General features: G+C 43.1%; 1 protein-coding gene across 1 annotated transcript; it reads right to left on the bottom strand.

The window, feature by feature from the left end:
* Positions 1-683: 683 nt before the first annotated feature.
* On the bottom strand, positions 684-118,516 carry LOC106574313 (alpha-1,6-mannosylglycoprotein 6-beta-N-acetylglucosaminyltransferase A). Its single transcript, XM_014150150.2, has 17 exons — positions 118,323-118,516; positions 94,903-95,369; positions 85,983-86,147; positions 67,571-67,647; positions 64,315-64,404; positions 62,246-62,317; positions 60,598-60,753; positions 59,002-59,171; positions 54,958-55,092; positions 49,047-49,180; positions 30,168-30,301; positions 15,268-15,417; positions 11,169-11,315; positions 10,574-10,690; positions 9,320-9,394; positions 4,782-4,939; positions 684-4,079 (listed from the first exon to the last, which is right to left on the bottom strand). Exons 2-17 carry the CDS (start codon positions 95,141-95,143, stop codon positions 3,881-3,883), a joined length of 2,220 nt encoding a protein of 739 aa, XP_014005625.1. The 5' UTR covers positions 95,144-95,369; positions 118,323-118,516; the 3' UTR covers positions 684-3,880.
* Positions 118,517-140,044: the final 21,528 nt, after the last annotated feature.

The following is a 140,044-nucleotide window of genomic DNA, read 5'->3' on the forward strand; positions in this document are numbered from 1 at the left end:
CACATAATTCTGGAAACTTAAGTTTACTTGCAGGGAATTGCTCTTGTAAACAGTTGGAAATGCTGTTTGATTGTCTAGTTAATGTCTAGCATAGTTGATAATACATTCACAGAAACGATTCAGTGTTTGAGGTCTATGCTGTATGTACTCTTATTTATTGGCCAATAAGAAACAACTTTTTGTTTCCACTTGGAAAACACATGTTTTCCTTTGCATGACTTAATGAACACGACCCAGGAATATATATTTTTTTAAGTTACTGCAAAATAGTTCATTTGAGCTCCTACACAACTTAGGGCTGGATTAAATGCATATCGCCGAAGTTCAGCTATATAGTATGCTTGAAATGTGAAGGTAATTTCCCATTGGGCCGACATACTGTATGCAGCAGCGTTTACCGTGAATGCAGTCTCCGCTAACACGGAACATTGCCTTTAAAATGTCAGTCAGTCTATGGATTGTATCTAACCCTCAAACGATTGGGTTTGTAAACTTTGCACAATGTGGTTCAGTGGTCTGTTTTTGATAGATTTGCATAGGCTTTACACAATCAACTGTCAGAAAGACAGATTACTCCTGTTTGCTAACACAGACGAGGTGTGTAGTTTTGTGCGAATGTAAATATTGCAACTAATGCATGTAGTGTAAACAATGTACATTTCTATAGAACACACAAGACAGACCCGTTTGTCACAGAAAAAGGTTTATTGAAAAATAAAGTTATATCCCACATTCGTCAAACTGAAAACAAAATATTTATTTTTTTGTACAGTCATAATTTAGTCCCAGAACAATCGTTGCTTTAGCTTTTCCATGATAGCTTAAAACAAGGTATAATGGATATGTATGAATGCAAATGCAGATTTGACAACGGAGACATTTCGATGTTGGGTTAAAGAGACTTAAGGAAATCTTCTCATGCCCATAACACATCGTTTTAGGACAAACAGAGGCTATTTATATTGGTTCTCAAGATCCCTCATTTATAAATAACCAATGAAAGTAAAGAAATAGTTGACAACATACTCTAAATAAGTCTGACTAATACAAGTAGAACAAGGCCACTGCCACAAAGAAGCAGATGCTTTCATATGCTATATTTTACCCCACTAAAAGCCTTCAGTAAACATGTCCACAATAGCATTAAGAGACATTTGTTTTAACCATCACCACTAAGTCCAACACATACAATTACTGTTTACCTTTACAGTTAATGTTATAAGAAACATTATCCATCTAGCAAACTATGAACTCAACTAACAATTTTCTCTGGCACTAGGTCTGGTAGATCTATTGGGCAGATACGATAAGCGGAGTCTAGTAATAACCATCAAAAGGCACGTCATGTACTTTTTATAACGGTAGCTTGGCTGCAGATCGTATTCACAAACGTAATAAAAACTGATCTGGACAGTACGGGAAAAAAAGCAAGGCATAAAACGTAAGTGACCATCTAAAAGACAACGTATCTATATTTACAAAATGTGCAAATGGTTTGCATTAAGATCTGAAAATAAAAACGTCACGAGGTTCTTGCTGGCATTTACAATAACAAATTAAAAGTGTGCGCTGCTTTTGTCAATGTAATCATCACCCCGAAAGCATAGTGATGAGAAGAGACGCCTGTCACTACTGTCCAGTCCAACACATTTCATCAGTGTCTAAGTGGACGGTCTCAAGGTGTGTCTGAATGACACCCTATTCCCTATATAGTGTACTACTTTTGACCAGTTTCTAAGTTTTTACATGGCCTTTTGCAGCCATGTTTCCAAAGCATTTGGATATCATCTTTGTAATTACTCATTCTCTCTCATCACTGTTGCTGGAGGGTGGAAACAGATTGGACAAACAACTCCCGTCTCATCCATCCACTTGAATATACACGTTATATTATTTTTCGATAAATAAAATGACCCTCTGTATAAAGAACTTTTCTATAAATAAAAAGAAACAATTCAGCAAACAGAGAAAGATCTGTATACAAAATAAATAAAAACTTAAAACCCATATGAAGACTATACAGTATTAGTAATATATTTTGTTTAACTTCAGTAAATAGGTTAAAGTAGTGCATTATTTCCATTCACAACAAGGATTACTAATTGAAACTTTTATTGACGCTTAAAAAAAAAAAATTGGCAGGCAAATTAGGATCCTAAACGATCTCCAAATGAAGGAAACAAGTCAACTAAAGTTGCAGGTGTTGCTCTGAAGAGCTAGAACTTACAGTACCGCCATAGAAATGACGTTTGTATGTGATCTTTCAGTCTAGTGTATACATAAATACTTATATCTAGAATACAAATATTCATGATCAATATATCTTAAATCATTTAGAATATTTTTCAGATAAATCTATTGTGGTCAAGGCAAGATTGATGTTTGATCTGCCTGGGTGACCTTCCCCACTACATCTCTGATGGTGTTCTACTGTTTACAGAACACTACCACACTATATAACCTGTGTCACACAGACTCCCTGTCAAGTAGCTATTGCATGTGACTGATCTGACCTCCTGATAATCATTTCTTGAAACATTTGATTGAAATTGATTCATTAAAAATTATGATTTTCATTGGCTACTGGCAATTATTTTGCACACACCTCTTTTCCCCAGCACATCCCAACTGGTCAGTCAGGTGTGTGTGTGGCAGTGAATGTGTGCGAGCTGAAAACTCAGCCTCTAGTCTGTACATCGGGAACATGAGGAGGGTCAATCTACCATGCAGGGCTACAGAGGAGCTATGGTGTACTGTGTGTATGTGAGCTGTAGTTGGGAATGACCACGAGAGACAATGCCTCAGGATTAAAAGTGATTTGCGATTTGGAACATTTAAAAATCAACATTATATCTACATCTGACCACTCCCCTGTCTAGACGCAACTATGGGGAGCGGTACAGTTACAGTGTAAAACTGGCTCTGATTCTTCTTCACACTAGCATTTCTTTTGGTGAACTTTGCCCTAGGTACAGATCTAGGATCAGCTTCCATTCCCCCAATCGTGACCTTAACCGTAAATAAGGGAAAGAAAAACTGACCATAGATCAGGATCTATGGGCAACTTTCCATTGGCACATACCATTCAGAATACATGCCCTGTGCATTGCTTCATCCTAAGTAGTATGCTAGTGTGGACATTGAGCCTTATTGCCTGGGACGACCGCTTATGGGTCTCCAGTGCAAACCTACATAGCCAAAAGAGTTCAAAGATAAAAGGGGACAGGGGGCAGAAAGGAAAGCATGCCGAGTGTGGCGACACACCAGCTCGTTGGTCCCACGATGTGACTACAAGCTTGGAGAGAGTGGGTGGATTCACTGGGCCACCGACTGCAGTACCACCCACTGCCACACAGCCTAGGGGCAGTAGGGAGCTCTGTTGCCATGCACTCCGCCTCAAATATACAGCGACTCCCATTTATTCAAGTAATTCAGGCCGATGCTGTACCCTCCTTTCCTCCTGCCCCGTGCCTTACTGAAAACTGTTTCATTGACATTCCTAGTTCCCAGATTATGTATATAGCTCACTGGCCTCTCTGTCCACCGTTTGAATTTCCAGTTTTCTGCCGATTCTGTGTCTGTCTGAAAGAGCTGATCAAAATGCCTTAAAAAGGTCAAAGTTCAGGCGATTAAAAACAGACATAAATAATACAAATGTCTCATGGTTGTGTAGTTCCCAGGCTGCTCTTCCTACAGAGGACTGGCTGTGGAAGGAGTTAGGCTGCAGGACTGCAGATGTGGAGCTAGGGGGAGGAGTCAAGCCGTCTGAGTGGTCATAGCTAGAGGTCCCCATCCCCCCATTTCCCTACAGCGCTCTGGAAGGGTACGGGGTCCAATCCACTCCAGTTCGATCCTCTCCACACACCCAGACAGACAGGGGCTATAGGCAGCCTTTGCACAGCGCCACCTGGCCCTTCATGTAGTCCCGGCAGGGGCAGACGCGTTTGAGGGAGGGGTGGGCGCCGGCACAGCTGAACAGCAGCAGGTCCGACTGGAAGACGCAGTGGTGACGTGTGTCGCTGTACGCAGGCACCACCGTGTCGCCCGACGACTCCACCGTCTGGCAGTCCATGCCAAACCTGAGACAAAATGGTAAATATGAAATTCTACTTTATTGTCCACACAGGGAAATGAATTATGCTGCCGGGAGTACATAAGACACAATACACAGAACAAAGACACACAAGTAAAAATGTATCTGTACATAAACATCTGGGATATCAGTCTGGACAGACAGATTGAGCATCACTGTGTCTGCTACGATGCACTGCAGCTCAAAGAGAAAATTCCTTTACTTGATCCCCATTTTTTAAAAATATTGAACCTTTATTTAACTAGGCAAGTCAGTTAAGAACAAATTCTTATTTACATTGACAGCCTACCCCGGCCAAACCCGGACAACGCTGGGCCAATTGTGCACCACCCTATGGGACTCCCAATCACGGCCAGATGTGATACAGCCTGGATTCAGCCATTACATTGAGTCCTGACGTCTCAATAACCACTCACTGCTGACACTGACGACTGAGTTTAATTTGAAATTGCTTAAGTTGACATTTGACAACTGCAATAAATGACGTTTCCCTCTGAGATCTATCATTTTGTCTCTGAAACTTTATAAAGGGAATAACTTGTGTGACCTCCAATGATCCAAATTCAGCACAGCAAAAGACCAGTATTGAATGTATATTTATGCTATACTGCCATCTGTTGGGTAGAAAGCAAAATGCATGTGCGAGTGCACATACAGGTTAAGGTGTACTGTATGTGCACACACTAACCGGGCCAGGTCTTTGTCCTTGTTGAGGTGCTGGAAGAAGGATGGCTCGCAGATGAGCTGCTCCTCCTGACACACCTGCTTACAGGAGCTCCCCGGCTCAGCCAGCTTCACCTGCAGAGCACTGAGGGGAGGCCACATCACCTGGCCATGGCAGAAATCCTAGAGAGAAAAGGAGAGACAGAGGAAAGGGTGAATGGGGGTGGGGGAGAGAAAGGGGGAGATGGGAAAGAGGGAAGGGTAACAGGAGGGAAAGAGAGCGAGAGAAACAGGGAGAGAGAACACTGGAGAGTTATATTAAAGTAATTTCACATTCAGTATTGAATAGTCAAAATACAAGAATGAGTGAATGAAACGCGGAACAGTTGCATAAAAAAATGACAACAGCTCATATTGTGATTGCACTGTAGACATTGCTGTAGCAATATCCATCTATAGGACAAATGGCACACTATTGACAGCTTGTTTGTTCACAGTGTGTAAAGTGACATTTCTCCCGAGACATATTTCCCCAGGGCTGGCACAGGACCCTTTTGGCAAATGACAAGTGTGCATAGGGACGTCTCTTCATGCAGACAGGCTCAATCAAATTTATTTTATAAAGCCCTTTTTACATCAGCAGTTCTCGCAAAGTGCAGCAAAACAGATGCAGAGGGAGGGAGACACCGAGAGAGCAACGGACACAGAGCCAAGTCTGTCACGACTCGAACTTTTAAAACTCTGCAAAAAGATACATTCAGAACCCAATCTGTCCACAGCCGATGAAGAGAGAAGCAGCTGCATGCTGTTGTCAGTAGCTACAAAGTCAACGCCAAGATAAGAACCTCATAGAAAGATGATATACCCTACAAGACAGAAATGTTATATGCATGGGCATGACAAATAGAGAGGAGGCCAGTTGGGCTCTAACCTGAAACAGGACGGCGTTCCTTTTTTCCAGTGAAAATGCACTGTAGAATACTTCAGAGGCTCTGATACCCTTTTCACACTAAGATACTTTCTTTCAATATTGTCCATTTTAGTAAGCCTCAGGGCATTAAAAGGGAGCCAAGCTGGCCCGTTAACATATCTTCAAATCAAATTTTATTTGTCACATACACATGGTTAGCAGATGTTAATGTGAGTGTAGCGAAATGCTTGTGCTTCTAGTTCCGACCATGCAGTAATATCTAACAAGTAATCTAACCTAACAATTTCACAACAACTACCTTATACACACAAGTGTAAAGGAATGAATAAGAACATGTACATAAAAATATATGAATGAGTGAAAGCCGAACGGCTTAGGCAAGATGCAGTAGATGGTATAGAGTACAGTATATACATATGAGATGAGTAATGTAGGGTATGTAAACATTATATAAAAGTCATTGTTTAAAGTGGCTAGTGATACATTTATTACATACATTTTTCCATTATTAAAGTGGCTAGAGCTGAGTCAGTATGTTGGCAGCAGCCACTCAATGTTAGTGACGGCTGTTTAACAGTCTGATGGCCTTAAGATAGAAGCTGTTTTTCAGTCTCTCGGTCCCCGCTTTGATGCACCTGTACTGACCTCGCCTTCTGGATGATAGCGGGGTGAACAGGCAGTGGCTCGGGTGGTTGTTGTTCTTGATGATCTTTTTGGCCTTCCTGTGACGTCGGGTGGTGTAGGTGTCCTGGAGGGCAGGTAGTTTGCCCCCGACGAGCCTTACGGTTGTGGGCGGAGCAGTTGCCGTACCAGGCGGTGATACAGCCTGACAGGATGCTCTCAATTGTGCATCTGTAAAGTTTGAGTGTTTTTGGTGACAAGCCGAATTTCTTCAGCCTTCTTCACTACGCTGTCTGTGTGGGTGGACCATTTCAGCTTGTCCGTGATGTGTACGCCGAGGAACTTAAAACTTTCCACCCTCTCCACTACTGACACCACACTTCGAGGGCCCTCACCTCCTCCCTGTAGGCTATCTCGTCGTTGTTGGTAATCAAGCCTACCACTGTAGTGTCGCCTGCAAACTTGATGATTGAGTTGGAGGTGTGCATGGCCACGCAGTCATGGGTGAACAGGGAGTACAGGAGAGGGCTGAAAACACACCCTTGTGGAGCCCCAGTGTTGAGGAACAGCGGGGTGGAGATGTTGTTCCCTACCCTCACCACCTGGGGCCGGCCCGTCAGGAAGTCCAGGACCCAGTTGCACAGGGTGGGGTCGAGACCCAGGGTCTCGAGTTTAATGACGAGTTTGGAGGGTACTATGATGTTAAATGCTGAGCTGTAGTCGATGAACAGCATTCTTACATAGGTATTCCTCTTGTCCAGATGGGTTAGGGCAGCGTGCAGTGTGATTGCGTCGTCTGTGGACCTATTGGGGCGGTAAGCAAATTGGAGTGGGTCTTGGGTGTCAGGTAGGGTGGAGGTGATATGGTCCTTGACTAGTCTCTCAAAGCACTTCATGATGACCGAAGTGAGTGCTACGGGGCAATAGTCATTTAGCTCAGTTACCTTAGCTTTCTTGGGAACAGGAACAATGGTGGCCCTCTTGAAGCATGTGGGAACAGCAGACTGGGATAAGGATTGATTGAATATGTCCGTAAACACACCTGCCAGCTGGTCTGCGCATGCTCCGAGGATGCGGCTGGGGATGCCGTCTAGGCCTGCAGCCTTGCGAGGGTTAACTTGTTTAAATGTTTTACTCACGTTGGCTGCAGTGAAGGAGAGCCCGCATGTTTTAGTAGCGGGCCGTGTCAGTGGCACTGTATTGTCCTCAAAGCGAGCAAAGAAGTTGTTTAGTTTGTCTGGGAGCAAGACATCGTGGTCCGCGACGGGGCTGGTTTTTCTTTTTGTAGTCTGTGATTGACTGTAGACCCTGCCACATACCTCTCGTGTCTGAGCCGTTGAATTGTGACTCTACTTTGTCTCTATACTGACTCTTAGCTTGTTTGATTGCCTTGCGGAGGGAATAGCTACACTGTTTGTATTCGGTCATGTTTCCGGTCACCTTGCCCTGATTAAAAGCAGTGGTTCGAGGTTTCAGTTTTGCGCGAATGTTGCCATCAATCCATGGTTTCTGGTTGGGGAATGTTTTAATAGACGCTGTGGGTACAACATCACCGATGCACTTGCTAATAAACTCGCTCACCGAATCAGCGTGTTCATCAACGTTGTTGTTCGACGCTATGCGGAACATATCCCAGTCCACGTGATCGAAGCAATCTTCAAGCGTGGAATCCGATTGGTCGGACCAGCGTTGAACAGACCTGAGCACGGTGCTTCTTGTTTTAGTTTCTGTCTATAGGCTGGGAGCAACAAAATGGAGTCGTGGTCAGCTTTTCCGAAAGGAGGGCGGGGGAGGTCCTTATATAAGTCGCGGAAGTTAGAATAACAATGATCCATGGTTTTGCCAGCCCGGGTCTTGCAATCGATATGCTGATAAAATTTAGGGAGCCTTGTTTTCAGATTAGCCTTGTTAAAATCCCCAGCTACAATAAATGCAGCCTCAGGATATGTGGTTTCCAGTTTACATAGAGTCAAATTAAGTTCGTTCAGGGGTGTCGATGTGTCTGCTTGGGGGGGAATATACACGACTGTGATTATGATCGAAGACAATTCTCTTGATAGATAATGCGGTCGGCATTTGATTGTGAGTAATTATAAGTCAGGTGAACAAAAGGACTTGAGTTCCTGTATGTTGTTATGATCACATCACATTTCGTTAATCATAAGGCATACACCCCCGCCCTTCTTCTTACCAGAGAGATGCTTGTTTCTGTCGCGCGATGCGTGAGGAAACCAGGTGGCTGTACCAACTCCGATAGGTTGTCTCGAGTGAGCCATGTTTCCGTGAAACAAAGAACGTTAGTGTCTCTGATCTCTCTCTGGAAGGCAACCCTTGCTTGGATTTCGTCTACCTTGTTGTCAAGAGACATCAGTAGTATGCTCGGGAGCGGTGCGCGATGTGCCCGTCTATGGAGCCTGACCAGAAGACCGCTCAGTCTGCCGCTTCGGCGGCGCCGAATGGGATCCGATCCATTTCCCTGGGTGGTGGGCTAAACAGAGGATCCGCTTCGGGAAAGTCGTATTCCTGGTCGTAATGTTGGTGAGTTGACGTTGCTCTTATATCCAATAGTTCCTCCCGACTGTATGTAAGAAAACCTAAGATTTCCTGTGGTAACAATGTAAGAAATAGGGACGCGAAGCGAGGCGGCCATCTCTGTCGGCGCCTGTAATCAAGAAGCATCTCGGAGTAGGAATACTGATCTTGGATCAGGTCACCCCTCTTATTTATGACGACGTAAAACATCAAACTGATCCTAGCACTCCTACTCTGAGATACTTTGTTAATATGGGCCCTGGCGCCAGTCTGCCTTAGCAAATCAGAAAGGCATAGTTAGCTAGCCTTTCCCTGCCTAAACCATGATAGAAATAAGCAGTGTAACAAAACTATGCTGATCTTGTTCCTGAACTGTACTTACTGGAAAGCAAGCCAAAAAAATGACAGTTGGGGTCGGCACAATTGTGTGAAAAGGCTCTGACTGCTGTACCGGAGAATGGAGAGGACAGTTATAGTACCTGATTCTCAATGAAGGCGTTGACTCTTTGCAGCATCCCCTCACAGGTGAACTCATAGGGCAGGTAGGGCTCGATCTGAGGTTTGAAAACACAGAGTCAGGCTAGAGCTGGACATAAAGCACTTATAGGCTGTAGAATGTCAGTCAGCTTGCTTAGAGTACATGCATGTGTCTGCTTCAGATGTGTCTATAGTGGGACAGGTACTGTAGTGGGTCAGTGAGAAAAGGAAAGGGGCTGAAGAGAGAGTGTGTACAGTATGTGTGTACGCGTGTCAGAACTCTCCAACCCTGACCGAGGCCGTCTAGACGGACACATTCCTGAAATTTATATACACACACACAACTACCTACAGTAGCGCCAAGGATATCAGCGAGAACTCAACACACACTATAGTCATTACGTTCTGTAGTCAACAGAGCAAAACTCAATGAGACAAACTACTGAGCTGCATCCTTGTTCTATCGAAACAACTTCAGATAAGGTGCTGTGAAACTCTGTAATTGGTCAACTAACCTTTGAGATCAATTTGTGATTGGTGGAATAACATTCTACATTCTCAGCCATAGAGAGCAGAGACAGAGGGTGCATGGTAAATGCCACCCTATTCCCTACATGATGCACTACTTTTGACCAGAACCTGAGCCCATAGGGCCCTGGTCAAAAGTAGTGCACTATAAAAGGGAACAGGGTGCCATCCAGAGAGAGAAAATGAAGCTGAGGGCTTTTGGTCTGGACACCATATGAGACACAGAAACCATATGAGACACGGTAGCCTTCTCTAATGAACAAACCCATTGTTCGGGCACCCCTGCAGAAGAACACGAGGTCAGTGTCCCCAATGGCACTGCATTCCCTAATCCTTATATAGCGCACTACTTTTGATCAGAGCCCATAGAGGAGCGCACTATATAGGGAATAGGGTGCCATTGGGGACACAACCACGAGGTCTGCTTTCCCCTGGACTTAAATATGCACGGGACCAGTGAGGGGAGAGAGAAAGAAAAGCTCTCACTTTGCTATTCTCAATTCATCTCTCTGTGAATTCATGTTATTCTTCTATTCTAACCAGGCCCCCTTGCAATTTGTGATCACGCTCTCTGCTTCCCTGACTGGTACAAGCGTATGTGTATCCGAGGCTTTAGGAAATGAGACTGGGAGAGTTTTCATTTCAGACTGTGCTAAAAGAATAGAAAGGAGAGAATGCGAGCAGGGAAACATGTATTATGCTTGTGTGGGTGTGTGTTTTAAGGGTACCTTCTGACTGAGGATTGAGCGGATGGCTCTCTCCACCTCTGCAGGGTTGTCGATGTTCACCGTCCACACGTGGGGCTGGCCAATATACACCTCAGCATATGGGTGCTGGGAGGTCAACTGCATGGGAACACATTTTTATTGAATTTCCTCAATGTGACTTCAGTATTGTCTGAGGTTGATGATTGATAGTGCACAATAATCTCTGGATAAGAGCATCTGCCAAACCTGCTAAATGATAAATATTCACGTTTTATATTTGAGTCATTTAGCAGGTTTGGCAGATGCTCTTATCCAGAGATTATTGTGCACTATCAATCATTGGCTAAAAACAGGATCAAACAAACACGACACAGTAGTTCACTTCAATAGGAGAGCATTGAAGTCAAGTCACATCACAAGAAGAACTATCGTGCACACGCTCAACAAACTAGACCCTATCCTTCAACAAACACCAGACTGACTTATTACGGAGGACCTGTCATGAATAAAAGAAAGGAGAGGTAGCAGCACAGAAGGGAATAGAGGACTAGGTTGTCTCTCTCCCTCACACACACATGCTTTGACTGGGGTCCATGGGCAGAGTGGCGCCTCTCACCTCTCTCAGGGTGGGCTTGCCCTTGAAGAAGTCTGTGTTCTTGCTGCTCTTGGGAGGGGTGAACTTGGGGTTGAGGAAGGCACAGCCATTGGCTATGGCCTCTAGAGGGGCGGGGCCTTCGTAGGGGAAGGACAGGCCAACAAACAGCTGTGGAGAAAAAGGGCATTACATTTACATTGACATTTAGCAGATGCTATTGTCCAGAGCAACTTACAATCAATGCGTTCAACTAAGTTAAGTAGGAAACAACAACTACATATCACAGTTATTGCAAGACCCCATCAGCAGAATCAGTGCCAGGAAGAAAAAACTATTGCAGGTGTGAGTGCGAGAAATATTTTCCTCTTCTGAGAAATAAGAGGAGACACCTCTTACTTCCTGGAATTCCCACAGCCTTGTCTTTGTTTGTTTCCTCTGCACCAGCAGCAGACGGCTTTTATTGTTTTTTAACCATCCCTAAGTGTTCTGCTATAAAACTGGGTCGTAAAAGAGGGCTTCTCCTGTCTTGCTTTTGTGTGGTCTCTGTGTGTGTGTGTGTCGGCCCAAGGAGGGGCTAACGAGGAGTTCACACACATGGTAGAATGAAAACGTGCACACACAGACAAACAATGACCAGAGGAGGAAGTAAGGGGTGTGGGTGTTGTTAGGGATGGTCTCTGGATATGAGACTGCTGACCTGTTTTTACTTGGGAAAAAAACATATGCATGCCAGGGATAAAATGTTAGTGACTGAATTAGTCAGTGGTCATTATTAATTATTATTAAAAAAATTACAAATAAATATATAGTAGCAATAAAGATCTGTATTAAAAAAGCGGAATATTGGCATAGCCAGACTGTAAATAAGTGTGTAATGTTTTATGTACTTAACATTGAAGCCATCTCGTTCAAGCACTACTTGGCATTGATACAAGTACAGCAGCTACAGCACTTGTATTACTCGTACTACTCGCACTTCTCGTGAAAAACAACGCTCATCGCACAAATACGGTCCTGTCATTGGAGAGAAGAGGCCATGCCAATCACCCCAACAAAGACACCACACACATACACAGAGGATAATAGAAAACCCATTGAGCTGGATGACCAAAGCAAATATCTGAGAGGCTCTTCTAACATGCTGGAACCAGAGGTGACTAGCCCGTGGAGCGTGCCACAATAATGTGTTTGTCTGAGGCCCCATTAGTAAAAAGAGAGCCATTGGCGCTGGGGTTGTTATAGCGGAGGGCCGGCGACGGCCACAATGGCTGGTCTGTGAGTCGGCGAGGGCCAGATCCCACCGGGTCAGTGCTGGCCCTGCCTGGGGAGACAGAGGGTCTCTTCAGTTCGGCCCACCGTTGGCAACACTGCTGTACATGGACTCTCCCATACCATCCCTTCTCTTCAGCCTATACCCATATCATCCTTTTCCTCAGCCACTGTACCTCACTACTCTCCTTAAGAGCGGGGTTTTGTTCCAGCCCTGCAGTAATACATCTACTTCATCTAATCATGGTCCAGTGTGAAATCCTTATCATGATTATTTAAAAATCAGGTGTGTTAGTGACGAGCTGGAGCAAAAGCCCGCAGTCCCAGGAGAGTAGCTCCCCGGAACCGGAGTTGGAGAACCCCAATGTAAACACTGAACAGCAGTGGGACAGACAGTAGATAGTATTGACTGCAGCTTTCAGCATTTTGTCAACAGGTGGCAGCAGAGGCTGACTGGTGGTGCTTACTCCCAGGCAAGACTGCAGCCCAGTGAGCCCATAGGCCTGACAAACAGCTGCTATTTATAGAGCAAACTCCTCTCAGACAGTGTAGTGTAGCATAGCACAGCATAGAATTGCACAGCATACAAAAGCATAGCGTAGCATATGCTAAATGGATATTGTGAGAAGGAATCTATAAAGGTGAGAAGTTGAGAGGCAACCAGGCTGTAAGTGCTTCAGATATCACTTAGAAAAGGTAGCTAGCGATGTGAAAGGGAAAAGTAGTGAATACAGTGACCTTCAATGAAATACTGTACTTGAACAACTTCAGAAGAAGAATGTGGTCATATGCCAGTATAAAGAAGGCAGAGACCTAGGAGAGAAAAGCCAGTGATCCAGCACTAAATACTGCAGAATAATGTATCACATTGGACTGTTATTTCCACAGAAGGGCACTTTTGCAATAGCATGGTTCTGGAGTGAAGTTTCCCCTAATAACAGAATAGATGCTTGCAAGCGTGTTACTGTACTATGCTGTGCACTGGACAAATAAACTCAGATTTGATTTTGTTCTAGGGTCAGCTTACCCTCCCTGAATCTTAACCATAACCATTAGTGGGGAAAATGCAAAACTGATCCAAGATCAGAATGTAGGGCCAACATCACCCTACTCCAGACCAATGCTTCATCTTGGACTGTTATTTCAATAGAAGGGCACTTTGCCATAGCATGACAGAGGAGATGAGCTGAACACATTTAACTGGTCTGAGGGATAGGCTGGCTATGCAAACAACCCATGGTTAAACCGTCTTCCCTGTGTGGAATGAGCAAATTGCATGTAGAGCGGGAGGACAATAATTGTAGCCTACTGTACTTCATTCTAGGTACAAAATTCTGTCTCTCAAGTCATAAAGAGATAATTAGGACCTTAGATCCAATGAAAGCGGGACAACATGGGCCCCGTCTTCGATACAGTTGTAAACGCAAGTTAGTGTACGTTTTAGGAGATTTAGTATTTAATTAGGATCCCCATTAGCTACAGCCAAAGCATTCAAATCAAATGTTATTGGTCACATACACGTGTTTAGCGGATGTCATTGCGAGTGTAGCGAAATGCTTGTCTTAATACCAATGCCATATAATATTATACTAGGGTAGTATAATGCTGGTTCATTGCCAACTCAATACAGTGCCTTCCACCCCTGCCCGGTTTTATACTGTATCTATGTATTACACGTCGTTCTGCCAAAAATCTCGTGGGAGCAATTAACACAAGCAATCTGTTAGCAGGTAAATGCTTTATTCATAAAGTGGAGCAGGGAGGAAAGCGTGGCTGGGAAACACCTTGCCTCGTTCTTCTTGTTATCTCAATAACACAATGCTGCTGCTAAACAGGTCTGAATTTATAGTGATTCATTAGCGCTCCCTCCGGGCTTCCAAACACCAGGTTAATGAGAAGATCTTGAAGATCTCCTCCCCTCTCTCCCTCTCCAACCAAAGATCTCCTCCACACTCTCTCCCTCTCCTTCCAAAGATCTCTGATCACTCTCTCTCTTCAAGCCTGACTCTTGCTAGTTTGATTTCCAGATTTTCCACAGTTTCTCCCGACAGGCTTGCACATAATCACAGCCTCTTTTCAGACTATTTAGGACAGTTACAGCCTGGCCCCAGATCTATTTGTGTGCACCACCATATGAGTGGGCTATACAGCAAAAACAGAGCAGTTGTGTGGCTTGAAAACAGGCAGTGTGGTTGGAGCTTCAGAGGGTCGTTGGGCTATACAGCGCAAACAGACCTGGGACGAGTTGTGTGGCTAGAAAACAGGCAGTGTGGTTGGAGGTACTTCAGAAGAAGTGAACCTTGAGCAGTTGCATTGTGTCACGAGCAGTGGCAGGTCTGGGCATGACATGAATGGAGGCCCTGGCTAGCATACGGCCCTGCTGAGGCACTTTGGCTGAGATCACTATGACTAATGAAGTGCTGAGAGATCCTGACACTCGCCTTGACACTTTGAGCGACGTCTTTATGGCAGTGACATCATACACCATCCACTCACTGCGATGCATAGTGAAGTCACGGGGGGTGTCGCACTCCCAACAAACAGAGTGTCTGTATGAACGTCTTAGAACACTTATTGTTGTCTTTTTTCGTGAGTTTGTGTACATGCTGTGCATTGACAAACCAACTTTCCATCGGGGATAAATAAAGTATTTCTTATCTTATCAGGAACCAAGGCTTTTTTTTATGAGCAATCACGTCACTCTTAGCAATGATTTGGTACCTATGCCCCCGAGTCCTACAGTGTGGCAAGTGTGGTTCCTCTCGCTAGGGCAGGATTCTTCAACTCTGGTGTGTGTGTGTGTTTGCAAGCTCTCACCCGGTGTGTTTGTGTGCGTGTGTGTTGCTCTCACCTTGGTCTCCCTGAGGAGGAACTGCAGGTCACGGCCGCTCAGGATGCCGTAGTTTCTCACGTAGCTGGGCAAGTGCACAGTGCTGGTACCGTGCACAGTGGCGTGCACCTCCGTGTAGGTGTGGATGATGTCAAGGTAGGTCTTCTTGTCCTGAAACACACAGTAAGAAAACCACCAGTCAGTGAGACCCTACTACTGTACATATTGTAGTTCACACTGTGTATTGTACACAGTACATAACCTGGCCTCATCCATAGAGCTCTACGTTGATGTTGAGATTCTCAGAACAGGATTAAAGGAAACAAAGTATTATATTGTTATTGTATCTGGGACTCTGCCTCTAATCTGCAATGTACTCTTAAAAGTGGATGACACACAGACAACATAAAAACAATATCTGGTAACACTTAACTTAAATGCTGACAGGTAATGCATTATGATGTGGTTATAACGCATTGTAAGACTTGCATGGTCCCTTATGTCTTATTACCGTCTCCTTAAAATTATTTGGATTAAATAACAGCCATAACCTATTATGAGGCCTACTATAAGACATCATAAAGGTTCATACATGCTTATAACAATTCCCTCAAACTGGAAATGACTAGACTATTACAGCTGAGAGTAACACAGGAAATTATGTCAGGCAAGGAGCTCATTGCTGATAAGAGATGGCTCCTCGCTGGAGTAAACTGACTCAAAACACTTTCGAGCAAAACAAACGGAGAGAGTACTGTTGGATCAACGTGATCTCTCGCAAACAAAAGGGAGATAAGCAGAGAGCTCTGCGTCCCAAATGGCACCCTATTCCCTATAACGTGCACTCCTCTTGACTAGGGCGCATAGGGCTCTGGTCAAAAGTAGCGCACTATGCAGTAGGGAAAAGGGGACGCAAAAATACGTTTCAGGGAGAATGATGATGGAAACTAGTATCCACTGAGAGATGAAAGATGACTCATGCCTTAATTTCCTTCTCATTATCAAAACTGTAATCATGGATATTCATTGGGTTGGCGGCAATATACAGTAAACATTTTTTTTTAAAAGACAATATTATTAATTCGATTTGAGAAATCTTGATAATAACACTTTAGGTAGGTCTAATGTTTGCAACAATTTCCTGAGCCGTCATACCTAAATGCTTTGAATGGAGAACATTCCTAAAGTAGACCATCAGGTCGGCTAGTACTCCTCAGGCATATTTGTTCACTGCACTGCTCATAGAAAGACAAATGCAACAGTGAAGGATAGGATTCAGGAGACAGCAGACAGTGGGAGGTCGATAACCAGTTTGATCAAGCATCGATTGTGACATCCTCCCCGGAGAAACCCCTAATGGTAGGCTGCGGCAGGGCTGCCGTTTAAACTGAAGCTAGGAACAAGAGACTGGAACAGCTGCTTTCCTCTCACCCACGCACGTACATCCTTCCAAGCAGCCCCCAGGTGTGCTCAGATAGTGGCAAACTGCGCTGGCACCACTCATTAGCAAGTCACTGCTGTCTGGGAAAAGGATTGAATGTAGGAGCATTCGGCAGTGTGTGGTGGTATCCAGCTTTTAAGAGAATGGGTTCACACACATCCAGGCCACGGAAGTTAAAGAATGCACATTCTCTATGACCTGGTTACAGCAACAACCATCTCTTCACGTTAAAAACTAACAATAGTGATACAAACATTCAAACAGTCACACCTTTTCCCCAAGTCTCCGACTCCTATACAAATGAACCTGCCAAGGCAGCCATTTCTGCCTGAAAGCTAATTATTTCTAAGCAAAGCAGGCTGGTACAGAGTAGAGGCCTTTTCAGATCCCGAAATTGAGATCAGAACCGAATTGGATACGCAAATTTCCAACCCGACAGGATCTGATCATTTAAAAAAAATCTGTTTCGAATACGTGTGGACCAGATCTTGCCCTGCAAGTCAGCACATTTTTTGGGGTCTTGTCTGGCAGTGAACATGTATTTTCAGTTGTAGGCCTATCTAAAATAATTTATTTGTGGTGTACAGCTTAGTATTTTCCTAATGACGTCCCTATAGTTGATTTAAACTAAAGGCAGGTTTATAGCCTGTTTGACCAGGAAGCCTACAATTCAAATAGGCTACGGAAGGATGGAGTCTCCTGCATTCCCACTAATTGCGATTTAAGGGAACATGTCGGCCTACCGTCCGGAGAGTTAATTAAAGATTCATAATTGAAGAGAGACGTTGTTCTGATATTTCTTATTCCATGCCTTACACAATCAATAAATTGGCAGCCTTTCAACATAAGGCTACAATATTTTCTGTCGATAGGCATAGGTTATCAGTGTACCACACAAGCACACACATGCACACAACATGAGCAGATTAACTTGGTCAAAATGTTTCTTTATTAAAGACTGTGTCGGTAACTCTGCATTATAGTCTAACCTATTTTGAGCAAAAGCCCTGAAACTAGGGTACGCTGACAAATAGCTTATCACTCGAGTCAATTAATATTAGTTAGCAAACTGAAAGAAAATAGCAAAATAGCCAACTAAATAGGAGAGCCCACATTTTTTAAATGTTTATCGCTCAGGTCTTACAAATATGGGTAACCCTTTTCTTCTCCATATACACAATGTGCATAAATGAGGCCCATACAACAATTTGCCTGTTGGTCTTTACTCCCTTTCATTCAGTTTCTTCTTCACATCAGCAAAAAACAACTCCATGTTTCAGAAACTCACTCTATGTAGCCTTTGGGGCAGCAGGTAGCCTAGTGGTTAGAGCATTGGGCCAGTAACAGAAAGGTTGCTTGCTCGAATCCCTGAACTGACGAGGTAAAAATCTGTCGTTCTGACCCTGAGCAAGGCAGTTAACCCACTGTTCCCCGGGTGCCGAAGAAGTGGATGTCGATTAAGGTAGCACCCCGAACCTCTGATTCAGAGGGGTTGGATTAAATGCGGAAGACACATTTCAGTTGAAGGCATTCAACCCTTTCCCTATAGGCTAATCACTATTTTCCGCTGCGTCCTTCTCCTCTCCCACAATAGTAGCCTATTTAACCCGCAGTGGCTCGTTTTCATGAAGCGAAAATGCAGTTTTGACCCCAAATTATATTTTGACATATTTGGTTAGATGAAAGGGGACCCACTGATAATCATTTAAGATAATAAAACGTAAATGTATGAAATGTGCATTTGTTGTTCAGGAACTAAACTCTTCAAATATAATTTAGGATCTGGTCAGTATTTCACATATTTTCACACAGGGATCTGAGGTTTAACTACAACATTCTGGATCCCGGGTCGGATCAAAGGTAAATCGGGTCGGGTAGATCCGTGAAGACCTTTAGCACAGAGTAGTAGCTATGTCTCCAGCATCCTTTGACCTTCTAAGTCCAACACAAATCAATATTATAAACAACAGTCTAACTACCATACAAATCAATATCTTAGACAACATTCCCCCCAAAAATTCTATGACAATCCATATTCTAAACATTCCAAAAACAAATCAACCTGCCTACAAGCTAATTCTTTCTGAGCAAAGCAGGCTGATACAGAATGTCTCCAGCGCACACAGCATCCTTTGTTAGCTTTAGGAACAGGAAGGAGAACAGTGGAGTGACTACAGTACATCAGGCTCTCCTTTGAGTGTGTCTTACACAGGCCAGTCGCCCGGCCCCTAGGGATGCCCTATCAGATGCCTCCTGGCAGCCTGTTGTAATGGGAGCCTTAGAGTCTGAGTCCCAAATGGTGCACCCTATTCCCTATCTAGTGCACTACTTTTGACCAAAGCCCAATAGGCCTTGGTCAACAGTAGTGCACTATAAAGGGAATAGGTTGCCATTTGGGACTAGAGCAGAGATCCAGGCAGGGTGGACATGGCTACCTGTAATTAAATGGTGAAATGTCTACTCTCTAATATGTGTACCCCAGAGAGCTGGGGCTTGGATGGAGGGTTAGAGGAAGGTTACGGTAGAAGAGTGGAGAGTAGGAAGGAGTGGATTGTGTACACACACACACACACGAATGGCAAAAGTATGGAAATGGTGATGATGATATATGATTACAACAGTGAATCCCACAAAGTTACCGCAGTGCAGACTGATTGTTCATTCTCAGTGCCATGCCTATAAGGGGGTGAGGGCGGTTTAGGCCAGTAGTATGGCTACAGGCTAGGGCTTGGCTGTTTGTAGTCTAGCCCAAGCTGTCACAGAGAGAGGGGTACAGTAATATTCCCCACCGCTCCAGACTGCAGCCCTGACTGTCACATTAGACAGTCACAGAGCTGTTCCCCTGAGGCCTGCAGCTCAGTCTGGCTCCAACGGGGAGGGACAGTGACAAAGACCCACAGTAACATTGATGGCACCTGACGGGGGCTGCAGTGTGTGTGACCTGGATTCAAATACTATTTGGGGTATTTCAATTATTTTCAAAAGACATTTCGAAGTAAGTATTTGGATATTTTAGTATTTGAAGTAAGTCATATTGGAATGTATTTGGGAATACACTTTGAAAGTATTGGCATGTATTTGTCTGTGCATTTTTAAATACAAATATTTAAATACTCCATGCATTTGAACCCAGGTCTGTTTGGTCATAGGGGTATTTGAAGTAACGTATTTGGAAACAAGTATTTCAAAATAGTTTTAAATAGTAGGCTATATTTAAAAATAATAATTTGGCCACATTTGAAAAATACTCAAATACCCAGAAAATAAGTATTTCAAATACAAATGTACTTGAACCGGGGCGGAACTTTCACTAGGGACGAGGGGGTCATGTCCACAGGTCTGCTGTCGGTGTGTGAGGCCTGGTGTTTGCTGTATAGCAACAATATAGCTTACACTCTCTTAACTGGTTTGGTTTATTAAATGACTGGAGGGTCACTCATACCTTCTGTGCTGTTATTCTGAGAACTCCAGTCAGTTGAAACATGTAAAGCGTTGGTTGAGGATGGACATCACAAAAAAGGCATAAGCTATGTATACGTGAAGATATCATACAGCTAGGCCTATTTTCTCAAGATGGATACGGTTTTTGATACATCTTCATTTTTGATTAGCGTAACTATTTTCTTACGACAAATGTTTGTGATAAATGTGTGTGCATGCTTTCTAGTTGGTCTTGATCTGTAGTCTTGGATGGATTCAGTTATTTTTTGTCAAATATCTACACAAAATACTCTATACAGTCAAAGTGGAAGAAAAATAAAACACTGCTATATCTTGATAAAATAAGTATTTACCCCCTTGAGCCAATACATGTTAGAAACACCTTTAGTCTTTTGGGGTAAGTCTCTAAGACTGTGGATTGTGCAACATTTGCCCATTATTATTTAATCAAAATTCTTCAAAGCTCTGTCAAGTTGGTTGTCTTGCCATAGATTTTCAAGCAGATTTAAGTCAAAACTGTAAAATCGGGCCACTCAGGATCATTCACTAGAAAAAGCTAGAAAAGCAAAGGAGGGGAGGAAAGGAGGAAAGGAAAGGGAGATATCATAGGAGGAAAGGGATCTAGAAAAGAAAATTATGAAAGGGATCTAAGAAAGGAGGAAAGGAAATGATGTAGGAAATTAAAGCTAGAAATGGAGGAAAGGAGAGTCATCTCCTGCTTAGACCGAGGGTGTCCTAATATGGACACTATAGCCACATTTGTGGATTGTACAACATAAAACCAGTAGAAAAGAGAGTCTGAAAATTCTGTTAACAACAAATACAGATCCACAAGCAAATTTGTATGTGTAATTGCACATGCCACAGTTGTAAATTGTCCTGCTGAAAGGTAAATTCATCTCCCAGTGTCTGCTGGAAAGCAGACTGAACTAGGTTTTCCTCGAGGAGTTTGCCTGTGCTTAGCTCCATTCAGTTTATTTTTTATCTTGACACCCCCCCAGTCCTTAATCATTACAAGCATACCCATAACATGATGCAGCCCCCACTGTGCTGGAAAATATGGAGTGTGGTACTCAGTAATGTGTTGTATTTGCCTAAAACATAACACTTTATATTCAGGACAAAAAGTGATTTGCTTTGCCACATTTTTTGTAGTACTACTTTAGTGCCTTGTTGCAAACAGGATGTATGTTTTGGAATATTTGTATTCCGTACAGGCTTCCTTCTTTTACTATGTCAATTAGGGTAGTATTGTGGAGTAACTACAATGCTGTTGATCCATCCTCAGTTTTCTCCCATCACAGCCATTAAACTCTAAATGTTTTAAAGTCACCATTGGCCTAATGGTGAAATCCCTGAGTAGTTTCCTTCCTCTCCGGCAACTGAGTTAGGAAGGACACCTGTATCTTTTTAGTGACTGGGTGCATTGACACACCCTCCAATTGCCAAGAGTGTGCAAAACTGTCATCCAGGCAAAGGGTGGCTACTTTGAAGAATCTGTTTTTGGTTACTACATTATTCTATATGTGTTAGTTCATAGTTGATGTCTTTACTATTATTCTACAAATGTAGAAAATAGTAAAAATAAAGAAAAACCCTTGAATGAGTAGGTGTGTCCAAACTTTTGACTGGTACTGTATATTTACCAAATTAAGAGTTGAATCTCACTCCATAAAAGGTTCTTAAAAGAACATTATTCCAATTCAGTGTGTTTCTGGAATGAGGACACGCTGGTTTATTGTAAGTAACTAATACCTTCTGTGTTGTTTTGTTCAGAGAAATCCTGTCAATGTGTGTGTTTGTGTGAGAGTGTTTGTGTGAGTGTGTGCGCTAGTGTGCAAACACGAGTATGTGTGTGCGTGCAAGCACTGTGTGCCTCCCACCTTTAAATGAAAACTGAGGGACATTGACCCGAGGACCAAGATAATGAAGACAACATGATGTCAGGCTGACTTTGGTGAGGAAGCTGATTCACTGCCCTCCTTAGCCTTTATGGGGAGTAGTATTAGGGAAATAATCAAACCAGTACATCAGCTTGGGGCAGATGATCAAAACGAGAGAGGAGAGGTTTTTATTACATTGTAAATCACCTGGAAAAGTATGTGTGTGTGAATGTGTTCTGGGGTTGGGTTAAATGCGGAAGACACATTTCAGTTGAATACATTCAGTTGTATAACTGACTAGGTATCCCCTCTTTCCCTTTCTGAGGTTTTGTACTGTTTGACAAGACTGCGTTAGCCCATTGAGCTAAGCCTAAGAGGCCCTCGTGTTATGCAGGGCTCACCAGCATGTGCTGGGATACTGGGGTAGATTATTCTGGCAGTGGAGAGAACCTACCAAGTGTGAATACAACCCATGTACTCTCACAGGGGCAATATGACCTTACGCTAAATCATTTGTAATGGGTTATGAGCTTCATTGAATCCAATTAAAATAGAACCGCAGAGGCACAGGAGAGGAGCACTTCTTTGGTTTATAGTCAATCCATGAGTTGCTCTTTGATCACGGGATGAAATACTATAGAACAAAAATAAGTTGATGCTGGATAGTAAACAATGTAAAATATTTGATTACTTCTGGAAGTTTGTTTGCACAAAGGCTTTTCCAGCATTATTCACTATCCAGCATCAACTTATTTTTGTTCTAGAAAATAGAACTGCCTTCAAATGTAGAGAATCACGGCCCTTGGAATCTCCAGATACCGTATCTTGGTAAGTTTGTAAGTCTGTTCCTGAATCATCAGTCATTTGTTCTTTTTATTTAACTAGGCAAGTCAGTTAAGAAGAAATTCTTGTTTTACAATGACGGCCTACGTCGGCCAAACCCGGACGACACTGGGCCAATTGTGGGCTGCCCTATGGGACTCCCAATCACGGCCGGTTGTGATACAGCATATATATATATATATAAATAAAGTGAGTTTTTCTGTACAGCTAGAAGAATATGTGTGGGTTTGTTTGTAAGCCTGTGTATTTGTACGTGCTCACGCTAGTGTATGCGTCCTAGTGTGTCTGTGTGTGTGAGTGGCTCAGTGAGGAAAAATATGTCAAGGTTACATTGATGGATCTTTGTGCACTGGGAGGACTGTGGGCGCTGTCTGTCAGCCAACATTAGCATTTCAAACACCAGTGTCATCCTCCCCTGATCTAAGGCCAGGGGCCCTGTGTTTCTTTTTTATATCCCTCCCTCCCTCCCTCCAACTTTCTCTCTCCATCTCCATGTTCACACCCTCCCGCCGTCTCTCCTTCCCTACCTCTCCATCTTTCTCTCATCCACCCTCTCTCTGTCTATATTCTCACCGCACTTTCTATACTGAATAAAAATATAAACGCAACATGTAAAGTATTCATGAGCTGAAATAAAAGATCACAGAAATGTTCCATATTAACACAGCTTATTTCTCGCAAATTTTGTGCACAAAATTGTTTTAACCCTGTTAATGAGCATTTCTCATTTGCCAATATAATCCATCCATCTGACAGGAGTGGCACGTAGTTTTTAGAGAATTTGGCAGTAAATCCACCCGGACTAAAAAAAAACACACCAGCCCAGGACCTCCAAATCTGTCTTATTCACCTGCTGGATCGTCTGAGACCAGGCACCAGGACAGCTGCTGAAACTGAGGAGTATTTCTGGCTGTAATAAAGCACTTTAGTGGGGAAAAACTGGGCCTGGCTCCCTACTGTGTTGTCCTATGCACTCCCAGGACCACCCATGGCTGCACCCCTTCCCAGTCATGTGAAATCCATAGATTAGGGCCAAATGAATTACGTATATAAACTGTAACTCAGCAAAATCGTGAAATTGTTGCATGTTGCACTTATATTTTTGTTCAGTATATATGGTTTGCATACAATCACTCTCTCGTGTATTCAATTACTCACACAGCCTCAACCACCTAATCTCACAAGAGTCAAACAACTGCTGTTTCAGAGTGCGCAGAGCCGCAGCCAACAGTCACCCTTCATTCTTCCTCGGTGAGTGTGCTCGGCTCAAGCCGGGTTGCCATGGCAACGGCTCCTTGAGAGGCCTGCTTTTTGGCTGCTTGGTTATCACCTTCCCTCTCCTACTTCAAACATGTCTGTGACTGTTCGAGACGACCTGGTAGATTCAACCAGTTTGCATTGCAGCTCTTGGGCAATGTTGGTGGTTTTGTTTAGGGCTATTAACCTGAGGGTTGCTGCTTCGCATCCCACGGCTGACCTGGACAATGTAAAGGGAGTGAGCCAGCAGCCAAAGGCATCAGTATCCCATGTGCTACCTACTGCCGTTGTGCACTTGAGGAGTAAGACATTTAAGTGATAATGCCAGAGAAGCCAGTGTTTGGAGGATATATTGGCACAAGTGTTGTTAGACCCAAGTTAGTCGAGGGCCGGCCAACCGTGCCAATATATTCTAAACAAATTAATTCAAAATGAAAAGCTGACATGTTTTGAGTCAATAAGTATTCAACCCCTTTGTTATGGCAAGCCTAAATAGGTTCAGGGGTAAACATTTGCTTAACAAGTTACATAATAAGTTGCATGGACTCACTGTGTGTAATAGTGTTGAACATGATTTTTGAATGACTACCTCATCTCTGTACCCCACACATACAGATAATTGTAAGGTCCCTCAGTCGAGCAGTAAATTTCAAACACAGATTCAACCACAACGACCAGGGTTGTTTTCCAATGCCTCGCAAAGGGCACCTGTTGGTAGATACGTAAAAATAAAAAAAGCAGACATTGAATCCCTTTCAGCATGATGAAGTTATTAATTACACTTTGGATGGTGTATCAATATACCCAGTCACTACAAAGATACAGGCCTCCTTTAAAACAGTAACAGAGTTTAATGGCTGTGATAGGAGAAAACTGAGGATAGATCAACATCACTGTAGCTACTACACAATACTAACTTAACAGAGTGAAAAAAAGTAAGTCTATAACATTTCAAAACATGCATCCTGTTGGCAACAAGGCACTAAAGTAATACTGTAAAGAAAGAATGTGGCAAAGCAATTCACTTTTTGTCCTGAATACAAAGTGTTAAGTTCAGTGCAAATCCAATACAACACATTAAAATCCTAAAGGAGATCCTGGTTCAGTCTGCTTTCTAGCGGACACTGGGAGATTAATTCACTTTTCAGCAAGACAATTTCATTTCGGTTGACCTATTGACATTTCTTTGTATATATCCATACAAATTATGCCGATTCATGATTTCATAAAGCGGTTTGTCTTGTCCTTTCATGTTAATTCTCAAAATGGGACAGTGGAGATTGAATTTCAATATTGAAACCATGTTGCAAAGGTTGGAGAGACATACAGCAAGGTTTTTACAAATCTCCGCTGTTGAAAACCAAGGCTAGTCGAAAAGAAAGGGGAGATGATGTCAAGATGTTTTTTTTACAGTAGAGATCAAGTTTATAAATTGCCTGGTTGGGATGATGAGAGAGTGGATTGTGCAGTGAGATGGAACAGTAAAAAGGCATTTCAACATCATAGCCTTGGCAGGAGTTAACTCGTGAAATAGACACCGGCTAGAACGCGGTTTTAACCAATAGGCATCCACGATTAGAACCACCCGTTGTATAATGTAGTACACCACCGTCTCAAATGACACCTACAGTTGAAGTCGGAAGTTTACATACACTTAGATTGGAATCATTAAAACTCGTTTTTCAACCACTCCACAAATGTCTTGTTAACAAACTATAGTTTTGGCAAGTCGGTTAGGACATCTACTTTGTGCATGACACAAGTAATTTTTCCAACAATTGTTTACAGACAGATTTCACTTATAATTCACTGTATCACAATTCCAGTGGGTCAGAAGTTTACATACACTAAGTTGACTGTGCCTTTAAACAGCTTGGAAAATTCCAGAAAATGATGTCATGGCTTTAGAAGCTTCTGATTGATATCAATTAGCCTATTGGAGGTGTACCTGTGGATGTATTTCAAGGCCTACCTTCAAACTCAGTGCCTCTTTGCTTGACATAATGGGAAAATCTAAAGAAATCTGCCAAGCCCCCAGAAAAAACATTGTAGACCTCCACAAGTCTGGTTCATCCTTGGAAGCAATTTACAAACGCCTGAAGGTACCACGTTCATCTGTACAAACAATAGTACGCAAGTATAAACATCATGGGACCACGCAGCCCTCATACCACTCAGGAAGGAGACGTGTTCTGTCTCCTAGAGATGAACGTACTTTGGTCCGAAATGTGCAAATCAATCCCAGAACAATAGCAAAGGACCTTGTGAAGATGCTGGAGGAAACAGGTACAAAAGTATCTATATCCACAGTAAAACGAGTCCTAGATCGGCATAACCTGAAAGGTCGCTCAGCAAGGAAGAAGCCACTGCTCCAAAACCGCCATAAAAAGCCAGACTACGGTTTGCAACTGCACATGGGGACAAAGATTGTACTTTTTGGAGAAATGTCCCCTGGGCTGATGAAACAAAAATAGAACTGTTTGCCCATATTGACCATCGTTATGTTTGGAGGAAAAAGGGGGAGGCTTGCAAGCTGAAGAACACCATCCCAACCGTGAAGCACGGGGGTGGCAGCATCATGTTGTGGGAGTGCTTTGCTGCAGGAGGGACTGGTGCACTTCACAAAATAGATGGCATCATGAGGTAGGAGAATTATGTGGATATATTGAAGCAACATCAGTCAGGAAGTTAAAGCTTGGCCGCAAATGGGTCTTCCAAATGTACAATGACCCCAAGCATACTTCCAAAGTTGTGGCAAAATGGCTTGAGGAAAACAAAGTCAAGGTATTGGAGTGGCCATCACAAAGCCCTGACCTCAATCCTATAGAACATTTGTGGGTAGAACTGAAGAAGTGTGTGCGAGCAAGGAGGCCTACAAACCTGACTCAGTTACACCAGCTCTGTCAGGAGGAATGGGCCAAAATTCACCCAACGTATTGTGGGAAGCTTGTGGAAGGCTACCCGAAATGTTTGACCCAAGTTAAACAATTTAAAGGCAATGCTACCAAATACTAATTGAGTGTATGTAAACTTCTGACCCACTGGGAATATAATGAAAGAAATAAAAGTTGAAATAAATAATTCTCTCTACTATTATTCTGACATTTCACATTCTTAAAATAAAGGAATGTGAAATGTGAAAAACTGAGTTTAAATGTATTTGGCTAAGGTAAACTTCAGACTTCAACTGTATGTTCATAGGGAAAAGAAGGTCTGAAGGTTGATGTTATGGAAATGGCACCTTGATAAGTTCCTGCATTGGAGTTAACAGCCTACCTTTACTTCATCTTTCATTGCAGTTAACTAGTACCAAATCATACCAGACCTTTTATTTATTCATTAACTCAAAACAAAACCATTGTGTAGCCCTAAGTAATAAATTATAAATTTTGCTCTAATTGAGATCGAATACTTAGGCAACACATTTACTAGCACGAGAGCAGCGATATGCATGGAGGCACTCCAGACAGCAAGAATAGTGGATTATTCTCATTAGAGTTTGCCGGTGAAATGATCTGAAAGTTGTGTTTGAGTATGTAGACCACACAGTGACGGCAGACAGATGCCTCCTCTGCTGTGCCTAATTACATTTAAAGCCACTCATAAAGCCGATAAATCTCTCCTATATGGATACAGCAATTACCGTCCATTCTGTACCCGTTATAAATCAGACCTCCGCACAAAATTGCTGCACCACAAACGGCACCCTATTCCCTACATAGCGCACTACTTTGGACCAGGGTGCCATTTGGGACTTAAACGGCTCCATTCACACACCTGCAGAGAGGGGAAGAGAGGCTAGCGGTGCACTTCTGCATACTGATAAGAGACAGGGAATATTCCCCTCAGTGAAGAGCTTCTGGGTTCTGTGTGACATTACATGGGAAAAACAAATGACCATCAGAGACAAAGCGATTGGAGGCAATGACGTTTGTTTGGTCACTGAATGTTGTTAAAGTCGCAAAGGCACTTGGTACTAGATGTCTCACTACACAGGACCTCTGACCTCTTATTTTTGTAAGCCCACCCCTCATGTTCTAGCCTTGTAGGGAACAGTAAATACCACAATCCCAGGATATGAGGGAGTTGAAAGGCTGTTTCCTGGTTTCCTTGATGACAAGCAAATAGCCGACCAGGTTTCGTGACATCATCCCAGTAGTCCCTCACAAGGCAATGCAGCCAGCCCCCGCAGATTCGGGGAGGGAATGTGCGAGGGAGGCCTTTTCTCCTCATGTTCATTCATTACCAGACTCCTCTGAAATGGCTGTTTAATTCAAAACTGAGGTAATGAACACGATGGGGTGTCTGATTAGCTGCTAATGTTTTTCAAGGAGAAGTGATGGGAGTTTGGCACTCTGCCCTTTAAGAGAGACTAAATGGCCCACTGTGCTGTGCCACATGCGGGTTTGAGAGAGCGTGTGGCAAGCCGCACTACATGGTTAATATAGGGCTGTTGTGTTAGACAAATAAATGTTGTGTGTGATTGCTGGTTCTGCAAGACATGGTAATTTCTTTGTGTGGTAACAGACCTGAGTTCAAATAGCATGTTGTTGTTGAATGATCTGGCACAATGGCACCAATCGAGTAGTCCCGAAAGTGCAAATGCGCATCTGATACACCAGGCTCAATCTAATACACCTTTGAGAGAAAATAAATACTATTTCAACCAAGGTCTATATCCCCAGGAATATGTACTTCATCCCTTAACCTGTATGACCAGGTTGGGTTGTGGGTGGCATGACTGGCATCTCACAACTCTCATCTGCCGACTTTGTGTCAGCTGATTATGATAAAAGCTAGGCGTTGTTCGCCACAGATCTGAAATTACCTCGGCTTTTTTATTTGTAGAATCTGCTTCCGCCTGAGTTCCTCTGGTTGCATCCAAAATGGCACCCTATTCCCTTTATAGTGCACTACTTTTGGCCAGGGCCCATTTGGGATGCACAACCTGTGTGTTAGACCTCCGAAAGATGGCTGGCTTAAAAATGTTCCAACCAGCTTCTTTACAATGTTTGTCATCATCGCAGCCCTTGTCAAGTCTCACCAAGACATACAGAGTAGGCAGTAATCCAACAATGTGTAATGTGCCAACGAGCGAATCGTACGCAAAACGCTTGTGTAGTTACAATCGCTAAACCCTTTATGTCTTAGATGAAATAATCCCTGCGACAATGCCTCTGTACAACAGAGTCTGAGTTGGAATATATTATAACTAATCAGAGAGTAGAGCTGAATTCAACTATTTATCAACATAATAATCAGAAACCCGGGAATATGGTTTCTAAAGGAACACTACTAGTCTCCATTAAATCTCCCAAAAACTTTGCCCAAGGTTTTAAAAGTGTTCCAGTGACTTTCTTTCAAGAGTTGAGGAACTGGGTTACAATAGATTCCATACGCCGGTTCCCAAGAACTTATGGTGTAGCGTGTCTGGTGCTTTCATCTTGAAAGGCATTCTGTGCAAAGCAAGGCTCAGTCACTACAGTCTCCTTAAAAGCATCCACAGTGTTGTCTATTTCCCTGTGATCAAGGGATGGGACCAGTTTCCTATTGAACTCAACTGAGCAGCACTTCCTTCTCTTTGAGCTCTATTCTAGTAGTGTTGATGTCTGGGAACTAGATCACTCATCATTTGTTGTTCTAAACAAGGTGAGTCTCCAGTTGGTGACATGATATTCAAAATTCCAACTGAAGAACACTACTCTACCATATTCAGCTTCACCCTCAATGCTGATGTAGACAAAAGCATATATTTTTGTCCACGACAAAACGTTACCACTGCTCCCAAATAACTAAGAGCTGAGCAGAGTTTGTACACAATGTAAATAACATTATAATAAATGCTATGTAGCAGACACTTTTTCCCAAAGCGACTTACAGTAGAGTGAGTGCATACATACATTTTAAGTATGAGGGTGATCAGATTTCAACGTCAGACAACACCAAGACACATTAGGCACCCCCAAGAGTCAATGTTTAATTTGAACACTGCCGGAGTTTAACTCAAAACCTTGGCTATGCCAGCCACAAGGGATACACGAGCTGAAGCGCCGTACCTTCCAGAAGTTGTCCACCTTGCCGTAGACCAGCGACTGGTTCTGCCGCTTGACTTCGTCAATGTGGCGGATGTCGCTGGCGTTCAGGTGTTGCTCCACCACAAAGCCCAGGAAGCTGTTGTCTGGCGTGTGGGCTGCAGGGGAAATAAACCACACAATATAACTGTCATTACACAGCTCAACTGGGATCACAATGATTATAGTACTGAAGCTAGTTAGTTCACATTCATTCATTTATATACAGAAAAAGGAAAACAAGCCACAAACACAGGCTGTCATTGTACAGTTAATGGGGAACACGATGATTATAGGTGGGTGATGTTAGTTCATTAAAAAAAGCAATTCAATTGCCAGCACCTTATCGCTATGAGATTTGCATAGGACAACAACTATTTTTCTCTACATTAGTTGATTGATTCATGCATATGCTGTACAGAAACGAGTGAATAGCATGACAATAGGCCTAATGATTAGGCCTATGAGTAGGCTATCTGTTTTGTTAGTGAAGTGGTTGTCTGACTCATGCCTAGAAGTGGAAAGTAAATATGAGGCTTATGTTAACCAATGAACACAGTTCCACATAGAAATGTGAAGTGGTGCGCCGGAGTCTGGCACAGCGGTAACGCTCCCAAATCCGGACCACACGTGCCCCCATGGAGACGGGTGTTTTGAGTCCCGGCTCAGCGAACTGTCTATTCCTTAAATCATTTCTGTGCCCCTCTCGCTCTCCCTCCTTATCTGTATCTACATCTGTCCCATCATAAAACAATACAATTATGTAAGGGAATCTCCAGAATAAAAAAAGAAAAGGTCATATGTTAATTAAATGTGAATTGATGATTTAACGTTCTACGATTAGAGCCTTAGTACTCCATTTCTTCGTGGCGAAATGGATGGTGGTACTGTAACTATGGAAATGAGCTTGGCAACAGGTCAGAAATGGGCAACGGCACAAACAGAGATTTGAAAATTAAGACAATGTAAGACTCGGATAGTGCAAATTATAAAAAGAATAGGGGCTTCCGTGACCCCCCCCCAAAAAGCCAACAAAAATCGAATTGAAATAAAACTAGGTTGGGTCCCAAAGCCCACATGGCAGTACACTTTTGACCAATGCCCTGTATGCTGGTCCTATGGGGCCTGGTCAAAAGCAGTGCACTATATAGGGGAAGGGGTGCTATTTGGGATGCTTCTCATCCTGACTCTCTGGGCTTTGCTTGATGGACTTGGACCATCTGAAGTGTATCCCTCTTACAGACCTACACTACATTCTCTGCCTCTAAAAAGGGGAGGGGAGGGTTTTAGGCTACATGTAGCATCCTGTTCCTTCTCCACTGGGCCTGTTAAGTTGTTGCATGAAGCCATGTGTGGAAGTGATTTAATATACGCTCCTCGAGAGAGTTTACTGATATTTTAGAGCCATTGCAGAGCGCCAGTAAATCGTGTGCAGAGACGACGTGCTGGGGGAGAAACTCACGGCCGCCACGCGATGTGGTGATAATAGAGGCCGGCCTCCCTCCGAGCCGACTGAGAAGGAGGAAAAGTGGGTGGAGAGAGGGAGCTGCCGTCAGTCTCTACGGCCCAGGTGGGAAAGGGATGTGTTAGGACAACATGAGTTAAATCTTTCAACACAGCAGAGAGCATTCCTCAAGACGAGCGGGGATGGGATGTGCTCTGCATGCTCCCCCTCCTCTCCCCCCGATTGCCATGTAGGAAAGACGGCGATGTCATCTATAAAATAGCTTCCAATACTCTACTCAGCAAACTGGATGCAATCTATCACAGTGCCATCCGTTTTGTTACCAAAGCCCCTTATACCACCCACTACTGCGACCTGTATGCTCTAGTCTGCTGGCCCTCGCTACATAAGTCTATAATAGGTAAAGCTCCGCCTTATCTCAGCTCACTGGTCACGATAACACCCACCCGTAGCACGCGCTTCAGCAGGTATATCTCACTGGTCATCCCCAAAGCCAACACCTCCTTTGGCCGCCTTTCCTTCCAGTTCTCTGCTGCCAGTGACTGGAACGAATTGCAAAAAAAAAAAAATACAATTGCTGAAGCTGGAGACTTATATTTCCCTCACTAACTTTAAACATCAGCTATCTGAGCAGCTAACCGATCACTGCAGCTGTACATAGTCCATCTGTAAATAACCCACCCAATCTACCTACCTCATCCCCATACTGTTTTTATTTATTTTCTGCTCTTTTGCACACCAGTATCTCTACTTGCACATCATCATCTGCTCATCTATCACTCCAGTGTTAATCTGCTAAATTGTAATTACTTTGCGACCATGGCCTATTTATTGCCTACCTCCTCGGGCCATTTGCACACACTGTATATAGACTTTATTTTTTTTCTATTGTGTTATTGAATGTACGCTTGTTTATTCCATGTGTAACTCTGTTGTTGTTTGTGTCACACTGCTTTGCTTTATCTTGGCCAGGTTGCAGTTGTAAATGAGAACTTGTCTCAACTAGCCTACCTGGTTAAACAAAGGCAAAAAAAAGATATATATCAATTTTTAAAACGTAGGTTGTGTCTGAAATGGCCCCCTATTAAAGATGTTGTGCACTACTTTTGACCAGGGTCTGTGGCACCCTATTCCCTATATAGTGCACAACTTTTGATTAAAGGTCTGGGGGGGGACTAGTGCACTAAAGGGAATAGCTAAAGGGAATAGGTCACCAACCCCCCCTGTAGTTAGATACCTATTCCAAAACCTTCCTTTACTGTTACATGTGAAAGAGCCTGTTTAAAAAAATTATAATCGTACAAATAATTTTTCCAAATAATAATAGCGCTGGGGAGAAGGAGAAGGGAGGCCTCTGTCATCACTCAGTGTATAAGTGGATGTGACAGTCTGCAGAAAAGGTTTGTGGGCCCAGCTGGACTATGCCAAGATGCCAGGCCAGTCGACTTCAATCAGCTGGCCAAAACAAGACATACACCCGGGCTCGGCACTTCGTAGCAGGCAATCCATGCATAATGTAATTTTGGTAATTTTGTGGAAGCCATAAAAAGTAATTGGAAAACGTCTCGCACTCAAGCTGACTGGATACGGTCAGAAACGCAGCAGGAGACTTTGTTCCGGTTCCGTTGGCATGCATTGAAATGCGTGGCTTCTTTTGCAAAATAACTATGAATTAACAGACTTATTTTCAAATAATTTGATGACCCCCGGATTAAGGGATGCCACCAAAGGTTTTATAAAAAAACAACTGGGGGGGGACTACTAAGCTATATGGAATTGCTTTAAGAAGGTCATACCAAGGCTCATTTTGCTATTTTATTGGGAATCTTAAGTCCCCTTGAAGTATATATAAAAAAAACACATTGGAATTTGGCCTTACTGCTATTAGCCCATACAAACGCATTGAATAGCGTTCACTAAATGGAACCACAGTCACCCCAAAAAATCTAAAGGAAGTTTGTTCAGAAGTGTCCGTCCTATATCTCAGAGATATAATAAAGATCAGGAACCACATTTTTTTGGGACATGCATTTGACTGCTTACTTTTGCCACTAAACTATCCCCATATATAAACTGAACAAAAATATAAATGCAACATGCACCGATTTTACTGATTTACAGTTCATGTACAGTTGTGGCCAAAAGTTGAGAATGACACAAATATTAATTTTCACAAAGTCTGCTGCCTCAGTTTGTATCATGGGAATTTGCATATACTCCAGAATGTTATTAAGAGTGATCAGATGAACTGTAATTAATTGCAAAGTCCCTCTTTGCCAAGCAAATGAACTGAATCCCCAAAAAACATTAACACTGCATTTCAGCCCTGCCACAAAAGGATCAGCTGACATCATGTCAGTGATTCTCTCGTTAACACAGGTGTGAGTGGTGACGAGGACAAGGCTGGAGATCACTCTGTCATGCTGATTGAGTTCGAATAACAGACTGGAAGCTTCAAAAGGAGAGTGGTGCTTGGAATCATTGTTCTTCCTCTGTCAACCATGCTTACCTGCAAAAAAACACATGCCGTCATCATTGCTTTGCACAAAAAGGGCTTCACAGGCAAGGATATTGCTGCCAGTAAGATTGCACCTAAATCAACCATTTATCGGATCATCAAGAACTTCAAGGAGAGTGGTTCAATTGTTGTGAAGAAGGCTTCAGGGCGCCCAAGAAAGTCCAGCAAGCGCCAGGACCGTCTCCTAAAGTTGATTCAGCTGCGGGATCGGGGCACCACTAGTACAGAGCTTGCTCAGGAATGGCAGCAGGCAGGTGTGAGTGCATCTGCACCCACAGTGAGGCGAAGACTTTTGGAGGATGGCCTGGTGTCAAGAAGGGCAGCAAAGAAGCCACTTCTCTCCAGGAAAAACATCAGGGACAGACTGATATTCTGGGATTGGACTGCTGAGGACTGGGGTAAAGTCATTTTCTCTGATGAATCCCCTTTCCGATTGTTTGGGGCATCCGGAAAAAAGCTTGTCCGGAGCAGACGAGGTGAGCGCTACCATCAGTCTTGTGTCATGCCAACAGTAAAGCATCCTGAGACCATTCATGTGTGGGGTTGCTTCTCAGCCAAGGGAATGGGCTCACTCACAATTTTGCCTAAGAACACAGCCATGAATAAAGAAGGGTACCAACACATCCTCCGAGAGCAAGTTCTCCCAACCATCCAGGAACAGTTTGTTGACGAACAATGCCTTTTCCAGCATGATGGAGCACCTTGCCATAAGGCAAAAGTGATAACTAAGTAGCTCGGGGAACAAAACATCGATATTTTGGGTCCATGGCCAGGAAACTCCCCAGACCTTAATCCCATTGTGAACTTGTGGTCAATCCTCAAGAGGCGGGTGGACAAACAAAACCCCACAAATTCTGACAAACTCCAAGCATTGATTATGCAAGAATGGGCTGCCATCAGTCAGGATGTGGCCCAGAAGTTAATTGACAGCATGCCAGGGCAGATTGCAGAGGTCTTGAAAAAGCAGGGTCAACACTGCAAATATTGACTCTTGCATCAACTTCATGTAATTGTCAATAAAAGCCATTGACACTTATGAAATGCTTGTAATTATACTTCAGTATTCCATAGTAACATCTGACAAAAATATTTAAAGACACTGAAGCAGCAAACTTAGTGAAAATTAATATTTGTGTCATTCTCAAAACTTTTGGCCACGACTGTATTTCAATTGACTGATTTCCTTATATTCATTAGGCCCTAATCTATGGATTTTACATGACTGGGAATACAGACTGCTGGTCACAGATTACTACATATATATATATATATATATATTTTTTTTTAAAGTTAAGACGTGGATCAGAAAACCAGTGAGTATCTGGTGTGACCACCCTTTGCCTCAGAGTTGATCAGGCTGTTGATTGTGACCTGTGGAATGTTGTCCCACACCTCCTGAAATGGTTGTGTAACTGGATAATTGCAGGAAACGAAACACTGTCGTACAGATCAATCCAGAGCATCCCAAACATGCTCAATCGGTGACATGTCTTGAGTATGCAAACCATGGAAGAACTGGGACATTTTTAGCTTACAGGAATTGAATACAGATCCTTGGAACATGGGGCCGTGTATTATCATGCCGAAACACGAGGCGGATGAATGGCACTACAATGGGCCTCAGGATCTCGTCACGGTATCTCTGTGCATTGAAATTGCCATAGATGAAATGCAATTGTGTTTGTTGTCTGTAGCTTTTACCTGCCTAACCATAACCCCACCATGGGGCACTCTGTTCACAATGTTGACATCAGCAAACCGCTCGCCCACACAACGCCATACACGCTGTCGCACATCTGCCCGGTACAGTTGAAACCAGGATTCATCCAGCGTGCCAGCGGCCATCGAAGGTAAGCATCTGCCCACTGAAGTCAGTTACAACGCCGAACTGCAGTCAGGTCAAGACCCTGGTGAGGACGGCGAGCACGCAGGTGAGCTTCCCTGCGACGGTTTCTGACAGTTTGTCCAGAAATTCTTTGGTTGTGCAAACCCAGTTTCATCAGCTGTCCGGGTACCTGATCTCAGACGATCCCACAGGTGAAGAAGCTGGATGTACAGTAGATGTACACAGATATTTTGGAAAACAGTTTAATGTTGTCATCCCATCTCGAGACTTACTTACCCAAATTGGCCCACATGGAACAAAGTGGTAGGGATGCACGATTAATCGAATTCGGATCGAAATTGCGATATTGACTTTCAATACCCATATCGCAAGAGGCTGTGATTTCTCCTTTCTTTAAAACTCCATTAATACAACAAAAACTCCACTACAGTACCTCCTCCAATTAGATGCGCTAGACTCTGTTCATTCAATCTATAAATGCAGAGGATGCTGACCAATCACAAGTGCCCCCACTTCTAGTGCGCAGTTAGATGCTGGTGAGGAGAGAAAGGGCTTTAACAAAGACAGTACAGTATGAGGTTTAGAAACTCTGTGGCTTTATCTCAGTGTGTAGTGGAAACATGAGTGCTGCTTGTGCTAACGAGAATGCCGTTTTGGTGCCAAAGGGTGCATTTTCAGTGGTATGGGAGTATTTTGGCTACAGGCAAACCGATGTCAACCACATGCAAGTGTTGTGCAAAAAGTGCCTCAGTTGTGGCGACAACAATAAGCAACACGACAAATGTATTAAATAATTTGAAGAATAACCATTCCCTACTTTACGACGATTACATGGGAAAAAATGCGCCCGACAGCAGCAAAGTCCATCAGGAGATATGCATTTTATGGAAAATGATGAACGACTTGGAAGGTGTGTTCCACGACGCACAAGCAGAGTGGAACTAACCTTCCACGAAGTTACACTTTTTTCCAGAGAACGCATAAAACCCCAATTTAATAATCCCTTTTATGCCATGGCTATAATTTAACACATTTGCCTATAGAAATGTGTTTATTTGCAGGTAGAAATGTGTTCAACATCCACTGAAGTAGCTAGCAAGTTTACTATATACGGTGCCTTCGGAAAGTATTCCGACCCCTTGACTTTTTCCACATTTTGTTATGTTACAGCCTTATTCTAAAATTTATTAAAATTGATTTTTTTCCTCAACCTACAATACCCCATAATGACAAAGCAAAAACAGGTTTTTAGAAATGTTTGCAAATGTATACAAAATATATTTTTAAGGCTCTTTGACTTATAATTTCAATTATACAAATGATTGTGTAATTATTTATTAGTCGGCTCAATCATAAGCTTCGTATTCAATTTGCAGCCTCCTGTGCTAGGAACATATGGAAATTGGCTCCAATTTCATTAATATGATTAAAATACTATATACCAATCCCGCAGCCATAGTTAAAAGAGAAGATCATAGATAAATTCATCTTATTCTCAAGTTATACCTAACCAAATCATCCCTACTGCCTCCCAAGACCCCAATGGAGGACTCCACCTCTACTTATGGAAACCTCATTTGTTTTCCATTTTAAATATTTGGGAGTAAATATACTGTATTTCCTTCCTTAGATAAAACCACTGCCAGAAACTTTAACAGAATGCTCAGATCAATCCAACCTCTACTAGATGGAATATTATACCGGTTGATTTAACTAGCAGAATATCTATTGTCTCAATGCTTCCCATGGATCCCCTTCTGGCAGGTGGGAAACATGGCTTCCGGGTGGGGCTGGAGGATGCGGGCTGGTGGATGGGGACAGGGGGGGAAATGGGTTGGGTTTATCATTGTAGGCATTTCTTAGATTTCTTATTGTACCTGTAACCGCCCCTCTGGAAAAAATTTAAAATACAAATAAAGTTGGTCACTAAAAAGAAAGAAAGGCAGCAGCAGCGAGTGAGGACGGCCAAGTGTTGTTACTGGAGAACATAGGACAATTAAAACTTTGTTTGAAAAGTGATTGACAATTATATGAACAGAAATAATGTATAGAAGCAAAGGGGGGACCAACTCCATATTAATGCCCATGATTTTGGAATGAGATGTTCGACGAGCAGACCACCTACTTTTGGTCATGTAGTGTACAGTTGAAGTCAGAAGTTTACAAACACTTAGGTTGGAGTCATTAAAACTAGCTTTTCAACCACTCCACAAATGTCTTGTAAACAAACTATAGTTTTGTCAAGTCGGTTAATACATCTACTGTGTGTATGACAAGTAATTTTTCCAACAATTGTTTACAGACAGATTATTTCACTGTATCACAATTCCAGTGGTTCAGAAGTTTACATGGACTAAGTTGACTGTGCCTGTAAACAGCTTGGAAAATTCCAGAAAATGACATCATGGCTTTAGAAGCTTCTGATAATTTGAGTCAATTGGAGGTGTACCTGTGTATGCATTTCAAGGCCTACCTTCAAACTCAGTGCCTCTTTGCTTGACATCATGGGAAAATAAAAGAAATCAGCCAAGACCTTGTAGAACTCCACAAGTCTGGTTCGCCTGAAGGTACCACGTTCGTCTGTACAAACAATAGTACAGAAGTATAAACACCATGGGACCACGCACCCGTCATACCGCTTACGAAGGAGATGCGTTCTGTCTCCTGGAGATTAACGTACTTTGGTGAGAAAAGTGCAAATCAATCCCAGAACAGCAAAGGACCTTGTGAAGATGCTAGAGGAAACAGGTACAAAAGTATCTATATCCACACTAAAACGAGTCCTATATCGACATAACTTGAAAGGCTGCTCAGCAAGGAAGAAGCCACTGCTCCAAAACTGCCATAAAAAAGCTAGACTACGGTTTGCAACTGCACATGGGGAACAAGATTGTACTTTTTGGAGAAATGTCCTCTGGTCTGATGAAACAAAAATATAACTGTTTGGCCATAATGACCATCAATATGTTTGGAGGAAAAAGGGGGAGGCTTGCAAGCCAAAGAACACCATCTCAACCGTGAAGCACGGGGGTGGCAGCATCATGTTGTGGGAGTGCTTTGCTGCAAGAGGGTCTGGTGCACTTCACAAAATAGATGGCATCATGAGGAAGGAGAATTATGTGGATATATTGAAGCAACATCTCAAGACATCAGTCAGAAAGTTAAAGCTTGGTTGCAAATGGGTCTTCCAAATGGACAATGACCCCAAGCATACAAAGTTGTGGCAAAATGGCTTTAAGGAAAACAAAGTCAAGGTATTGGAGTGGCCATCACAAAGCTCTGACCTCAATCCTATAGAAAATTTGTGGGCAGAACTGAAAAAGCGTATGCGAGCAAGGAGGCCTACAAACCTGACTCAGTTACACCAGCTCTGTCAGGAGGAATTGGACAAAATTCACCCAACTTATCGTGGGAAGCTTGTGGAAGACTACCCAAAACATTTGACCCAAGTTAAACAATTTAAAGGCAATGCTACCAAATACTAATTGAGTGTAAACTTCTGACCCACTGGGAATGTGATGAAAGAAATAAAAGCTGAAATAAAAATCACTCATTCTTAAAACATTTCACATTCTTAAAATAAAGTGGTGATCCTAATTGACCTAAGACAGGGAATTTTTACTAGGATTAAATGTCAGGAATTGTGAAAAACAGTTTAAATGCATTTGGCTAAGGTGTATGTAAACTTCTGACTTCAACTGTCTCTACATCTATCGATCCATATGGTACTGGAACTGACCCCGTATATAGTATTCTTACTTCCTTTACCGTGCTCTTCTTATTTCTTATTTTTAAATCTTGTGTATTTCTCTTCTACCTTCTTATTTGTTGCATTACATTGTTATTATTATTGCATTGTTGGGGTAAGAGCTTGCAAGAAAGGAATTTCACTGTAACTTGAAAAACTTAAAGTTGTGGGATGGAAATTAATCTTAAGCACCTTCTGATTATGAGCTGTCACTCCACACTGGTTGCCTCCATACCTTGCATAAGGGACAGAAAGAATAAGAAGAAAAAAAAGAAAACATCCTGCTTAATGAACAACCCTCACTAACTACCATAGGGTTATCGTACACACACACGGCCCCACCACACTCACGCTTTCAGGAAGCCAGCATGTTGTCCATTCATTAACGTTGTCAGGGAGGGGTGTAAAGGGGATGGAATGCGCAAGGCTCAGTTAAGTCATCACCAGGGCTTATGTGTATCGAGAGAGAGACACACACTCAGAGAGATACAGCGCGAGAAAGAGACAGACAGAGTGAGAGACAGACAGAGTGAGAGACAGACAGAGTGAGAGCAGACAGAGTGAGAGACAGACAGAGTGAGAGACAGACAGAGTGAGAGACAGACAGAGTGAGAGACAGACAGACAGACAGACAGACAGACAGAGAGACAGAGAGACAGACAGACAGACAGAGTGACAGACAGACAGACAGACAGACAGACAGACAGACAGACAGACAGACAGACAGACAGACAGACAGAGTGAGAGACAGACAGAGTGAGAGACAGACAGAGTGAGAGAGAGACAGAGTGAGAGAGAGAGAGTGAGACAGACAGAGTGAGAGACAGAGACAGACAGAGTGAGAGACAGAGACAGACAGAGTGATAGACAGACAGACAGACAGACAGACAGACAGACAGACAGACAGACAGACAGACAGACAGACAGACAGACAGACAGACAGACAGACAGACAGACAGAGAGACAGAGAGACAGAGAGACAGAGAGACAGACAGAGTGAGACAGACAGACAGAGTGAGAGACAGACAGACAGAGTGAGAGACAGACAGACAGACAGACAGACAGACAGACAGACAGACAGACAGACAGACAGACAGACAGACAGACAGACAGACAGACAGACAGAGAGACAGAGAGACAGAGAGACAGAGAGAGAGAGAGAGACCCCCTGACTCAGCACTTTGTATCCCATTGAGGAGGAAATGCTAAATTAATGCAAACAGCCAAGCAGGCCCAGCCCAGAGCAGCACTGGCACAAAGGATAAGGCTGAACCTGTTGTTTTTAGAGATCAGCACTCACATTATTTGGCAGGTATCTTCTCTCTCTCTGTATCTCTATCACTACATCTTTCATTATCTCACTCTCCGTCCATCTCTCCCTCACTCTCCGTGTCCCCCTTACTCGCTGTGTATAGTGGACTACTTTTTACCAGGGCCCATAGGACCAGCTCATAGGGTATAGGGTGAAATAGGGTGGAATTTGGGACGACACTCTGGGCTTTACTCGATGGACTTGGCCCCTCTGAAGTTTATGCTTATAAAATAATGCAACAGTTCCTAATCAAAGGAGGGGTAGGGAAAGCAGCCGGTGCCCTCATTCTGTAGCATCCCATTTCACTGGGTCCTTATCGTAGCTCCTGGCCAAGGAAGGATGACTACTTCACAGCTGTCATCTGGCCATAATTCATCATAATCAGATGTTTATTTCTGCCTGAATTTTTAAATGGCAAAAAAGGAAAACACCATCTGCTTGATAAGAAATTTAAGAAAGTGCACTGAGGCCATATACATTTCTGCGTGGCTTGTTGAATGTTAAATTGAAAGATGTTGAAATTGAAAGAAAAAAATTCTAGCGTGAAATGGAATTCTATTCTGCATAGGTTTTGATAGGCCTTAGTGAAATTCAGGTGTGTCTTGTACGCCTGCTACGTTAGGTTAATCTACTCTAGACTAAATGCACGCCCCTTCAAATCTCCTCTGCTTCTGCATTTCCCCTGCTTGTTTGTTTTCATTTAGGTAATTTCAGTTCAGTGTTTTTCCTGAGGTGGAAGAGCGGATTTAAAATGAAAAGGGGAAAAGTAGCAAAGGCAAAAAAGGAAATAACCATCTGCTTGAAATTTAAGAAAGTGCACTGAGGCCATATGCTTTTCTGTAGGGCTTAATGAATGTTAAATTGAAAGATGTTGAAATTGAAAGACAAAAAAACACAAGCGTGAAATGCAATTCTATTCTGCATAAATGTTGATAGTCCTTATCATGAAATTATATTAAAAAAGACAATTGGCTGGACATACTGCTTTTGATCTACCAAGACAATTTCAGTTCAACATTTAGTTTCCCTATTCAGAACTTGTGGAACATTATTAAGATTATAAGCACTGAACTGAAATGACCTAAATGAAAACAAACAAGCAGGGGAAATGCAGAAGCAGAGGTTTGAAAGGGCATGCATTTAGTCTAGAGTAGATTAACCTAACGTAGCAGGCGTACAAGACACACCTGAAACTACATCCCCTACATACTGGTCTTGACAAGAAGAAGAAAATAAATAACTGGTCGGGGGAGGTTCTCTTCGGCACTGTTCAATCCAGTAAATGTGGAGGAGTTGTTAAGATGGAGTGCCTCCTTGTTAATGTCCAAAAGCGGATGTTGCGTCACAGGCTCTCTTGCCATTTCCCCTGAAAACGGAACATCCGGGTGGTTGGGGACTCGGCAGAGGCTAAGAAGAGATAAACATCACTGTAATCAACTTCAGCATTTTACAGGGGGGAGTTTCCCTCTGACAACAGTGGGGATGTGTTCATTAGGGCACGCAACAAATACTTTTATTTACGCTTTGCAACGGAAATTAAGCTTTCTTATTGGACAAGTCCAGGAATAGCAGTCCTTGTTTTAGTTAGTTATCTTCCGTTTGGCACCTGGTAAACCCGACCCAGGGCTGGTCTTCCGAAAACAAACAAACAGAGAAGACTGGGCTAGTCCTGGGGACCTTGGCTGAAGACCTCTAAATGCTCTATTGCGCTGTGCTCCTGGGCCCATATTCACAAAGCCTCTCAGAGTAGGAGTACTGATCTAGGATCAGGTCCCCTGTGTCCAGAAAATCTTATTAAATATGATCTAAAAGAGAAAACTGATTCTAGATCAGCAGTCCTACTCTGAAATGCTTGATGCATACGGCCCCTGATACCTGTCCCTGTGAGCTCTGACAGATAAGACAGAAAGTAGAGTTGGGAATTTCCCCTAGCTTAAGTTAAATCTCTAGAATATTGCAGTGTCATCTCAGGAGTTGGGTATGGAAAACATCAAAACATTGACAGTGGGTGGTGTATGCACGTCAATGCATTTCCCACAAAGGGCTCTGCTCGAATTCTCCGCACCATAGCACACATGCACTCACGCACACACACTCACTCACGCACACACATCCCAAACGCTGCTACCAGACTCTTATTATACTGCTCAATTTATACACTTTCCCCCCCATCCCCCCCTTCCCCAATACACGTGTAAATATTGGACAATAAATTGTGCCTTCCTGTATTATACTTATGCTAAAATTGTATTCTATTCTACTGCCATTTGAGTTTGTATTCTTATCTTTTATTATTTCTTATTGTTGTTACATTGTCAAGAAGGAACCTGCCAGTAAGCATTTTGCTGGACGATGTATACCATACGTATCCCGTACATACGACTAATAACACTTGAAACTTACAATAGTTTTGGTTTGTTCTTAGAACTTTAAACCATATGAAGTGCTCACTCCCAGAACTCGCATATCCCTCCCAAATGGCACCCTATTGCCTATACAGTGCACTACTTTTGACCAGAGCCTTGTCAGACATAGTGCACTATATAGGAAATAGGGTCAAAAGTAGTGCATTATATAGGGAATAGGGAGCCATATGGGACAGGCCTATACATTAGTCCACTTGGAAATGGACTTGCATGTGTTTGTGTCCGCCAGCCCTGGGCAGGTGATGGAAGCCAAGAGCCAGAGTAACAGAACAGCCAGGCTAAGTCATGTACCAGCTGGAGCAAGAGCAGGGGAAACATTTGCTCAATGAAGGGGGTGTGTTAATCCCTTTGCCTGTTTATAACTGTACAGATGGATGTAGGAGAGTGTTCCAGCAGATCCCTCAATCACACAAACACTATTCAGGCCAGTGAAACAGGACCCTTGAAGGGCCTGCTCAGGCCCTTGGTGTAGTCGGTCAGTCACACATTCGCCAACTGGGAGGGCATCGTGTAGAAAGAGTCTCTTTCCCGTATGAACAGGGAGTGTGACTGGTTCCAAACCAATCATCAAATCTCACTACAGACAATGAATAACCTGTACGTACCAGCTGGCTTCAATTGCATGATCATTTTTCTCTCTCATTTGGCAGATATGTACACTGAACAAAAATATAAAACGCAACATGCAACAATTAACAATTTTACTGAGTTGCAGTTCAAATAAGGAAATCAGTCAATTGAAATCAATTCATTAGGCCGTCATGGTAAATAAGAATTTATTCTTAACGGATTTTCCTAGTTAAATAATGGCTAAATAAAAATAGATGGAATTCACATGACTGGGAATACAGATATGCATCGGTTGTTCACAGATACCTTTTAAAAAAAAAAGTAGGGGTGTGGATCAGAAAACCAGCCAGTATCTGGTGTGACCGCCTCAAGCAGCGCGACACATCTCCTTCGCATAGAGTTGACCAGGCTGTTGATTGTGGCTGTGGAGTGTTGTACCCCTCCTCTTCAATGGCTGTGCGAAGTTGCTGGATATTGTCGGGAACTGGAACACGCTGTCATACACGTCGATCCTGAGAATCCCAAAAATGCTCAATGGGTGACGTCTGGTAATTATGCAGGCCATGGAAGAACTGGAAGAACTGGGATATTTTCAGCTTCTAGGAATTGTGTACAGATCTTTGCGACATGGGGCTGTGTATTATCATGCTGAAACATGAGGTGGAGGCATCTCTGTGCACTCAAATTGCCATCAGTAAAATGCAAATGTCTTTGCTGTCCGTAGCTTATGTCTGCCCAACCAGAACCCCACCACCACGGAGCACTGTGTTCACAACCTGACATCAGCAAACCACTCACCCACACAACACCATACACGCGGTCTGCCATCTGCCCGATACAGTTGAAACCGGGATTCAACTGTGAAGAGCACACTTCTCCAGCGTGCCAGAGGCCATCAAAGGTAAGCATTTGCTCACTGAAGTCACTTACGACGCCAAACTGCAGTCAGGTCAAGACCCTGGTGAGGACGACGAGCAAGCAGATAAAGCTTCCGTGAGACGGTTTCTGACAGTTTGTGCAGAAATTCTTTGGTTGTGCAAACCCACAGTTTTATCAGCTGTCTGGATGACTGGTCTCAGACGATCCCGCAGGTGAAGAAGCCGGATGTGGAGGTCCTGGGCTGGCGTGGTTACACGTGGTCTGCGGTTGTGAGGCCGGTTAGACATACTGGCAAATTCTCTACCCAAATTATGATTGAGAAATGAACATTCAATTCTCTGGCAACAGGTCTGGCAGCATGCCAATTGCACACTCCCTCAAAACTTCAGACATCTTTGGCATTGTGTTGTGTGCCAAAACTGCACATTTTGGAGTGGCCTTTTATTGTCCCCAGCATAAAGAGGCACCTGTGTAACGATCATGCTGTTTATTTAGCTTCTTGATATGACATACCTGTAGGGTTGTAAAAATTCCAGGAACTTTCAATAAATTCCTTGGTTTTCCAGAAATCCTGGTTGGAGTATTCCAGACTTTCTGCACATTCCTTCCTGATTCCAGGAAAACCTCCAACAGGGATTTCGGGAAAACCATGGAATTTATTGACAATTCCTGGATTTTTGCAACCCTACACACCTGTCAGTTGGATGGATTATCTTGGCAAAGGAGAAATGCTCACTAAAAGGGATGTAAAGAAATATGTGCAAAAATTGGAGCTAAATAAGCTTTTTGTGCATATGGAACATTTCTGGGATGCCATTTCTGGGACATCTCAGCTCATGAAACATGGGACCAACACTTTATATGTTGCGTTTATATTTTTGTTCAGTGTATCCTTACCCTATACAGGGGATTACATATCCTCTGTAGAGTTAATATGCAACATAATGTAACATTGTTATGTGTTCGGTAAGTAGACCATTGCTTATGGACATTTGAGTCTTTTATGAAATAGCTAACTACATCAAGCAGAACATTAGCCTACTTATATTATGACATAAATACTTAACTATAAATATTATGAATACTGAAACTATGAATACTGAAAATGTTTATTGAAACATCTTTCAAAACATTCAATGCATTGATATTGTAAACAGCACACACAGGAAGTGTGTCAAAGAGCTATAGTAAAGAGGGTCAAATTACACTGTTGAATCAAAACCATAATGAAGTGACACATCGAAACAGCATGTTGACCTCACACCCTACAACGATACAGCCACACCACCAGATCACATAGCTGACTATGAACTATAGACGTAGGTACAATTATTTGAATTCCATAGTATTTTTTGTTTGTTTTTTTGTGAGCTCAATGCAACATTGCACAGTTTCTCTAGAGATAAATCAGATCCAACCTGAACTGTGCGATGTAGTAGGGAGTTGTAGTTTCCAACAGGCCAATATTCTACATTGTTTAGCGCCTCCAGACTCAACTCTGAACCTAAATAAAAAAATCTAATTTTATTTATCACATACATGCGTTTAGCAGATGTTATTGCGGGTGTAGCGAAATGCTGGGACACCAGGTGTCTGCAATTAATTATCAGGTAGAACAGAAAACCAGCAGGCGCTGGACCTCGTAGGGTAAGAGTTGAATAAACCCTGGTTTAGCGCATCAAATGTGTTAATTAACTACAATGACCATAATCCATTGCACATCTACTTGTCCTGTCTGTTTCTTTTAGCGTGCTAAGGAAGAGAGAACAATGCGCGACCGTGAGGGGCTATAGAGAGCAGCTACGCGCGGTATCCCTTCCTGAAAATACGTGATCTAAGTGATTTATGACTACTGAATACCAACAATCAAAGGGTGCCTTATTTACTTTGAAGAACTAGAAAACTGCATAAGCAGCAGCTTTATAGAGATGACTTGGAATGAAATAATAAAGTCATCAAATAAAGCAAATATAATATACAAACTGAAATATTTTATGTTAGTAATGTTAATAAATGATGGCTAATAAGTGATGGGCAGTCACTACTATAATGGGACTTTGATTGTTTTATCCTGTGTTGTTACAGCATTCAACCCACATAATGCATAGTACATTTCATGTAAAATAAATTATACTGAGACCGAAATCAAAAACAGTGATTCTTTTTGAATAATCGAACCGAAACCGAACAGGCCTCAAAAAGCACTAATCGCTCAGCACTACTATGAGCTGATTTAATCTTACTATTATATACATGGGAACAAAACAAAGACAATAGTAACTTATAAGGTTGTCAGAATGTACTCTTTCCTGAGACAGGGACTAAAGGACTTTCCTTTTGTTTTATTGCATACAACAACACCACCAGAGGATGAAGAACAAGTTATATAGTAGGCTATAGTAACTGTTCAGTACAAGCCTGGGACTAGAGTCTGTACCTAGCCGGAAGCAGAGAAACAATTCTAGATGTGAACATGCTGTTATGGTTTTGGAGAGGAAAACAGTGGTGAGAAGAACAACATTGGAAATGTTCCATGGCTAGCCTGGCTCCTAAAATATCTGTTTGTGCTGTCTTGACAACTCCTGTCAGGCGAGACAAGACAGCACAAACCGATCTGGGCGATTAGAGCCCTTTCCCTCTCCTGTCTCATTGGCCAGAGCCCTTTCCCTCTCATGTCTCATTGGCCAGAGCCCTTTCCCTCTCCTGTCTCATTGGCCAGAGCCCTTTCCCTCTCCTGTCTCATTGGCCAGAGCCCTTTCCCTCTCCTGTCTCATTGGCCAGAGCCCTTTCCCTCTCCTGTCTCATTGGCCAGAGCCCTTTCCCTCTCCTGTCTCATTGGCCAGAGCCCTTTCCCTCTCCTGTCTCATTGGCCAGAGCGCTTTCTCCTGTCTCATCGCTTTCCCTCGTCTACACCCTTTATGCAGTGATTTATGCAAGACTACTTAATGGTATTGAATGGAACCCAAGGCTAGGATTGAATTCCCCGTGGCGCCTTTGTCTTAATGTCCTCTGTTACATCTTAGGCTGGAAGGAAATCCAACCCTCAGAGTTAACATATTGAAAATACAAGTTTTGTTTATTCAAACCCCATTGTTGTTGTTACACAACTGCAAGTGTGAGATACAGTGACTTCCCCTAAGCCTGGAAACAGAGCTGAAACAACAGGATATAAAACAATACGCTGAGGATAAGGTGAATGTTTCTCCATAGGCAAGAGTAGGGGACACAAATCCAACAAGCCCCGATGCACCGAAACAAATCTGTGTTTCATTTCGACCCATGGTGTAACCGACGTGCGTTTGATTAGTTACAGATATCATCTAACCCTCGCAGCTAGTAAACTGGATGACATGAAAAGACCTGTGTCGTATGAGAATGGCATGCTCTATCCGCAACACAAAGGGTCTATTGAGGCTGGTCTGCTATTCCAGCCTGACGTGGGCCAAACCACTGAAACCGGAGAGGGGTATTCATTCATTCTGGGTAACATTTTACTTTCCATCTGCCATGGGGAAAAGGTTAAAACACCCCGGGGTGGTGGAATCTCCCTCCCCAACCCTGGGTCGTGTTCATTAGGGCACGTAACAGAAAACATAACGTGTTTTGCAAAGGAAAACAAAAATGAGTGTGTCTTATTGGGCTCCCGAGTCTCGCAGCAGTCTAAGGCTCTGCATCTCAGTGCTTGAGGCCTCACTAGAGACACCCTGGTTCGAATCCAGGTTGTATCTCAACCGGCCATGATTGGGAGTCCCATAGGGCGGCGCACAATTGGCCCAGCGTCATCCGGGTTTGGCCGGTGTAGGCCGTCATTGTAAATAAGAATTTGTTCTTAACTGGCTTGCCTAGTTAAATAAAGATTAAATGTAAAAACATTATTTTTTTCTTGGATGAGTACAGGTTGCCCCTCACTGTTTTAGACCATTTTCTTCCATTTGGTGCCTTATGAACATTCCCTGTAATTAGGTGGGAGTAGGGTGCAGTTGTCCCTAGAGGCTGATCTTGGGTCAGTTCTGAATTTCCCCCATTAATGGTTAAGGTTAGGATTGGGGAGGAGAAGCTGATCCTAGATCTGCACCCCAGAACCATGAGGCGGTACTTACGGAACATGGTGTTGAACTGCTGGGGGTTGAGGTTCCACTTGCCCCAGGGGGTCTTGTGGCCCTTGGACTGAGCATAGTGGGCGTGGTTGAACTCGGGCTCTGTGCCGAAGGAATCCAAAACCCGCAGCATACACCTGTCACACACCACATTATAGTGTTAGCATACATCTGTAATACACACCGCATTATAGCATTAATACACACTTCCAGCTGTATAACTCAACCACTAATAAATGGTTAATGAGTTACATGATGCATATATTTTCCACACCTTCAGCATGGCCACAGATAGTGTACAAAGCTCAGAGAGAGCGTCCTACTGATCAGACTGGAACGGTCAAGGTTACACATCATGACTAATTAGAGGACCAGAGAAAAGATGTCATGTGGAATGGAATGACACATTCATGACCTTTTCTCTCTCGCTTTCTCTCAGTCCCTCTCAGTCAGCCCCCCCTCTCTCAGTCTTTAGCTTTCTCTCACTCTCCATCTATCTAGCTCTCTCTCTTTCAGTCTCCCTGACACATGCTTTTTTAGATAATAAGTCACCCCCCCACCAAAAAAACTATGTCCAAAGCCTAAAAATAAACACCAGGCTATGCTTCACCACTATTCCTTTCTATCTTTAATCCTTCTGGACAGAGCCCAACATACTCATCTGATTGACCCCTGACGGGGTGGAGGTGTAATAATGAGTATTAATCAAATTGATGAAGAGCCAGGAGTACCAGAGAGGCCGGCTAAGCTCAGTCTGGGAGCCCATGCAAGGCCACTCCTGACCAGGCAGATGTTTCGCAGATGCTGGGTGGGTGTGTGTGCATGCGTGAGAAAGAGCGAGAAAGACAGTGTGAGTGTGTGTGTGTGAGAGACAGTGTGTCTTCTCAAGATGCTCAGGAAATATGGGAAATGGATTCACAATGAGGAAACTTAAGACTAGTGGGACTAAAGCCGCAGCATGCAAATCTCTTCGTTTTTGAGACACTTGGGTATTGTCAGACGCAGTACAACATTCTTAGGAGATGACGAGAGAGAAAGAGAGAGAGAGATTCAGGTGAAATACTCTTTCAAATGAGATTGTTGTAGACTGGAGACAAAGGTTGTAATTCAAACATTGTTCAGATCAGTGGCAAGGAGTACAAAACTGTCGCCTTCAAGATATCAGTCGCGTGTTTATAATGATTTCCATGTACTATTGAGAATTAGACAAACTGAAATGATAGCGTATTATAGCCAGCAAATAATGATTACAGTTGATATGATGGCTGAAGCAAGCATTGGTTTTCTGCAGTGAGAGTGTGTGAGAGAGATAGATTGATACAGAAAGAGAAAGACCGAGTTAATGTGTGTATGTGCATGCGTGCCTGCCTGCATGTGTATGTGTGTGTGTGTGTGTGCCTGCTTGCGCGTGTGCGTGCCTGCTTGCGCGTGTGTGTGCGTGTGCCTGCTTGCGTGCGTGCGTGTGTGCGTGTGCCTGCTTGCGTGCGTGCGTGTGTGCGTGTGCCTGCTTGCGTGCGTGCGTGCGTGTGCCTGCGTGCGTGCGTGCCTGCTTGCGTGTGTGTGCCTGCTTGCGTGCGTGTGTGTGCCTGCTTGCGTGCGTGTGTGTGTGTGCCTGCTTGCGTGCGTGTGTGTGTGTGTGTGCCTGCTTGCGTGCGTGTGTGTGTGTGCCTGCTTGCGTGCGTGTGTGCCTGCTTGCGTGTGTGTGTGTGTGCCTGCTTGCGTGTGTGTGTGTGTCTGCTTGCGCGTGTGTGTGTGTGTGTGTGTGTGTGTGTGTGTGTGTGTGTGTGTGCCTGCTTGCGGCGTGTGTGTGTGCCTGCTTGCGCGTGTGTGTGTCTGCTTGCGTGTGTGTGTGTGTTTGCCTGCTTGCGTGTGTGTGTGTGTGTGTGCCTGCTTGCGTGTGTGTGTGTGTGTGTGCCTGCTTGCGTGTGTGTGTGTGTTTGCCTGCTTGCGTGTGTGTGTGTGTGTGTGTGTTTGCCTGCTTGCTGTGTGTGTGTGTGTGTGTGTGCCTGCTTGCGTGTGTGCTGCGTGTGTGTGTGCCTGCTTGCGTGTGTGTGCCTGCTTGCGTGTGTGTGTGCCTGCTTGCGTGTGTGTGCCTGCTTGCGTGTGTGTGCCTGCTTGCGTGTGTGTGCCTGCTTGCGTGTGTGTGCCTGCTTGCGGTGTGTGTCTGCTTGCGTGTGTGTGTGTGTGCCTGCTTGCGTGTGTGTGTGTGCCTGCTTACGTGTGTGTGTGTGTGTCTGCTTACGTGTGTGTGCGTGTGTGTGTGTGTGCGCCTGCTTGCGTGTGTGTGTGTGCGCCTGCTTGCGTGTGTGTGTGTGCGCCTGCTTGCGTGTGTGTGTGTGTGCCTGCTTGCGTGTGTGTGTGCCTGCGTGTGCGTGCCTGCTTGCGTGTGTGTGTGTGTGTGCCTGCTTGCATGTGTGTGTGCATGCTTTAGTGTGTGTGTGAGTGTGAGTGTGTGTGTGTGTGCCTGCTTGCGTGTGTGTGTGTGTGTGTGTGTGTGTGTGTGTGTGTGTGTGTGCCTGCTTGCGTGTGTGTGTGCCTGCTTGAGTGTGTGTGCCTGCTTGAGCGTGTGTGTGTGTGCTTGCGTGTGCGTGCCTGCTTGCGTGTGCGTGCGTGCCTGCTTGCGTGTGTGCGTGCGTGCCTGCTTGCGTGTGTGCGTGCGTGCCTGCTTGCGTGTGTGCGTGCGTGCCTGCTTGCGTGTGTGTGTGTGTGCCTGCTTTCGTGTGTGTGTGAGTGTGAGTGTGTGTGTGTGCCTGCTTGCGTGTGTGTGTGTGCCTGCTTGCGTGTGTGTGTGTGTGCCTGCTTGCGTGTGAGTGTGCCTGCTTTCGTGTGAGTGTGCCTGCTTTCGTGTGAGTGTGTGTGAGTGAGTGTGAGAGGGAAGAAGAGTGACAAGACAGGAGAGGCGGTTGCACTCATTAAATTCTAAAACCACTAACACTGCTGAGCCGATCACTGGGATTCTCCCTACAGTCCTTTCACTGCCCTGAACAACCACACTCACATCCACTTTGGCCTTGGAACACAATTCTCGCTCTCAAATTCTCTTCCCTCTTGAGACTCAGACTGCTCCCTAATAGCACCCTATTTCCTATATAGTGCAGTGCACTACTTTTGACAAGAGTCCCATAGGGCTTTGGTCAAAACTAGTGCACTACAGTGAGCTCCAAAAGTATTGGGACAGTGATACATGTGTTGTTGTTTTGGCTCTGTACTTCAGCACTTTGGATTTGAAATGATACAATGTCTATGAGGTTTTATTGTAAATGAGAATAGAATACATTTTTAACACTTCTACATTCATGTGGATGCTACCATGATTATTTTGTGCCTAATAGAAATGAATGGTAAATAATGTATTGTGCCATTTGGGAGTCACTTTTATTGTAAATAAAAATATGTTTCTGAACACTTCTACATTAATGTGGATGCTACCATGATTATGGATAGTCCTGAACGAATCTTGAATAATGATGAGTGGAAAAGTTAGATGCATAAATATCATATTCCCCCAAAAATGCTAACCTCCCCTGTTATTGTAATGGTGAGAGGTTAGAATGTCTTGGGGGTATGATATTTGTGCGTCTAACTTTCTCATCATTCACGATTCATTCAAGACTATCCGTAATCATGGTAGCATCCACATTAATGTAGAATTGTTCTATATTAGAAGCTGTTCTGGAGAGGGTGGAAAATGAAAGACACTTAAAGATGCAGTCCAGGATCTTAAGCACGACAAATTTGTAACATATTGTACGAATTGCAAAAAATAACATATCATACGTAATGAATCACATAGTACACAATTGGATGACATAGTACACACACAAAAATAGGGACCCGTTTTGGCTCGTGAGCACCACTTTCAAAACTACTGGCTGAAATTCTACAAAAGTTCTGGAGCATCACTTTAAGTGGGGAGGGAAAGAGCTGGATAGACAAGGAGGAAGAAGGAGAGGACATATGTAAGAAGAATATAAACAAGACAGGATTAGATAACTATGGGCAAGACCAAAACAGTTCCACGACGTGACTCGTCAGTTTAAAAATCTAAATGTACATTCAACAGAAGTTTTGTCTGAAGTTACAGTAAAACAGTGGCATCTTATAACCTTCCTGGAAGTGCACATCACAAAATCAACACTGAATGAAGTGGCCAAATGTAAATGTCATCACCAATATGTATAACGAGAAATTAATCAATGCACTCATGAAAATGCCAGCTGGATCCTGCATTACGACAACACCGTCTGTAAAAAGGTTGAGTCTGTGTCACAAACGGCTCCCTATTCCCTAAATAGCGCATTACTTTTGACCAGGGGCTTTGGTCAAAACAAATGCATATTATAGGGAATAGAGAGCCGTTTGGGATGCAGTCTCAGTCAATTTCCTCAGAGCAAGATGAAACAGGATGCAAACCCAAAACCAACAAAAAGTGTTGACACGAGAAAGGAAATCTTGGGGCTATTAGCGAACCTGACTTATTGTTCTCACAAGGCGGTTCTCGTAACAACCTCCAACCACCGATGGGCTACATCAGAGGAACAATACCCACAAGGCGCCGGTTCAGACAGTCCTATCAGTGGAGCGCAGGCGCACACACACAATAGAGAGAGGGCAGAAAACAGACACAACCATGACCACTGCTCCATTAAGAGTTAAGACCTTGACCTGATGTTCCCCTGGAAACGGCCTAGCTACATGAGGACATCAAACGATTGAGCTCAGACATAATGCAATTTCAGCCCAGTGAGAGAGAACAGTTTGATGGCAGCCACTGTAACAGAGGTGGTTCTCATGATAGTGAGCTTGCTTGATGAGTAACCTTGCATGAAACCTGAAGACTTTTGTTAGCTTGAAAAAAATAGGGTCTTACAGAAGAAAAACCCATCCACCCATACAGGCAGGAGGAGCAGGCTCACCTCGGTCTGGTCTGCATGGACCCCCGAATCTAATCTTGGGTCCCGTGTGACTCAATTGGTAGAGCATGGCGCTTGCAACGCCAGGGTTGTGGGTCCAATTCCCACAAGGGACCAGTATGAGAAAAAAGTATGAAAATGTATGTACCCACTACTCTAAGTGGCTCTGGATAAGAGCATCTGCTAAATGACTAAAATGTAAATCCAGCCTGGGTTTCAGCCTTCTCATTCAGATGCTAATGAGTGTGTAAATCACATCTGGTCCCCCCCTCTGTGCCTGGATCTTTGTCACCTGAATAGCTACCCCACCAGGTATCAAATGAGCTGCAAGAAATGGGCCTCTTTTCACCCCGCCAACCTCTCTCCTTTGCTCTCCAATCAGTAAATGAGCAATGGGCGAACCCTCTGACAACATGCCCCAGCAAGGCTTGGCATCCTACAGGGAGGGACACAGCCTCGGGAGACTCAGAGGAACACAGACAAAGAGCCTGACACTGTTACCACTTCCCAACTAGTCAAAGCAGCAAGGAGGATGCGGATTCCAAAGAGACCTCATCACGTGACACAGACGTAAACGAGGATACTAGGAAACTCATTGGATACAAAAACTAGGATGTTCATATTTGAACTAAGACATTTTATGACGACTCAGATCTCCATCTAACTAAATTAACAACATCACACACGCTCCCAAGTGGCGCAGCAGTCTAAGGTACTGCATCTCAGTGCTAGAGGCATCACTACAGACCCTGGTTAGATTCCAGGCTGTATCACAACCGGCCGTGATTGGGAGTCCCATAGGGCGGCGCACAATTGGCCCAGCGTCTTCCGGGTTAGGGTTTGGCCGGGTTAGGCCATCAGTGTAAATAAAACGTGTTCTTAACTGACTTGTCTAGTTAAATAAAAAAAAGAAAGAAAACATCACACGTCCCAGCCCATAACTTATGATGACGTGGGTGTGTATAAATACTATCACACACACGAAGATATGGAGTACTTACTGATAGTGGACCCAGGAGGGCCCCAGTGTCTTCTTGAACTGGGTCAGGCCCACAATGTCAATGTAGATGAGCTCCACTACCTTGTCCCCCTGGGTGGGGCAGCTGGACTTGTTCCCCATCACTCTCCTCATGATCCTGCACGAGGAGAGGGAGTAGGCTTAATTAGGACCCACAGGGTGTATCTGAAATGGCACCATATTCCCCTATATAGTTCACTACTTTTGATCAGGGCTCTGGGGTTCAGAACAGTTTTAAATTCACTGTAACATGGACAATAACATTGTATTGCAACACACAACAAACAAAGAGAAGAAAGCTATGGATTGTTTACACATAGTAAACCCCTCTTATTAAACAACTGGCGCCGAAGAACATTGCTGACGTTTTACATTCTCCCAACCAATTGTGCAATCTTGTTATTTTTTTGCGTAACTTATATATATTTTTTTTACTTATTGCGTACATGATGTTACTGCTACCGTCTCTTACGACCGAAAATAACTTCTGGACATCAGAAAATCGATTACTCACCACGGACTGGAAGAAAAGGACTCGTTTTCCTTTAACGAGTCTGACGAGAAGGATATCCTGCTTTCACTGGAACAGGCCCAGATCCACGCCTTTTGCGTGAAGAAAAGACGCCAGAAAAGGGGACGCAGATCGGGGATCCTTCTGAGAATCCGGAGGCGAGCGAGTAAACTCCCAATGCCTTACATTCTCCTTGCTAACGTGTAATCGTTAGAAAATAAAATTGATGACCTACTATTAAGATTATCCTACCAACGGGACATTAAAAACTAACATCTTATGTTTCACCGAGACGTGGCTGAAAGTAAAAACTCACAATATAGAGCTGGCGGGATTTTCCATGCACCGGCAGAACAGAGACGCTACCTCTGGTGTCTTTTTGTCAATAACAGCTGGCGTGCGATGTCTAATATTAAAGAAGTCTCGAGGTATTGCTCGCCTGAGGTAGAGTACCTTATGAAGCTGTCGACCACACTATCTACCAAGAGAGTTCTCATCTGTATTATTCGTAGCCGTCTATTTACCACCACAAAACGAAGCTGGCACTGAGACCGCTCTCAACCAACTCTTTAAGGCCATAAGCAAAGAAGAAAATGATCACACAGAAGCGGCGCTCCTAGTGGCCGGGGACTTTAACGCAGGCAAACTTAAATCAGTTTTGCCAAATTTTTACCAGCATGTCACATGTGCAACCAGGGGGAAAAAAGAATCCTAGACCACCTTTACTCTACACACAGAGATGCATACAAAGCTCTCCCCCGCACTCCATTTGGCAAATTGGACCGCAATTCTATCCTCCTGATTCCTGCTTACAAGCAAAAACTAAAGCAGGAAGTACCAGTGACTCGCTCAATACGTAAGTGTTCAGATAACGCGGGTGCTACACTACAGGACTGTTTTGCTAGCACAGACTGGAATTCATCCAATGGCATTGAGGAATACAGCACCTCAGTCATTGGCTTCATTAATAAGTGCATTGATGACGTCGTCCCCACAGTGACTGTACGTACATATCCCAACCAGAAGCCATGGATTACAGGCAACATCCGCATCGAGCTAAAGGCTAGAGCTGCCGCTTTCAAGGAGCAGAACACTAATCCGGACGCTTATAAGAAATCCCGCTATGCCCTCAGACGAACCATCAAACAAGCAAAGCGTCAATACAGGATTAAGATCCTACTACACTGGCTCTGATGCTCATCGGATGTGGCAGGGCTTGAAAACTATTACGGACCACAAAGGGAAACCCAGATGCAAGCTGCCCAGTGACGCGAGCCTACCAGACGAGCTAAATGCCTTTTATGCTCGCTTTGAGGCAAGCAACACTGAAGCATGCACAAGAGCACAAGCTGTTCTGGATGACTGTGTGATAACGCTCTCGGTAGCCGATGTGAATAAAACCTTTAAACAGGTCAACATTCACAAAGCCGCAGGGCCATACAGGTTACCAGGACGTGCACTCAAAGCATGCACGGACCAACTGTCAAGTGTCTTCACTGACATTTTCAACCTCTCCCTGACCGAGTCTGTAATACCTAGATGTTCCAAGCAGACCACCATAGTCCCTGTGCCCAAGGAAGCGAAGGTAACCTGCCTAAATGATTACCGCCCAGTGGCAGTCACATCGTTAGCCATGAAGTGCTTTGAAAGGCTGGTCATGGCTTACATCAACAGCATCCTCCCGGACACCCTAGACCCACTCCAATTCGCATACCGCCCCAACAGAGCCACAGATGAAGCAATCTCAATTGCACTCCACACCGCCCTTTCTCACCTGGGCAAAAAGAACACCATCGACTACAGCTCAGCGTTCAAAACTATAGTGCCCACGAAGCTCATCACTAAGCTAAGGAGTCTGGGACTAAACGCCTCCCTCTGCAACTGGGTCCTGGACTTCTTGACGGGCCACCCCTAGGTGGTAAGAGTAAGCAACAACACGTCTGCCACGCTGATCCTTAACACTGGGGCCCCTCAGGGGTGTGTACTTAGTCCCGTCCTGTATTCCCTGTTCACCCATGACTGCGAGGCCAAACATGACTCCAACACCATCATCACGTTTTTTTTACCTTCATTTAAATAGGCAAGTCAGTTAAGAACAAATTCTTATTTACAATGATGGCCTAGGAACAGTGGGTTAACTGCCTTGTTCAGGGGCAGAATGACAGATTTTTACCTTGTCAGCTCGAGGATTCGAACGAGCAACCTTTCGGTTACTGGCCCAACGCTCTAATCACTAGGCTACCTGCTGCTGAAGACACAACAGCGGTAGGCCTGATCACTGACAACGATGGAACGGCCTATAGGGAGGTGGTCAGAGAACTGGCAGTGTTGTGCCAGGACAACAACCTCTCCCTCAATGTGAGCAAGACAAAGGAGCTGATCGTGGACTACAGGAAAAGGCGGGCCGAACAGTCCACCATTAACATCGATGGGGCTATAGTGGAGCGGGTCGAGAGCTTCAAGTTCCTTGGTGTCCACATCACCAACAAACCTCTAAGGTCCAAACATACCAAAAGTCGTGAAGAGGGCACAACAAAACCCCCTCAGGAAACTGAAAAGATTTGGCATGAGCCCCCAGAATCCTCAAAATGTTCTACAGCTGCACCATCGACAGCATCCTGACCGGTTCCATCACCGCCTGGTATGGCAACTGCTCGGCATCTGACCGTAAGGCGCTACAGAGGGTAGTGTGAATGGCCCAGTACATCGCTGGGGTTAAGCTTCCTGCCATCCGGGGCCTATATAATAGGTGGTGTCAGAGGAAAGCCCATAAAATTGTCAGACTCCAGTCACCCAAGTTATAGACTGTTTTCTCTGCTACCACACGGCAAGCGGTACTGGAGCGCCCTGTATTTAGCCTCGTTATTGTTTTACTTTTTATTATAACTTTTTATTTTAGTAAATATGGTAAATATTTGGTAAATATTTTCTTCTTCTTGAACTGCACTGTTGGTTAAGGGCTTGTAAGTAAGCATTTCACGGTAAAGTCCACAGTTGTTGTATTCGGCGCATGTGGCAAATAAAGTTTGATTTGATTTGATTATTCAAGTAGGAAGTAATATGAGACAGGTTTTACCTAACAAAGCAGGACTAGAGTACACAAAGAACATGTGGATGTTTTTGCAGGTGGGTCGCAACCACCTCACATTACACTAGCTTATACTTCTGCTCATTCCATAGGTGACCTTGGCGAGGTAATACCTGGGGCTGTATGTATCAAGCATCTCAGAGTAGGAGTGCTGCTGATTTAGGATCAGTTTTGCCTTTTAGATCACAATGAATAAGACTACATGGACAGGGGAGACCTGGGCCTGTATCCATAAAGTGTCTGAGTAGGAGTGCTGATGATCTAGGATGAAGTCCCAACCTGTCCATATAATCTTATTCATTATGATCCTAGAAAAGCTCTTTGTCATTTTACGTTGGAAAACGTTTTAACCGTTTTGCTACGGTACTCCGCACTGAACACCACCCAGATGTGTCCGAGGGGTGCACACACACAGTCAACGGACTCACTCTTTGAGCTCGGCCAGGGAGGCGGAGATGCGTACGTCGTGGCCCAGCAGGTAGAGGGTGGTGATGAGGTCACTCCATTGCACCAGCTCCCCCAGGGGGCCCCCACTGAAGGCGTTCTCTGCAATCTTGAAGCCCGACTCCTTGGTCAACAGGCCCAGGTGCACCAGGATCTGATGGAGAGAGGTATAGTGTGTCAGTTCAGTTTAAATCTATTGTTTCTCATTATGGCTCAGTTGGTTAGAGCATGGTGCTAGCAATGCCAGGGTTGAGAGTTTGATTCCCAACATGACTATCAAAACAAAAATGTATGGGAATGGGATATATTATCAACATAAAAAATTCATACACTATTACTGGAACCCAATAAATCACTGCGTGTAATATAGTGTGCAACTTTCTGTTTTTTTTTCAAGTATGTTGGGCACATCGCCAACCATCTGGGTGTGCGTCTTTAGTTCTTGAAGTAATCCAAACGCAATTCAATGGGTTGGAAAAATGTAATAAGGCATTTTCCCTATTCAAACGTAGCAGAATGTACGTCAAAGATGCACTCCACAGAAGACGTATCATTATTAACATCAGAGCGCACAAGTCTCCTTCTTTTCACCAGGGAACACACAAACACAGGAGAGAATCCAACATTACAATGTTCTGTGCTTTCTATGGACGCCTCAACACACTCTCAGCTGCTGTGTTAGCCAGCCACAATAATTTGTCCCAAACAGCACCTTATTCCCTATATAGTGCACTACTTTTGACCAGTTCCCATAGTAGTAAACTATGTAGGGGATAGGGTGCAATTTGGGACGGAGACGCAATCACTAAGGTGCATTGCATTTTGTCCTATATTTATAAAAAATGTTTTATCCCGTCCCCGCAGGAGGCCTTTTGGTAGGACGTCATTGTAAATAAGAATTTGTTCTTAACTGACTTGCTTAGTTAAATAAAGGTTAAATAAAGGAATTCATGGGTAGAGAGAGGATTATGACTGTAATAATGTAAAAAGATCTGTTTGTGTGGTCTTGCCAAGTTGGCAAAACAGCACAAAGAGATCTGGGATCAGGCTACTTTGTTCCTGCTCTGAGCTTTTGGCATGATAGAGGTTGGGCTGAGTCCCGATTCTCCACACTTCTCCCAAAGTGTACTCTTTCTCACTCAAGCCAATGCTTACACCAATCACTTCTGGAAAAAAGTGAAGTATTGGAGTTTCAGGTGCAAGATACTTTCTTCCACTCTAACTAGAGGGAGTAGGGCTCTCACCATATGTCATATCCATACCGTTCGAAGCCGTAGAGTCAGAAAGAGGAGGTGGAGGTGAATTATTTACAAAGTCCTGAAGATCACTAGGGAACTGAAACCTCCATTATTAATCGTTGGAGCCAGGTAGCTACCCAGAACACAATGGACTTTCCTTGTTTAAAGTTTCTCAGTTCAGAAAGGCATGGGCTGATTCTGTTCTCTTGTCCAAGTAGATAATATATTTTCGTAGGTGTGTTTGTGTGTGTGAGTGCGGGCGTGCAAGTGTGTAAGTGCAAGCTTGCATGAGTATGTGTGTGAGTGCGTGCACATGAGTACGTGTTTGTGAGTGTGTCCTACCTTCTTCCTCTTGGCCAGGTTCTGCTTGGCAGCCAGGGCGCGGATGGCGTTGATCCAGGGGTCTTCCATGCGCTTGATCCGGAGCATCATCCAGCGGAACTCCTCTCGCCGAGACATGACCCGGTATAGCTCCTCGAAGCTCGTCCGGATCTCCGTCTAGGAAGAAGACAACACAATTTAGACACCCCTACTCTTTAGGCGTTATGGTTTAACCCATTAACCTCTTTCAAGGTTTACCCTATAGAAGGAGAATGTTAGCCTCTGAAAGGGGGTAGGTAGACACCCACCTGGGGCACAGGACGATGACAAACGAGCACGCCCAATTGTGTTTGTCGTGATCAGTTTGAGCAAGGAGGCAGAGAATCGCCGATCTTCATTACATAATGAGTAGTTATGTAGGGTTTGAGGTCATTTGTAGATCAGTGATTCCGTAAGGCTGTCAAACTCCAACACGCACATTGGTATCGAAATCCATCGATTCACTTGAAGGAATCGGTCACAACATACAGGATATAAAAGAGGATTCTCATGAACTTAAACACTTAAGCTACAAAGTGCCAAGTTCTGCCAGGCGCTCTTTGCATTACAAAGACATATGGCTCCTCATTGAACGCTGGAATGCAATGATAGCAATCTACACATTTCTCAGCTTCTCTCGGGTCAATATTTAAGAAAGCTTTCCCAAAGCCAGCTTGGTTGAGATGCAGCCCTGCCTGCCATTAACAGCTGCTAAAGCTGGGGAAACAATGCACTAAACTCTCTGGCAGTGCATTACCATCCCTCATCAGGACAGGAAATCACTGGGAGAGAAAAGTCTGGGGTTCTGTTCCAAATGGCATCCTATTCCCTATGTAGTGCACTACTTTTGACCATAGCATTATGGGCCCTGGTCAACAACAAAAAAATCCCAACCACCATCAACGGTGATCTCAAAGACAAAAGGATCACTCATGTTGACATATCCGAAGGGGGGCAAAGAGTATTCAATTTGGACTTATCGCATTATCCATAACCGGGAGCGGAGTAATATTTAAAGCCAATAACGACGAGCCACGCCCGGAGCTCTGAGCTCAGACGGCCCTGTAGGAGATTTGAGCGAGTGCCCATTGGCATGGCGACAGGCATCATGGTATAAATCCTCTCCCGCTCTATAGTCAGTTCCTAACGGAATCACTGGAGTGAGTCTACTCTTCAGACAGTGTGTGTGTGTGTGTGTGTGTTAGCCTATGTGCACTAACATTGCATTAGTCGATACCATTTGAGCTAAAAGGCAAGTGGAAGAGGTCATTTCTAAAGAGCACATGATGTCATAACATTATGAAGGCAATTCAATGCCCTCGTGACTTGGCATTTGTCTTCAGGCCGGGTATTCTGTCTGGCCAGTCCCCAGAGAAGTGAGAGCGAAAAGGACTGGCCAGGCTGTTGGTCTTTCAGCAGGGTGCAGAGTCTGGAACTTATGCCCTTTTCACTACTGTGTTTTAAGATATTTTCTTATCACATTGTCATTTTCACATGGTGCCAACCTGAACCAAACTGTGTTGGCTGTAATATTTTATTTTCCCGTTGTCCTTTCCAGCACGGTTCCAGCAACTATACTCAGTTTGTCTCAGCTTGACCGTGTGGAAAGCCCTTCAGTTCAGACACTCACCTGGCCCCTCCGGTCGGCCTCCTCATTCAATGTCTTGGTTCTCCACGGCAGGCGCGGGCACCAGTTCTCCACCTAAAATGACATTAACATCAGAACATAATATCAGAAGGAACTGAGATGGAAAATGTGACAGAGTGATTCATATGGGGCCTGTGAACTCTGCCAACGAAGAGGCGAGAGAGGAGAGGACGCAGGGTCGAGGGAGGGAGGAAAGGACACTAGGGTTGTGTCCAAAATGGCACCCTCTTCTCTATATAGTGCACTACTTATGACCAGAGCCCTATAGGCCTTGGTCAAAAGTAACTCACTATATAGGAAATAGGGTAACATTTGGGATGCAGGCTAGGGGGCAAATCAGGCAATCATTAGGCAGGTAATTATTTCAGTGAAAGCAGATGTCATGTTGACAGAGGCCTGGCTCGCTTTGTTCTCACTTCAGAGGTTCTGGGGGGGGGGGGGGGGGTGATGATGCATCAACTAGCTATGGTGGGACCAGACTCACTGTTGAGTGCAGATGCAGATATAGTCATGTACTGTAATGACATCCTATTCCCTATATAGTGCACTATTTTTGGGGGTGTCTGGCTGATAGGGTGTAGGGCTCTGGCCAAAAGTAGTTCACTACATTGGGGATAGGGTGCCATTTGGATAAACTCTTAATCAATTAAGCCTCAATCAACCTCATTCACTCACTGAGCCAGTGAGGCAACCAGTGGAACCCTGACACACTACAATTGGCCCTTAAAATGGAGGCTGGGGTTTTAGCTGTGACAGCCCCAATGTTGGGGCCATCCGTCTGGCTGTCCACACTGAGCATGGGAAATTAGGCTACATGCCAAATGCCTCCTCACTCTGAGGAGGGTGCATTGCGTGTGTGAGTGCCAGACAGAACGCGTGAGAGAGGCAGAGAGAGAAAGAACAAGGCTGATACTATATGGGAATACATGCATATCGCCATGGTGAAAGCAGGTCACACTGACTTGAGTGCAGTAAAATGCTCGGTGATAGAGAGCTGTGTCGCTGCACAGACTTCACACTGGCTGCATACCTAAGGGGTCCCTATGGGCCCTAGTCAAAAGCGGTGTACTAAATAGGCAATAGGATGACATTTGGTACACAGCCACACTCTCTCCCTGAAAGGAAAATTCCACCCACCCACCCACAGTCCCAAATTGTTTTATATGTCAGCAGTGAAGTTCTCAAGATATATAAACTTTCAAAAATACAGAAATACAGCCAGTGTTATGCATTTCGTGTCATATGATGCTGAGTGTTGCATCATGATGCAAAATGCATCATACTGGCTTTTTATGAATGTTATATATCTTCATTGCTGACATGCAAAACATTTTGGGACTATGTCAACAATGGACTAATGAAACAAATACCAGAATATAGTTTTGGGGTGGAGTTTTCCTTTAATGAATTTGGTGCCTGTCTTTCCCAACAGGTTTTTTCAGTAGAGTAAAATGACATTGCACAGTTCTTCCCCCAAGCACTGATCTCAACTTATACAACATTAATAAGCTCCCATATCTGACCAGCTCCCATATCTGACCAGCTCCCATATCTGACCAGCTCCCATATCTGACCAGCTCCCATATCTGACCAGCTCCCATATCTGACTGAGAATAAACATAGAGTCAGGGACTTGATTAAAACAAACTTCAGTTCAGTCATTGCTACTTAGCAATGAGCTTCTCATTGACCACCAGAGGACAAACCTTATTTGTGAATGCTACGGTATAAATGGGCTTTACATCTCAAGTGTTGTGTTTGAATGTGCGTACCCTACTCGCTAAGGTCATCAGAAAGCTACAGCACATGTTTCCATATTAACGCCTGTAAAAAAAATTCAACGCTGTAGGATAATTCACAAGTAAATAGTTCAGTCGTCAAGGGCGCGTGGAGATGCAGTGGATGAATACGTAAAGAGCTGGGGAGTTCCACGTCCCCCAGGCTGTTAACACTGAATGTCAACGAGTAGATCAAACCACACTGTAGCCACTGTGCGCACATACACGGACAACCAGACAGACAGACAACCACAGACAGACAGACAGACTCACCTCGCTGAGATATATGAAGAAGGAGCAGGTGGAGCCGTCCACGCCGTAGTTAGTGTAGCATGAGTCTGACCGCCACATGTCCTTCATCCACTGAGGAAGAGGAGGAGAGACTTGATCAGGACTGAACACAATAGGTACCAGTATAGCATATCAATCCACATGCCTTGGCCAGTCCTCCCATCCCATGTCTAGAAGCTCTGAGCCATTTGACCAGACCCAAGTCTGTGTGAGGACTCATCAATCCAAGAAAAAGAACCAGGCAATAAAAGCAAAGAAACAGTGTTACTCTGGGCAAAGTGTCAACAGCATTGAAAGTGAAAAAGTGTTTTTGTTCAATGGGCTGATGTTTTTTTGAGACTCAACTGCAAAATACAGTGTTTTCAGATGTTCACAGATGGAGATGTGCAAAACAGTCTGCTGAAGCCCAGTGAAGGAGCAGAGTGAAGGAGCAGAGTGAAGGAGCAGAGTGGGGCTACAACTTGGCAAAGGCTACGGGGGAATATGGCAATCACTTACACAGTCTGGGTTAGGAATAATGGTGTTCCACTCCAACACTGACACATTAAGGCTGAGTCTCAAATGACAACCTATTCATTATGGGCCCTTGTCAAAAGTAGTACTACATAGGGAATAGGCTGCCATATGGGACGTAGCCTACCTCTTTCCATCGCTGCAATTTCCTTCTGATTTTTTAAATCGGATTTCCATCCCATTGTTTTTGAATGACGAGGCTATGCAGAGTGGCTGTAGGTTTATATGAGACTGCCCTAACTAATTCCACTGAGATTGACAGCCACACAAGTAAGTCCACTGGAATGAGTCATGCAAGGCAGCTGAAAACATCATTTGCAGCTAATTGACTTAAATGTATTCTACAGGGGGTTTATGAATTCCGAAGTATACTGCTCAAAAAAATAAAGGGAACACTTAAACAACACATCCTAGATCTGAATGAAATAAATAATCTTATTAAATACTTTTTTCTTTACATTGTTGAATGTGCTGACAACAAAATCACACAAAAATAATCAATAGAAATCCAATTTATCAACCCATGGAGGTCTGGATTTGGAGTCACACTCAAAATGAAAGTGGAAAACCACACTACAGGCTGATCCAACTTTGATGTAATGTCCTTAAAACAAGTCAAAATGAGGCTCAGTAGTGTGTGTGGCCTCCACGTGCCTGTATGACCTCCCTACAATGCCTGGGCATGCTCCTGATGAGGTGGCTGATGGTCTCCTGAGGGATCTCCTCCCAGACCTGGACTAAAGCATCCGCCAACTCCTGGACAGTCTGTGGTGCAACGTGGCGTTGGTGGATGGAGCGAGACATGATGTCCCAGATGTGCTCAATTGGATTCAGGTCTGGGGAACGGGCGGGCCAGTCCATAGCATCAATGCCTTCCTCTTGCAGGAACTGCTGACACACTCCAGCCACATGAGGTCTAGCATTGTCTTGCATTAGGAGGAACCCAGGGCCAACCGCACCAGTATATGGTCTCACAAGGGGTCTAAGGATCTCATCTCGGTACCTAATGGCAGTCAGGCTACCTCTGGCGAGCACATGGAGTGCTGTGCGGCCCCCCAAAGAAATGCCACCCCACACCATGACTGACCCACCGCCAAACCGGTCATGCTGGAGGATGTTGCAGGCAGCAGAACGTTCTCCACGGCGTCTCCTGTCTCTGTCACGTGCTCAGTGTGAACCTGCTTTCATCTGTGAAGAGCACAGGGCGCCAGTGGCGAATTTGCCAATCTTGGTGTTCTCTGGCAAATGCCAAACGTCCTGCACGGTGTTGGGCTGTAAGCACAACCCCCACCTGTGGACGTCGGGCCCTCATACCACCCTCATGGAGTCTGTTTCTGACCGTTTGAGCAGACACATGCACATTTGTGGCCTGCTGGAGGTCATTTTGCAGGGCTCTGGCAGTGCTTCTCCTGCTCCTCCTTGCACAAAGGCGGAGGTAGCGGTCCTGCTGCTGGGTTGTTGCCCTCCTACGGCCTCCTCCACGTCTCCTGATGTACTGGCCTGTCTCCTGGTAGCGCCTCCATGCTCTGGACACTACGCTGACAGACACAGCAAACCTTCTTGCCACAGCTCGCATTGATGTGCCATCCTGGATGAGCTGCACTACCTGAGCCACTTGTGTGGGTTGTAGACTCCGTCTCATGCTACCACTAGAGTGAAAGCAATGCCAGCATTCAAAAGTGACCAAAACATCAGCCAGGAAGCATAGGAACTGAGAAGTGGTCTGTGGTCCCCACCTGCAGAACCACTCCTTTATTGGGGGTGTCTTGCAAATTGCCTATAATTTCCACCTGTTGTCTATTCCATTTGCACAACAGCATGTGACATTTATTTTCAATCAGTGTTGCTTCCTAAGTGGACAGTTTGATTTCACAGAAGTGTGATTGACTTGGAGTTACATTGTGTTGTTTAAGTGTTCCCTTTATTTTTTTGAGCAGTGTATATTGTAATCGGAAATAGCAAGAAGTCTTCAATTTGTCTTTTGTTCCTGCTAAAAAACCTTCTGAAAGATTTTTCAAATAATAATTATTCCATCCATCAGAGCACAATAACAGGATGGAAAAGGTTGCCAGTAGGAAGTTTGTACCATGTACAGTATTATATAGCACTGTGACAGCTGGGATTTCCACCAAACCCCATAAAAGCGCCCGAGGAATAAAATAAAACTGTCTGAAGTTATTTTACTAGCCGACAGTTTTATCAGCAGAAACATTTAGGCCATGCGCAACAGAATACATTGAAAAGCTGCATTCTGATTTAACCTCAATAAAAAACACTTGAGATGTAATGTGGTTGAAATAATCCCATAAAAAAAAGAGAAAGGAGATAGACATTTGAGACAAACGGAGGCTAAATAGGACAAAACAACTCATCTGTTTCCTCTATGGAACCTGTTTGAGCCCTGTTTTGGCTCTTTTTAAATGGTGATCGGTTAGCCATGCCTGCCTTTCCTTGCCAGTGCCAGTGGAGGCTTGGGAGCAGCGCGCAGAGCAGATGGCCTTTATGATATGACGGTATCTGCTCCGGGCAGACTCCGGCCTGGGGCTGGAGGGCTGTGATTACTGCTGCTGCTGGTGGTTGCTGTGTGTGTGTGAGATTGGGTGCGTGTGTACGTGTTTGATTGGGTGCGTGTTTGATTGGGTGCGTGTGTGAGTGTGCGCGTGATTGGGTGAGTGTGCGTGCGTGTGTGCGCGTGATTGGGTGAGTGTGTGTGCGTCTCGCTCACCTTGACTTTGCCCTCACAGTGAGGGAAGCCGTCCATGGGGGGAAGCTCACATTTCTCCTGAGCGCCGTTCAGCAGATCTGCGGAAAGAGAGGAGAAAGATGGGAGAGAAAAAGAGAGGAGAGAAAGAGAGAGAAGAGGGGATCAATAAGGTCAGGCACCAGCGTTGGGAGCAAACTGTGCAGGTGTGGAATTGACATACAAAAGACGACACGGAGAGATCAATACACACGCATGAACGAACACACTCCTGTGCACATACACACTGCCTCAGGCGTATGACACATCAAAAATACACACACTTTGGGTTTACACATCAAAAAGCTCCGAACAACCAATGACTTCACTGGGTCTGTAATTCCATGTATCCTCAGGGAGGAGGTGGTATTTTGAAGAGACTGAACATGGCCCAGAATTGAAACAACATATGTATGCATGTGATGTGTGCTCTCGCCCAATAGCACGAGCACAGGTAGCGTAACTTGTGTGACCACATGGTACCATCCATCCATCCGCAACAGATACACGATGCCACCGAGGCTATGCTGTTCCCCTGGCCGAGCATACGGTGGTGTGATTTCCATACCTGACGCAGCAGACTGACACAGGTTCAGATAAGCTCGCCTCACACCGACAACAGACGTGTGGAGTTTAGATATGCCAGGGCTACTTACTAAGAGGCTTCAATGGAATGGGGTGCTGGGAACAGTCACACTGCAAAAAAGAAAATGCGATGGCATCTCCCATAAATAAAAGATGACTCGTTTCAATCGTTTTTTTGTCCAAAAAATGATTGGGTGCTATTCCATATGTAGGAAATAGGGTTGCCCTTTTTTAACTGTTTGTTTCTCTAGATTTCACAAAAACAAATGTTATCCTCGTATTCCTGTGAGGATGAAGACACCAGGGTTGGGAGAAGGTGTCCCATGACAGAGGTGGTGATGAGGCTCAGACAGGGCTCCATCGTGAGTGAGTGAGTGAGTGAGTGAGTGAGTGAGTGAGTGAGTGAGTGAGTGAGTGAGTGAGAGACGAGGCCAGACGAGACAGCCGGTGTGAAGGTAACCTTAAAGGGATACTTTGGGAGACAGATTCATTTGTGGATACCGTCTGTGTCCAGTATGAAGGAAGTTCGAGGTAATTTCTCGAGCCAATGCTAACTAGCAATAGCACAATGACTGGAAGTCTATGGGTATCTACTAGCATCTAGGGCCTCATTGCCAAAATCCAGAAGTATCTCTTTAATGACTGGCCTGTCTGAGAGGTGGACCAGATTGCCCCGTCATCAGTTCAAGGCTGACACACGCTCACAGTCCAAGGGAAACTTAGCTGACAAGAGGATATTGCCATTGGGTCTGTGGCTTGGCCATGAGTGAATTACCGGTATCAGCACTGGCATTTAAACAACTTCGATAACAATACAAAAACCTTTGCAGACTATGTGTTTTGGACAAAAATCACAAGGTTCCTGTTAAAAATCTCTTAAGTCACTACCTGTTCTGTGATCATTTGTTCTGAAGCAACAAGCAAAGCATCTGCACAGAACGGATAGAAAACAAGAGGCAGGCTTTTTACCATTTGTGACCCATGGTGAGCTTGCCAATAACAAAAGACTCAGACAGAGTGACAAAATCTTGCATCAAAAAGGCTTGTACAGAGCCAAACATTACACAATGCATCACTTTGTTCTATAGCGATTGATCAGTACCAGATGAATTATTAAACCTTCAGGGCTGCCTCGCCCCAAACTCTTGAGTTCTGACGAGACCCGCCATGTTTGGGCTAAAGATTAGACTAAAACTCTACAGCGCATAGACCAATGATAATTCTTCCTTCTGCACCGAGTAGCATTCACTAAGAAACAAAGATTTCAGTGAGAAAGAAAATGTATCAGAATTCTAATGAACAGAATGTCATGTGATGGCTGCACGCAAAGCTATTTTATACGACCACGTCAAGAGTGTTTTTGTGTTCGTGTGTATCAGTTACTGAGGGGATCTCATGCTGATAACAGAGTATGTTATCTCTACTCCAGGAAAAAAAAAAAACACTGATTAAAATGTGTTTCATGCACACAGCGTTTTGGCTTAATAACCCTCGATGTAAAGAGCTCATGCTGCGACGCTGCCCTCTCGTCTATTTTAATAGCCTTGTTGTTTTCATACTCGCAATGACTAAGCAATATATAATACACAGCATAGGGGTGGATGCAGTAAACAATGGTGATAGACAAATGAGAATGCTCCGGGGTGAAGTTCCACCTAGGTACAGATCTAGGATGAGCTTCCCTCCCTCAAACTTAATATTAACCATAGTGGGGTAAATGCCAAACTGACCCGAGATCAGCATCTAGCGGATACTTCAACCTACACCAATGAGAACCAAATAAGAAGAGGGACAGTCACTGCTATTCACCAACTTCCAGCGGGTCCAAACACCTAAAGATGCCTTTGAAGCCGCTCTCTCCTGTTTCAGTCATTATCTGCTAAAAGAAGCCTTTGAACGAGATGAGACAGTCATTCAGCGTGTTTGAGGGGATCAGTTTGAAGGAGGCACTGAATCAATCATCACATAATGAGGAAGCCCTAGCAGTGATTCTACGCAGTCCAACTGCAATGGAATCCAACACGCACAATGCAACACCTGAGCCAGTGTGTGTGACACTGCAGGCTATGCGTTTTTGCATGCTCCTATTTATTGATTGCGTATTTGATGCGTGTATTTCTGTATTCTGTAGTGCTGGGTATCAATACGACTCCCTGTTAAAACAAAGGTGAAATAAATGCAGATATGGACAACGGTCATGTGGTCATGAGACGGCTAGCCTGAGATGAAAGGGCCTCTGGTTTAGCCATGGTTTCCCGGGGTAACAGGAGCAGGAGAACAATAGGGTGAGGCAGACAGATTATTATTGAAGTATTTTCTATCATAGCCGGTGGAACAAAGGCCTCGCACTGGACCGAAGGGGAGAGTAGAGGACCTCATGCTGAGCCCATCAGCCTGTGTCCACACACACACACACACGTCTCCCTCCTCTGGACAAGACGAGATGAGATCAGCTGATATGAGCTGAGACTGGCTGAGATCTCACCAGGCAGAGTGTCAGAGCCAAAACATGGCTTCTTAAGTCGCTGCTGCTTTAATCAAGTAGAAAGAGCTGCCTATCGCCAAGTGGCAGGCTAAATATAGCTGCATTATAATTAAATGTCAGAGAGGTGGTATTTAAACCTAACAAGAGATCTCTCCACATACTGTGCGCCTTCTTCACAGAGCATCTTTAAGCCCGATGAGCATCTTTAGTCTGATGAACCGCACAACGATGTTTAGGATTTAGATTGACATGCTGCGCTGTGGTCACGGCAACTGCAACGCTTGCATAATAGTACTCTGTGGAACATGCACACGGTATTACAGGGCTGTGTCTGAACGTACCAGCAGAGCTACCCGTCTGAGTAAACACACACGCGCACGCAGACGGACAAAGACATGGGGGTAGGTAGTCTGTGAGGAAATGTCCTTTGAATCCGTTCTCCTAGTATGTTGGTATAAAACCCCAGTTTAAGGTCAACCACAACATACACGTGACTCATAGCAGGACCGTTGTGCAAGAAACGTAACTCTGCAAAGGAAGTCTATCGAAATAGCAGATAGAGCCAGATCCCCAGCCTGCACGAAGAGGGAATGAAGGCTGACGTCAAGCAAAGCCAATCAAATCAAAGTTATTTGTCACGTGCGCCGAATACAACAGGTGTAGACCTTACAGTGAAATGCTTACTTACAGACTCTAACCAATAGTGCAAAAAAGGTATTAGGTGAACAATAGGTAAGTAAAGAAATAAAAACAACAGTAAAAAGACAGTGAAAAATAACAGTAGTGAGGCTATATACAGGCACCGGTTAGTCGGGCTGATTGAGGTTATACGTACATGTAGATATGGTTAAAGGACTATGCATATATGATGAACAGAGAGTAGCAGCAGCGTAAAAGACGGGTTGGCGGGTGGTGGGACACAATGCAGATAGCCCAGTTAGCCAATGTGCGGGAGCACTGGTTGGTCGGGCCAACTGAGGTAGTATGTACATGAATGTATAGTTAAAGTGACGATGCATATATGATAAACAGAGAGTAGCAGCAGCATAAAGAGGGATGGTGGGGGGGCACACAATGCAAATAGTCTGGGTAGCCAGTTGATTACCTGTTCAGGAGTCTTATGGCTTGGGGGTAAAAACTGTTGAGAAGCCTTTTTGTCCTAGACTTGGCACTCCGGTACCGCTTGCCATGCGGTAGTAGAGAGAACAGTCTACGACTGGGGTGGCTGGGGTCTTTGACAATTTTTAGGGCCTTCCTCTGACACCGCCTGGTGTAGGCAGCTTAGCCCCAGTGATGTACTGGGCCGTACCCACTACCCTCTGTAGTGCCTTGCGGTCGGAGGCCGAGCAATTGCCATTCCAGGCAGTGATGCAACCAGTCAGGATGCTCTCGATGTTGCAGCTGTAGAACCTTTTGAGAATCTGAGGACCCATGCCAAATCTTTTCAGTCTCCTTAGGGGGAACAGGCTTTGTCGTGCCCATCTTCACGACTGTCTTGGTGTGTTTGGACCATTCTAGTTTGTTGATGTGGACACCAAGGAACTTGAAGCACTCAACCTGCTCCACTACAGCCCCGTCGATGAGAATGGGGGCGTGCTCGGTCCTCCTTTTCCTGTAGTCCACAATCATCTCCTTAGCCTTGGTTACGTTGAGGGATAGGTTGTTATTCTGGCACCACCTGGCCAGGTCTCTGACCTCCTCCCTATAGGCGATCTCGTCATTGTCGGTGATCAGGCCTACCACTGTTGTGTCGTCTGCAATCTTCTGATAATGCGTGCCGATAAGCCCTCCGAGAGCCTAACCAAACCTCTACTTGACAAGTAGAGAGAACTAAGGCGGTGATGATGGAGAGATGACACATTTAGCAGCGTTGCGTAAGACCACTTCCACTGAATGAAGGAAACATGAGGGTGCTACTCAATGACACAGTACTACTGGAGATCTTTGAAGAGGAGTTCTATGGTTTGCCAGTACAAAATGTCATCCGATCAGACTAGAGTTGAAAAAATTCATTCCATTATACCCTTGCTCGAAATCCATATGGAACTGTTAATAGATCATATAAGATCCAGACAATCACAAAATACGATTCTGGAATTTTACAAGCCTAAATCAGAAAAGAAGGCAGCTACTACCAGTAGTAGTGCTGTATATCCAAGGTGGCAAGAGGAAGGAGGAATTTTCTCTCCATTGTCATTTTGCTTCTCTGAGTTGATCCAGAGAACCCAGGTTTAGTTTGGGTTAACCCGAAATGGACTTTGGACTAAATACATCAGGCTCAAGTTACACCCTCTCCTCTTCCTCAGCCCCCCTTCAAACTCAAGCCTCTCCTCACAGTCCTGCGCTCATCATCACCCACCTTCCGACATTTTCGCTTTCTGGACGCATTACGTAATGGAATCCACTCAACAATGAAAGGTAACATTACAGAGTGGGAGAGATACATGGGGTGCCCTATTCACTATATAGTGCATTACTTATGACCAGAGCCCTAAGGGCCCTGGTCAAAAGTAGTGCACTATAAAGGAAATGGTCCAATTTCAGACTCAACCATGGTCCAACTCCATAATGGCAAGATATAAAAAATATATTTTCCACGCTTTGCATCTCTCTCACCGCTTCTGTTCCATCAAGACCACAGCTCCTCGGCCAACTTTGGGTGTACTTTTCCCTGCGAGTGGTGAGCGAAGACATCTTTGAACACCTCATCAATTAAGCAAGAGGCAGCTAATGGAGAGTGCCCTCTCAGCCACAGAACAGCTATAGGCTCTCAGTGGGGTGACAGGAGGAGAGGGGCTGTGTGTGTGTGTGTGTGTGTGTGTGTGTGTGTGTGTGTGTGTGTGTGTGTGTGTGTGTCTGTGTGTGTGTGTGTGTCTGTGTGTGTGTGTGTGTGTGTATACACACTTGTTTTCCTACATTGGCGTTAAGGTTAGGGTTTTGGGGGTTTAAGGTAAGAGTTAGGTTTAGGGGTTAGGAGGGAAAAAAGTGGAATTCCACAAAAATAAGGCTGTGTGGACTTTGAGGGGATGTTGTGGAAGCGGAGAAGCTGGATGACCATAATCAGGGGTGATTTTCCAGGGAGGAAAAATACACATACAGACCTGGAGCAAAGCTGCCAGCGTGGCTGCTGTTGATTAAACCTAGTCTGGAGAAGTCATCCAGAATATACTAGGAAAGGTCTTTATTCTCTACAACAGTGTAAGAACATAACAACATGCCTGTCCTAGTATGTGTGTGTGTGTGTGTGTGTGTGTGTGTGTCCGTTCTCGGCTACAGGCTCTCACCAGGGCTCGGTTTCCCAAAAGCATCTTAAGGCTAAGTTTAGTGACCTCAATGGTTCTAATGACGAACTTAGCCTTGAGCTCAATGGTTCTAATGATTAACTTAGGCTTAAGATAATTTGGGGAAACCAGGCCCAGAACTTCAGTCTCACAGCAGGGTAAATAACAACAGTTCCCAGAGTGCCTGTGGCAGCCAAAAGCCTTGATTTATCATCTCCCAAGCATGACTAACGTTCCCCGGTTTCAAATTAATTAAGAAGAGCTATGTAATATTTACTAATGAGTCAAAGCCGCAATGGTGGGAAGAATCCATTGTGAGGGTAACATTTCTGAGAATTCAGGTAGTCAGGGACAGGGCCTTGAATAGCATTTGAATAACATTGGCTCTGTACCGGCACCCCCAGTATATATCCTTATTATTGTGTTCCTTTTTATCTTTTACTTTTTTCTTAACTATATTCCTTGAACTGCATTGTTGGTTAAGAGCTTGTAAGTAAGCATTTCACGGTAAGGTCTACACCTGTTGTATTCAGTGCATGTGCCAAATAAAATTTGATTTTGAATTTTCATTCCTCATTCAAAGGGCTTCAATGTGCTGTGTGGGTTAAAGTTGCCCTTAGATGCTGAATTTCCTCCACTAATGGTTAACAGGGCCTAAAATTAACACCAGCCACCTGCGGGTAGATTTTGGCATTGTCGGGTGAAATGTCTATTTCACCAGCCACGTTGACGGGTGGTCAGGGCGAGCATTTCACTCGCATTTGTGAATACAAATAGTTAAGAATTATCACATTTATAGTCAAATAAATGCTGCAGTAGCTGTTTTCAAAGTATTTCTGCCTTTTCGTTTCTTAGCTGGTAAATTAATCGCACAAAGTCAAAGAACTACGAATCCTATATAGCCTACTCTACTTTGCGCTACAACACCGCCTGGCTGGGGTGTTGAGTGAAATATACATTTTTTGAAGCGCTGCGCACAGCCATAAAAGTCTAATTTACTTGAAACTAAAGTCTGCTGAAGTGAGACTTTGTCCTTGGGTTTCCTGGCTATTTACATTGTTTTGTTCACAAGCTAGGTTGTTGTTCTATGTTGGAGTTTCAACTACTAGGGAAGAGAAGAAAACGCTTCTACTAGTCAGAATCAATTTCAAAAGGCACAAACAGGACTTAAGTCGCGCTACAACGGTAACCTTAAAAGTGCAGGTGGACATGTTTGTCTCCTCTGTGACACACTATATATACATAAGTAGTAGATTGAGCTAGTTCTGCCACACCCGTTGCTGACTGTTCGTCGGGAACTTCATGAGCAGCCCCACACAAGCCAAGCCTAAGATCACCATGCCAAGTGTCGGCTGGAGTGGTGTAAAGCTCGCCGCCATTGGAGCAGTGGAAACGCCGTTCTCTGGAGTGATGAATCACACTTCACCATCTGGCAGAATCTGGGTTAGGCGGATGCCAGGAGAACCCTACCTGCCCGAATGCATAGTGCCTACTGTAAAGTTTGGTGGAGGAGGAATAATGGTCTGGCCTGTTTTTTTTCATGGTTTGGGCTAGGCCCCTTAGTTCCAGTGAAGGGAAATCTTAACACCACAACATACAATGACATTCTAGACAATTCAGTGCATCGAACTTTGTGGAACAGTTTGGGGAAGGCCCTTTCCTGTTTCAACATGACAATGCCCCCGTGCACAAAGAAAGGTCCACACAGAAATGGTTTGTCGAGATCAGTGTGGAAGAACTTGACTGGCCTGCAAAGAGCCCTGACCTCAACCTCATTGAACACCTTTGGGATTAATTGGAACGGCGACTGCGAGCCAGGCCTAATTGCCCAACATCAGTGCCCAACCTCACTAATGCTTGTGGCTGAATGGAAGCAAGTCTCCGCAGCAATGTTCCAACATCTAGTGGAATGTCTTCCCAGAAGAGTGGAGGCTGTTATAGCAGCAAAGGGGGACCAACTCCATATTAATGCCCATGATTTTGGAATGAGACGTTCAATGTGCAGGTGTCCTCATACTTTTGGTCATGTAGTGTATTTTGGTAAAAAACAAACAATAAATATATATATATATATACCGTTGAAAGCGGAAGTTTACATACACTTAGGTTGGAGTCACTAAAACTCATTTTTCAACAATCCACAAATTCCTTGTTAAACTATAGTTTTGGCAAGTCGGACATCTACTTCGTGCATGACACGTAATTTTTCCAACAATTGTTTACAGACAGATTATTTAACTGTATCATAATTCACTGTATCACAATTCCAGTGGGTCAGAAGTTTACTAAGTTGACTGTGCCTTTAAACATCTTGTAAAATTCCTGAAAATGATGTCATGGCTTTAGAAGCTTCTGATATGCTAATTGACATCATTTGACTCAATTGGAGGTGTATGTATTTCAAGGCCTACCTTCAAACTCAGTGCCTCTTTGCTTGACATCATGGGATAATCTAAAGAAAACAGCCAAGACCTCAGAAAAAACATTGTAGACCTCCACGAGTCTGGTTCATCCTTGGAAGCAATTTCCAAATGCCTGAAGGTACCACGTTCATCTGCACAAACAATAGTACGCAATTATAAACTCCATGGGACCACGCAGCCCTCATACCACTCAGGAAGGAGACGTGTTCTGTCTCCTAGAGATTAACGTACTTTGGTCCGAAATGTGCAAATCAATCCCAGAACAAACAGCAAAGGACCTTGTGAAGATGCTGGAGGAAACCGGTACAAAAGTATCTATAACCACAGTAAAACGAGTCCTATATCGACATAACCTGAAAGGGCGCTCAGCAAGGAAGAAGCCACTGCTCAAACTGCCATAAAAAAGCCAGAATACGATTTGCAACTGCACATGGGGACAAAGATCGTACTTTTTGGAGAAATGTTCTCTGGTCTGATGAAACAAAAATTGAAACAAAAAAAGTTTGACCATAATGACCATTATTATGTTTGGAGGAAAATGGGGGATGCTTGCAAGCCGAAGAACACCATCCCAACTGTGAAGCACAGGGGTGGCAGCATCATGTTGTGGGGGTGCTTTGCTGCAGGAGGGTCTGGTGCACTTCACAAAATAGATGGCATCACGAGGAAGGAAAATGATGTGGATATATTGAAGCAACATCTCAAGACATCAGTCAGGAAGTTAAAGCTTGGTCGCACATGGGTCTTCCAAATGGACAATGACCCCCAAGCATACTTCCAAAGTTGTGACAAAATGGCTTAAGGACAACAAAGTCAAGGTATTGGAGTGGCCATCACCAAGCCTTGACCTCAATCCTATAGAACATTTGTGGGCAGAACTGTAAAAGAGTGTGCGAGCAAGGAGGCCTACAAACCTGACTCAGTTACACCAGCTCTGTCAGGAGGAATGGACCAAAATTCACTAAACTTATTGTGGGAAGCTTGTGGAAGGCTACCCGAAACATTTGACCCAAGTTAAACAATTTAAAGGCAATGCTACCAAATACTAATTGAGTGTATGTAAACTTCTGACCCACTGGGAATGTGACGAAAGAAATAAAAGCCGAAAGAAACCATTCTCTCTACTATTATTCTGACATTTCACATTCTTAAAATAAAATGGTGATCCTAACTGACCTAAGACCGTGAATTTTTACTAGGATTAAATGTCAGGAATTGTGAAAAACTGAGTTTCAAAGTATTTGGCTAAGGTGTATGTAAACTTCCGACTTCAACTCTCTCTGTGTGTGTGTGTGTGTGTGTGTGTGTGTGTGTGTGTGTGTGTGCGTGTGTGTGTGTGTTACTTCTTACTAGTAATACATATATTGTTTTAGAAACATTACAAAGCATGCCCATCCATTTTTGTATGTTTTGTTGGTGTACTTTTAACGTCCCCCTAAAAAATTGGCTGGTAAAAAGAATCTACTTGCCAGTGGCTGGTGGAACAAAAAGTACATTTTATGCCCTGATGGTTAAGGTTAGGATTGGGGGAGGGGAAGCTGATCCTAGATCTGTACCTACAGGAAATGCCAGAGTGCAATGTGCAAGAACAGGTGTACCCATTCGCGCTCCCATTCATTTAAATCTAGGCCTATATTTCGAAAGGTTGTTCTGTAACATCAGCATCATAAACTACTTTTCCCCTAGCGTCACCATAAACGACCTGATTTGCACAGAGGCAAAAGAGAGGTTTTACATTCACAGCTCTAGTGTTTTGCTGACAGCGACTTTGTGCCTTCACACAAAGGTAGACCATAAACTGGTTTAAAGTATACAGACCATAAAATATCAGAACTGTGACGGAGAACACATGACTGTTTGTACTTCTATGGGGTAAAGTCTCTCCTAAGTACAGATCAAGGATCAGCTTCCCTCCCCTCAATCCTAACCTTTAGTGGGAAAATGCTAAACTGACAGAAGATCAGCATCTAAGTGCAACTTCACCCTACACCCAGCAACACTAGCTAGCACCAAACCAATATGACTAGGCTGTAGTCAAATGCCTCATACTGCAGCTACAATATTTGCATAGCATTATCCATGCAGGAAAACATTGGTCCTTCCCAAGGCTTCATGATGACATGTTACTGTGTGCACAGCCAGCATGAAACAATCATGCCTTGTTACTGACTGTAGAGGGATCGGGCTATCTTAAGTGTATCCTCTATTATGATTCCTGTCAACAAAAACATCAGCACATTCTCAATTACCTGATTCAATCACTACAACTGAGGTTAGACTAGCCAGGTCCCAGATCTGTTTGTGTGGTCTTGCCAGTTCCTATGGTCATTGTCACGTCAACTGAGAGCACAAGATCTGGGACCAAGTTAGGGTTGTTGGAGAGTGCATTGATGAATTAAGAAAAATAGTCAAATCTACCACTGCGAACCAGAGTAGAAACAGATGCGACCGCCTCAACAACAACACATGCTGTACAAACGTAGGGCCCCAGATGAGGCCAATGTTGATCCTCTCTGAACGTATACAGAGTCACTGTTAGTTATAACAAAACCCAAATATCTGTTTTAGAAACGGGGGAGTTAATACAGTGCAGCGCTCTGTTTACCGCCCCCCTGGATACGGCTGCCTTGTTCAGTACGGCTCAATCAGTCGAACACAAGCCAGCAGAGGAGAGAAAAAAGAGACAGAAAGGGAGAGGAGTGAAACTGAGTGGCGCACATGGCCTGGCTGCTGGAGCCAGCCAGCCAGCCAGCCAACCATCCCATCCATCCCAGGCCTTGATCAGGCAGGGCACTGCAGAACACGTTCTTGCAGCGTGACAAAGTATCCTCCTTTGTGAGCTCCGCAAGTGGCCACATTCCTCAACCTCTCGCAGTTTGTTTACAATTAGATCCTCATCCGCACTACATATGAAGTGTTTATGGGGACACCAACAATTGCTCTAAAAAAAGTGAGCTAGACAGGGGGAAAAAAAAACATTGCACGTTGTACTGCAAATGGTTTGCTAAATCTGCACTGATGCAAAGCAGAGGCCTTTCTGGGCCGCAACCCCAATGTCACCCTATTCCCTATATAGTGCACTACTTTTGACCTGGGCCCGCAGTAGTGCACTATGTAGATAAAAGGGTGCCATTTGGGACGCAACCCATGACCTGTTTCCAACTGGATCTGTTAGCAGTCTGTTCCTGGAAAAGCCTAGAAATGTTCAGCAGTGCACTCAAAAACATGCTAGAATGTTTTCCATCATGCTGTCATGCAGGTTGAACGTGGAACACAGAGCAGGTTTTATCTCACTTCCAGAGGAGATAAGGAAATTCAAAAGCTCATGGAAGCGATTCAGAATACAAATGTCCTTTCTGGCTCCTACGATAGCAATCTTGCTTTGTAGTGGGGCAATTTATTCAAAAAGCAAGACTATCTAGCCTACTCCTTGTTCAAAAGCTTTTTCTCTTGCCTACCTCTGTGTGGTGTCGGTTACCCAGTACCGATGCCTTTACATTTCACGGTGCAATTGCCAAACCGATTTGACTAAAACCCAACTGCAGTGAAAGCTTGGAAATGTCAGTGCTGTTCTCTGTGAGTGGCCCTGAGCAGGGTGGCAGACGAGGTGTGACGGCACAGAGGCATCCGTCCTTATTCACAAGCTGGTGAGAGGGCGGTGGTGCATGTAACAGAGGTGGTTCGATGAACCACGCTGGTGTGATGAGTAACTTTGTTTGCAATTTGGATGAGACAGGAAGCCTAGGCTTTACCTCAGAGAGATAACACGTTTGCAGGAGACCCGGGTTTGAACCCAACCAGACACAGACCCCCACATATAGCACCTGCTTCAGTGGCTGGCGGCCCTAACCCAGTTCTCACTGTCTACACACACCCACCAGTCAGTTCCTGAGCCTGACCCTCTCAACACGGCTTGCCAGACATGTTCCTGCCACATCCTCCAAATGTCAGCCCGTGTAGCATGTCACACTGTGTATTAATGGAAAAGAGGTCAGGTGTTACAGTGAAGAAGTGCCTCTCACAATGTCAGGCTGTCCAAGGTAGTCAATGCGCCAAGCTATGAAGTGTTTTCTGATGCACACACGCTCAAATGTGCACGCGGTCAGAGTCTCAAATCGGAACTCCAAACATATAATAAACGATCCATATCCGCAAGATCCATGGTTGCGACTCAAAGAAATATTTGGAAGAATGTGTCTGGGCGGTTTTGTGTCAAGGTCCAATGAAAATGTAAAACTTTGAATGCACATTTTTGAATGCGATAGGACTCACTCATATTTGGACCTGTGTAGGCCATAACGCAGTCGACACTGCCAATACAGTACAGCATTACCAACCTGAGAGAAAGTGCATTGGAGATCCTGTAATTGCCAGACCTCAGATGCTGCTTCCCAGTAGAGCCATTCTTTGTCAAGCAAATCTTATTACTGCCATTGAACAGGGAGGTCTTTAGTGGTCAACATGTTTGTCCTACCTGCCCCTGACTACTGAGCCAAGACATACTTAGCATTGGCAGGTCTGGGGTTTGCATTGTACACAATAACCCTAGTCAAAGTCTATAGGAGTGCGCACAGAAAGCTGTGGTGTAGTCATGGAGGTGAAAAGCTCTAAACTTTGCAGATAGAAAATGAATAAAGCCAACAAATCTGACAGACAACCATTTAATGTTCTACACAACACGTTTCTATCTGAATGTTCCATAACACTATACCCTCCTGAACAGGCCCCATGTTCTTGGAAGGCGGAGAGCGGCGGAGAACTGGACTTTGATTTGTTTAAGAGAGAGACATCGGATTGGATAGTGTCAGTCGGTCGGTGGGTGATGTAGGAGTGTTTCTGGTGGGGACAGAATCTCTCAGAACACAGAGCGGAGCACTCGGTGAGAGGAAAACACACAGCCTCTGTACTCACCACTAGTAGACCTCAGATCACAGCGCATTATGTCTAATCCAAAGGAAGGCTAGACGGTTGGCCCATCATTTCGGCACAAAAACCTCAGATTCGCCAACGTCAATATATAACATGGCATTGGCATGACTCATCCATGTTATGTCATTCCCAGAGTGTCTTTGATAGTCAACTGTTCAGGGAGAGTAGTATTCCTTCCTCAGAGAGAGAAGCATTCTCTGTGACAGCAGCAGCCTGCAAGGTGAAATTGTAAGCGGTATTATAATCCTGCCTTAGCTCTGCCGTGATGCATTAGGGTTACCATGCACAGGGAGGCAGCGGCGTCATTGTCCCGTGTGGCATCACTGAAACCTTAGCCCTCTGTCCATTGTCGGCAGTCGTCTGTCCTAGGTCGGGCGTGATGCGATCGATGACAAAGATTAAGAAGACAAAGAGATGGGCCATTCTGAGGCAGAAAAGGGCTTTTCTGTCCGCACTTACGGCCGGCAGCGTCTCAAAATCAACAGCCTACTCACTACAAATCACACAGAAGGCCCAACTTGCGGCCAATGCCAAAAGCAACATCCACACCTTTCAAAGGCAGCCAGCTAGGTGGAGACGAGAAGAGAGCCAGACAGATCTCAGGAGCCCGGCACCTGGCCTTTCATCCTCTTTACATCCCACCCCCCCTCACCTCCTCCATCTACCAGCATGATTGCAATTCAGCAGAGGGACAGCTAACGAGCTACGCCAACACTCAGAGGAAAACACTGCTTAGTGATTGGCTGCATCAACAGGCAGACAATTGTCCACACCAAGGCCGTTCTGAGTCTGGCTGAATCAATCTGAATCAATCCTCTCCCGCTGAGCCAAATCCAGATTGAGCCATCCTTGTGCTGTTAAGAGCCTCTGTGATCCTCTGTGATCCTCTGTGTCTCTAGCCCAGCTGAGCTGAATGGTGGCAGCCAGACAGTGTAGTGGATGTGCCAGGTATCAGAAGCTCAGACCAGGAGAGTGATAGCCTTTCCCTTAGAACTCACATCAAGTGGCTCTGGACGGAGAGGAGACCCAGGCAGCTATTTAGGCCCACCTGATAAGGACCTCTCAGATTCACTTCTTAAAAGGTGACCTGCTAGAGTTCAAGTGACAACAGATGGAAACTATCCTGCTAGCTAAATCTGGCATACTTACTGAAATGTTGTGGAATGTGAATTGTCCCTGTCAAATAAATGTAATTTAAAACAGTGAAATGCTCTGATGCTCTCACATTTGAGCCCAGCAAGCCCCCTAATGTAACATGGAGTAAGAAGATGTTCAGAGCTTACAGAAGCAAATATACTGAACACAAATATAAACGCAACATGTAAAGTGTTGGTCCTATGTTTCATAAGCTGAAAAAAACAATGTCTCAAGTTTTGAGGTAGAGTGCAATTGGTATGCTGACTGCAGGAATGTCCACCAGAGTTATTGCCAGAGAACTGAATGTTCATTTCTCGACCATAAGCCGTCTCCAACGTCATATCGGAGAATATGTCAGTACGTCCAACCAGCCTCACAACCGCAGACCACGTGTAACCACACCAAGCCCAGGACCTCCACATCCAGCTTCTTCACCTGCGGGATCGTCTGATAGATTAGATCAGTATAGATTAGAAGATATAGTAATAATATAGGACAACAGAAGTAGTTATGCTATGCTTCTCCACCAACAGGGGTAAAAAATGGCAGATTGACATCCACACTAAAGACAAGCATTTGTGAAAACTAGGCCTAAATACCATTGTCATAGTATAGAATCCTGGTAATGAAACTCAAAAGTTATTAATGCCATGTGGCTTTTCTACTTCAGCTTATTGGAAATTGTTCTTATAACAAAACAAACAAGAAGGTTGACAGAATGTATTGTGTGGGTTTTATCTGCAGGTAATGTTATTTGTCACAGAATAATGTTAGGGTCTGGAGGAGGCTTGTGCAGCAGTCTGCAAACCACCAAAAGTCCTGAGCAGTGCTGTGCTCCCAAACAAGGAAAACATTAGGAAATGTAGACATTAGGAAGGGTAGACTCTAGATAGAGGACTGATATGCAGAAGTAGACTAATATCTAACAGAGACCCCAACTGGCTAAGAATAGTCATCAAATGAGGGATGCAAAAATCGCCACTACACCATAAAACATACAAAGATAAAACCGTGTGTAAATAAGTCCACAAAAGGACAGTGAAGCCCTGTTCTCATTAACACTTCCTTATTTCACCCACAACCCCATAAAATAGACAAAAACAAAACTGACCTGGAATAAAGAACAGAGTTAGGCCTACACAATACAATGTGTAACTTAAATAGTGACACCCCAACATACCTCGCATGAACTTCCTTATCTGACCTCAAATTTGCTCATAACTGCAAGGAAGCAGAGTGGCCACCGCAGACCCTCCCTGGTCACATGACCTGACATCTTTCAGATGCTTTTAAGGGTCCTCCTCCACCAACAGTCTGAGATGCCTATGGCTCCATGAGTTAGGCCCTTCAATTGCAGAGTAGGTCTCGAATCCAAACTGTGCCAGTGCCAGCAAAAGCAGATAAGCCTAACAAGTGTTTATTTCGTTTTTATTTAGTCCACATGGGGGAAGCATTGTCAAAGACCTTCGTCCCAAACCCAAACAGCTGCTAATGGGTGGTGGGGGGGCTCTCTCAGAGTCGAGAGCAGTTAGGAAGGGACTAGGCGTTGCCCTCTGAGTTCCGACTGTGTGACTGGTTGTGGTGACTCAGCCACATCCATACACAGCTGTGAGGTGGGTCAGGCACTGGCCAGACGTGACATGTTTGCTTGCTCCCTGCTCATCTGGGCTGTAGCTTTAGTGAAGAGAGGTATTCGGAGATACTGACCTACCCACTAAGGATGTGCTACCCCCAATGGAGATTGTCATGGTAGCGCATTTTGTCAGATGGAAACGTGTTTGCTCTTAAATCAAAAACAGAGGGATAGCTTTTCAATGTGCTCATTTTAAAGCCATCTAGCTGCGACAATCAAATTCGGGAGATAAAGATGTTTACTTCATGATTATACCAAAATGTGCATATTTACAGTGATTAAAGCAACATATTTTGTCTAGGCAGTACATTAGCGGTAGTTAGGTCTGATAGTCAGAACAGAGGCCTCTGTCCATGGCTGAGCAGGGCGCAAACAGTGTGGCAGCAGGGAAAGGGGAGGGGGGGGGCGCTACACCTCTTCCTGGGGCCCTGGGTGCTCCACCTTGATAGCTAGCAGCCTCTCAGAAGACATGCGTGAACCCATCACTGTCCAGATCCTATCTGGGTAATTGCCTTCCGAGCCCCACATGGCCCAGGGGAAAGCAGCAAATGGGTTGGCAGGGCTGTCTGCCACACAGGACAGAGGAAGAGTGGTGTTTCAGGGACGACTCAGACCACACGGCCAAATGATACGCGTGTCTATTTACAGGTTAGAAGTCAAGACAACCGGTATAGTCTCTTTCCTTTGACTAGTCCAAAGCCAGAGAATTTCATTGGTTGACAAAGGGTGGGACTGAGATATCAGTGCACTGTTAATGTGGTATGGGAGATAACCTCCATCTTGTTATCGCTGTTGCACAGGAAGTGGCGGTTGCTGCATTACAGAAGGACCACAATGTCCTGACCGACACAGCTAGCAGGGAACTGTCACTGATACTGAAGCAAGATGGAGGCCGGATTCTTTTTTTGTTTTAAATACAAAATTATCCTAACACACAAAGGAGGCCGAGTTGAACATTCTTTCTTTTGTTTAAGAAACATTCTGAAGCCTGAACGGAATGGGCCTAGCTCTCTCAAGAGTAAAACGCTCACTTTGTAACTCAATCGTCATAATCTAATTCCGACCATATTCAGTCGCCACACAAAGTCCCCATTGAAACCTCTAAATAATTCACAAACTACTGAGAGCCAATCCCAGGGCCCACCCGAGCAAACAAACACTCAGTATTTCCCAGCCGGCAAACATGTCATTTTAAAACTGAAAGAAAAATAAATGAAGGCTAATAAAAAGGGGCCGGCCGCATGTGTGAATGAGAGGCCTTATTTAAGTTAAGTTCAAGGCCGCGGCCTATAAGAGAGTTTTCTATGTTCTCGCAGAAAAGGTATGCGAAAACAGAAAGGTTTTCTATGGGTTTGAATATTGGAGCATTCAACTGCTTACAGTAGGTTAAAGGACAGAGAGGTAACTAGGGTGAATAGAGCCATTTCAATTTTTATTTTTTAAATGTTTTATTTCACCTTTATTTAACCAGGTATGCAAGTTGAGAACAAGTTCTCATTTACAACTGCGACCTGGTCAGTGCAGGCTCAGAGCACAGCTTTATTCTTACCAGCATAAATAACACTATTCACCTAAGCTCACATCAGATTCACTGGAGAGCTGAGTGTCTGTTAGTTTGTTTTTGAATATTTTCTTTCAATTTGTGTCCAGACCTATAAAACCAGGTGAGCTCCTAACTAACTTAATTGGTCAATCAAGTACAAGGGAGGAGCGAAAATCCGCAGACACTCAGCACCTCCAGGGACTGAGCTTGACACCCCTGCTATAGGCCTATGTATGTCTTGTTATTTTGACATGTTCCAGAACTAGGACTGGGGATTTTCAAGGTGCAATGTCTTGTTTTGAATGTCTTCAATAAAATAAGATTTAGCCATCTTCAAAGGGGGGGGGGTAGTAAGCTAGTGAGGGAGAGCGTGAGCCTCACCTGCCACGTTGACCTTCTCTGCATTGGAGGCGCTGGGCGTGACCGTGCTGGTGCCGTTGGTCAGGTTAGCCCCCGTGCCGTTGTAGATGTTCTCCACCTTGGACTCCAGCTTGCCCAGCCGTACCATGATATTGTCCAGGAGCACCGCCAGGGTCTTCTTCAGATCTGGAGGAGGGAACATAGTATAGTATGAAGCATAGGTACCTTATCTCAGTGTTTTCTATATTTTCCTATCATTTTAATTGATCTCATGAATAGTCATTTTCAAATCTCAGGTTGACTTCTTGAAGGACAGGGAGGAAATTACAGCATAGTGATATAATGCCAGTGAGTATCTCTCCACACTCACCCCCAGAGAAAATGCTTTTCTATTTTCGTCTTCATAACTAGGCTAATCAATATAGTGTGAGTAATCTGAGTATGCCTTGCATACTGAGACGGCACGTTCTTATTGGCCTTCCTCTGAAAAATGAAAAACAAGGAGAGGATCATCTTATTTCAGCGACCCCAATAAATCATTGGATTTCATGCTGTCCGTTAAGGGACTCTTTTAAATGTTTAACTGAGCTGGCGGGTATCTTTGAGAATGACCTTGCTGCTTCATTTAGGTCTGTGCATTTCTATGGGCATCTCCTGACTCCGGTAGCTAGCCAAAAGGTGGGATGGACGATGGGATTGAAAAAAGTAAGCTGACATTCACAATAGTTGTGCCCCAATAATGTCTCCTTCCTGAAGTGTGCCCTCGTTCACTACTTCCCACAAATCTAATAGCATTGGATTGATTGGTGGAGCCATGGGCAAGTGGGAGTTCCCACCATGTTTCTTATACCACTCGTTTCAAATCGGTGAAGGGTAGTGAACAAATGCATATTTTGGGAGCAAGGAGAGATAATTGGGACATAGCCCAGTAGCTAGCCAATAAGAAGTGGGATGGGATAGAAAGGACACAGTGAGCTGATATTCACAATGACATCATCTCTGTTTGTTTCAGTAGCATTTCAGGAAATGGTATGCAAGGCTTGGCATTTCGGTGCGAAGGCCTAATGGTGTTTATCTGATATTTACCATCCAGCAGCCATGAGGACATTGAGTGGCTTCAATTCCATTTGTTATAACTATCAGAGTTTTTAAATTTTTATTATTTACATATCATTGTTTATGGTGTTGTAAGATCTCACGGTTGATCAATGTTCACTTGTAAATGCAACACAAATTTTGGCATCGGTTTCAATTTTATTAGTTTGCATATAACTCTGATTTAAAAAATCGTTTATTGGTATGACCTAAGATCTTGTCACAAAACAGTTGATCAATTTTGACTAGTAGCTACCGAGAAAATTAAATATGACATGACCCTTCTGCCCCTGAAATGTTTTCCTTTCCTGCCGCCGCCCCAAGAATATTCCAGAATGTCATCAACCTCATTAACATTCCATGAGGCGGTGGAGCTGTGAAGACAGCAATCGCACCCCGTCTGTCACACGTCAGAGCGGCGATTGCGGTGCAATTTCTCTGGCCGCGCGTCGCATTTGATATGTCACTCCCTATCGTGCCAGAAAGAGGGCGTGGAGGGAAACAGGCCTGTGTGCGCTGCCGTGGTCAGGGAGAGGGAAGGGGAGGAGAGTAGGCGTGAGGGAGAGAGGGAGGCTGCAGCGTTTTGTCTGCTCTGCACGGCTGCGCGGGGCGGAGATAAGCAGATGCCGGGAGGGAGCGTCGCTGTGTCAGACAAGGAAGAAATCAACTGAAAGCTGGACTACGTCCCAAATGCCACCCTATTCCCTATATAGTGCAGTACTTTTGACCAGGGCCCATACGACTCTGGTGAAAAGCAGTGCTCTGTCGGAAATAGAGTGGAGCTGCCACTGCATCAGGCTGAACATAATTACACACACTAGATTGTGCCCTCGGGAAACACATTTCCCTGAGCAGAAACCGCCCGGCCTGACCTCCATCAACACAGACAGAGAGAAATGAGCACAAGAGAAAGAAACACACTGCCACCCAGTCCAAACAAACTGCCAACCAGTCCAAACACACTGCCCATTCCATCCATCTCTCCCCAACCTGGACAAGGTAGAGTAGGCCATCTCCCCACATGGCTGATCTGTGTGTGTAGCTAATTAAATGTTTTACAGGTCGCAGCCAATTGAGTCTCAGAAATAAACATTCCTCGGCATGTTTGCAAAGGAGTGCCCAAAGCACGATGAGGTTTATGTTAACAAATGAAATATTCGGTCTTTCCGACAGGCACGGAACATTGAAATTAATTAAGCCAGCTTAAAACAAAGGGAAATGTAAATGCATAGCTCAGGCTGGAGTGCGGACAGTCTGCATTCAAGTGGCAAAGTAGTGTATACAGCAGGTGTGAAAACAGGCTTGCTAAATCCATGGGATAGGCTTACTGTAAGAAAAGCAAAGTACAATTCACAGCATCAAAACCAATCCGAACTGGGTATTCGGCCAAACTGTGGTAAAAATACTACTATTACATAGATACGTTGATTTACGAAGACAGTGGTGGTAGTAGTATGTTACTTATCCAAGTTCTTTGGTTCAGATCATTTCCTAGACACCCACCTTTATTAAAAGCTACTGTTACAGAACTGAATTAACATAAGGTTGTGATAGTTGTTTTATAGTCCCCAACTCCCCATTCATCGTTACCACCTGTCTGCTAAAGAAATAAATGACTTGACTCGGTCTTCATTCCCAAAGCAAAACAAACCAATACATTTCAAAATGAAACATGAGAGTTGAAATATGCATGCGAAAGCCTGACACGTTCATTCTCCACAGAGGCACCCATAGGGAGGGAGCAAAGCTTACATTGCAGTCACAGCGCTTTACAGATACCAACTGTGTTAGTTGAGTCACGTCTTCACTCATGTCCACAGCAAATGTCTACATGAGTCAATACATGGTACGTGATGAGCATGGAGACAAACTGTGACTATGTCCTAAAATGGCTCCCTATTTCCTAAATAGTGCACTACTTTTGACCAGGGTCGATAGGATTCTGGTCAAATGTAGTGCACTATTAAGGAAATAAGGTGCTCATTATTTCAGTGACCCTCACAGTCAGCCAAGTGTCATCTTTCAAGAGACAGACCCACAAAAAACAATAATTGCAGCCTAAACATACTGAGCGAGTAGGCTAAAACAGACAATAGCAGACCAAGCAAACTAAGAGAGCCGCTATCTGTTAATAAATAATATTCAAATTCAGACTAATTTGTGAGGTTGTAAAATGGGGAACCATCCCAGATCTTTAATAAACTTGGTTCAGTTAACAAAGTAGGCCAACATCAAGTTTTAAAAAAAGTATAGGCCTATTTCCCCCCTAAAGGCACAATCAGCAATTTCAACAGCCTGACCCTGTCACTTTGTTTGGTAAACAGAGATGGGGCTTGGTAAATGTAACCACTGAAATGATGGGAGCTCCATAAAATAAACATGATTGTTTTAAACATACTGTACAGTATTTTGAAACTATGCAAAAAAAATTATATTAAAGACTCAAATGAAAGCAATACTTCCAAAGAAAATATATTATATTGGAGACAATGCACAAAATTACTTTCCCATCATTTTCTGATTATGTGGTGTACAAATCCAGAGATGTATTTACTTCGAGTCGGACTGACAGATGGGGGAGACTAATCCATATTTCTATGCAGCTGTGTGCTCGCTCTTGGCCTAGTGATATTACACAGTATCACATCACAGTCCACATGCACAAATCCCACAACACTGATGTGAGCTGATGGCAGATGTAAGAAATGCATGCATCTTGTAATTATAGTGACCTTACATATACTATATTACCATTGCCAAGTAACCACATGTGATGTAATGTTTTTAGAATCTCTAGGAACTCTACTTACCATACATGGAGTGAAATGTGTCCCTCACTATCAAGTAAACGGCTGAACTATTTGTCTGTTAAGTAGAGTTCCTAGGGATTATAAATATGCTATTTTTGGGGTGAAGCCAGCTATACTGTGTTATGGTTCTTTTTGTGGCCACCCACCAGATCGATGCACAACTCAGGGAGTCCAACCAATACACACACTTCTGATGTTGTGTCCCAAAGCTACGTTCAGTTATGCAGTTAGTGCAGCTTCCTTATAATTCAACCTTCATTCCCGTCTGTTACAGAAGGCTTCTCTCGCTCTCTCTCTTATTTATTTAACTTGTATTTTAAAAGGGGAGTCATGGTGAGATCATGGTCTCTTTCACAGATGTGCCCTGTATACACATCGATATACACAAAAAAAGCTAAACATAATCATTGAAAACAAAATACATTCTTCAGTAAAAAGGTCCTCAGCCTTTTGAAATTGCCCAAGAGGCACCAATTCATCCAATTTTAGAGAGCCTTGGAGATCATTCCACAAGTAAGGTGCAAAAAAACTAAAAGCTGATTGATCCAACTCAGTGGAGTTAGTTGATCCAACTCAGTGGAGTTAGTTGATCCAACTCAGTGGAGTTAGTTGATCCAACTCAGTGGAGTTAGTTGATCCAACTCAGTGGAGTTAGTTGATCCAACTCAGTGGAGTTAGTTGATCCAACTCAGTGGAGTTAGTTGATCCAACTCAGTGGAGTTAGTTGATCCAACTCAGTGGAGTTAGTTGATCCAACTCAGTGGAGTTAGTTGATCCAACTCAGTGGAGTTAGTTGATCCAACTCAGTGGAGATGGAAGGGATCTCTAGAGTTAGCCCTCCCTGAGACCAGGTCTGATATCTCGTACATCTGTAAGTTAACAATGAAGTAAGGTATGGTGGAAGTTTACGCAGGAGGGCTTTAGAAACAAAACAAGTAAAATCCATCGATCTACGAGACTTCAAAGAGGGCCAGCCTACGGTACATTTTGATAGAGAATGCAGAGATGTGTACTGAACCTATCACCTGTAATAAAAGCGTAGTGCACTATGATAGACTGTGTCCAACAGCTTCAATAGAGTAGCAGCTGCGTTCAGATATACAATAACGCCGTAGTCTATAACCGGTATGAATGGCGACTAAATAATGCGTTTTCTGCTATTTAATGAAAGGCCTTTAATGACCTATTCCTATAAAATAAGCTCCTTCCAATTCTTAATTTCTTAACTTACTCATCAACATGCTTTATGAAAGATGGGTTTTCATCAAACCAGATATTTATAAACCTAATAAACTCTTCTCACAAAAGGAAAGCGTGGAAACAGGTTAGCTGGAATATGGTTTAGTTCAGCGCTTCTCTCTCTTCAGTCCAAATTCCCATCTACTCAAACTAATAAACAATGTTCAATGCACCACATAAACCACCAGACCAATTCAGTCTTGATACAATATTTAATTAATGTGCACTCAGATTTTATGGGTAATTTACTGAGAGCAGAGAGGAAGTCATAATTCCCCTTAAATGCATTAATGTCATATTGAGACGAATCCTAGATCTGCAGAGGGAGTACAAATACTGTAGCATGAAGCAAATTTGTCTCCTTACTACTTTTATTTAATCAAAAGCATAAAAAAGCTAGAACTTATAATTACATTTCTATGGCAGAGAGTAGAGGTCGACCGATTATGATTTTTCAACACCGATACCGATTATTGGATGACCAAAAAATACGCTACCGATTAATCGGCCGATTTTTATACAATGTATTTGTAATAATGACAATTACAATACTGAATGAACAATTATTTTAACTTAATATAATACATCAATAAAATCAATTTAGCCTCAAATAAATAATGAAACATGTTCAATTTGGTTTAAATAATGCAAAAACAAAGTGTTGGAGAAGAAAGTAAAAGTGCAATATGTGCCATGTAAGAAAGCTAACGTTTAAGTGCCTTGCTCAGGACATGGGAACATATGAAAGCTGGTGGTTCCTTTTAACATGAGTCTTCAATATTCCCAGGTAAGAAGTTTTCGGTTGTAGTTATTATAGGAATTATAGGACTATTTCTCTCTATACGATTTGTATTTCATATACCTTTGACTATTGGATGTTCTTATAGGCACTTTAGTATTGCCAGTGTAACAGTATAGCTTCCGTCCCTAACCTCACTCCTACCTGGGCTCGAACCAGGAACACATCGACAACAGCCACCCTCAAAGCAGCGTTACCCATGCAGAGCAAGGGGAACAACTACTCCAAGTCTCAGAGCGAGTGACATTTGAAACACTATTAGCGCGCACCCCGCTAACTAGCTAGCCATTTCACATCGGTTACACCAGCCTAATCTTGGGAGTTGATAGGCTTGAAGTCATAAACAGCGCAATGCTTAAAGCATTGCGAAGAGCTGCTGGCAAAACGCACGAAAGTGCTGTTTGAATGAATGCTTACAAGCCTGCTGCTGCCTACCACCGCTCAGTCAGACTGCTCTATCAAATAATAGACTTAATTATAATATAATAAACACACAGAAATACGAGCCTTTGGTCATTAATATGGTCGAATCCGGAAACTATCATCTCGAAAACAAAATGTTTTTTCTTTCAGTGAAATATGGAACCGTTCCGTATTTTATCTAACGGGTGGCAACCCTAAGTCTAAATATTCCTGTTACATTGCACAACCTTCAATGTTATGTCATAATTACGTAAAATTCTGGCAAATTAGTTCGCAACGAGCCAGGCAGCCCAAACTGTTGCATATACCCTGACTCTGCGTGCAATGAACGCAAGAGAAATGACACAATTTCATGTTAGCAGGCAATATTAACTAAATATGCAGGTTTAAAAATATATACTTGTGTATTGATTTTAAAGAAAGGCATTGATGTTTATGGTTAGGTACATTGGTGCAACGACAATGCTTTTTTCGCAAATGCGCTTGTTAAATCATCACCCATTTGTCGAAGTAGGCTGTGATTCAATGAGAAATTAACAGGCACCGCATCGATTATATGCAACGCAGGACACGTTAGATAAACTAGTAATATCATCAACCATGTGTAGTTAACTAGTGATTATGTTAAGACTGATAGTTTTTATAAGTTTAATGCAAGCTAGCAACTTACCTTGGCTTCTTGCTGCCCTCGTGTAACAGGTAGTCAGCCTGCCATGCAGGCTCCTCGTGGAGTGCAATGTAAGGCAGGTGGTTAGAGCGTTGGACTAGTAACCGGAAGGTTGCAAAAACGAATCCCCCCTGAACAAGGCAGTTAACCCCCGTTCCTAGGCCGCCATTGAAAATAAGAATGTGTTCTTAATCTGACTTGCCTAGTTAAATAAAGGTGTGAAAAAATAAATAAATAAAATAAATGGCAAAATCGGTGGCCAAAAATACCGATTACCGATTGTTATGAAAACTTGAACTCGGCCCTAATTAAATCGGCCATTCCGATTAATCGGTCGACCTCTAGCAGAGAGTAAACAGTGTTCTAGTCTCAAGAAGTGTATTAAGATTGTTCTCTCTCATTTGAACATGTCTCAAACAGGGAAACTGGTTTCATCCAGTCCATTATAAACTGGTTCGTGACTGGTTCTTTAGACCTAGGTCAAGACATCATATAAACATTTCCTCCATTTGATGCATTAATAAAGTTTATTCAATTAAATTAAAAGTTCAGGCTATTGACAGAATATTATGAATCTGTTCTGATAAGATAAGACTGTATCACAGATCTTTTGTCTCATTGCCTCCTGAATAATAGTGTTTGCAGCAACAACTAATTTCATGCTTTTCTGGAGATAATTAATGACATGATTAAGCAATTTGCCCATTACATTGAGCTGATTATATCATTATACCGGTCTGGGATAAAGCTTAGGATTTCTTTCAATACCCTCCTCCAGGTCATTTAAAAACGGGTCGGAGAGCACTGGGCTGCTAGAACAACAGACTTCTCGGTTGTATTACAAATGGCATCCTATTCCTAATTTAGTGCACTAGTTTTGACAGGGCCCATAGTAGCGCACGGAATAGGATGCCATTTGGGACACATCTCGGCTATGTACAACCAAGGGTTTCACCAAGGCAGATGCTTCAACACTCTGCATCAATGTTTTAACACAGACCCTAAGGGGAACAAGAGCAGCTAAATGCTCCGTGTTCGCCAGTCAGTACTCTTGAGGTCTGGCGATTAGCAGACTGTGACAGAACTGAGGTTGATAGGCGGGAGGCTTCCTGCCTAACAAACCCAGTTAAATTCAATTTTACAGGCTAAGAGAGTTTTAAGACAAATCATATTAGGCATTGGTTGGTTACCTGGTCATTATACAGTATCTTCTTGTTTTTCGCCGTCCATTAGAATGTATTCAGCGTAATCAATTCCAATCTCATGTTTGTAACGAAGCCTCTCATTGACCCAAATGGGTCTATTAACGGCATGAATAACTTATTGATGGCTGTTCGTGAGGTGTTAATAGGTTATGGCGGGAAAGCAGCTGCATCAGCATAACACTCACTTCTGTTAGCGCAAGTCAAGTTACTGGCTGGCTAGCCCCCCTAATACTTTACTTTTTCCAACATGAGGGAGCACCCTGCTGTAGACAAAATGTAAATGTCTCTTTTCTTCTTGTCTTCCTTGTTGTCTATGGTTACATTACAACCACAATACAATGCAATGCTTATAAATAGCCTACATTATACATTTTGTATGATCTGTATGTCAGAGGATGTATAGGGGTGGCTATTTTGATTTGAAGGCACTTCTACTTAGCCTACACAGTAAATCAATTCAGCCTGTCCTTATTCAATAACAGTGTGTTCTCTAACTGAGGTTAGTCAAATATTGCAGCACTACCAACAACTGGCAAATCAGAGTTCCATTCAATAAAACATTCCAAGTGAATGAATGGAACATTCCCAGTATACCATTAACAAACTGAGTTCTCACAACCACCGTTTTGCAAGGTAGAATCATTCTATTTTGAAGAGAGCGCAAAGGACGGAGAACACTACTTGTGCAGTGCTCAGTACTCACCATAGGCCGTCATGGTTCCCACGTAGGGCCCGTCCATGACGCTCTGGTTCTCCTCAGCCAGGGCCTTGATGTAGCGCTTGCTGAGCTCCAGGATCTGCTGTCGCAGCATGGTGCTGCTCTCGTGCGTGGCCCGCTGCTGGATAGTGAAGTGGAGCAGCATCATGCCCCAGATGAAGCCAAAGCTCACCAGGAAGAAGCCCAGCTTCTGGGACGACAGCTTCCACAGGTAGGCCGAGGCCATAGCGAGCGTGACCCGCAGCTCGACTGTATCTGTGTGTGAGGGAGCGGGAGTGGAAGGGACTGAGTCGGAGGAGAGTTCAGGAGGGCAGGCGGGGCATGGTGTCGCTCGGCGTAGTTTAGTCGCTATGGTTCTGTTTGGCCTCTCCACCACTCCTCACCAGTGGGCTCTACTTCTTTGGCCCATCCTTATCGGTCACTCCCACCGGGTTGACTGGCCAAGCTGCATTCTGCCAGAGAGGAGGAGACATAAGAAAGGCTGTTAGAGGCACACATTGCAGTTCCAGAAGCAAAAAAGGAGTAGTATTTACATGGGCATTCCCAAGGCGGGTGTTAGCTACTGTAGCTATAGCCATCCAATGTTTCCCCTATATTAATTTAGCATAGCGCCACACTTTCTGACGAGATGAGCTTTTAAAGGGATAGTGCAAGATTTTGGCAACTAAGCCCTTTTTCTACTTACCCAGAGTCAGATGAACTCATAGATATCCCTTTTTGTCTCTGCAATCTGCTTCCAAAAACACAACTGCACACCACAAACTATAGACAACCTCCTTTCCTTGCTGCAATGCGTTACAAACAACCTGCTATAATTTGACCACTTTGATTTAAGTTTGTTTCGATTAAACAGCAGGAGATAGAACTGCGCCCTGAAACGTGTGCCAAGAACTATACGGAGAGAGACAAACAAACAAACTGTATCAACGCTGACAAATCCGTGCTGCTAAGATTCTCATGCAAAAAAAAGATGCAGTCAGCGTGAAGTGAAAATCGTGAATAATCACATTGTCTCCACAGGGAAATATAACCCGACCCAGTCTCTCTTCAGAGTGCAGTCTACTTAAATTTCTGTTAAACATCCTAAAGAAAGCTAAATGTTATTTTATGTTGTCTGTGTCTATGTTCAAACCTGTAAGGTCTACTGGGTAATTATTTTCACAAAAATAATATGCTGATAGCTTGGCTACAAGAAGCTGAATGACTGGGCAGGTTACACTTAGGACTACTGGCCAAAAAACATTTACATGACACACAAATATACCGCAAGTCAACTTTAGTGGAGGTATGAAGAGTTGGGAATTATTTCAGTGATACAGTTTAGAAAAAACAGTATCCTGCCCACTGAAGGATGGAGAAAAACAGGATGTTTCGCTCTTGGGTGAAATGGCAATACTTCTTGCCCATCATCTCCAGCCAAGAGGTGAGGCTATTTCGTAATGTACTCAAAACGTCTCGTTAACCATAAAAAGTCCTTCATAAGCCTTTCAATGAAAGCACTGTGTTGAGGGAGAGAGAAATGGAGGGAGAGGAAAGGAGAGCAGAGAGAGAGAGAGCAATGATAAGTAAGCCTACACTACAGAAATGGAAAGTTTGAAATAAGGCTGCTAATATGGAGTTACAACATGTCATCTACACTAGAGAAATGGAAAGTTTGAAATGAAATAAGGATACTTTATAAATGGGATAATTGAATGGCTACAACATTCAAAGTAGAAGTAGTTTTTTTAAGGGTAATGTAAAAAAGTAACTGATGCACATACATTTTTAAATTTATTTCACCTTTATTGAACCAGGTAGGCTAGTTGAGAACAAGTTCTCATTTGCAACTGCGACCTGGCCAAGATAAAGCAAAGCAGTTCAACACATGCAACAAAACAGAGTTACACTAGGAATAAACAAACATACAGTCAATAATACAGTATAAAAAGTCTATATATGCAGTATGTGCAAATGAGGTAGGATAAGGGAGGTAAGACAATAAATAGGCCAAATGTTATACATTTGTCGCTCAACTTATCGTTACCGTGATAATTCAGTCAATTTATTGTGATATGGATTTTTGTCCATATCGCTCCACTCTAATAAAGCATATGTTATCACAGGCCTAGTCAGAAGTAGTAGTACATAGGGCTTCCTTCTTACCGAATTATGATGTGCACTTTCAAGATGTTAGAATAACTGTCCACATTTACTTTCCCTCAGCCAACAAGACGAGTAACGAACAGCAAAAATCACTAGCCTGTGCCAATTTACTATCCCAATAGTAGAAAAGTTGACCTATTCTATTGGTCAGCTTGTTGAGAAAGAAATAGCTTATTCCAAACAGACTCTGGAACAGTTGTGGGACGATAGATCCATATTCATAAAACCAGTAGGCCTATGGTACACAAAAAATAAAATGTTAAAAAGCAATGAGTCTGATGCAACAGATCAGAACATTTAGCTTAAAATGTTGATAAACCATTATTTCTTCACATTATAAGTGCAGCAATGTACACAAGGCAGTAGGGTACGCGTGAACGTTCATTCCATTATGCAATTTGCAGGAAAACACTTGTCAAAAGGGCGCCGCTCGCATGTGCGGTTTCATGAGACAAATGAAAATATCAATTTAAATTTTTGAAAGAGGGGAGATCGAATATGCAATAACTAGCATGGGTTGCAAAATGACTAAGATTCTGCCTTTGGCTACTGGACAATGAAAGAAAGTTGATATAAAATAAATATGTTTTGCACAGATATGGTGTGATTTTGGCTAGACTACTTTGAAGTAAGCTAAGACAAAAAATTAAGTATATGTGACTCGTTTCGTGACTCGTTTCATAAACTAGGTTTATATTGCAAGTCACGACTTCACAGGAGAGGCATTTGAACATTTATTTGTATTTTTTTATCAAAATGTGTTTTTTGGCAGAAATGCCTTCGTGAACATTTGAGCTTTCATTTGCCTTAATAACAAACTTGTATGCCATCTGTAAATACAAATAAAGTTGTTAAATGACGAGCCTAGTTGGTTTAGCCACAGAAAGACAGGAACCTTCATGCTAGCCATGATTGGCTGAGATAATGAATGGGCTGGACATGCCGAGAGATGAGTTTCGGATTGGTCTGCCATGTAACGGCGATCAACAGTATTGTTGTCACGGAAGAAGTTGACCAAGTTTTGAAATCAGTGGAATGTCTGGTTGAAGCAGAGTATGATAAGGAGATGAATACAATTCTGGTGTTTGATTGCAAATGCAGAGGGAGTCAAAAAGAGAACACATAAGGCTGTTGTATAAAACACTTGTCTCCGGATTACATCTTCAAACTAAGGGCAACCACGGCATCGTTACAGAGAGGTTCTTATGGCATTGCATACAGTCAGTATGAACCAGAGAGTGACTTTACAACGGGCCAAGCAAGCTGTACAAACAAAATGGAAACGACACAGGTCGTCTTACTTAATGAAAGGGGTTGCAGTCTGCCGTAAAGCGCTCACCCATGTATACGGGTAAGAGTCAATCTACAGTTGTTTCAGATATAATACGTTTCTATTTTTGTCAGAAAGTTGTTTTCATTGCAAGTTAAAGCTTACTGTTAGTTAGCTAGCTGACATTAGGTGGCTGGCTTGCTAGCTAACATTATGTGTATGATCTGTGTATTAATATTATCTCAGAAAGCCATTTGATCTATTGATGTTACTGATTTTCTGGAGAGCACAACATGCACTCTGCTAAACAGGGTGTAACAAGCTAAACATTGCAGATCTAAAAATGTAATGAATAGAGCTGACATGATTCCTCACTCTACCAGAACATTCCACAACGTTATGCCCTACCGAACACATCTTCCTGAAATAAGTTTGGTTAAAAGGTACCAAAACCAGCAGGGATGTGGCCCCCAAGGACTTAAGCTATGCAGCCCCCCTGCTAGCTATAGGAAGTGAACACAGAGTAGCCACACAGCCACAGAGATACATTATCTCACGGTAATGACTGCTTGCACCCTGTGATGCTGCCAGCTGAGACAGACACGACCATGTTCCAAAAACAACAGATCAATCTAGCTACATATATGATAATGCGTTTCTGAACCTCAATGTTGGGACAAACACACTCACTATGATAAGTGTGGACTTTATAGTGCATGAAACAGCTTCAAAATTGTTCTTTAGAGACCCAAAAAGCGTGATGAAATTCTAAATGATGGAAAACTTACATTGCTTATATTGTTTATTTCCGATCAGTTGCCACATAGCTTTGTCAATTAACAAGCATCAGATTAACGCTTTGATGAGGATTAGATAGTTACAGGCCTCGAGAATTTCAGAAGCAGTTAAATAAATCATTTTCCAAATAGCCAAAGGTCTTTCTCCATTAGCAAGCACATTTGAAGATATGTCTCGAGGCATTTATATTATAAAAGGAAAATGAAAACTTTAGGGCCGGACTTCACAACGCATCTCTTACTAATTGGGATTAAAAAGGCAAAACTATACTAAATCAGCACTTCTGAGATGCTTTATGAATACAGACCCAGGGATGAGGCAGTGGAGAACTGACTGACGGCACGTCACATGCAACACAAAGGCAGGATAATAAAAGACCCTCTTTCTCTTCCAAATCATCCCCGGAAAAATTGTTCAGCGCTGCAATACATGAGCAGTCTTTCCTCCAGCAGTGAAATTTCACAGGCAGCGCAATACTTCTGACAGAATCTCAACACCGTTATGTGCCAGTGTTCCTTGGATATTTAGGCGTACCACCCCTAACAAATATATGGGCTTTTTCTATTGAAAACTTCTACGTCTGTGTTTCCATTGTCACCCGTTTTGAGACTATCAAGACCCTTTAACAAGTCATGAAGGATGGGATAAGGAAAAGGTTAAATTATTCAATTAAATTCAAATGTAGCCAAGTCAATCTTTTTCCTCCTGCTAACACCTATGCTGCACTTTGATCATCACGAATGTGATACAGTGCAAAAGAAATGAAGCCTTCGGGCTTGAAAAACAAAATCTCTGCACTGCGCTTTAAATTCTCAAACCTACTTCAGCACTCTGCTGCACTGATAACATCGACTCTCTCTCACAGGTCTGGGTTCTGTGAGCCTAACTTAGGAGTTGCCATTCTCCGCCGATAAGGAGAGAAAAGGAGAAGGGTTGAGGGTCACTACAGACGTGACCCTGTGTCAACATAGAACTGGCTCTTGTTCAATAGGCATGATGACCCAAAATGGAGAAGTCGCTACTTTCTGAACTTGCCCAATAAGACATTTTCGTGTTCTGTTGCAAAACGTTTTTCTATGATGTGCTTGTGCCCTAAATGCACAAGACCCTGAAACTCTAACAGAAACCTCCAAAGTGCTCGTTGACTTTTGTCACAACGCCTCCCTGTTCTTTAGAAGGGAAGCGTTACAGTATGCAGACCGATTTCTCAGGTTTCTAATTCAGGACCTTTATTTGGCTGGCAGGGTGCCTACTGGCTCTCAACAGCGCCTATGAAACCCTGCGTGCTGACAGCCAGCTTCGGTTTCACAATATACAATACCACCACCACCGTTGGAGTGGGTGACATACAAATTGCTGAATTGTCGTTTTAATGGCTGGAACCCACACACACACACTCAATGTATCTCTAGAAGGGCTGAGAATCCCAACTGCTGCTAACAGATGTGATTATTTTTAGGCTTATACAGTTGTCAGATCACAAAATACTGTGTGCTCACATAGCTAGGCGTATAAACAATAGGCTACCTGAAGCCTATGGGCTACGTCAATACCCTAGTTTTATCAGAAAGAGCTAGACTAGTAGTCTGTGTGCTCCCAATCATCATACAACGCAAAGGTCTGAAAAAAAAACATAACAATCAAAACATAATTTTAAATATCACAACTCCCAAAAAGCCACGATAGTCATCAAAATCAGACTACCTCCCACTGATAAATCCATCCACAGCCTTGACCCTCACCGTGCCTCCTGAAGACTGAGCTAGATGGACATACATTGAAGACTGCTAAGGCTTTGTCCATATCCTTAGGATTTGTGATGGGAGCTCAAAATAGCCCACATCAGACTGTGGGGGGTGGGGGGGGAATATTCCATACGGGAAACCAGGCCGAGGATCTCTATATTAATTCCACTGCATTGCTCCGAGTCTGAAAGAGACAGCATCCTACTGAAATGGAATAATGTTCTTTAAGAGCCTTTTCCCCCCTCACATGTTGCAGAAGCTGAACAAAAGCAGTGAGATATGTGAATAGATATGCTACACCAATAATGGATCAGAATTTTAAAAAAACCTCGGCTGCATTTCCCACCTAAAAATAATAGTCAGAATCAGGTGACTTAAAAAATATCCAATCCAACATTTACAGGTGCAAACTCTTGATTTAGCCAAAGCTAAAACACAGGAATGACATTCCCTAACACTTTTAAACTGTAGAACTATAGCCTCAAGTGGGCACTGGTATGTCCCTTTACACAGCCCTTGAAGCGTCCAGACAGCATTCTGAGGTAATGGATACGTGAAACTGATGATGGCCATGCTGTCATGGAGACGAGTGTGACTGTGCATCTTAATAGGCTACTTCTTCACACTCGGCAGGGCCTCCATTCAGTTATTAATTCCCAGCTCCAGTCCAGACAAATGGCCATACCTTACTGGTGTGAACGGCACACAATACTCTGCCCAACAACACCTCGGATTGGCTTTTAACACACTATTTTGCATCGTCATTCTGAAGATTTCTTTACACAAGAATGCAGTTCTGCTGGTCTTTATTAGAGATCTAGCCTTCCCTCGGGCTCAGTTGGTAGAGCATGGTGTTTGCAACGCCAGCATGGTGTGTGCAACGCCAGGGTTGTGGGTTCGATTCCCACGGGGGGCCAGTACAAAAAAAATGCATGAAATGAAATGTATGCATTCACTACTGTAAGTCGCTCTGGATAAGAGCGTCTGTTAAATGACTAAAATGTAAAAATGTACCGATATGGGATTTTTGGGTTCGATACCGATTTTAGGGAGACAAAAGTCACCGATTACTGATAAATCTGCCAATATATCGTTTTTTAGAAATGGAATGAAAAACAAATTTTTTTTACACAAATTGTGCTCCAAAAGATTAAAAGATATTCTAAATTATGATTTCTTAACTAAATATAAAAATGTACATTTTATCTGTGCTTTACAGCAGTGGTTCCCAACCAGGGGTACTAGGACTAGGCCTAAGACTCATGAGACCATAGGCCTACTGGTAAAATGCACATGAGGGGGTACTTCAAAGGTACTCCAGGCAGAGCAAAATGCAATTGGTGGTACAATAACTGACATAGGTTGGGAACCACTGGTTTACAGGATATCCACTGACCATAAGCTAGCTGTTCCTTACAACAATATTTTCTTACAAAAACCATATGTACATTACCCTGATTCTCAACACAAAATGTATTGGCTATAAATTTCAACTACAAATGGCATGTGGTAATGACTAAAAACGTTTATGCAGGCAAATGCTTACCGCACTGGTTTTAGTCACACGTTCCAATTTAGTTAGCTAGCTAGCGTTAGCTACTTATCTCATCATAAATACAAGCACGTGGCCTAAATGACAGATCTGGGCCAACACTTATTTTTTGCAGATTGCGGAAAATTAACTAAATAAGCCCACTAGCTAACATAATAGACCCAGACAGTAACAGGCTTATTTTTGTATCAAGGACAAGTGTTCACTTTGGCACCAGTCCAGTGTTAGCACATAAGTAGCACAGACAGCTACTACCTTGCTGGGTGGCTAACTACCTTGCTGGGTGGCTAACTACCTTGCTGGGTGGCTAACTACTTTGCTGGGTGGCTAACTAGCCAGCTAATGTTAAGATTGCTATGAGGACAGGGCTGCTTGCTTGGTTAAGTGTACTTTTGATTATTTACTTATTCAAATATGCTGGCTGTGGCAAACTACTCACTGTCAAACCATCATAACTACCATCTCTCACGTTGTAACCTAGGCCTGAATGATGTCAACAACAAAAAAAATGGGCCGCAAATGAGCAGACATACAGTTGAAGTCGGAAGTTTACATACACTTAGGTTGCAGTCATTAAAACTTGTTTTTCCAAACACTCCACAAATTTCTTGTTAACCTGTTGGGGATAGGGGGCAGTATTTGCACGGCCGGATAAAAAACGTACCCGATTTAATCTGGTTACTACTCCTGCCCAGTAACTAGAATATGCATATAATTAGTAGATTTGGATAGAAAACACTCTAAAGTTTCTAAAACTGTTTGAATGGTGACTGAGTATAACAGAACTCATATGGCAGTCAAAACCCTGAGACAAATCCTAACAGGAAATGGAAATCTGATGTGTGGAATCACTTCAAACCTTTGCCATTGAAACACACAGGGACTTATTAATCATTTAGCACTTCCTAAGGCTTCCACTAGATGTCAACAGTCTTTACAAAGTGGTTTGAGTCTTCTATGGTAGAAACTGACCCAAAGAGAGGCTTGGGAAGTTGGTCACAGGGGGAGGGCCATTACTACTATGACGCGGGCGCCCATGGGAACCCTTTTGTTCCAAAACGTTTAGTAAGAATGCAATCGTCCGCCTTGAATATTATTGAAGCTCTGGTTGAAAAAGGCCCTAAAGATTTATTATACAACGTTTGACATGTTTGAACGAACGTAAATATATATTTTTTGCACATTCGTGACGATAAGTCCCGCGCGCTTCAGTACATTATGAGTAGCCTTCGGAACGCGCTAACAAGAAGGAACTATTGGGACATAAATTATTAACTTTTTCGAACAAAACTACATTTGTTGTGGACCTGGGATCCCTGGAAGTGCCTTCTGATGAAGATAATCATAGGTAAGGGAATATTTACAATAGTATATTTGATTTTAGATGGTTCCAAGATGGCACTAACATGTATCGCCTAGCCTATTTTTCTGAGCATACCACGTCGTTTATTGCAAAGTGTGATTTCCCAGTAAAGTTATTTTTAAATCTGACAATGCGGTTGCATTCACGAGATGTTAATCTATAATTCTTTGAATGACAATATTAGATTTGACCAATGTTTTCGACTAGAAATTTTGTAAATTGTAGCGCTGATTCACCGGAAGCATTTGAGGGAAAATATTTTCTGAACGTCACGGGCCGATGTAAAATGCTGTTTTTATATATAAATATGAACTTTATCGAACAAAAAATGCATGTATTGTGTAACATGATGTCCTAGGAGTGTCATCTGATGAAGATTGTCAAAGGTTAGTGCTGCATTTAGCTGTGTTTTGGGTATTTGTGATGCATGCTAGTTGCTTTGAAAATGGCAGTGTGATTTTTTTTGGCACGGTACTCTCCTAACTTAATCTAATGTTTTGCTTTTGCTGTAAAGCCTTTTTGAAATCGGACAACGTGGTTCGATTCAGGAGAGGTGTATCTATAAAATGGTGTAAAATAGTCATATGTTTGAGAAATTGAAGTTATAGCATTTATGAGGTTTTGTATTTCGCGCGACGCGATTCCACTGGCTGTTGACTAGGGTGGCAAGCGTCCCACGTTCCCAGACAGGTTAACAAACTATAGTTTTAGCAAGTCGGTTAGGATATCTACTGTGTGCATGACACGTAATTTTTCCAACAATTGTTTACAGACAGATCATTTCACTTAATCACAATTCCAGTGGGTCAGAAGTTTACATACACTAAGTTGACTGTGCCATTAAACAGCTTGGAAAATTCCCCAAAATTATGTCATGGCTTTAGAAGCTTCTGATAGACTTATTGACATAATTTGAGTCAATTGGAGGTGTACCTGTGGATGCATTTCAAGGCCCATCTTCAAACTCAGTGCCCCTTTGCTTGACATCATGGGAAAATCTAAAGAAATCAGCCAAGACCTCAGAAAACAACATTTATAGACCTCCACAAGCCTGGTTCGTCCTTGGGAGCAATTTCCAAACGCATGAAGGTACCGCGTTCATCTGTACAAGCACTATGGGGCCACACAGCCGTCATACCGCTCAGGAAAGAGACGCGTTCTGTCTCCTAGAGATGAATGTACTTTGGTGCAAAAAGTGCAAATCAATCCCAGAATAAACAGCAAAGGACCTTGTGAAGACGCTGGAGGAAACAGGTACAAAAGTATCTATAGTCACAGTAAAACGAGTCCTATTTCGACATTACCTGAAAGGCCGCTCAGCAAGGAAGAAGCCACTGCTCCAAAACCGCCATAATAAAGCCAGACTATGGATTGCAACTGCACATGGGAACAAAGATCGTACTTTTTGGAGAAATGTCCTCTGGTCTGATGAAACAAAAATAGAACTGTTTGGCCATAATGACCATCGTTATGTGTGGAGGAAAAAGGGGGAGGCTTGCAAGCCAAAGTAAACCATACCAACCGTGAAGCACGGGGGTGGCAGCATCATGTTGTGGGGGTGCTTTTCTGCAGGAGGGACTGGTGCACTTCACAGAATAGATGGCATCATGAGGAAGAAATATTATGTGGATATATTGAAGCAACATCTCCAGACATCAGTCAGAAAGTTAAAGCTTGGTTGCAAATGGGTCTTCAAAATGGACAATGACCCCAAGCATACTTCCAAAGTTGTGGCAAAATGGCTTAAGGAAAACAAAGTAAAGGTATTGGAGTGGCCATCACAAAGCCCTGACCTCATTCCTATAGAATATTTGTGGGCAGTACTGAAAAAAACATGTGCGAGCAAGGAGGCCTACAAACCTGACACAGTTACACCAGCTCTGTCAGGAGGAATGGGACAAAATTCACCCAACTTACCGTGGGAAGCTTGTGGAAGGCTACCCAAAACATTTGACCCAACTTAAACAATTTAAAGTCAATGCTACCAAATACTAATTGAGTGCATGTAAACTTCTGACCCACTGGGAATGTGATGAACGAAATAAAAGCTGAAATAAATCACTCTATTATTATTTTGAGATTTCACATTCTTAAACTAAAGTGGTGATCCTAACTGACCTAAAACAGAGAATTTTTACTAGAATTAAATGTCAGGAATTTTGAAAAACTGAGTTTCAATGTATTTGGCTAAGGTGTATGTAAACTTTCGACTTCAACTGTATGTGTATTTTATGTACATAATATCGACGATTTAATCTCTGGAACCGATTCATCAGTCGGGCTCTAGTCTTTATATCAATTGAATCAGTTTATCCTTTGGACAAAATATCTTATCATCATGTACTGTAGGCCTAGGAATGTGACAGTTTTAGTATAATAGTGTAACTGACGAATATGGATATAGACAGTCATGAAAAAAAAATATATATATTTTTAATACACTACTGGTCAAAAGTTTTGGAACACCTATTCATTCAAGGGTCTTTCTTTCTTTTTACTACATTGTATAATAATAGTGAAGACATCAAAATTATGAACACTCATGGAATCATGTTACCAAAAAAGTCAAACAAATCTAAATATATTTTATATTTGAGATTCTTCAAAGTAGCCACCCTTTGCCTTGATGACAGCTTTGCACACTCTTGGCATTCTCTCAACCAGGTTCACCTGGAATGCTTTTCCAACAGTCTTGAAGGAGTTCCCACATATGCTGAGCACTAGTTAGCTGCTTTTCCTTCAATCTGCGGTCCGACTCATCCCAAACCATCTCAATTTGGTTGAGGTCGGGGATTGTGAAGGCCAGGCCATCTGATGCAGCACTCCATCACTCCTTCTTGGTAAAATTGTGTATCACTGCAGAATGCTGCGGTAGCCATGCTGGTTGTGTGTGACTTGAATACTAAATAAATCAATGTCACCAGCAAAGCACCCCCACACCATAACACCTCCTCCAAGCTTTAAGGTGGGAAATACACATGCGGAGATCATCCGTTCACCCACACCATCTCTCACAAAGACACGGCGGTTGGAACCAAAAGTCTCAAATTTGGACTCATCAGACCAAAAGGACAAATTTCCACCGGTCTAATGTCCATTGCTCGTGTTTCCTGGCCCAAACAAGTCTCTTCTTCTTATTGGTGTCCTTTAGTTGTGGTTTCTTTGCAGCAATTCGACCATGAAGACCTGATTCACACAGTGAATGAGATGCTGATGTTGAGATGTGTCTGTTACTTGAACTCTGAAGCATTTATTTGGCCTGTAATTTCTGAGGCTGGTAACTCTAACGAACGTATCCTCTGCAGCAGAGGCAACTCTGGGGCTTCCATTCCTGTGTCGGTCCTCATGAGAGCCATAGTGCTTGATGGTTTTTGCGACTGCACTTGAAGAAATTTTCAAAGTTCTTGAAATTTTCCGTATCGACTGACCTTCATGTCTTAACCTCTCTAGGGTAGGTGGCACCAAATCGTCCCACCTACGTAACAGCCAGTGTAATCCCGTGGCGCGTTATTCAAAAAACCTCAAAAATGCAAAAACTTCAATTTTTCAAACATATGACTATTTTACACCATTTTAAAAGACAAGACTCTCCTTAATCTAACCACACTGTCCGATTTCAAAAAGGCTTTACAACGAAAGCAAAACATTAGATTATGTCAGCAGAGTACCCAGCCAGAAATAATCAGACACCCATTTTTCAAGCTAGCATATAATGTCACATAAACCCAAACCACAGCTAAATGCAGCACTAACCTTTGATGATCTTCATCAGATGACAACCCTAGGACATTATGTTATACAATACATGCATGTTTTGTTCAATCAAGTTCATATTTATATCAAAAACCAGCTTTTTACATTAGCATGTGACTAGCATGTGACTAGCATTCCCACCGAACACTGCCGGTGAATTTACTAAATTACTCACGATAAACGTTCACAAAAAGCATAACAATTATTTTAAGAATTATAGATACAGAACTCCTCTATGCACTCGATATGTCCGATTTTAAAATAGCTTTTCAGTGAAAGCACATTTTGCAATATTCTCAGTAGATAGCCCGGCATCACAGGGCTAGCTATTTAGACACCCAGCAAGTTTAGCACTCACCAAAGTCAGATTTACTATAAGAAAAATGTTATTACCTTTGCTGTCTTCGTCAGAATGCACTCCCAGGGCTTCTACTTCAATAACAAATGTTGGTTTGGTTCAAAATAATCCATAGTTATATCCAAACAGCAGCGTTTTGTTCGTGCGTTCAAGACACTATCTGAAAGGGTAAATAAGGGTGACGAGCATGGCGCAATTCGTGACAAATAATTTCTAAATATTCCATTACCGTACTTCGAAGCATGTCAACCGCTGTTTAAAATCAATTTTTATGCCATTTTTCTCATAAAAAAGCGATAATATTCCGACCGGAATCTGCGTTTAGGTAAACAGACGAAAGAAAATAAAGCATTCGGTCGACTCGGGCACGCGCCTAAGCCCATAGTACTCTGATCGGCCACTTGCCAAACGCGATAAAGTGTTTCAGCCAGAGGCTGCCTCGATATCGTTCAGCTTTTTCCCGGGCTCTGAGAGCCTATGGGAGCCGTAGGAAGTGTCACGTTATTGCAAAGATCCTCAGTCTTCAATAAAAAGAGCCAAGATGAAACAACTTGTCAGACAGGCCACTTCCTGCATGGAATCTTCTCAGGTTTTGGCCTGCCATATGAGTTCTGTTATACTCACAGACACCATTCAAACAGTTTTAGAAACTTTAGGGTGTTTTCTATCCAAAGCCAATAATTATATGCATATTCTAGTTACTGGGCAGGAGTAGTAACCAGATTAAATCGGGTAAGTTTTTTATCCGGGCGTGTCAATACTGCCCCCTAGCCCTAACAGGTTAACCTGTTTAGGATAGGGGGCAGTATTGACACGGCTGGATAAAAAAACATACCCGATTTAATCTGGTTACCACTCCTACCCAGTAACTAGAATATGCATATACTTATTACATATGGATAGAAAACACCCTAAATTTTCTAAAACTGTTTGAATGGTGTCTGTGAGTATAACAGAACTCAAATGGCAGGTCAAAACCTGAGAGATTCCTTTACAGGAAGTGGCCTGTCTGACCATTTCTTGAACTTCTTTTCCATCTCTATCATTTACTAAGGATCTCTGCTCTAACGTGACACTTCCCACGTCGTCCATAGGCGCTCAGAGCCCGGGAAAAAACAGAATGTCGTCATTCCAGCCCCAGGCTGAAACACATTATCGCCTTTCTCAAGTGGCCGATCAAGGGACACTGGCTTATGCGCGTGACCCCGACCGCCCCGCCTTTGGGATTTTTTCCTCTGTTTGCCGAAAAGGAGATTCCCTGTCGGAATATTATCGCTTTCTACGGAAAAATGTCGTAAAAATGGATTTTAAACAGCGGTTGACATGCTTCAAGTACGGTAATGGAATACTTAGAATTTTATTGTCACGAATTGCGCCATGTGCGCGACACTTCTTTACTATTTCGGATAGTGTCTGGAACGCACCGAACAAAACGCCGCTATTCGGATATAACGATGGATTATTTTGGACCAAACCAACATTTGTTATTGAAGTAGCAGTCCTGGGTGTGCATTCTGACGAAGACAACAAAAGGTAATCAAACTTTTATAATAGTAAATATGATTATGGTGAGTGCTAAACTTGCCGGGTGTCTAAATAGCGAGCCCGTGATGCCTGGGCTATGTACTTAGAATATTGCAAAATGTGCTTTCACCAAAAAGCTATTTTAAAATCGGACATATCGAAGTGCATAGAGGAGGTCTGTATCTATAATTCTTAAAATAATTGTTATGCTTTTTGTGAACGTTTATCGTGAGTAATTTAGTAAAATGTTAGCGAATTCCCGGAAGTTTGCTAGTTCTGAACGTCACATGCTAATGTAAAAAGCTGTTTTTTGATATAAATATGAACTTGATTGAACAAAACATGCATGTATTGTATAACATAATGTCCTAGGGTTGTCATCTGATGAAGATCATCAAAGGTGAGTGCTGCATTTAGCTGTCTTCTGGGTTTTGGTGACATTATATGCTGGCTTGAAAAATGGGTGTCTGATTATTTCTGGCTTGGTACTCTGCTGACATAATCTAAAGTTTTGCTTTCGTTGTAAAGCCTTTTTGAAATCGGACAGTGTGGTTAGATTAACGAGAGTCTTGTCTTTAAATGGCTGTAAAATAGTCATATGTTTGAGAAATTGAAGTAATAGGATTTTTAAGGTTTAGAAAATCGCGCCACAGGCTGGCAGTGGCTGTTACGTAGGTGGGACGAATTCGTCCCGCCTAGCCTAGAGAGGTTAAGTAATGATGGACTGTCATTTCTCTTTGCTTATTTGAGCTGATCTTGCCATAATATGGACTTGGTCTTTTACCAAATATCTTCTGTATATCACCGCTAACCTTGTCACAACAAAACTGATTGGCTCAAATGCATTAGGAAAGAAATTCCACAAATGAACTTTTAAGAAGGCACACCTGTTAATTGAAATGCTTTCCAGGTGACTACCTCATGAAGCTGGTTGAGAGAATGCCAAGAGTGTGCAAAGCTGTCATCAAGGCAAATGGTGGCCATTTGAAGAATCTCAAATATAAAAATATATTTTGATTTGTTTAACACTTTTTTAGTTACTACATGATTTCATGTGTTATTTCATAGTTTTGATGTTCAGTATTATTCTACAATGTAGAAAATAGTAAAAATAAAGAAAAACCCTTGAATGAGTAGGTGTTCTAAAAAACTTTTGATCGGTAGTGTATATACACTTCATATTCAAGTCGACAAACTTTACCCAAAAGCAGCAAAGTAAAAGAAAGCCTGGTTTACATTTAACAGCCAATATAAGGAGAGACGAGAGGAGGAAAAACTATCCAGTTCAGAATTTTGTGTTGTGGAACGAACATCTGACTAAAGACTGTATGTCCAGGCATTCATAAAGATGACACGTGCTGTTGAGTCTGTTTCATCGGTAATGTTAATTTTTTACAAAGTTATGAAACTTTGCTGCTTCTTGTTTTTCAGCAAGGTGTTGTAGCAAACAACTCTACGACCAGAAAAGCCACTGCGTATTTAACTTCAGTCTGGTTTAACCAGACAACTGCATTGTGTCCTTTGAAGACAAAACAGCAACACTATGGCACGGGATGGGTAATTTAATACTGAGCATGATCAGTGAGACAATCAAAACAGGTTGTTCCCGGACACCCACGCTGAGCTTAACATGACAGCGTTGGTGCTGAGTGAGAGAGCGAGTGAGAGAGATCACCATTTCCTCAGAAGGAGAGTGCAGTTACAGATGATTCAGATAGAAATGCACTGGTGTAGAACGGCCATGAGTATCTGTCATGTAGAATAAGGCATAGGCCTATTCGTTAGCTCTCGTCATTAGGCCTGCATTTCTACCTGCGAAGTGCTAGGCTTATTGTAGCACACTGAATAAGCTCCAGTTCCCACCTGCCCTCCCCTTCATCGGCTGAGCTACCATTTCCCAGCAGTCTCTGCTCTCAAGCGGTTGGCACCACACACACGTGACGCAGGCGGGCGCAGCACCATGACCAATTTGTGAAGGTCACCTCACCAGCCAGGCAGGGCTGCTGGCCACAGCCTGCCAGCAGAGTGGGCACCACCATCCTGCCACTGGCCTCTTGCCCATGCCTGGCTCAACACAGCACCACAGTCCGACACACACACACACACACACACACACACACACACACACACACACACACACACACACACACACACACACACACACACACACACACACACACACACAACCGTTCAAAAGTTTGGGGTCACTTAGAAATGTCCTTGTTGTTTTTTGTCCATTAAAATAACATCAAATTGATCTGACATACAGTGTAGACATTGTTAATGTTGTAAATGACTATTGTAGCTGGAAACGACAGATTTTTTATGGAATATCTACTAGAGGTCGACCGATTAATCGGAATGGCCGATTAATTAGGGCCGATTTCACGTTTTCATAACGATCGGAAATCGGTATTTTTGGACGCCGATTTGGCCGTTTTAAACTAGGCAAGTCAGTTAAGAACACATTCTTATTTTCAATGACGGCCTAGGAACGGTGGGTTAACTGCCTTGTTCAGGGGCAGAACGACAGATTTTTACCTTGTCAGCTCAGGGATTCAATCTTGCAACCTTACGGTTAACTAGTCCAACGCTCTAACCACGTGCTTTACATTGCACTCCACGAGGTTACACGAATGCAGTAAGAAGCCAAGGTAAGTTGCTAGCTAGCATTAAAGTTATCTTATAAAAAACAATCAATCATAATCACTAGTTAACTACACATGGTTGATGATATTACTAGTTTATCTAGCCTGTCCTGCGTTGCATATAATCGCTTAGGTACACGTTGCTCCAACCATAAACATCAATGCCTTTCTTAAAATCAATACACAAGTATATATTTTTAAACCTGCATATTTAGTTAATATTGCCTGCTAAAATGAATTTCTTTTAACTAGGGAAAATGTGTCACTTCTCTTGCAAACAGAGTCAGGGTATATGCAGAAGTTTGGGCCGCCTGGCTCGTTGCAAACTGTGAAGACTATTTCTTCCTAACAAAGACAGCCGACTTCGCCAAACGGGGGATGATTTAACAAAAGTGCATTTGCGAAAAAAGCACAATCGTTGCACGACTGTACCTAACCATAAACATCAATGCCTTTCTTAAAATCAATTCACAGAAGTACATATTTTTAAACCTGCTTTATTTAGCTAAAAGAAATCCAGGTTAGCAGGCAATATTAACCAGGTGAAATTGTGTCATTTTGCGTTCATTGCACGCAGTCAGGGTATATGCAACAGTTTGGGCCGCCTGGCTCGTTGCGAACTAATTTGCCAGAATTTTACGTAATTATGACATAACACTGAAGGTTGTGCAATGTAACAGGAATAACGTTTTGTTTTCGAAATGATAGTTTCCGGATTCGACCATATTAATGACCTAAAGCTCGTGTTTCTGTGTGTTATTATGTTATAATTAAGTCTATGATTTGATAGAGCAGTCTGACTGAGCGGTGGTAGGCAGCAGCAGGCTCGTAAGCATTCATTCAAAATAGCACTTTCGTGCGTTTTGCCAGCAGCCCTTCGCAATGCATTGCGCTGTTTATGACTTCAAGCCTATCAACTCCCAACATTAGGCTGATGTAACCGATGGGAAATGGCTAGCTAGTTAGCCGGGCGCGCGCTAATAGCGTTTCAAACGTCACTCGCTCTGAGACTTGGAGTAGTTGTTTCCCCTTGCTCTACATGGGTAACGCTGCTTTGAGGGTGGCTTTTGTCGATGTGTTCCTGGTTCAAGCCCAGGTAGGAGCGAGGAGAGGGACGGAAGCTATACTGTTACACTGGCAATACTAAAGTACCTATAAGAACATCCAATAGTCAAAGGTATATGACATACAAATCGTATAGAGAGAAATAGTCCTATAATAACTACAACCTAAAACTTCTTACCTGGGAATATTGAAGACTCATGTTAAAAGGAACCACCAGCTTTCATATGTTCCCATGTTCTGAGCAAGGAACTTAAACGTTAGCTTTTTTACATGGCACATATTGCACTTTTACTTTCTTCTCCAACACTTTGTTTTTGCATTATTTAAACCAAATTGAACATGTTTCATTATTTATTTGAGGCTAAATAGATTTTATTGATGTATTATATTAAGTTAAAATAAGTGTTCATTCAGTATTGTTGTAATTGTCATTATTACAAATCAATACTTTTTTTTAAATTAAAAAATAAATTTAAAAAATTTCAAAATTGGCCGATTAAATCGGTATCGGCTTTTTTTGGTCCTCCAATAATCGGTATCGGCGTTGAAAAATCATAACCGTTCGACCTCTAATATCTACATAGGCGTATGGAGGCCCATTATCAGTAACCACCACTCATGTGTTCCAATGGCACATTGTGTTAGCTAATCCAAGTTTATCATTTTAAAAGGCTAATTGATCATTAGAAAACCCTTTTGCAATTATGTTAGCACAGCTGAAAACTGTTGTTCTGATTAAAGAACCAATAAAACTGGCCTTCTTTAGACTAGTTGAGTATCTGGAGCATCAGCATTTGTGGTTTCGATTACAGGCTCTAAATGGCCAGAAACAAAGACTTTCTTCTGAAACTCGTCAGTCTATTCTTGTTCTGAGAAATGAAGGCTATTCCATACGAAAAATTGCCAAGAAACTGAACATCTCGTACAATGCTGTGTACTACTCCCGTCACAGAACAGCGCAAACTTGCTCTAACCAGAATAGAAAGAGGAGTGGGAGGCCCCAGTGAACAACTGAGCAAGAGGACAAGTACATTAGTGTCTAGTTTGAGAAACACACGCCTCAAGTCCTCAACTGGCAGCTTCATTAAATAGTGCCCCCAAAACACCAGTCTCAACATCAACAGTGAAGAGGCAAATCCAGGGTGCTGGCCTTCTAGGCAGAGGTCCAGTGTCTGTGTTCTTTTGCCCATCTTATCTTTTCTTTTTATTGGCCCGTCTGAGATATGGCTTTTTCTTTGCAACTCTGCCTAGAAGGCCAGCATCGCAGTCGCCTCTTCACTGTTGACGTTGAGACTGGTGTTTTGTGAGTACTATTTAATGAAGCTGCCAGTTGAGGACTTTTGAGGCGTGTGTTTCTCAAACTAGACACTCCAATGTGATATACGATGCTATTGCCTCAAACTAGAGGCAATAGCATCGTATATCACAATGTTTTATGAGTACATAATCACAATAGGACAAAGGTTGACATCGCCCCAACCCTACACACCAACACAGAGTTAGAGTTGTGTGGGTTGTTTACCCCTTACTGTGTGTTGCGTACCAACAGAGCGTTTCTGTTCTCTTCACCTCCTCTGAATAAAGAGGCAATTGACTGCACTGCAGCGCACAGTAAATCAAACATGGTTTCCTCTCGGCCGCTCTCCTAGGGCAGTCACATTTCAGACGCCCGCTTGGGCTCTGGTTTCTTGACCGACTCTGCTGCTCACTCCTGTAAGCCTATGGAGAGCCGAGCGGTTAAACTGATTGGGATACTGTACTAGACAGTGATCATCTTAACCCCAAACCCACAAGTACCCGTTCAGGTCAAGTGGCAGTAAAACTGTCCGGACTAGTAGGCACAGTAAAGCACTCATTTTCACAGTCAAGCTTTCCCAAGCAAGTGTCTCATCTCAAAAACAACAGTGATGAAGAAAACAATACTCAGAAACATGAATTCATTATGTATTAAGATGATAGTTACAATTGAGACTGACTTTATTTTTCCCAGAGGAACCTTCGTTTGTGGACTTGTGGCTTTCAGATTACAAAAAGTTAGGCCTATCCGTTTAACCAACACACAGCCGTTGGAAAGATAGGTTAATTAAATATAAAGATTATCTGTAATAGCCACAGGACTGTTGGTCTGTATGTAAGGAATAACCTAAGCAGGACGAGCATAGCAACAAGTGACCATTTAACTAAATCATAGCAATACATCCCCCTTCATCCCCAGAGATTCAGAAAGCAGCTAATATCCTGGTCTGCTGATTGTGTTTGAAATCCACCAGAGCAGAAACAGAAGAGCACTTTATCCCAGGTGTCATTATATCTCAGTATGGATGCTAGGACATTAATCATTTGACTGGAGCAGAATGTCATGATAACCTATCAAGTACTGAACCGTCCTGCAGCACAACCTGTAACACAGGAGGTAGACTTCCTTAAAGCTGCAATGTATCACTTCTTGTGTGACCTAACCAAATCTGTAATTGTCATTGAAAGCAAGTCTAAGAAGCGGTAGATCTGTTCTATGTGCGCTATATCAATGCATCCCGTTATTAAGTCTAGTTTTAGTTTTTTACTTTTACTTTCAAAACAGTGGAAAATGCAATATTTGTAGTTATGGGAAGAGATATTTCACAGCGGTTTAGATGGTACAATGATTTTCTACACTAGGGGTATTCAACTTTTACCCTACGAGGTCCGGAACCTGCTGGTTCTGTTCTACCTGATAATTAATTGCACCCACCTGGTGTGCCAGGTCTAAATCAGTCCCTGATTAGACGCGAACAATGGAAGAAAGCAGTGAACTGGCTTGGAGGGCCAGAGTTGAGTTTGAGGGCTCTACACTATAGTTGCTTGTTTTGGCACATAAACTGAAATTAGGGGAACTATTAACATTTTTGCAACCAGGAAATGACAGAACGATATCTGCAATGTTGTATAAACAAAGACCACGTAGAATGACTGTAAATAGAATGACTAGGTTATTTATATGGTATAAACAGTGCTATTGAAGGCATTAAATCCAGTCCCAAGTTAAAAGCTCCCATTTGTGTTCTTCCATGGCTAAGCTGAACAAAGCAATTATTTGCGTTTAATAGAAAGTTGTGTAGTATACAAGCCAGTGTTAAAATACTGACTGCTGTATATTTTGCCCAAGCTTTTCCATATGCCTTGACAAAGTGAGATACATATGATTCAATCCACAGCCTAATCAAGTGATGAAAGGCTTAATTACAAGCTCTACCTTGCACTTCAAAGGAGTCATTAACAGCTCATCTCTTTGATACAAAAACAAGCACCAAGGTGAGGCAATCTTCAATCCCTCTAAAAAATACTAACACGTTCGAAGCGAATATTAGCCTACGTCTCTATACAGAATTCTCTAGCGATGTGACATTTTTCAAGGAAAACCAGAGGCTTAAAAAAATCTGAAGCTTTGGATTTTCCCAACCATTTAAACAGAAGGTGATTGTATTAGGCTATACGGCGGTGTTAGCCTAAGTCAGTTCGAGCCGAACACAGTGAGTTGGTGGCACAAAGGGGGGGGCAGTGGTGTGTGTGTGTGTGTGTGTGTGTGTGTGTGTGTGTGTGTGTGTGTGTGTGTGTGTGTGTTATGTACAGGCTGTGAGGAGCAGGACCCCTTTAATCAGAGAGACTTAGTGTTCCGCAGCTCTGGGCGAAACCATCAGCAATCCCACCTCCGTCCCATCCCTCCATCACCTCCAGCCTTGCCCAATGATGGAGTCCCAACGATTTATCTTGCCAGCAGCAAAGCATGCCACTGGAGCAAAGCTCCTTTCAAGCAGATTTATACTCCCCAAGAGCTGCAGCGAAGGCACTTGACAGAGCTCTTTATAAAAGGTAAGGAAGCCAGCGGCTCACCTCTGCTAACTGCAGTCCCAATGGCCGTTTGATAGTCAGGATAATAAGCTAAGCAGTGAGGTGAACAGAATCAGAAACCCAATATCACCTCAATTAAACCTGCCAGTCAGTCCTCCATCTTAATCAAACGTCTTCATTACCAAGGGGATAAGAAAGAGCCAACCTCCAAGAGAAGATACTAAACATCAAAAGCTGAATGTTTAATGTTTTCATGGCACCTGTAGCTGAGCCAAATTCCTTAGAGTATACTGTACAGAATGTGGACTACGTTTGTAATTAGAGTACACTGGACTATTTCCAAGGGGATAAAAAACAGTCTGCAAATTATCCAAATATAGTCAAAAGACCATCAAAAGATATAGGCTGTACATATCAAGTTGAGATATAGATTGTTTTTTTAATGACAGGTGGGAGCTACAACTCCTGAAACTAGGAGTTGTATGCATGCAGTGTCAACCGGAGCCATGTATTTTAGATTCGTACAGATTATCCATACTCATTCGATTGGGGGGGAGGTTAACACCTCTAGCTAGAAACATTTTAAACAGCAATTCTAGCGACATAGCGAGTATTGTCCCTTCTATCATATCAAGCCAAGGATCGAATTCAAAATAAATGTCAGGTATTATTATTATTATTAGTATTATTAAATCAATGCAACCAGAGCTATAATTCTGTATCATCATGAAACAAAAGACATCTGTTGACAACAACTGGCTGGTTTATTATTGTTGCTGCAATAAACTGTCAATGACAGGTAGGCTATAACATGGCTAGCTAGCTACTCTCGTCTGACCGCGCACTGATATAATCGACAATACAATTTTTGCAAGAAAGGAAGTAGCCCTGTTCATAACTAGACACTATGTTTTTAGGGCTAGCAAAAGGAAGCCAATATGTTTGCATTTCAACGGTTTTAAACTACCAGGTTAGCTGACTCGCTGACAGGCTAACCATTGTATTGTTATGACAGGTCAGATTGATTATTAGCGCTGCGGTATGCGATTCTTTACTAGCTCGCGCTAGCTGTCACATGCAGTAGTTTCTCGGCTGGCTAGCCAACTAACGTTAGCTAGCTAGCTTGCTACTCAGGGAACTAACAATAACATTACTGTAATGGCTGTTAACGAGAGATATGACATGAAACGCGAACAAACTGAAATAGCTAGCTAGGTATGAGTCTGGCTTTTTGGTCATCTTTCCGTCATTGAGCAGCACTTCTAACCGCAGTGACAAGTCGCTCGTAGTGAGATTGGGAGAATACTGCGTATCTGCAATGAGAATGCTATGTTGTGAAATTATATTACATCTTACCTTTCGGATAGTAGAGTGCTCCAAATTCACTTCAGGGCTCAGGTTTTGTTTTATACTCATATGATAACAGATGCTACAGGATTCCGTATGAATGGACAGTTACTGTAGCTTGCTATGATTTTCCGCTCGAGTCTTTTCTTTCGCTCTGCCACTTCCAGCACCTTGTCCTAACGCAAAGGCTATTTAGGGATCCTCTGAATATTGACATCTCCTGGAAAAAAAGAGAGAGCAATATTTACCTTTATGGGAAAATTCTAAGCATACATTGTATTACATGTTACATCGGTGCAATTTTATTCATATTTAGAACCATGTTTATTTTATAATTTACATACACGCGATTATGTACCAATTGCATGTGTCATGCAAGGACTTGCGGGCCTAAAGATAACACAAATAGGGGAAAACGATATGCATAAACTATTTATGTGGTCAATAATTCCATGATAACTGAAACTATATATTATTTTCAGTTTTCTTGCTTTCATGATATGTTCATTATAAGTAGCCGAATCTACACAGCAGCCCAATCCCAAGGCTGCGTAGTGTTTTATGACAACAAAAATCACCATTCTCCCTTAAAAAGGTGAACGAAAGAAAAAAGACAAGCTTAGTGATTGCTGCCATCTGCTGGCCTTTTGTATACTGAAAGTAAGAGTTAGTCACCGTTGTTCACTTCTCACTTATGTCACACACTGGGTGCTACATTGGGTGAGTCACTTGATTCAGAAATGATCATCTACTTTGTCTGATAGAGTTTAAAGAAATCAAAACTGTTGATTTGAGAGGCCCACTAGAGGGTATCCACAGAACAGTTTATTATGCCAATATTATGGGGACATGAATTAGAACATGTGAGGGAAAGGTTTTTTAATAACAGGATGTGAAATGGCACACCAACCCTCCTTTACCGTCACCTGGTTGATAATAGGCTATAGGTTTGTAGATTACTTGTCCAGCCTTTAAATTAGTGCATTGATTTGAATGATTATGATTTGATAGAAGTCTATCACAAACAACATTTATGATTGGCTCTGCCCACTTAAGAATATTAACAGTGAAAAGAGTTCAATATATTATATTAATAAACACAAATTTGATATTTTCCTGCCAAAATACAGCAACATTCCTGGCCTACTCTCTTATCTAATCCATAGCAAGTCACACATTGATATTCAAACTAGTTTATTACAAGATTATTTTAGATTTGCTTAAAATTTTTGATTTTGATGATGGTTAGTTTAAAAAAATGTGGGGAGCATTCCCAAAATTCCACTAATACACCAGTCCCCCAGGCCCAGACATTGACAACCCATCCATATCACATTGATATTCTAATTGTAAGGCTGTGGACCGCATTATGAAAGCGCTCCATCTTCAAAGGAAGTATAAATTACAGATAAGCCCCCTCCCAAAGCTCAGAATTATTGTATCAGGGGATTTCATAATGTCTTTGCCCTTCTTGAGTCAAAGACATACTTCTATGAAGAGGCCCCTCTCAAATTTGAGAGGAGAATGTCTTGTACTTTCCATTGAAATCCAAAGAGGCACCAAATAAAGCCTGCAGGTGTAGGCCTAATGCACCTTACTCAAAATGGACAGCATTTCGTCAGGATCATTAGGAGATGATTATGATAAGACATTATTAGGGAGTCATACATGCTCTTTATGACAAGTCTTACATTGCATTATAACTGCATCACAATGCATTAAATGCTTTAAGTAAAGTGTTACCAAAATTCAATCTAATCCAAACTAAGTGTAAAGTAGAGCACCTACTGTATCAACTGGTAGCTACCAGCAAGTTAACCTGTCGGAAACTGGGTCCCATTGGAATGTTAATGCTACTATGGCCAGGGGCAGAAATCCCGGGGGGGACGGGGGGACACGACCCCCCCATCCTTGGAAAAATATGATTTGTCCCCCCCAATATATCACTGAAACATAACTATGTAATTTAAATAATATTAATAATACGCAATGAAAGCAATTGTGCTGATTATAGACACTTAATAGCGCGTTTTTAAGTTTCAAAGATTGCGACCCCCACCCTTTGCCTCACAATGTTTTGATCCACTGCCAGTTCCTTAGTTGGCAAGGTAACAGAGGGGTCGTATCTACTGTCTGAAAGGCACTCAATGAACGTAACTGAAGTGAGGTTAATCCAGTCAATCGCGCACACACACTAGCTGAATATGCAGAGCTAGCGCGCAAATATTAACTATTAAGCTAGCTAGTACCTATTCCATTTATGTGGCCTCGTCAAAGATGGAATCTTTGCTATCGTCAATCTATTCCAAGATCAGCATGCAGATGATGTAAGTTAGTGCTTCAAAGTCCCTGCGATAAGGTTAGCGATAAACTGAAGTCCAAACTGAACAGAACTACACTCTCTTCTACCATTGTCTTAAATATATTTAATGGTCTCGTTGCAAAAGCTAAATTGTCACAAGGGAACTTTTATTTATTTATTTTATTTCACCTTTATTTAACCCGGGTAGCAAAGATTATAGCAAACACCACTGAAACGGAATTGGTGCTCGCTAGCTTTGCAAATTCAGCTATTGTTGGAAGCCAGCCAATATGAAACAAACTATTAAAATTACAAAAGGTTGCAGCATATGTTGTGTAAATGGTGAACTCATACAGCTGTCAACTCTTGTCATTTTAATCCGTTTCACATTTGCTAGCTACCTTTTAGATCGAAGCCCAAATAGAATGATAAAAGATAAGATGATAGAAGCCCATCTCCTACTGTAAATAACCTACACACTGTGTGTGTGTGTAGCCAGCCAGCCAGCCAGGTAGAAAAATAAAGACGGACATCAGAGTATTTTTCAGTACACCAAAACGCAAAGTAAGAACCCTAGTAGCCTAATATCTCAAAGACTAGTTGATAAAATGTTCATAAGAAAGAAATGAAATTCTAATGGAAATGTTTCACAATGATGTCATTAGGCAGAGCAGGCAACAGATGGCACACAGACAGCAGAGTTGGGGACAGATATGCAGGGACAGACTGGCAGAGATAGGGAGTCTCAGGTAAGTTTGTTGAGTCTTTGTTTGGCAACATTATGAAAGGTTCTCCATTTTTTTGACTTGTAAAATAGGAACATAATTGGAAAATGCCATGGATACCCCCACTCTCAACTTAAACTGGTGACTGAACTAAGATTTGTTAAAGGCAATGGTATTGCTGTTGTGATTAGTTGTGTGGTTTTGGGTACCGGTAGTTAGGAGTACGGCAAACACCTTATTTCTTTGGTTCCTCAATATACATTTACCATATTACAATGTAGGCTATGTGTTACAGCACTACTTTTGGTGTCCCCCTCAGGAATTGCTCTTGAGAAAATTTAATGTAATTGTCCCCTCCAAAGTTGATATCAGATTTTCGCCCCTGACTATGGCCACTAACCATCTCTGCTGCATATTCTCCCTCAATGCAATAATGACTCATGGCTCAGAGCCTCAGACACATTCACTGAACAACTCATGCAGAAGGCTCATAATAATTTGACATGGTTTGTACCCGCCCTCTGTGAAATCTGAGTAAATCATGTTGCTCCTCAGCATAGAAATATCATCTCTTAATCTCCTAGTCATGATCTTATTATCTAGTCATTCTGTGCCAGTTGGGAAGTTGATTGACTGTATCAGAGGTGATTGTAATGGTAACGGAATTGGGTCAATTCAGAAAAGCAAATGATAGGCCTACTATGATCATCTTCCTTTTGTGCGGTGGACATGGTCCCTATATTGTGCATTATTATTCACCAGAGCCCTGATCAAAAGAAGTGCACTATGTAGGGAATTGGGTGCCATTTGGGACACAGACATGATTGCGACCATTTTACTTTTCATCAGCCTAAATATACTGTATTACATCCAGGCAATTATGGTAATTTACAACTTTGGATAACCCTAATCATCCTGTAACACATCTTGTAACTGACACATAATCAGACAGATGTTACAGTCAGTGGCGACTCATCATTTACGGCAGGTGTTTTGCATGTTATTTTGGCAATTAATACGTGTCACATATCAGTTGGCAAACAATGTAAACATTTTTTTTTTTTATCATTGAGTTGATAAAGCCGCATACAAACATGGTCTCTTTTTTTCCTTTCTTGAGTAAGGCAGCTCCAAAATGCAGGCGTTTTAGCCTAGCTCAGTGCTTTCTGTGGGGGGACAGCCAGCAGAAAATACGGAGCGTAGGGGTTGGTAATGTTCTCTAGTTGCGCTGTGATTGGCTCAGTGTTCTGTCACTCATGGGGACACTACGTCACCACAAAATCCACGGGGAGAGCCATACCATACCATATCATAGAGTTACATTAGAAGTGCCCATCCATGAAGGCTCAAGGTCAGTGGCCACAGATAAAATGACGTCAAATCCCGTGATATCTACCGTAGCTTTGATTAGACTGATCACGTCAACAGCAAGCTAGCAGTCATCATCATGAATCAAGTTGACAGTTTACTGGCAAATCCTTTTCAATCCTTGTCATATGAAGAGAAATTATGAAGAGAAAATATAGATAAAACATATCGGTGCTCATCGGCCATTGGACATAAACATTACACAACAAGTTGGAAGTCAATGAGTGGTTTGGAAGAAATCAGTGGCTAACTGCAAGCGTTGCAAAGCAATCACTAGCCTGCTATTCAGTGGAGTGGGTGTGTGGTCCAAGTCTGGGTTTAACGGTCTCTTTTCCAAGCTTAAAATGCTAAACATTCAACATTGCCCATGCTGTCAATCCAGCATGACTTCTGCCGCGTTCAAAATAACTGGAAACTCGGGAACTGGGAAATCTCAGACTTCAGTGAGTTCAAGACAACTGGAAACCTGGAAAAAAACTAGCTACGACTGGGAAAATACATTTTGAACGGTCATCCAACTCGGAATTCCAAGTCGGGAACTCAGGCCTGTTTCTAGAGGTCCGGCCTGAAGATCACTGACGTCAACTGAAGCTAACCACTGCTAGCGGTCATCAGCTAACCTCGGAAAGCTCTCGCCAGTTCGTACAATGCGTTTCAAACCAGAGCATACCAGACCTATTTTTCTCTCCATATCCCCGGATTCCTACTGCAAACTCTGAACCTTTTCATCTGATTCATCACAGCTAGCTAACCGCAACCCGGGTTGACTACTCCTGGCTAACGTTTCCGTCCCAGAGCAAGCACCAACTAGCCTGGAGCTAGCCCATGCTAGCCCACTCCTCGGCTACAATACCCGAACCCCTTCTACTGCCGGTACGGGGCACGGAACCCGCCGATCCTTCACGACTGGAATACCGACATAATCTGCCCGAGGATCCCAACAGGCCCCTTAGGCGCGACGTCCCCTGAAGGACCATTCTACTAACCGCGGCCTGCTAGCTATCTAGAGCATATTGGACTGTTAGCTGATCCATCGGCCAGTTTCTTGGACCACTATACCCATTTTGCCAATTGGACTTGGACCCCTCTGCTAATTGGAACCCTACTAATTCCACGACTGGTCTATCGACGTCACCGCACGAGGAGGCAAAAACAGACTTTCCCCCATCGCGACGTCCCTCTAAGGCCCTTATGCTAGCTTGCTAGCCCCGGCCTGCTAACTGCTAGCTTGCTAGCCCCGGCCTGCTAACTGTCTGAATCGCCGTGTCCCCAGCCAGCCCAACCACTCACTGGACCCATACGATCACTTGGCAACGCATGCCTCTCCCTAATATCAATATGCCTCAGATTACTGTCCTGGTTAGTGATTACTGTCTTACTTCTCTGTAGAGCCTCTAGCCCTGCTCAATATGCCTTAACCAACCATGTTGTTCCACCTCCCACATATGCGATGACATCACCTGGTTTAAACGTCTCTAGAGACTATATCTCTCTCATCATTACTCAATGCCTAGGTTTACCTCCAATGTACTCTCTTCCTACCATACCTTTGTCTGTACATTATGCCTTGAATCTATGCTATCGTGCCCAGAAATCTGCTCCCTTTACTCTCTGTTCCGAACGTGCTAGACGGCCAGTTCTTTTAGCCTTTAGCCGAACCCTTATCCTACTTCTCCTCTGTTCCTCTGGTGATGTAGAGGTTAATCCAGGACCTGCAGTGCCTAGCTCCACTCCTACTCCCCAGGTGCTCTCATTTGTTGACTTCTGTAACCGTAAAAGCCTTGGTTTCATGTATGTTAACATTAGAAGCCTACTCCCTAAGTTTGCTTTATTCACTGCTTTAGCACATACTGCCAACCCGGATGTCTTAGCAGTGTCTGAATCCTGGCTCAGGAAAACCAACAAAAACCCTGACATTTCCATCCCTAACTATAACATTTTCTGCCAAGATAGAACTGCCAAAGGGGGCGGTGTTGCAATATACTGCAGAGATAGCCTTGAGTTCTATCTTACTATCCAGGTCTGTACCAAAACAATTCGAGCTTCTACTCCTAAAAATTCACCTTTCCAGAAACAAGTCTCTCACCGTTGCCGCTTGCTATAGACCACCATCTGCCCCCAGCTGTGCCCCGGACACCATATGTGAATTGATTGCCCCCAATCTATCTTCTGAGCTTGTGCTGCTAGGTGACCTAAACTGGGACATGTTTAACACCCCGGCCATCCTACAATCTAAGCTTGATGCTCTCAATCTCACACAAATTATCAATGAACCTACCAGGTACAACCCCAAATCTGTAAACACGGGCCCTCCAAATACACCTCTGCTGTTTTCAACCAAGATCTCAGCGATCACTGCCTCATTGCCTGCATCCATAATGGGCCTGCGGTCAAACGACCACTCCTCATCACTGTCAAAAGCTCCCTAAAACAATTCAGCGAACAGGCTTTCTAATCGACCTGGCCAGGGTATCCTGGAATGACATTGACCTCATCCCGACAGTAGAGGATGCCTGGTTATTCTTTAAAGGGGCCTTCCTCACCATCTTAAAAAAGCATGCTCCATTCAAAAAATGTAGAACCAGGAATAGATATAGCCCTCGGTTCACTCCAGACCTGTCTGCCCTTGACCAGCACAAAAACATCCTGTGGCGTTCTGCATTAGCATCAAATAGCCCCCGTGATATGCAACTTTTCAGGGAAGTTAGGAACCAATATACTCAGGCAGTTAGGAAAGCTAAGGCTAGCTTTTTCAAACAGAAATTTGCATCCTGTAGTACAAACTCAAAAAAGTTTTGGGACACTGTAAAGTCAAACATACCCTCGTAAAACTGACCATCCTACCGATCCTCGACTTCGGCGATGTCATTTGCAAAATAGCCTCCAACACTCTACTCAACAAATTGGATGCAGTCTATCACAGTGCCATCCGTTTTGTCACCAAAGCCCCATATACTACCCACCACTGCTGTAATGTGGTCTGTGTGTAGCTTGTGTAGAGGAGTCAGGCGCAGGACAGCAGATATGAGTAAATAAACGTAATTTACTCAAAATAGACCATTATAATACAATAAAGCGAGCCCACATAACAGACCGTCTTACATACAAGCAATTACTGACAATCAAACATAGGGGAACAGAGGGTAAATAATGAACAAGTAATTGGGGGATTGAAACCAGGTGTGTAAGACAAAGACAAAACAAAATGAAAAATGGATCGGCGATGGCTAGAAGGCCGGTGACGTCGACCGAAACAGGAGAGGGACCGACTTCGGCGGAAGTCGTGACAACTGCGACCTGTATGCTCTCGTTGGCTGGCCCTCGCTTCATACTCGTCGCCAAACCCACTGCCTCCAGGTCATCTACAAGTCTTTGCTAGGTAAAGCCCCGCCTTATCTCAGCTCACTGGTCACCATAGCAGCACCCACCTGTAGCACACACTCCAGTAGGTATATCTCACTGGTCACCCCCAAAGCCAATTCTTCCTTTGGCCGCCTCTCCTTCCAGTTCTCTGCTGTCAATGACTGGAACGAACTGCAAAAATCTCTGAAGCTGGAGACTCTTACCTCCCTCACTAGCTTTAAGCATCAGCTGTCAGAGCAGCTCACAGATCACTGCACATAGCTCATCTGTAAATAGCCCATCCAATCTACCTCATCCCCATACTGTATTTATTTATCTTGCTCCTTTGCACCCCAGTATCTCTACTTGCACATTCATCTTCTGCACATCCTACCATTCCAGTGTTTAATTGCTATATTGTAATTACTTTGCAACCATGGCCTATTTATTGCCTTACCTCTCTTATCCTACCTCACTTGCACATGCTGTATATAGATTTTTCTACTGTATTGTTGATTGTATGTTTGTTTATTCCATGTGTAACACTGTGTTGTTGTATGTGTCGAACTGCTTTGCTTTATCTTGGCCAGGTCGCAGTTGTAAATGAGAACTTGTTCTCAACTAGCCTACCTGGTTAAATAAAGGTGAAATAAAAAATAAAATAACCGTGTTTTTTTTTTCGAGTTCCCAGTTGTCTTGAAAGCACCATAGTCTGGAATTCTCTGGATTTATGACAAAGTTTGATGACAAAATTTGCCCACGAAGGACCACCACGCCACCTTCCTGTTCAAGTGAGCACAGCACAACAAGGTGAGTCCAAGAATGTATTGTATGCTGCTGCATAAATGATGTAATATGCCAGGGAGAAATGTATACTGTAGCTACTGTATGAAAGTAATACTAAGTTGTGTAGTAAACTGTTGTGTAGTAAGCCCTGTTGTGTAGTTGTGTAGTAAGCCCATGTGCCTCACCCTAATAATTTGGTGCCTTTCCCCTTTATAATGTAGCCCACTGTTCTGATTTGGTGGTGCACATGTAGCCTACAACCTGTTTTAGAGTAATGTCATCAAATATTGTAAGCGCTTTCATTGCCTGCTTCTATGCCCCCTTTATTTATCTTACGGCTCTGACTTGGTGTACAGGGAGAATACTGTAAGAACGGCCCATGTTCTGAATCCTGTCGCTGTACATTTCAAAAGTGCTGAACAAATAGTTATATTGACTACATCTGTCCTAACTCGCTCATTAATGTCTTAATCGAAGTTACGGATTGCCTCTTATGCGCTCGTCTTCCCCTTATGCCATAGTTTGTACTGTACATCTCAATTGTCAGTAGAAACCACATAAAATGTTGTTTAAGCAAGTCAGCCATGTCAGCTATGTTTTATAGGCAGTAAATGAGGCTGAATGAACTGTTTCCCTGCCAGAAAAGTCTCAGCAGATTCACTCCATGGTGCTGAAAAGAAAACTGCTGTTGGGACAGCTTTATGTAGGCCCTAACAGTTTAAATATGTTTTTATTATTATTTATTGAATATCTGAAACAAACAATATACTTGCAGTGAAGCCGCTCAACAACTACATCATACCAGTCATCCAACAAATTCCCATTCCCATTCAGAGCGACACACAGAAGAATCCAGGGTCAATGCCCTGATCAAGGGCACGTTGACAAATCTACCACCAGGCCAAATAACGTGAACCCGAACCCTCCAAGATCCCCCCACAGTTCCCCAATAGCTGTGCCTCAACCATTCGAGACCGCTCCCACAGCCCCCCAAAGGAGAAAAATAAAAAATACTATTAATTCCACTCCCCACCCCCAAGAACCCCCCAATGCACCAACAACCAAGAGAATTAACCAAATGGGAAAAAAGGAAAAGACAGAAGAAAACAGCAAACAATGCAAAAAAAACTATAAAAATAAATAAATGTAAAACAAAAGATAACTAAAATCATAACAGCAATGCCAACTGTATATGTTTATGTCTGGCACTATTACATGTATGTGTGTGTTTATTTGAATGAGTGTGTTTATTTGAATGAGTGTGTATATATATATATATATTTAATTAGGCAAGTCAGTTAAGAACAAATTCTTATTTTCAATGACGGCCTAGGGACAGTGGGTTAACTGCCTTGTTCAGGGGCAGAACGACAGATTTACCTTGTCAGCTTGGGGATTCAATCTTGCAACCTTTCGGTCACTAGTCCAACGATCTAACCACTAGGCTACTTGCCGCCCCTATATGCATGTGTACAAACACCTGCACGGCCTCAGCCTCAGACAAACCGGCATTAGTTGTAAAAACACTGCCCCTCAGTGTCATTCAAACTGACTTCATGTTTTATTTTGATTTATTTTTTTTTTATCTCCCACACAGCAACTCCACTCCCACTTGTCTCCAATTCCACATCCCAACCCTCAGCCCATCCCATCTAGCTCTGCTGGCCACCCACTTCGTGTTTCTACGCAACACATATCTTTCAACTATGCTGTGATGTTTGACGTCCAATTTCAATCTAACCGAATAGAATCCACAGATTGCGAGTTGAAGATAAATACTTTTACTAAGAGTATTAGTAAATGACTGACCCAGTGTCACGCGGAATGACGCTGGAGAGACGAAGCAGGTACGGGGAGTAAAACATTTAATTATAACGGACAGAGACGAGCCAGGAACAGCGTCAGAAACAAATTCAAAAGACAAAAACAATACAATACAGCGCTGGGGAACTGACAAATATAGGGGAGGAAATGACAGGTGATAAGTGAGTCCAGGTGAGTCCAATAACGCTGAATGCGTGTGACGAGGGAAGGCAGGTGTGTGTGATGGATGGCAGGAGTGCGTGATGAAGGGTCATCTGGCGCCCTCAAGCACCAGGGAAGAGCGGGAGCAGACGTGACACTGTCTCTCCAGATCTCTTAACAGTACTATTTCTAGGGTCAATTTTAGATCAATGCTATGCATTTTCAGCAATTCCTGAACCTGAGACCAGAAACAGGCTACCTGAGGGCAATACCAAAATAAATGGTCTATTGATTCTGTGTCCTCACAACAAAATCTGTAGAGCTTTGATGACTTTATGCGCCAAGTTATATATATATATATCAACTCATACACTCTGTACCATGGAATCGGTACATCAAAAATCTCTTCCCAACTATTTTGCAATCTGTAAGGCACAGTTGTCACCATCCTGGTCCTCAAATGAAACTGGTATACTTTCCTATTTATGCTATTTTTATCAACTCCATGAAGGACATAACTCTACCATTCCAATTTACAATATCATTTAAGAACAAAATACCCTTTTCAAACATCTTTCCCATAAATACAGGTATTTTATCAACGAGCACATTTGAGTTCAGCCATAATATTTGTTCTATCTTTTCAGGGGGATGAAATTGAAATTGTAACCAGCTCTGCAATGCTAGTTTGAAAAAGAGATACTTTAAAAAATATATAATTTTCAATTCATTGAAAATGAGACATGGCAATCTGCACAAAGGCAAAAAGGCCATTTTTAAACAATGGATGAGCTTTTCTTATTAATCTACTTGAGAACCATTTAGGGTTCAAATAAAACTTTGAATGAGTGAAGCTTTTAGAGAGAGGCTTAGTGCTTTTATATTTCATAATCTCAACCCACCCAAATCATATTCATTATATAGATAGGCACGTTTTATTTTGTCTGGTTTAGCGTCCCCGATAAAGCGCGAAAAAAAAATGTCTCATATGATTTGAAAAATGAATAATCAGGAGTAGGCAGCACCATAAGTAAGTGAGTAAACTGAGATATGACTAAGGAGTTAATCAGGGCAATTTTTCCATAAATAGACAGGTATTTACCTCTCCATGGTTACAGGATCTTGTCTATTTTTACAAGTTTTCTATTGAAATTCATTGTGGAGAGCTTATTTATATATTTTGTGATTTGAATACCAAGTATGTCTACTTCACCATCAGCCCATTTTATAGGTAAACTGCAGGGTAATGTAAAAGTTGTATTTTTTATGTAGGCCCTAACAGTTTGTGGGCACCGTTTATCACCGTTATAGTACAATTAATGTATTGTTTAGTGGTGTGTTGTATAGTGGCTTTGCTGGCATGCATCCCCCCAAAAATTGGGGGAGTTTGCCCAACTAAGATTTACATGCTAAAATCGCCACTGGTTACAGTATATATCTTTGACACTTATCTTTCAATGCTCACAAATAGATGACTTGCTTTAGGTGTGACAAAGAGCAACAGAGATCAATTTCGAACATTTTATCAAATAACATAAAGTTACATGTCGAAAATAAGTAGTAGCCAGGGCAGTCTGTAGTGCACACAATGTGGTGAGTACTGCATAAAACTTAACCTACACTCCATGTACCATAATCAAATGAATGATCTTTATATGGATCTATAGACAGTGAAAGAGGAGGACAAATGTATGGCTGTTCTTATTCTCAATCTGACAGCTTTCCTGCCAACACTAAGGCAAAAAGAGAAGAAACTGTTTCTTTTTAAGTTTTTTTTTCTTATCCTTCAGCAGTTAGGAAAGCCAGCTCTTTTGAAGTGCACATGAAATAGATGATCATATTGCCTAATACTGTCACATCTGCTCCTGCCACGACCTCTGGTGCTCATCCGGTGTCTCCTTGACCTGCAGCCACTCCCCCAATGCTCTCTCCCTCTCTCTGTGTGTGTGTGTGTGATTGTGAGGGCGGAGACAGGTGTGCTGAAGTCAGAGCAGATCCCCACCAGCTGCAACCTGTTCCATAATCAAGACCTCTACAAATACTCAGTCCTGTCACTTCCACACTGCCAGATCGTAGTCGCTGCCCAGTCTGTCCATGTTTCTAGCCGTTTGTTCCTGTGGTCCCTTGCCTGATGCTGGTTTCCTCTCCGCTACAGTTCTGCCTGCTCCGACTCTGGTCCCTGTCTCCAGTCCATTTTCTCATCAGTCTTGCTACTCTGTCATGGATTCCCCACTCTACGAACCCTTGGATTCCCCTCCGGACCTGCTTACCCTGTCCCCACACCTCTCGCTCCAGCCTCAACCTCCGTACCTGGTTTCCAGCAACCCACCCAAGCTTCCCCTGGCCTGCCCTCAATCTTCCCCCCTGTGTTTCAAAAAATACCTTGGTTACCTCATTCCAATCTCCTCGTTGGAGTCTGCTCTTGGGTTCACCTGTCCGCTCTGTGTGACAATACAAAGGGAGATATCTCACAGTATTATGATGGGGGTTATCTTGACTACTGTGAGGCGACTGAACGTGAATGTATAATTTGAATATAAATGATTTGATAAAAACAAAGTAATGATTTTAAAGTCAGACATAATAATGACATTGACACATGAGTGATTCTCCTGAACCAGACTTTACAGTTGTCATTTTGGTCATTTAGCAGATGCACCTATTCAGAGCAACTTATAGCCAGTGTATTCAACAAAGGTAGGTAAGACAACCACATAATTAGTCATTGTGTGTTAATGTGTTAATGCAAGAAATACTAGTACAACACTACGAGGGGTGCCAAGGGGTTCAAACAAGGTACTCTTTGTATAAAACAGACAGCACACAACTGATAGGTTACTGTGGCTAGCAAAAGCAACTCAGCTGAAGAACAGAACTTAGAAACCCATGCAAAACATACCAAACCCACGCACAAGGCTAAACAATGGCAGGTCACAGTGAAAGAGAATCACACAAAGCCAGTATAAGCCAGTCACACATGGGTTAAGTTTATTGCTTTTCGAACCCTCATCCTCAGGCATTCCAGTGTGGCTCAACTATATACGAATCTCATGGCTGCATTCGAAGCGTTAGCTCAATTTTCTTGGAATTGCTGACACCTGAGTGGTTGAACAGTTAAAGCTAAATAACAACTTTGTAAACCTGCCATGACTCACCTGTGGACTTTGTCAGTTTTATCAATATTTCAGGCATTTACTGTCTGTGGTGTGTGTGTAAACGGCACCAATATAGGGGAAGAGGCGGGAGAGGCGTCCTAAATCCCACAAATCCTTTAAACATCCTTGGAAGTGAGTAGAGGATGAAAGGATGAGAGAAGGTCTGCTGTGGAGAGATCAAGAGGCAATAGGCATTGGCAGCCTTGGAGAAGAGTGCAGTGGACACATGCACACAGGGGGAAGGGCAATGTACAATGTTAAAAATTCCCTGCTGGTGACTCTAAGCACACAATCTCATTCACACAGCCCTCTCAGAGACAAACTCTAACTTTCTAACTTTGGCAGAATGCTCCCCTCCACCACTGGAGCCAAGCAGGCCAAGGGGGTCGTAAAACTGGCCCTTCGAACCTAAGGCTCTGGTCACTGATTGTTTGCTAGGGGTCATGGTTACCAGGGGCCTTATCACATCGTGGGGTCAGCCAATTGCAGGCAGTCAGCTTGGGTCCCAGATCTCCAACTCCTGCCTCCTCCTCTCAGTCTCCCTCAAGCAGTGGCAGAGAGCAGCATCTCTGTCGCTGCCCATAAACAACTGGACTCAATAGCATCTCTTTAGACTTGTGGGATGGTGTGCATGCACAAAGTGACTTGTGTGACATGTATAATGTCACGTGTGCTCCCTCTCTGGCCTCTAGGTCACCAGGCTGCTCGTTATGGCGCACACCTGTCACCAGTGTTACACACATAATGACACTCACCTGGACTCCATCACCTCCTTGATTACCTGCCCTAATATATATCACTCCCTTTGGTTTCTTCCCCAGTCGTCACTGTTTCATGTCTGTGCGTTGTTCGTGTTTCTTGTGTTGTATTATGTTGTGTTTATTTATTAAAACACTCACTCCCTGAACTTGCTTCCCTACTCCCAGCGCACACTTTACAGAATGACGACCCAACAAAGGGAAGCATCAGGGAGTGTTTTTTTTTTGTGTTTGTTTTGGTGTTGGAGGTGATGTCGGGTCCTGTTGTCCAAACCGGAGCTACTCCTGCCTCAGCGGGCCCGACGGGCTCCCATGCCTCGACCATGGCAACCGGGGAGGTCTCAGCCGGCTCATCAGGCTCTCACGCCTCAGCCGGTTCATCAGGTTTCTGCGCCTCAGTGGAGGCGACCGGTCCACTCCGGAACCCCGGGATCGTCCCTTTGGTTTGCGTTCTGTGGCTGGAGCCGAATGCACCGGGGAGGGGGTTATGTCACGTATGCTCTCCGACGCTCTAGGTCGTCATGCTCCCGCGCCTCAGCCGGATCGACAGGTTCCCGCGCCTCAGCAGAGGTGACCGGTCGGTCCGCTCCTGATCCATGGGATCATCATCTTGGTGGGCGTCCTGCGACTGGAGCCGCGCGCCGGGGATGGGGTACTGTCACGTGTGCTCCCTCTCCGGCCTCTAGGTCACTAGGCTGCTCGTTATGGCGCACGCCTGTCACCAGTGTTACGCGCATAATGACACTCACCTGGACTCCATCACCTCCTTGATTACCTGCCCTAATATATATCACTCCCTTTGGTTTCTTCCCCAGTCGTCTCTGTTTCTGTTTCATGTCTGTGCGTTGTTCGTGTTTCTTGTGTTGTATTATGTTGTGTTTATTTATTAAAACACTCATCGACTCCCGGCGCACACGTTACATATAAATTGTTCTTAATAGTTAGTTATTATTGTTACATTATGCATGCTGCTTCTGTATAGCTTGTAACGTGTAAACATGTTCAGGGATTATATGCCACTTATACAGTCCATTATTACCGTTATTACACCTCTCGTGATATCGTATGTACGGTATATTCCTTGCCTTTCATTTCCTTCTACAGGACCACCACCTTTCCACTACCTTTCCGTGTTGATTTCATCCGTGTGTGTGTCAATAAAGTATCTTTGTGTAACTCTGAGGTTGCCTTATTCCCTTCTAACCGGGGTCGGTGCTAGCGGGTCACAGATCTGCAAACACTAAACTGTAATCATACTTTGCAAGCTGTCAGTTGTAACATGCTTATCAGGACTAAGCGATAGGCTTTTTCACAGGGTTTCGAACATAGTGGGTCAAATAAACAGTTGGAAATTTACTTAATAACATTCTCATGACTAAATAGCCTTTTTTAAGAGTATTTTAGTGTGTCAAATATACAGTTGGAAGTTAACAGTTTTCTCAAATATGATTACAAAGTTATAACATTCTTATGACCACGTAAAATGCTTTTTTTTTACACAGAGCTTCAGGCATAATGTGTTTTGGAGGTCACATGTGACAGCTTTGATTTCATCCCTGGCAAAAAAAAGCTGTCAAACATGCTCTAGCATATTCCGACGTGAGAACAGAGAGCTACCAAGCACCCATCAGAGGAGCAAAACAGGAAGGAGAACCAAGAAGCCCTCTTCTTGTCAGCTATAGGGGCTAACAGATGGCAGAGGTGGGATTAGGGCTCTATGAGATGAAAGATCAGTCAGATGAAAGACTTCCTCGCTGCATCGACGTGCACAGGCACGTTATTACTCTGAGTTTATCACAGAATGACGTAATGAGTTCACTAACTATATATAAACTGGGGGATTTTATACATCCACTTTGAATCAAACTGATGGACATGTCTCTTTTAGAACAACACAGACTATTTGGCAATCTGATAGTAGAAATAGTAATATATGCCATTTAGCATATGTTTTTATCCAAAGAGACTTTGTAGTTACAGTATATGTGATCCATGCAGGAATTGGAATTGATCACACAACCAATTGAGCCACACAGGATAACGATTGCTACATTATTCATTTCGGAGAAATGAGAACCTCTAAAAGCTCACAGCACATTACAGGGCAACTGTAATGTCAACCAGCTGTCCCCGTGGCAGGATGCAGAGTGATCAGAGGATGGTTACATAAGTATGCATAAAGTGGAGGAGTGGGAGGCTTGTTTGACTCCAACAGCACTAGGAATAGGGACACGGGTTGCATCTCAAATGGCACCCTATTCCCCTTCATAGTGCACTACTTATGATCAGGGCCCATAGGATTCTGGTCAAATATAGTGCTCTAAGTAGGGAATAGGGTGCCATTTGTATGGGCCCTGGTCAAAAGTAGTGCGCTATGTAGGGAACAGGGTGCCATTTGGGATGCAGACAAGTCATAGTGTGAGTCCAGATATATAGTAACCATTGAGTTGTGTTAACACCCTGTGTTACCATTATTAAACAGTCACAAGGTAATGCTGCTTTTGAGTCAAGACAGATAAAATACTTTAGATCTTTCGAATGGCTAGGAAGTTGCAAGAGTCTTCACAGGTGTACAAATAACTCTGAGTACGAATGTAGGGTAGTTGGTGCCGTGAAGGGACTAATTGAATGACCTACAGAGTACTATAAGGTCCCGTATGCTGAGACAGCATGTGACATTTTTTTATGTTTTCTTTTGAATAATGTGTAATCACTGCTTTAAACTGAATCACATGAGCCTTTTCTGTGGTGTCCTCAGAATGTAATGTTACTGCTCTATTGAGCATTCTGTCATGATGCTTTTTGTGTTTGTTTTGTTCTGGGTAAATAACTTTTCCTGAGAAAATATTTTGAGCATTCTTTCCAACTTGTTCTTGATTTAATTTTACGTGGTTCTTGCATGAAATGTGTATTTTATTCATACATTTTTGTATACTGTCGTAACGTCTGTGTCACGAAGTCCACGGAAGGTGGCTCCTCTCCCTGTTCGGGCGGCGCTTGGCGGGCCTACTAGCTGCCACCGATCCTCTTTTCCTTTGGTTTTGTGTTACACCTGTTTTGAGTTAGGTAATTAGTGGGGTATTTAGTCTTGCTGTCTGAGTTTAGGTTTTTGTGCGGGATTGTTCGTTTGTTGCCTGTCGTGGGGTTTATGTTTTCTACATTATTTTTGTAGAAGACGTTTATTTTGTTGCTGGACTGCGCTCCAACCATTTTGAGGTGGACATTGTTATTTTTTGTCTGGTACGTTTTTCCTTGTTCATTTTTCTATTGGATTTATTTGGAACTAGGATAATAAACACCCTACTCCGTATATGTGGTCTCCTGCGCCTGACTTCACCCCCCCCCCCCCCCATCACTCTAGTGAGCCACTCTCAAACACATAGATCCCCTGAACGCAGCTCACTCTCCAGATCCCAATCACCTGAATTCTGATCACACACCTGTATGCATTTACATACACTATTTAGTTCAGTTCCTTGCACCCCATCATTGTGAGGTATTGTTTGATTTTTGTCCACATTCTAGCCAGAACTCTGTTTATTTCCTTATTAGTCCTCCAGTGTATCTGTCACGACTCCCACCGAAGGTGGCGCCCCCTTCCTGCTCGGGTGGTGCTCGGCGGTCGTCGTCACCGGCCTACTAGCTGCCACTGATTCCTTTTTGTTTCCCCCATTCTGTTATTGTTCGCACCTGTCCTTAGTTGGGTTGATTAGCGGGGCTATATTAGCTAGTTGGCCCGCCTGCTCTTTGTGCGGGATTGTTTATCTGTTAGTTGCTTTGTTACGCGCTGTATTGTATTTAGCGCGTGGGTTGTCGCTCACTGTTTTGTCCCGTGTTTGAGGCACTTTGATTTTTGTGTGCGCTGAGTTCGCTATTTGGGGTGGCAGGTGTTTTGCTGTGTCGCACATTAAAAAGCCATCACCCGTATCGCTGCTTCCTGCGTCTGATTCCTCCTCCACTACGCCTAAGCATTACAGTAACCTAGTTTTTGGCCATCCTCACTTACAATGTTCTTTTGCCTATTCCCTGCATGTACTTTGCCTTTTAGGGTTCCCTGTGCATGACCTTCTGCCTGTCCCTGGACCATGCTACCTGCCTCCTCCTGTGGTCCTGTACTAAATAAACCAGCACTCTGTCTCCCATCATACTCATTACAACTGTGTTGATAACAAACAATGATACTAGATAGCATCTACTTGTACAAATTGTCCCAAGCACTTATATGGGAAGCCAGACCATCAAGGAGAAACAGTATGAGGGTCTGCGCCCAGGCTTACATGATAGGTGGCTGATGCGTACAGTACTGTAAGTACTATAGTTCAGATTGTACAGTGCATTCAGACGCCTTGACCTTTTCCACATCTTGTTACGTTAAAGCCTTATTCCAAAATATATATTTTTTAATGTGGAAAAAGTCAAGGGGTCTGAATACTTTCCAAATGCACTGTACTTGCACTCAAACCATAAAAAGGAAAAACCAAGGAGGCAGAGATGCCAAAGAATATTCTTAATTTAATGTCATGCCCGAAAGTATATAAAAAGTGCAATAAAGTACTGAACAAAAGATAGAGAATTGTTTCCGCTTCTATGCCATAATCGGTGATTGTACGGAAGATGGCACAGACTCTGAAATGTATTTTCGCTTTTTGTTTTTCACTTTATTGCACTGGAACTTTTTGTATTTTTTCGAGCATGGAATTAAATCAGCCTCTGCCTTGTTTTTTTTCCCTTTTTACACAAAGCCCACTTAGTATGAATGAATATATATGACAGAGATAGAGTCCATTAGCACAATGCCAACGCACTTAGCAGGACTACTCTAGTGGTCTCTCTGGATTCTGTTTTCCACAAAAGACAGGGACTTCCTGTAAATGGATATGGACAGCAGAGGAACAGTTTAAGTCATCATGTCAAATTAACTGGATGTATGCTGTAGCGCAGAGGTACCCTTACCAAAAAAACTGGCAAACAGTTGTGGCACACATTTTAGACGATTTGCCTATAGGCAACCCTGGTCCTAGTGTACCACAGATACAGCAGTATTTAGTTCCAACCAGGCTGAATTCCACCAATGAATACATGATTGTATATTATGTATTGTTTGGGGGGGGGGGGTGTATTGTATTGGGGAATGAGTTATGTTGTGTATTGTATTTTTTATTTGGAGGGTGTGGTGTTGATTGTGATACTGTACTTGTAACTGGCTTGCCTTTCTTAATTGCCCCTGGAGTGATAAATGCAGTTGTATTGAATTGAATATACCTACCTGGCCTCCCAGGTCCATACCTTCAGGCTCTGATCAGGCCCTTACACCCAAACAAGGGCACTGCGTTCATCCACCTCTGGCCTGCTGGCCCCCCTACCTCTGAGGAAGCACAGTTCCTGCTCAGCCCAGTCAAAACTGTTCGCTGCTCTGGCACCCCAATGGTGGAACAAGCTCCCTCACGACGCCAGGACAGCGGAGTCAATCACCACCTTCCGGAGACACCTGAAACCCCACCTCTTTAAGGAATACCTAGGATAGGATCAAGTAATCCTTCTAACCCCCCCCCCTTAAAAGATTTAGATGCACTATTGTAAAGTGGTTGTTCCACTGGATATCATAAGGTGAATGCACCAATTTGTAAGTCGCTCTGGATAAGAGCGTCTGCTAAATAACTTAAATGTAATGTAATGTAAAGGTGAACTGTAAAAAACCTGAATTAACCGTGGAACTCCAAGACCAAGGTTTCCTATACCCTCTGTTGTGGTACTTCACAACAATGGGTATGAGGTCAGTAGCTGACTAACAAAGTAAAAAAATATAGACCATCAGAAAAAATCTTGAGTAATCTCTGCTGGACTGGTTCAGATGTTGTCAGTTGTATAAATGCTACAGTCTCCATGGTAACAGAGTGAAGTTGAGACTCCATTTTTCACTTTAAAATGTAAGCCATACAAAAACCATTGATTGCAAAGTTTAAAAGTATTGCTCCCTTTGACATCTACACACAATACCCCATAATGGCAAAGTATAAACATGCTTTTAGAAATGTTGGAAAATTGAAAATGAAATACAGAAATATCTTATTTACTCTCCTGAATCAATACATGCTACATGCTACATGCAATACATCAATACATGCACCTTTGGCAGCGATTACAATGTCTTTCTGGGCAATTCTCTAAGAGTGTTGCACACCTTGATTGTACAATATTTGCACATTATTATTTAAAATAATTCTTCAAGGTCTGTCAAGTTGGTTGTTGATAATTGCTAGACAGCCATTTTCAAGTCTTACCATAGATTGTCAAGCCAATTTAAGTCAAAACTAACTAGGCCACTCAGGAACATTCAGTCACCTTGGTAATATTACGTACCTCCTAGTAGGAGGGAGGTGCAGGAATCAGGAGCAGGAGAGCAAGGAAGTTCCAGTGGCACAATCGTTTATTAAAGGAGCCCCAAACAAACAACATGTGGGAAAACACGCTAAAACGAAGTCGCCACACACAGGGAAGAAACGCAACACACGGAGGAGAAATTAATACTCCTAGACTAATAAATCAAAACGGTAACATTACCGTGAGCAAAGAAAACCCTGTGGTGCATACACGCACCCCTAACAAAGTAACACTGAACAATCCCGCACAAAAGACTAGCAGGCAGTGGGGTGTAAATAAACCCATCGAAATCAACTAAATGAACACAGATGTGATAAAACAGACAGACGCAAACGAAAAGGAAAAATGGATCGGTGGCAGCTAGTAGGCCGGTGACGACGACCGCCGAGCGCCGCCCGAACAGGGAGAGGAGCCACCTTCGGTGGAAGTCGTGACAGGTAAGCAACTCCAGTGTATATTGGACTTGTGTTTTAGGTTGTTGTCCTGCTGAAAGGTGAATTTGTCTCCCAGTGTCTGTTGGAAAGCAGACTGAACCAGCTTTTCCTCACAGATTTTGCCTGTACTTAGTTCTATTCCATTTATTTTTATCCTAAAAAAATCCCTAGTCCTTGCCGACGACAGGCATACCCATAACATGGGCATACCCATAACATGATGCAGCCACCACCATGCTTGAAAATATGAAGAGTGGTACTCAGTGAAGTGTTGTGTTGGATTTGCCGATACATAATGTTTTGTATTCAGGACATAAAGTTAATTTCTTTGCCACATTTTTTGCAATTTTACTTTAGTGCCTTATTGCAAACAGGAAGCATGTTTTGGAATATTTTTTGTTCTGTACAGGCTTCCTTCTTTTCACTCTGTCATTTGGGTTAGTATTGTGGGGTAACTACAATGTTGTTGATCCTGCCTCGGTTTTCTCCTATCACAGCCATTAAACTCTGTAACT

Source organism: Salmo salar, chromosome ssa16 (assembly GCF_905237065.1).
Source record: "Salmo salar chromosome ssa16, Ssal_v3.1, whole genome shotgun sequence".
In the NCBI taxonomy this organism is placed as follows: domain Eukaryota; kingdom Metazoa; phylum Chordata; class Actinopteri; order Salmoniformes; family Salmonidae; genus Salmo; species Salmo salar.

Coding starts and splice junctions, on each gene's coding strand:
- LOC106574313 (XM_014150150.2), bottom strand. CDS start 95,143: ATGGCCTCGGCCTACCTGTGGAAGCTGTCGTCCCAGAAGCTGGGCTTC. Junction 15,418..30,167: donor AGGTGGACAACTTCTGGAAG/GTACGGCGCTTC, acceptor TGTGTGTTTCAG/GACAAGAAGACCTACCTTGA. Junction 4,940..9,319: donor ACGCCTTCATTGAGAATCAG/GTACTATAACTG, acceptor TTTTCTCTCTAG/GATTTCTGCCATGGCCAGGT.